Source organism: Pleuronectes platessa, chromosome 11 (genome assembly GCF_947347685.1).
Source record: "Pleuronectes platessa chromosome 11, fPlePla1.1, whole genome shotgun sequence".
Taxonomy (NCBI): Eukaryota; Metazoa; Chordata; class Actinopteri; order Pleuronectiformes; family Pleuronectidae; genus Pleuronectes; species Pleuronectes platessa.
The window spans coordinates 11,739,442-11,883,620 of NC_070636.1; the positions used below are offsets into that span (position 1 = coordinate 11,739,442).

At 43.2% G+C, this 144,179-nt stretch overlaps 4 protein-coding genes across 6 annotated transcripts in view; 2 read left to right on the plus strand and 2 right to left on the minus strand.

The window, feature by feature from the left end:
• The first annotated feature begins 8,486 nt into the window (after window positions 1–8,486).
• Window positions 8,487–11,037, plus strand: id2a (inhibitor of DNA binding 2a). Its single transcript, XM_053434134.1, has 3 exons — window positions 8,487–8,927; window positions 9,252–9,312; window positions 10,238–11,037. The coding sequence occupies exons 1-2, from the start codon at window positions 8,574–8,576 to the stop codon at window positions 9,306–9,308; spliced, it is 411 nt and encodes a 136-aa protein (XP_053290109.1). The 5' UTR covers window positions 8,487–8,573; the 3' UTR covers window positions 9,309–9,312; window positions 10,238–11,037.
• A 1,335-nt stretch (window positions 11,038–12,372) lies between these two features.
• kidins220a (kinase D-interacting substrate 220a) lies at window positions 12,373–62,861 on the minus strand. 2 transcript variants are annotated; one of them, XM_053434390.1, is made up of 32 exons: window positions 62,722–62,861; window positions 57,446–57,604; window positions 56,045–56,143; window positions 55,263–55,361; window positions 53,276–53,374; window positions 52,838–52,936; window positions 52,499–52,597; window positions 51,189–51,386; window positions 50,996–51,094; window positions 50,618–50,716; window positions 50,232–50,330; window positions 49,962–50,139; window positions 49,671–49,835; window positions 49,306–49,485; window positions 48,573–48,738; window positions 48,233–48,384; window positions 47,749–47,849; window positions 47,457–47,642; window positions 47,187–47,327; window positions 46,067–46,304; window positions 45,871–45,962; window positions 43,561–43,705; window positions 43,225–43,387; window positions 23,323–23,501; window positions 20,924–21,135; window positions 20,343–20,456; window positions 17,934–17,966; window positions 16,634–16,750; window positions 16,297–16,395; window positions 15,188–15,406; window positions 14,221–14,442; window positions 12,373–13,803 (listed from the first exon to the last, which is right to left on the minus strand). In XM_053434390.1, the coding sequence occupies exons 2-32, from the start codon at window positions 57,575–57,577 to the stop codon at window positions 12,934–12,936; spliced, it is 5,094 nt and encodes a 1,697-aa protein (XP_053290365.1). In that variant the 5' UTR covers window positions 57,578–57,604; window positions 62,722–62,861; the 3' UTR covers window positions 12,373–12,933. The 2 variants fall into 2 exon arrangements, with proteins under 2 accessions (XP_053290365.1, XP_053290366.1); XM_053434391.1 differs by lacking the exon at window positions 17,934–17,966.
• An 849-nt stretch (window positions 62,862–63,710) lies between these two features.
• Window positions 63,711–103,914, minus strand: mboat2a (membrane bound O-acyltransferase domain containing 2a). 2 transcript variants are annotated; one of them, XM_053434456.1, is made up of 14 exons: window positions 103,812–103,904; window positions 101,220–101,587; window positions 84,600–84,745; window positions 80,288–80,365; window positions 75,102–75,197; window positions 73,731–73,786; window positions 71,808–71,862; window positions 70,718–70,904; window positions 69,843–70,035; window positions 69,233–69,336; window positions 69,077–69,141; window positions 68,310–68,442; window positions 67,518–67,669; window positions 63,711–66,226 (listed from the first exon to the last, which is right to left on the minus strand). In XM_053434456.1, the coding sequence occupies exons 2-14, from the start codon at window positions 101,301–101,303 to the stop codon at window positions 66,061–66,063; spliced, it is 1,515 nt and encodes a 504-aa protein (XP_053290431.1). In that variant the 5' UTR covers window positions 101,304–101,587; window positions 103,812–103,904; the 3' UTR covers window positions 63,711–66,060. The 2 variants fall into 2 exon arrangements, with proteins under 2 accessions (XP_053290431.1, XP_053290433.1); XM_053434458.1 differs by lacking the exon at window positions 101,220–101,587 and having other exon boundaries at window positions 103,812–103,914.
• Window positions 103,915–113,343: 9,429 nt separating this feature from the next.
• Window positions 113,344–144,179, plus strand: part of asap2a (ArfGAP with SH3 domain, ankyrin repeat and PH domain 2a) — a 52,133-nt gene continuing 21,297 nt past the window's right edge. Inside the window, exons 1-4 of the mRNA XM_053435041.1 lie at window positions 113,344–113,908; window positions 132,419–132,491; window positions 138,782–138,927; window positions 140,462–140,536. Coding sequence (XP_053291016.1) covers window positions 113,780–113,908; window positions 132,419–132,491; window positions 138,782–138,927; window positions 140,462–140,536 — 423 coding nt within the window. The 5' untranslated portion in view covers window positions 113,344–113,779. The remainder of the gene's footprint in view (window positions 113,909–132,418; window positions 132,492–138,781; window positions 138,928–140,461; window positions 140,537–144,179) is intronic.

Sequence of the window (144,179 nt, forward strand, 5' to 3'; positions counted from 1 at the left end):
AAGTGATGTGGAGTGAAATAGTGAATGAGCTTTTGGCCTCTGTCTCACTCTCAATCACACATGATGTAGTTTTGAGAAACTGGACTCGCGTGTTAGAAATGTTCACACTTGTACTGTAAACAATAAATGACGCTTCAAAGACAATGGGAGGTCGCTTGGCAGAGATGGTGTAATGCTGTTGGCTTAGAATTGAATAGATTTAAGGTTTTTTCTGTGGATTTGGCATTCGGTGATGGATGGAAGATATTTACTAAATGATCAGAGAATGTATTTCCGAAGTAATTAAAAATGTAGAAAAAAGGCTATAGCTTATATTTTTCTTTACAAAATCATCCTCGGGGTTACACAGAATGTATTGTATGTGTTCTGGCAGCGCCGCACACACGACATTTACCTTAGTAGAAATAACAGCAGTATGGGTATGGGTGGTCAGAGAGGACATACATAGGACAATGAATCAGCCAGGGCTGTTCTCTGACCTGTTCTCTCTTTTCACAGAAACATAGCCGAGTGTGTTTCCTACATTAACTCTCTCTTCCCTCTGCGCTGTATAAATAGATGAAGATTGAGTAAGAGCGAGATGACTGTGGTCAGAGGGTGGAGGGTTGCAAGGAAGTGCTGCAACAAAAAAAAAGAACAGACACGGCTGAGGGAAACAGTTCTGCTGTTGGGGGGGAGCTCAGTGCATGATACTGTCATAGTTTCAGTTCGTGACCTAAACATCGTCAGAGCAAGGAAGTTTTAAGTAAAAATTAAAACTTAGATTAAAGCGTCACTACATCAAAACAAGGGGATTTTTTATCAGTTCTTACAAAATATTTACACCCAGGATCTGCCCGGTGTAGCCTAGCCTTAAGGCCGATTCATGGTTCTACGTTGAAGGGGCCTATGCCGTTTTGGGCATTCATAGTGGTGCGTAGGTGTGTGTGCGTCGCTCTGCAATTACACCACTGAAACGCTAGTGGCCATAGAGTTTCTATGCTACTGGGTTGAGTTTCTTCCAGTTTCTGGTCCGCTTATTTACAAATTCCCTGGCGTCTCTGTTGACTCCAGAATAATGGCGAGAGTTATCAGGTTGGAGTTGGAGCTGATAGATGTTGAAGGGCAATTACTTTTTCTATCAGAACTGCATGAAGAAAGAGAGACGTCGCAGAAAGACATTTAACCGAGTGGGGTGAAGCAGGAGATTTCGGAAATACTGTCTGTCGGAAATGCAGTGGTACCAAGCGAGCCAATCACAGCTCTTGCAGACTGCGTTGACTAAATCCGTAGTTACAAGCCACAACCACAAAAGCCACAACACAAAACAACTATAAAAGCCACAACACAAACACAAAATTCACAAAATTCACAACCGCAAAAGCTACAACACAACCGCAAAAGCTACAACTCAACTTCAAAAGCTACACAACTGAAATGCAACCACAACAGAAGTGAGCAGCAACAGCTGTTACTTACTGTACTCCAGTCATGGGTCATGTGTCAGGTGAGCTGCCATTTGTGAAAACCTTCCTGAAGTTTGATGCTTGTCTATTAGGGGCGTTACGGTACAGGTGTCCGGAAGACCCAAAAAGGATGAACCTACCTTTACCGTAGCACCTCTAATTGACAAGCATCACATTTTAAACTGCAACTTGTTTGTGTTCACCATCCAATGGCTGCTCGATACCTAGCGGCTGCCTCCTCTCTGGTTTGGAACTGTTACATGTAAATATTATTTTGCTTTTTACTTCCATGTTTAAATGAGGTCAGTGTTGACCAACCAGTTTAAACACGACTTTGTTTACCAGCCGAGACTTTCCTTAGATTTAATGGTGCAATCTCATGGGTAAATCACCAGTTTATTAGTTTTACAGTGCACACATTCATGGTATTAAGGAAGTTCACTATAAACAGCATATTTTAAATAACATAACTTTTTTGGTATGTTAAAGATATTTAATACAGCGAAGCATCATAACATAAATTATATTGATTATAATCTCATCACCAGATCTATTTAGTAGCTGCTTTCAAACATATTTCATGATCTTCCTCAGCAGATGTCCCTTATTATAGAATTGTTCATGTTCAAATGTCCTTTTTCTCCCTGGGGGCCTTTCGTCCACATTGTCTTGATTTCAAACTATTTACGTCCTATTTCCTTTTTTAACTTGAATATATTAATGCTGTTTTTAATAAACTAGAGGAACTTGTCTTACCCATTTCAATAAAGGTCCTATATTTGGTTTTAAAATCAAAAATGTGGAAATAAAATATGCAGAGGTTCCCTGAAATGAAAAGCCAGTTCACAGTGGACAGTTTGACACACTCCCTTCACAAGAAACACACACACACACACACACACACACACAACTATGTTACCACAGATTCCAAGAAGTCTCAGGCCGGGGTGGTATCACAAGCTACTTTCACGTCTCGTATACATTCTCAATTCCCCTTGGAATAGAGGAACCTGAAAAACTGCACCCTGGGATGAAAACATCAGCTTCATCTCTTCACTTGCTGAGTGACCGTGTGAAATCACTTTAGATTTCTGCTGCATCTGTCATTTTTCCTACAACCCCAGATGATAATGTTGATAATTTTTTGGTGAAGTGACTTCGCCTCTTTTCTCCGAGCTGAATTCCCATAAAAATCAGATTTCAACAATTACAGTCTACCAGGACGTTCAACTTCCACACTGTCATACTCCCTGTGTGAGAGTGGAGATATGCAGAGCTCTGATTAGTGGGGTACAGACTGTTAGCTGCAGTGACAGCTGTGCCACAGTGATAGGTGGGCGACACAGCAATCTTAACGTGTGATTGTATGCCAATGGGCAATATTGCCCGAAAGTTATACTGCGGCCAACTTTTCCACACGGCCAACTGGTTGGTGGTTGTCACGCTGGCCAAAAGATTTGAGTGGTTCAACTCTAACAGAAAATATGAGAGTGGAATTTAAAAAAACTTTGAGTGAGTAGTTCCATCACATTATAAATGCAGGTTATGGCAGAACGTATATCTGGATGGGTCAGCCGTCCACCTCCACCCAGCATCCTGCCTCGTCCCCTGCAGCCAGCTGTGTGCAGTGGAGGAGCAGTGTGTGTGTGTGAGCAGTGGAGGGCCGGGCCTCCGGGGAGGCTTCGAGTGGCCACTCCATGACCAGCCTGAAAGGCACTCGGGCAGCCATGGTGTCTTTGTCTCCTCGTCCAATCTGGCCAGCTCATCTCTCCCATCCATCCATCTCCCCCAGTGCTTCCTGTCCTCCCTGTGCGCCTGCTGCAGCCTCTCACGTTACAATGGAGCCAGGCCTCGGTGGCTCAGAGAACAGACACTGTCCCATCTGGACCACTGAGGACACTGAAGAGAGGCGGGAGGTGGACAGACACAGGAGGACAGCAACTGACCAGATGAGTTTTAGTCAAATCAAAGCTGCTTTCTACCTTCATGTATTAGTGTTTATGTTGACAAAGAAAGTGAAGTTACTCCAGACAGACGGACTAATGCTAAATTTACATGATGTGAGTTTCAGGCAGAAATGGATTTGATTTTGCTGATCATAAGATATGAATGTTGGGCGTATGAACTATATTCTTGGATATTTTAAGAAACAACAATTATATTGCTAAATCTGGTCTATAAACACAGACAGAAAGTGAAGCGCACGCACCCAACAACAATGCACATAATACAATTACCCATCACTGTCTCTCCTTCTCCCACTTGGAGCTCAGCTGTTGGTCAACAACAAAACAAAACAGAACAAAAAAGGTAAATTAAAAGTTTAACAAAAGGATGGAAAGGTTGATTTGGGATGAGAAAATAAAGATGATGAAAAGGTTAATGGATCTCAGGGAGCTTAGTATTTGAATCATCCTGCAGATTAAAAATTATAATAATGATACCAATAACAATCATTATACATTTTAATTGTACAGCACTTTTCAATAAACTCTGGGACACATTTCGTATAATTAAAAAAAAGACAAAGTTAAGATAAACATAAAAAGATAAACACTATTAATCATAGATTGGTATATAATGAAGGATGATAATGTTTTCAGCCACTTTAACATCAGTGTTTATAACAGGAATAAAAGGGCCACAGATCTCAGGTCTGAACTCCTGATGCTGTTTTGTGGGGTGGGGGTGTCTAACTGCAGACCACGCCCCTCGGGGTCGACGCAGCTACAAGAGTCGTCGCCACTCTCTGATGTGCGCACTCCTGCACGCGACAGGCGCGTGGCAGGCAGAGAGGAGCAGGAGAACGCGAGAGCTGATGGACGTGGAGAAACACGAAGTCTACGTGTGTGTGCGTGCTCCTTTTTTTAGTTTTTTTTACTCAACTTTACGGTGGAGACGGAGCGTGAAACAAGTTCAGGAATTCAGAGTATTTTGCGTAAAAGGGCACGTTATGTAGAAATAGCTTCAAATCAGTGGAAAGAAGTCCAGGCCAGATGGAAGAAGTAGAAGAAAGAAAAAGATTTAATATTTAAAGCGTCTAAATCAAGTGTTTGGTTATTTCCAGCCTTTAATGTTCGTATTTATCGTTTCTTTAATCTTAAACTTGTTACTGAATCTATACGGATTATTCTCCAAATCTGGCAACACGTTTGTTTTTATTCTACCGTCCCACAACGGCCTGTCTTTAACTCCAGGACAGCTCACACACACTAAATGTTCCTTACCAGTCAGTGGCTGCTTTAAGAAATAATCTTTGCAATTATAGATGTAGTATTAGTATTCATTATTATTATACTAATTAAGCGGGTGAGTGATTTTAGAAGAGCTCCGTGCAGAGCGGAGGAGGATCAACACGTTGGCCGGAGCAGACAGCCTGACGCCGGGGCTGCAGGGAGGACTGGAGCCGGTGGGCAGCTCCACTTTGTTTTCTGAACCACAACTAATACGGAAGAGAAGGTGGAGGAGTGTGTGTGTGTGTGTGTGTGTGTGTTTGTCTGATTGTGTGAGTGAGAGAGCTTTTATTTGTTCACTGGGACTGAGGAATGTCTTTCACTCTTGGAGGGGCAACCTTTCTGAGAAACTTTAAAAATAGGACTTGTGGCTCTGTGCTTCTTCCGTGACAAACTCTTTTTGGTTAACAAACCAAATAAACAAACAGATCCTGGTCATTTGACAAACTGACTCTGGGTCAGATGATGTCGGTCATCACGCTGTCACATCTAGAAACAAGCAGCCTGTGAAACAGAGAGGACACGGCTCTCACATGACAAACAAGCAGAGGGCAGGACACGTTAGGTTCGGTCAGTTCTACAATTTGCCTCGAGGCGAGTTCCCCAAAGTTCAGTGGAAATCTCTCACACCTCAAACACTCATGAGTTTAATAAAAAGAGCATTTAAATATGTTGTCCAGGTTATAAAAAGAAGAGGTAAACAATAATACAGCAACCAAAGGGATGGAGTTGGTGGATTTCAGCGTTTATGGAGGTTTTCAATTACAGGAGCAATCCTGCTAAATTTAAAATACTCCATTACAAGTCTACATTAAAATAAGTATAATTAGAAAGATTTACTCACAAGTAATTAAAGTTTAAGTTCACTCAAAGTGGAGGAAATTGTCTCTCTGAGGACTATTCCACATTAAATTAAAGCATAATTTTATTGATGCATTAAGATGTAGTATAGCTAGTATAGTAAAGTATAGCTTTACCTTTTCATATCACCTGTAAAGGTTTCACACAATTCTGTATTTTATTAGATCATCAAATTAACACATTAATGCAAATATTGTTTAGACTTTGTTTGCACTGTTGTTTACTTAATAAAGATAATAAACCAATCAAAAAAACTAACTTTTTTTTATGAATTTGTAAACTTAAGATGTTAAATAAATTGAGCCTGGAGGTATAAAGGTGTTGGTCAAATGATCTCCTCTGAAATGAACCTACAAGGATCCAGAAAGTGTGACTGACTGTAACATTCCATCAGTGGCGAGTTCAAACTCTTCTCCTCCCTGTTGGTCACATGTCGTGTTGAGTGTTCGAGGAGCTCCGTGTGTTCTCCTGCTGTAACTCATGGCCGCTGGACCCTCTGACCGCCACCGAGGCGCAAACCCGCAGCGACCCCGAGGAGAAACCCCCGAGTCCAAACACCCGAGTCCCGGGTCGATCAGCTGAGAACCACCTCCGAAACCCCGTCTCCATGGAAACCGCCTCAGCGGCGCCGCGAGGCCTGGCTCGAGGGCTGCTGTGAATGGGATGACGTCACGGCGCCGGCGCCAGAGAGTCTGTAAGAGGGAGAGAGAGAGAGGGAGAGAGGGAGTGGGAGAGAGAGAGGCTGCCGCTGCCTGGTGGTTCTCTGCTCGGCTCCGGCTCTGCACCGACGTGCCCTTGCGCCAATCCATCACCTGTCCGTCAGCCATCAGTCAGGACGCGACGCGGGAAATGTGCACAGCTGCGGGCTCGCGAGGACGGAGGAGAGAAAATGGAAAAAGCCAATTGCACCAGATGTGGACCCAGACTGTGGGAGCTGCGCGTGATATTAGAAATGCACAAAAAGAAAGAGAGGGAGAGAGAGAGAGAGAGCGAAGGGAAAGAGGATCGCGAGGAAGAATCTGTGCGTGTCTGATGGAGAGAACCGCGCGTAAAGAACGGTTTTGTTGGATTTAGAAATATAGTGTGGAACATGAGAGTTTAAGTCTTGTATATCTGGACGCAAATGTATCATGACATTCACCTTGATGGGTCAGAGGAACTTTTTTCTCTTGTTACTGCTCTCAATAATCCAGCAGCTTCTCTGTCGGCTCTGATCTGAGTCTCATCAGATCCTTTACTCAGAATCGCTCCCTCGGTTTGGTTCAGATTCGCCTGCATGCGTCCTCCACTCTGCACTGTCCTGTAAAAATGACAATAAACATTAAAGTAATAATATTTCCATCTCAAGTCCACCCAAAGTTTTAACTGCAATCATCACCACTCTTCTTAAAACCAACCCCACACCATAACATGCATTGGTTTTATATTATATCCTAATTTCAATCCAATTCACTATGCATGCAGACGCACATGGAGCACATCACAACAGTCTCTCACACACTCGCGCGCACCTGCCCCCGGGGCCACTCAGTCTCTCCGTGGCATCGAACACTATCCCATCACCTCCAGCTGCAGAATGAAGCGTGTAATTTCAAATGAGTCATTCTGGAAACATTAACGTGTCAAATAGTCGTCAGTCAACTCTTCACGTGCTCAGATCTGAGAGCCGTGTGTGTGTGTGTGTGTGTGTAAGGCATGAGTCAGTGAAGCAACAACACACTCAGGTGACCGTTTACAGAGGAGGTGCGCGAGGTGTTTGGATAAATGCGCAAAGCCCACTCCAAAACCATGAAGTGGCGCGAGGCAGGGCTGAATAAAACACTACTCTGACTGATGTTTGATGCGCACATTAAAAACATTTTACGAATCAAATTGTTATATATGTTTGAGTTGTATTACAGGCTACACGTTAAGGTGTGGGAAATAATTTTTAAAACTTATAAATCAGCTGGTAAATCATGTTTATTTTCTGATCGGCACTGTGGCGCACAAGCTCTGAAAGTTTCGATCACATTTCACAGCAGGAATTGAGCACAATTTAAGCCACAGTTGGTAAAAAACAAACAAATAGAGAGTGACTAAAACAATCTGAGCGTCAACACAGCGAATCTTATATTTCGGACAAGTTTTACCACCATTGGATCCACAAGCTTCATGCACAGGGACGCGCTTTCTCATGCGTAAAAACTGCTCCGTCTTCTCCTCTCGCTCTCGACCGTGTTCCTGGTGGAAGCTGTTTCTGTTTTACCACGAACATTTTCCTGCTGGAGGCTCCTGCAGTTTGATGAAACCTGCCCCCACGCGCACACACACAGAGACGCGCACACCGGTCCGGGCTGGTGTGAATTAAGAATCATCAGACGCGCCTGATGCCATCACTGCTCCTCACCTTCCAAACATGCACCGCAACAGGAAGGAGAATAAAAGCACGGCTGCTGGTTCCTACTACTGATCTGTCTTTCGGATCAGTTATTAAAAATATATTAATATAGTGTTGCACATGGAGTTTTGTGAAATTTTATTTTATTGTGGCTGCTCTCTTGGTGAATTTGAAGTATACATGAATTTCTGCCTGATCTCCACTGCAAAACCACGAGATCAAATCAAAATCACGCACGCGGGGGTGCTGGCGCGTGCACACACCATGCCATAGTCAATTGAGAGCCACGCAAATCATTAATTTTCTTGATCAGAAACAGGTAAGGGCTTCATTTTCCCCAATTGCCCACCGGAGCTGCTGGAGCGCCCACTGCGCTCCGCCTCCAGCTCGCGTTGCCACCGGTAACGCGGAGGAGGAGGGGAAGGGTTTCCGCAGTCGCAGCCAATAGCAGGGCTCGTAGGCGCTGAGTGACACCGTGGCCGCTCCCAATCGTCGCGTTTGTCCCGCCCGTGTCGCATGCCCAGCCTGCTGTCTATATAAAGCGCACTGACAGTTTAGCAACCCAGTCTGATCGCTCAACGTCTGGCTCCAACCGGGACTTTAAAAAGAAGAACCGCCGCAGCTTCCCTTCGCTACAACATCAACAGATTTAAAATGAAAGCAATAAGCCCCGTGCGATCCTTCCGGAAGAGCAGCGCGAACCTATCGGAGCACTCCCTGGGAATCTCCCGGAGCAAGACCCCGGTGGACGACCCGCTCAGCCTCCTGTACAACATGAACGACTGCTACTCCAAGCTGAAGGAGCTGGTGCCCAGCATCCCGCAGAACAAGAACGTCAGCAAGATGGAAATCCTGCAGCATGTCATCGACTACATCCTGGACCTGCAGATCGCGCTGGACTCTAGCGTCGCACTCACCAGCCTGCATCACCCCGCGCGGCCGGGGCAGGCTCCGAGCAGGACCCCGCTGACCACCCTCAACACAGACATCAGCATCCTGTCGTTACAGGTAATTACACCCGCGCGCGTCCTCGTCAGAAAACGGGCCAGCGGCTGGATGGTGGTGGTGCGTTTGTGGAGGAAAATCCAGTGCGTATTTTATCTGTGCGCATAGCTGCTGCGCCTTGTGCGCACAAAATGGCTTGTTGGGGGGTGGTGGGAGGGGGGGGAGAGAGAAAGAAAATGGCATGTATGTGTACATTTCTTCTTTTGTTCATGATAAGAGGAAGAGCTCCGACCTGCACTGCGCTGTGGCAGCGTCGGGCACTTGGCTCTGGATGCTGCGTAAAACGAATTAACGCTCTGTTGTTTGTTTGTCTTTGTTTGTTTGTAGTCGCCGGAGTTGCCGTCAGAGCTGATGACAGATGACAGCCGGACTCTGCATCGTTAAAGCGGTGAGTAAAGGCTGTCCTCATGTCCTCATGTCCTCATGTCTGCTGCTGCTGCAGTCTGTCCGGGGCTCCTCTCGGGCTCCGCTGCTACAGACTGTCTCAGTCTGCTGGAGCAGGACGCCTCACGATTATTCATTCGCCAATGCATTTGTGCCATTTGCTAATGTGCGCTCGCGTTGTTGTTACGGTCCCAATGTGTGTGTGTGTGTGTGTCTGTGTGTGTGTTATTCTTATTGCATGAGAACGTGCTGCAATTCTCGGGCGTCAGTTATGGCAAAACACAGACAGTCAACTTCCTTTTGATCGTCCATTAAAGCAGATATTTGTTCATAACAATAATAATGATAAAAACAGATCCCACCATGGGCTTCTTCAGGATTTTCTCCCTCATCCAAAGACACATGGATGAAATTGTATTAAGTCACATTTGCAGCCACATTATTATTATTATTATTATTATTATGATTATTTCCCCTCTGCACTGGAGCTATGTGGAGTAAAATGGAAGTCACTGGCTCCAGGCTGCTTGGGTTACTGTACACAAGCGGTAGTCGTCAGGCTTGTATTATAGCCTCTTGTGTCTATAATGAAGAGCATCTGCAACAGGAGAAATAATGGCTGTTTGGATTACTGCTACTACGATGTCTGCACATAATTGGTACAAGAAGTGGGTAGGCGCCAGCTGAGCGGCAATTACGCTGATTCTTCCCCAGATTGTAGGTTGAAGTTGTGCGTAAAAAGAGTGTGTGTCCTCCCTTCTCCCTGCATGACTGTGTGTGTGTGTACATCTGGAGCGCAGGGTTTGCTTAGTATTGGGAGTGTTTGGTTAAATGTTAAAAACTGCGGCTTCCTCCCTGGCGCCAGTCTGTCCGGATCTCTGCCCTGTTTGCATTTTCTAAACACGCCTCTCTTTCTCAATCTTTTGCAGGTGTTTGGTCAGGACGCAAAAACACACACACACACTCTCTCTCTCTATTTCTCTCTCTCATACACACACGCACGCGCGCAGGACCTGGGGAGCAGGACTTTACTCTCCCCCCTTCTCCATTCCTCCCCCGACTCACCACCAACCTCTGTCCTCCTCCAGGCCTGGACTCATGTTATTTTTTCTCTCTCTCTTCTGAAGCTGAAACCCAGAGACTTTTTCTTGTTGCTTATAATGGGACAATCTTATGTGATGTGTTTTTTTTTGTTTTTTTTTTGGACACTTTCATTGTTATTTAACTTAAGATTTTTTTTTTGGTTGTTATTATTTGTGAGTCCTTTCTGGAAAATGGAAGGCGCGTTATATTCCCGTAAATGGGAAGAAAAACGAGATTATTGTCCCAAGGATTATTTCCCCCTCTCCTCTCTCTCTCCTCTCCCCTCTCCCTCACCCCTTGTCCTCCCCCTCTCCTTGTTGAAGTCTTCGCTTTTTTTGCGGAGGTGGGAACGTGAATAGAAGAAAAAAAAAACTTGGGTTAGTTACTGTAAAAAGTTTAGTCTTGTCTTGTCCGATTTGTTGGCACACGAAGGACTGGACGCTGTTTAAAAAGAAAAGAAAAAAGTCAAAATGAAAAGAATGAAACCTTTGTCAACTCCCATCGGGGGGTTTATCTTGTATAGTTGCAGGAATATGACACTTCTGCAAAAAGTGTAATGTTGTACTTAATTATGCTGAGACTTTTTATAAAAGTAATGTAAATTGTACCTTTTTTTTATACAAAAATAAATCGGAAAAAACGACAACGACTCGGAGGGTGTTTCTTTTTTTTATTTGAAGGAGTGGATGAATTGGTGTCATGGAACCAGTGCGTGAAAAGCCTCGTGTCCCAGCTGTGCGTCCAGCTGACATTCCCCCACAGCTGTATGGACACGAGGGCTGCTGTATGTACAGAGAACATGTGACGCACTTCAGAGACGAGCTGCACAACAGAGCGTCCTTATCAGACCTGCACTGTGTGACCCCCCTAATGGCGAGGAACGCTCCCTCCTCGGGGGCAAACGCGACCTGTAAGGCGCACAGTGGCGTCGCAGCTTATTTGGGGCACACTGGCTGCACTTCTACTTCCTCACATGCCATGTAAAGTAAATAGGATTAAACGGGGTTTTTTCAGCGTGACAGCTTGAACCGTTAATGCTATGGGGCTGCAGGCAGTGTTTAAAAGAAGAGGGGGGACAATTATGGAAATTTAACTCGAGGTGAAAGTGGGCCGCTGATGCGTTGCTGTTCCCAAAAGTGTTATTCTGGGAAGCTATGGGTTTTAATTCCCTTTTTTTTTTTTTTTTAAACTGGGGTTTGGTGTAAGGCCTTTTTAAAATGGGTTCTTCTGTCTTTTGATACAGCAAAGGACACAGATTCTACTTCTCACATGAGAAACACCAAGTAGTCGGAGCACTATCGAACAGGTTCTGTTTCTGGCCTTTGAAACGACCTGGTGATGTGAACACAGTGAAGGGAATCAGAGGACTTGAACACTGCACTGTGCCAGTGGCATCAGTCTGGAGGAGGTACAAGGGGCCGGGGGCTGCTGGGGGATAAAGATACCTGTCAATCATCATCGCCTTCACATTAACACCCCCCACCGGGCTGCACACCCACATGTAATGATGATTCACCCCCCCAGTACCACTTCATGGGATCTGTTTGGATCAAGTGAACTCTCTCTTTACGGCTGTTGAAACAAATACTGTGTTGATGTATGAATTATAATTTTAGTAATTTACACTAAAATGTAGAATAACTTGACTGAATAAAAACTGCTCAAAGACCCCACTAGGTCAAACTTTGAGGGTCACTGAGCTCAAGTTGTTTCCCCACTTGCCTGACAGACACCACGCCACCAGCCTGCAACACGTTCGTATGGAAAGTGCGCCATCTATCGGCCCTACATGAAACACTCCAGTGACAACCCTCATCTCGGCCTGCAACTGTCTTCCATCAAACTGCATTAAAACAACATAAAAAATAAGACTTTCAGATGAATTTACTTAGCAGCTGAATCTCAGTCTACATGACTCCACCGCTCCTCACTGGTTTTCCTGTGAGAAGCGACGGAAAAAAAGAGAAAACATGACACCGAGTCCACAGAGTCCACAAGTTTATTGATTCACAAAACACAGTTTCACAAGGGATTTCGGAAAAGGCCGATACCGCGCTGGAGTCGAGTGCATGCGCTTTCTTCTACCACAGAAAATACCAACAACACCATACCACTGTCTGCTAAGCCATCTATCTAAAATCTATTTAATATTTTTAATCGTTTCCCGAAACGGCGCCTCCAACAATTTGTCCACAACAAGTAACATAAGACACATTATTTCCACACGACAGCAGAACGTTCATGTGAGAGAAATCGCACAGTAACTATTCAAACACAGGAGAGGCACACGCATCGTAACACAAGGGAAGGTGAAACATCCCAGATTTGACCTGACTAAAGCCTCTCCTGGTGTAATTAAATACTAATGTAACTACAGATGTATCCTAGTACTACTCACAGCTGGTTTCCTACACTTTCTTCCAAACATTGAAACACTACTCGACTCGAATTCTTTTGAAAGACGTCACAACATCAAACGACAACATCAAGAAGAGCAGCCTACACGCCGCTCATCGGAACAACAAACACGTGTGGCTCCTGCTCAGAGGACGCTCTCCCTCTCGTCTCCCAGGCTGATGCTCAGCAGGTTCTGGTTGTGGATGGTGGCGGTCGTGGTGCCGCCGCTGCTGCCGGGGCTGATGACGACAGCCGGTGAGATGTTGGTGGTGGACTGTGTGCCCGCGATGTTGGCCTGCTGCTGACGGCTGTTGTTGGTGTTTGTGTTGGTGTCAGTGGGACTGCTTGTGTTGTTGTTCAGCGTGGTGTTGCTGGCCGTGCGGTTGAGGTTGCCAATGTCGCCGGACGGCCATCCCTCGTCGGGGCTGCTGGCCATCAGGCTGGCCTCGGACGGAGCCTCGGAGCAGATGGACATGCGGGCCACTGTGGCGTCGTGCAGGCCACTCAGGCTGCTGGGGAGGAGGCCTCTCTTCTTCACCAGGCCCTCCAGCTCCAGCTCAAACATCCCGGGCTTCATAGCATCTCCATCTGCGCCAGCGTCACCTTGAGCCTCCTCCAGGGAGCGGTCCGAGGAGCGGTCCGAGGAGCTGTCGCTGGAGCGCATCCCCGAGTCAGACGAGTCCTTCTTATCCAGGAGGATCTCGGGGAGGAAGCCGGCGGGCTGGGAGGCTCTGTGGGATGAATGAGCCTCTTGGTGGAGGAGAGGTGTGGTGTTGTCAGCGTCGTCTGGGCCAGAGTCTTCATCGTTGGGAAGCTTGTGGTAGTACGACCCCGCTGCCTTCTTCCTGGGGCCCGGGGTCCTGGAGGATGAGCTGTGGTCCAGCTTCTCATCCTCTTCACTGATGGGGTCCAGGGGCGGGGCATCGGCCCCTGAGGCGAAGTCTGTGGCATCACTAGTCTTGGAGCCTCTCTTGCTGAGGGACTTGCGGCCGTCTTGGTCAGCTCCTTCCTTAGCCTGACGAATGGGAAGAGAATTTCAATGAGAATAACATGAAAATATACAGTATCCTGAGCGATTGGCAGGGAGGCCTCAGTAGAGGGGAGTCCTGTCTGTTTGTATGTGCCAAGACAAACAAGGAGTTTAAGCCAATCATTAAGAAACACAAGAAGCAGTGATTTCCCCCCTTTCTGGTCCAGAATAAAACGTTTACTACTGCACAGGCCAGAGAAATGAAAAAAAAAAGCACAAGTTAAAGAACAACATAGCATTCAGGCTGACCTCAGGAATACGTCGACAGAGATTAATGACGACGGCTACCACAAGTTATTTTCCTGACAGCGGGGAGCTTCTGCTCGGATTTGACTAAAGTATTCATGTCGCCAGTGATGCATTGACAAAAGCTCCACAGTGTACTCGTGACTGTCCACCCACCCCTCTGTCCTCGGAGCTGGCAGCCTGCAGGAACTGGCCGGGGTGGGGCTGCACGGGCCGCTCCCCTCCGCTGCCGGACATCTCCACCTGGGCCATCTGAGCGATGTACTCCCTGTAGGCATCACTGTACTCCGCCTGCTGCTTGTCTGTCAGCTTGCAGATGTCATTGGAGGATTCCTGGGAGTTGAGGCTGGACATGCTGGAGGTGCGGTGATTTGCCACCTGACGAGACGAGACAGAATCATGGGTTGGTTTGTAAACAGCCGCGTGAGTTTGTTGAAGAATATATTTGTGTTGAATCATAGCCTCATGGGTGTTGGGCTGTTCATTTACACTGCATATTTCATATTGTAAATATAGAAAAAGTGGCAGTTACAGTGCATTAGTAACCGATATTAGAATTTAAAGTTGCCGGCAGAGATCGCAGACGGAGCTGTGGTGTGTTTGCAGCCTTGGTCTATTTGAATTTGAAACACGTCAAAAAGTGCGATCATATAAAATAGCAGCGGAGCCAGCTGTCTACGTGTGAGTGTTTGCTCGTGCCTTGCAGATTCAGCAAATTGGGAATAGGGGAAGGTGAAAATAACAAACACGGGGCCCTCGACACCTTTTTGCTGCACTGCAGATTGTGTGTGTACATGTGTGTATTTTTAATTCTTCCATCTCCGAGAACACACCATGAGCTTCCTGTGCCGTTCTCTTTTCTCACGTAAAACCACATTAATGTGAAACCACTGAGGTCAGTCACACGCTGGCGGAACGGGTGCGCGGTGCAGAGGACACGTGGCCGCGTGACAGTTAGGGGCGTGTGACCTTGCGAGTAACACACTCACACACATATGCTAACACCTGCAGTTTTTACTCATCTGTTTTGGGTTGAGTATATTATGCACACATCAGATGAGTGTGTGTGTGTGTGTGTGTGTGTGTGTGTGATCGTATCTGAGGTGCTGGTGGAAAGACTGACCGGCCAGTGCAAGTTGGTGCTGTTTCTCGGCGGCTCCTCCAGCCCGGCCCCGCTGAGCTCCTCGAAGCTGAGGTTGAGGCTGAACGCCGCCGCCTCCGACGGGGCTCCTCCCGGGCGCCTGCCGGGCTCCACGTGCTGCACGCTGCTGCCCTGCTCGCTCACAGCCCGGGACTCGTCCTGAAGCACAGCCTGGCTTTCATCATGACGTTGCTCCATCACCTTGGGAAAAAACGCATCGTGGCTCAAGATTTCACATCAACAAAAACTTTTGAGTTGGGTTTGGGAAGTTGGTCGTAAACATGTTTTCTTTCAGAGCATGTGATGTACAAAACAAGAATGTTAGGGCGACAACAAAAGCATGTGCTTGCGAGAGGAGCACTGCGAGCCGATCCTTAAGGAGAGCCATTCAGCCGTCCACTCCTGCCCAACAATAACCTCCCTTCATACAGATACCAGGCAGCCATCTTGAACCAGATGGCTGTGCTGGCTGCGTCCTGGCAACACAACCCTGTTTAGTACGTGAAGCCGTCAGGACACTGCATTCTCCAGCTGCTGGTATGTGTGGCCCCTGCGTCACATCCCAGGTACAACGCGACCAATCCAGGGCTCTGGTTTGGTATTAGGAGCACAGACTGACATCTGACGGAGCGGAGCCGGCTACATGTGTCAGTGATTTCAGCCGCAGCTCAGCCGACGGGACTCCTGGCTGAATGACCTTCTCGTAATACGGATTATAAAATCTCCGATCCTAATATATCTCAGCGCTGCACAAGATGTCGTAATTTTGTGATCCTGTCTGGCTTCTTTTCGGAAATAAACAGGAGCTGACATGTATCAACAGCAGGAAAAGTGTCTGCAAAGTATCACAGAGGAGAATGTGCGCTATTGTAAATCTATTTCAGGCTTTGACTCCTTAGAGGAATGAAAAGGTGGCTGCTATGTGGTGGACTTTTTGCCATTTTATCATGATGGCCCACTTCTTCTGATTTGACTCAACACACCATAATCTCTTATCCCATTTGCAACTTTATATGTTTAACACGAGACCCCGACCGGGCAGCGATATTAAATCAGGCTGTGAGGGAAGCGAGGCAGGAATTTAGTCTCACCATTCCCCTGAAGAGCTGCCAGTCGCCAAAGTTCATCTCCATCTCCTTCTTCAACTCATCCAGGTTACACTGAGACAGCACGCGGCCGTTTACATTGGCCTGTAAGGGACAAGGACAGGATGGATTGGTTTGTGAATCGGTTTAAATTAGAATCAGGCAACATAATTGTGTGAGGAGGCAGTTAAAAAGGAAACTGGAAAGAAACTGTGTAAAGAATGTGAAAACAACATGCGCCTTAACTATCTGGAAAGTACCAGAAAACTTTCTCCCCCCCCTCTTCAACAACAAGCTTTAGAAACATATGGAATCGAAATCTGCCTGTTATTGACAGACACACCTTCTTGATGATGGAGGTGTATTGAGGCAGCATGCTGGAGTCGATTCCATCCATCTGTTTGAGACGCTCACACACGGCATCTGTGTTCATCGAGCTGAGCAGGGCTCCGGCAGAGACCTGCACAGACACGTACGTACATAATGAGAAAAGGTATTCAGAGTTTTCCAGTGGATTGAGGTCACCGGGGCAAACTCGACACACTGTGTTAGAGCAGCTCATCACTCCTGACGCAATCGATTAGGTTCAAAACAAGCGACAATTCCTGGCGGAGTCGTGCAGGCCGGTTGCTGCGACGCAGACGGAGGCGCGACACCACAATCCCACACCGTAACTTTTCTCTACCAGTCACACAGTGCAAAGTGTCAAAGTAAACAAGGCTGTCAACCTCTCCAAATACACTGTTACCTGCTCTTATGCCCTTTTCCTCACTGTATACATAAAGCGGGTAAAGTGTGTGCACAACACTTGAGAGATGGAGCCTGGAAGTCTGTGAGGCGCAGCGGAGCCGGGCTGAAGCAGCGGAGCCGGGCTGAAGCAGCCATGAGGCTCGGTGTGAGTGATGCCAGTGGCCTGTTGATGCTGTCGAAGGCCTCGCAGACAGACAACACGCCGCCCTGCTGGCACCTAAACTAAACAAGCCTCATGTACCCTCCTGCACTCCCCGCCCTCCTTCCACTCACCCCACCAGCTCGTCTTTGTGTAACTTCACTCTTGTTCCTTCCTTCCCTCCCTCCCTCCCTTCCTCCCTCACACATTCCTTCCCCCTCAGTCTCCTGCACTGACCTCCTCCTCTCTTTTCCATCACTCTGCTTCTCTCTTCTTCCCACCCCTCTCCTCACCTCTGTCCCCCCCCCCATCTCCCAGCTATTAACACCATTAAGAAGCGGCTTCAGACTCGGCCTTCCTTTGGGTTTTGTTTATGGTTTCGAGGGAGAGGAAAGAAGATCTTCGTCGGACTGTGAGCGGTTGTTAGACAAAAAATAAGCACCTCACACAACACCGTACACAAGAGTAGGGCCCGACTTTCTGTAGCGGTGGGCAAGAGGATGAAAACTGGCACAAAGGGAGGATAACTACTGTTCATGTCCACATAATGGAGGGATTTCTCTAGAATGAAACTACGTTAGTGAATCTACTTTACTACTACAGGACATTAGGATGTGTTTCGACTTCTATTATCATCTTTTTCTACAGCATGCTTAATGAACCTATGTGTTAGCGTTAAAGGCGAGGAAGAGACAGGTGCAAGATGGAGAAAACGTTGGAAGTGGAGGTGAAAGCGATGAAACCAAAGGTGTACCTTCTTTAATTTGTAAGGCAGCGACTTTAAATGCTTCATGAGGAGACAAAAAAAAAAGCAGACAGACAAATAGTCAGACGGAAATACACACAGACGCTCATGACATTCTTTTTAAAAGCCCAGACTGTACCTGTGAAGAAAAAAGGAAAGAAGAGAGGAGGCAGAAATTACGACAGACGAGCCGCACACATGTTGAACTCATCACCAGGGGACAGGAGAGACATTGACAACAGTGCAGACAGACATTTATCCGACGCACAGCAGGCAAGGACACGGCTCCTTTACAGCTGCCACCGCTCAGTCAGCCAGCTACGTCAGGCTGGAAAAGAAAAGGCTATTGGAAGTTGAATTATTACACAAGGAGAGTTAGTTGTTTTCGCCAGAGTCAGCAGGCTTCTCGCAGTCATCATCTCTGCAGACAGGACGGATCGTGAAAGAGACAGAGACGGAGACGGAGAGAAAGACCCAGTGAAAGAGAGAGAGAGAGAGACATCTCTCACTCTTACTGGAAAAAGGCAGAGGTTTCACTTCAGGAGACGCTTTGAACGCGACTCCTCGACTCAGACTGCGACATGTGTCCTAAGAACACGAGCAATAGCGTGAATGTCTGCGGGTGTGTCTGCATGTCTGTGTGTGTTGTGTGTGTGTGTGTTTATGTGAACCCTCCCAGTGTGTGTGTTTGATAAGACCGTAATTACAGCTGGGCTGAGCTCAGGGCCGGGCAGAAGGATGGGGAAGAGGAAACAGAGCTCTGTGAGGGAGGAAGCGTCTTGGTAAGGAGATAAGCTCTACCAGCGCTGGGCTCTTTGTCAATGTGTGTGTGTGTCTGTGTATATGTGTGTGTGTGTGTTGCCAGCACCAACAGTTGCTCTGATGATAATCCCAGCAGGCCAAGGAGTCCATACTCACAGTTATATCGGCGAGGCAATTACACTGGTCTAGCCCCGCTTACATATGACAAAGACTCACACACAAATGAGCGAGTGTGCGCACACACATCCACATTCACAGATTTGCAGAAATACAGGCACACACATGAGCACTGCACAACGAGATAAAGAGCAAACCAAAATGGGATAAGATGGGCTAACGTACATGGAAAAGCCAGAGCGGGAGGAAACTGAGGAAATTTATACTGAGGAACAAAGGAGACAAAAGAGCAGCGAAGATATGAGGAACGAAAAAAACGTACAAAAATTAAAAAGAGCGATGTCAGTTTAAAGGGAGGGATTTAAAAAAATGTAAAAATAGAAATATACAGTCAGAAGAGATAGAGGGAAGGAAAATTACATAGTAATCTGTGTTTGAATCTTTCGTACAGCTCCTTTAAATGCTTGCTGGCAGTGCGTTGATAAGTGGCTTTGTGGAGCAGAGTGCTGTTATCATCAAATTGTTCTAATAGTGGCTGCCTGCTTTTGAAATGTGTGAATATCTGGGTGGAGAGATTTAGGTTCTTTTTCAGTGTAACGTGCTGCATTCCTGAAGTGGGTTAACAGCATTTTTTACTAAGAAAGCTGCTCTGCCAATATCAGAGTTAACTTCAATCAGCGTATTATATTTACATATGCTGAAGCTTGTTTCTGTATTGTTAAGTATTGTTAAGTACATAGCATGATTATCTTTATTTGCTCTCTCCGCTTCTATAAACCAAAGCGACAAAATAAGTGGTCTGTCAAACACTCAGGCGTGCATGTTATTCATGCAACACAATCAATGAAAGATGAGGTTGTAGTATCAGGACAGCCGGCTGATTACGAAGGACTAGCCATGTGTAGATAAGCACAGTGCATCATAACTGTACGTGTGCAGCATGGGTGCTAATAAGTCAGCTAATGTTAGTCAGGTTACCATGGCGGGGTCAGAGGGGCAGGAGGGGAGGCTTTCTCTGGCATCCTCTGCAATAACCTCCTGACGTAGGCACAGAATGGAGACACAAGGACTAATGAAGGTTGAGTTCATGACCGCTCAATTTACGGTTTAACCTTTGACTCTGGGTTCGGGCTCACAAGCTGCGATACAGCCCCACAAGCATCAGGAGCTGCACAGTGATTTGTATATGGAGCAGTGAAGAGATTAAAAACATCAGGAGCTAATGGAAAACGTAACTGAAGAGTGGGGAACAGAGGGATGGAGGAGAGAGGTAGATGAAAAAAAAGTAAAGGAGGTCATGCTGTAGGTCGACACAATGGATCCGAGAGTATATTATTACAGCAAGTGATATAATAGTACTATGAGGGTGTTTTTTTTTTAATTACATTCAAGAAAGTATTAATGCAAACAGAATAACGTCTCCCCTAACTGGTGCTGCTTGGATACTGCTCAAACTTTCAAATCAGTCCAATCACACAGAAACTATTGTTGCATAATGTAACTGCAACAACAACCGTCGTGCACTACTTCTTTACTTACAAGTCCATTGTTGTCCTTAGGTAGGCCAGTTGGTTTAAAGAAGAGATGCGAGGATGGGGGGGCATGGTGGGAGTAATGCCGTGGCAGGTGATACACATGATGTGGGAAATAAGGCTACGAGGGAGGAAGGAAGTAATATATGGGAGGGGGGAGAAGAGAGGAAGTAAAAACAAAATGAAAATCATAAAATCATACAAGGGAACTCATGGGAATACATATGACAAAAATGCAGTGAGGAGATGATAACATTTCTAACTTAATCGTGTCATACGGTAGAAACAAAGATCTGTTTAGTGCACAATTCAGTCAGTTTTAAATACCAATGGGTCACTGCAACATTACACAATTATAACAGAGGAACAGAGGAGGTAAGCTCAGAGAGATGTGTGGTTGCTTGTGGTTGTGGGTATCAGTGTGTGTACCTCAGGTGACACACGCTGTTTCTACTTTCGCTGTTAGAAAGCGACATGTTATTTTATGACCCTGACAAACAGTTCTTTTATTTTTGGATGGCACTAGATGGACTCTAAATAGAAGGTAGAAGACCAGGTTATCTACTTGGAGTCCCTGCTCTGTCTCACCCGGTTGTAGAAGGGATGCTGCGGTCCAGTCATCCCGCTGAAGTAGGCACTGTGGGGCGGAGGAGGCAGGGATCCAGCGAAGGAGCCTGCCGGCGAGCAGGCGGAGGGAGGCTGCCCATAACCTGACTGGGGCCGGGGCACTGCCTCTTGCAGTGGCTGCGTGGGATAGGTCACTCCCCCCATGTGTATCTGCTCCCTGGCCGCACGCACATCTAAGAGATGACAGAGCGGGAGGGGAGAGAAGGAAGCATTTATCCGCGATGCTGATGATCATGTCTTGGCGATGACTATAAAGACCCTTCAGATCCACCCACACATCAATAATTTTGCCTTATTTCATCATCTCCAGAGAATCGAGGCAGTCGTGAATCCACAGAGAAAAATACATATCAAACAATTCAAGCGCACACGAGCAAAACTGCTTGATTCTGGACGCACTGGGGAATACAACAAGAACATTGTTGCTGAACATGTTCTCCTTATCCAAAATACAAGACAATCAAACAGCTGAATGCTGGAGAGACAACGAGCGCAGATGTTACAATTACAACAACCCTTAGCCCGAGAATTACTTTCTCATTTTGATTTCTATTACTCTGTTTGCTCACAAACCAGCAGGCTTGCTGATATTCTGTGTTTTCCAAATTAGATACCAGCCATGTGACGACTCTGGCACACAGAGCCCGATGCGGGCCCCAGCAAATAAAAAGACCCATGTCAACAAACAAAACAGACCATGTGAACTCATAGACATGGTCTTATAAGCACTTTGCCGCAATTGTCTTCACATAAATCAATTTGACTTTGAGCCGAAGTAGGAGCTGAGTGGGGAGCTTTGGTAAAATCTCCCAAATTAAAGTCAAATAAGCCCAGAGGCAGAACAGAGTGGCTCTGTGTGGCTGGCAAAGAAAGTACGAACCAGAAACAGAAGCAGGCACCAGAATGTCTCCTGGTTATACAAGTGGCTGTTGAATGACACACTGAGTGAGACCCAATCCAGCCTGTGAACACAATGGGGGCCTTATGATGTGAGTCAGCCTCATGGGCGGGTATCACTGACAGCACTGCCCACTGGCTGGCCACAGGACACCGGGCACCAAGTACCGACTCGGCCACAGAGGGAGGGGATGGAGCGGGATGACTGGTTAAGAGCGTTGGTCACCTTCCGCTCCCGGAGGAGACGTGTGCAGGTGAAAATACCTTCATCCTCTTGAGTAAACAAACACAAATAAATACATTTGGTGATTATGTGAGGTATATACACACCTACGCTATTTTAGGAGTGGAGGGCTGTACTTTCAGACTGGACGTCTGGTTGTAGAACTTGGTCAGCTGCGCCCTCCGTGACTCAACCTTGGGCTTAATGGAACAGACTTTGTGTGTGTGTGTGTTTTCTGTGGTCTCATAGCACTATGATGCAGCAGCTTCACACTAGGCGTCATTGACACTCTTGTATAGGCAGAACGGACACTGACGCACGGTAGCAAAAAGTATGCTTCCAAGAGCGTTGCTCTGGCTTCCAGATGAATAATGATGCATTAGTACGTCACTGCAACTACTACCAGGGACATTTTGGTGCAACACTGGAGGCAGACTGGTTACAGCCGGTGAAAGTGTTGTCCTGATCCCACACCGCCGTAGTGGAAAACCTGCTCGACATTTGATTGTTTGGAAATGAAAAGCAGACTGAAGGTTTCCGAGAGCCCGACCAGAGCACAGTTCTAGAGCAGACCCTGCTGCGATGTTATGAGTAACGTCTCTGCCAAATGAGCTGGCACTCAGCGCATCAAATCATGTACAGTTCTTTTGTTTCACCAAGCGATTGTATACTCCGTCCTTTCAGGGACTGTAAACATGAATGCACAGTTTCTCTGATGACACAGCGACAGGCATTCAGGCTTAACACTGGCACTTTCTGTGTGCCTGTCACTCCGGTGCACAGTAGAGCAAACTCATATACCAGGATTAGGCTCATCAGCCTATCACAGTCATCAACCACCACCAACCGGAGCAGCTTTGACTACAGGTAGAATCTACTACTAAGGGAAAAAACTGCTGAATGTAGATGTCAGCACAAATACTGGATATAGAGGCTACTATCACTAACAGTGAGTCATTGCTGTGGATACCGACCCCAAAAAGGTTGGACCTTTTGTTGAGGTCAAACCTGTGGCATCTTAGTCTTTAGACCACATGTTGCTGTCATGGAGATGGCTTCCTTTTTGTTTTGTTTTGTTGTCACGTGATTACAATTAATTCCAACTCCATGACAACTGAGCAACTCAATGTGCCGAAGGAACACATGAGCTGTGGTTGCTAATACTGTGCGACACGATTCCAAAGACATGGTCCGCTGGTCTTTCACGCATCTGCACTATACGCTACAAGTTTGTGCAAACCTGCTATGATCTCCCTGAGTTTGGGGTCCAGGTTGACGGTGCAGGGCAGGAACATCTCCACCTCTCTGGCAGTGAGGACAGGCGTCCTTGAGGAGAGGAAGACCTCAAAGCTGCGGATGTCTCCATCGATCTCCAGCAGTGGCTCTACGTCTTTGGTGGTGGGGATGCTCTTGGAGATTCTTCAGAGGAAAAAAGGAATAGAGAAGGGGGTTAATGTCGAGATAGTTTTGACCTTTTCCTTATTAATAACCATACGCAAATATTAATTTGAATGGTTTGGCAATAAATAGTTGTTAGGATTAAGTTTCTTCAAATTCATTAGATTTGGAATAAAAAGAGGTTATACAAGTTAATTCTACAAAGCCTGATGGGGAAAATCTTATCATGTAAAAGGTTAAAGAGGACAAAACAATTATGAAGCGTTATGGAAATATGGCGCAAATGTGTCAACATATCAGCTTTCACTAAGTTTGACTGGTAGTTTTGTAGCTGTATAAGCAACACATTACTTTCAGATGAAAAAAGAAAAGAGGAAATAGCAAGCGGTACTGTTCAGATGGAAGAGATATGCAACGGTCATCATCATTATGAGAGCAGAGCGATAACTGGATTTAGAGAAGGCAAGATAGTGAAAGGGGGGATGTTTGGGGACAGATAGAGTTAGGGATGTTATCTTTTCTCAGCAGAGGAGGAAACCTGAGAAGATGACAATCAGAGTAATTTAAGCAAGAAGCCGACGGAAGCACGTCATGATGCGGCGCTATGGTTGACATGGTGTTTGTTATCACAGGCTTTAAGTAAACACCATGTTTGGAGATTGTTCCGTTATTGTGTGATACTCTTTTTCCTGTCGATACTGTAGAGAAAAACAATGTTGTATTACATTCAGAACCTTGCTGTATTCAGTTTATGGAATATTACATTTAAAATAACCTGAAAACTAAACAATATCAAGCTTAAAGCTGTAGTTTACGAGTAGCGGCAGCAGAGTCTCTGAAAGTGTGAATCGTGAATACAAACACTCAAGTGTTGGGATTGGGAAATTTCAATTCAATTTCAGCTGCACAGGGTTTAAAAAGAGAGATCAGTTTAATCAAGGACAACGTAACATGTGGCCAAGGCTACAAGGAAAGCAAACACCAAGAACCCAGAGCGATCAGTACATCTCCCTAATCCTATCATTCAGACACGAAAAATATGAAACCATGAGTGACTTGTGACACCAACCATTCATCACCAGAATGCGCCACTCTTATCAGATGAATGAGGGGAGTTCAGCAAGGAGCGGGACATCTCTCTCATGTCTGCCTCCATTTCTCATGCAGTCCCTCCATCATTTCCTCAGTAGATGCCTTCTCTCTCCCTACATCCTGTTTAACCTTCCCTCCTCTCAGATCAACTCTGATCCCCCCTCCTCCTCGTGCATCGGCCCCTGTGTGTGCACTGGTCGGCCCGCGCTGCGAAACGCTGGCTCATGCGTTGGGTTTTTCCCTGGGCCTGATCTGTGCTTGAGAGCGAACACAGGCAGGCCTTTCTGTGACTTGATTGGATGATTAGTGCCACAGCTGCAGCACGCTAGCGAAGTCAGTGTGCGGTCAGCATCTGGCGAAGACTCGACACGGCACACCGCAAACTAATAGTCCACACTATCGGCTAACCCTCTCCAGTTAACAAAGTGGCTGAAATGTCCCCTGTCAGCTGTTATATCGTTTCCATTTTCGGCTTTTAGCTGATACCCCTACCCACACTGGTTACAGTGAGTGAACAGGTAGGGGTCCAGTCTTCTGTTCAAGGACACTCTGACAGGACAGATGGCTGGTGATGGACACATCTGCTGCTGGAGGGCTCGGACCTGTGACCTTGTGGTTACAGGAGTCTGGCAAGTAATACAAGGAGGTGGTGTCCAAGGGAGGCGTTTTGATTATGAGTAATTTAAACGGGGAGATATTATAATTTGATCACAGAATCTCATTTTGCTAATTCCTAATAGAAAAAAAACAAGTACCTGCTAATATTAAGATGGCGAAGACAGAGGCCTCTCTCCAACCATACTCCACACCCTCTTACTAACCACCTCCACTCCATTTGCATTTTGAAGTATCATCTCAAATCAGGTATAATAAAAAAAATAAAGTTATGCCATCAAAGAAGCTGGGAGGATATTTTATTTGGGAGTAAGCAGGGATGTGAAAAGATATGACAGTTGCTTTTGCCGCAATAGAGAGATTATTCCGTCAGAAATTGTTCTGCTTAATTTACGCTCAACATCTTAATGAAAGCTGCTCCTGATCCCCCGGTCGCTGCTGCGCAGTCTCTGGCTCAAAAGGCCCAAGAGAGAAGCATTTGTATCTGGAATATCTTTGCTTAAATTCTGGACAGTGGGAGGAAGTAGACATGCCTCCTCTTTCTTTATATTCACTCTAAGGTGTGACCACTAACAGAGTTACACTCGGTGAATGGATGTCAGTGGTTCGGGTGCTGTTTTGAGAAATGCCCATAATCCATATCTTTGCATCTGTGCTCCATCAATACATCTCTCCCTAATCCTATGTGATGCTCCTGCTGCTTCACTTCTCAGCAGACCAGTCCAGGTGGGTCACACCCAACTCAGCTTCCCCCATCCCACTGCCGGCACAGAAACACTCGGACTGAGAGCAGAGAGAATAGGTTGTGAGGAGGAGAGGACACAGACACAGCTGGGTTCCATTGGACAAAGCCCTCTCATTGTTTTCCTCGATTAGAACCTTTAACAAGACCCAAAAGGTCGAGGAAGCTCCATGTTGGCACACAGATGAGTCCCGCTCATGTGACCTCTGCTGGGAAGGATGAGCGGGACACTGAAAGCACAGATGTTACCTGCATTAGCGGCACTGGAGACGATTCCAAACTATATTGACAAAAAGAGTGATGTGTAATGTCCACAAGAGACACCTGGGCAGTGTGGATGGGGATATTAAAAGACACGGATGAAGGGCAGAGTGTATGTGTTCGTCCAGTACATGCACATTGTGTGTATGTGTGTGTGGGTGTTTGGTTCTTTTTCCCATGAACTGTATTAACCCATATCCAGGCTGAGAGAAGCCTGTGATTTTTCCCAATTTCCAGCTGGCTTACTGCTGTTTATTTGTGGGTCTGCAGACACAGACCAACAGGAGCCAGTGACTCACACACACACACACACACACACACACACACACACACACACACACACACACACACACACACACACACACACACACACACACACACACACACACACACACACACACACACACACACACACACACACACACACACACACACACACACACACTTCCTTTTGCTATATAGAGATCAGCCTCCCAAGACTTTCTAAGGAATCTTGAGTCTTTTTACAGGACCTTCTAAAATGGCTCAGTGGTGTATACACAGAGTTTGGTTAAACTCTGAATTCTTAAATTAGAGCGACATCATTATTGGCTACTTTTGATTCTGGATAATCCTGAATGCTTAAAGTAAATTCTGCCTGCACATGTTTTATCGAACACATGCCATCCTGCAACAATGCCACACGAACAGATAGCTATAACACCTCATATTTCGCTGACATTCATATTTGCTCTTGAAAAACGTGGAGTACAGAGCACAGACGGCTGCGACTTCCAAAGACAACCAGGGGCCGGTGAGGAGAACAAATCAAGGGCATCCATCACAAAATTACACCCAGACAGATGGAAAGAGGAAAAAAAAGTGAAAGTGGAGAGTCAGAGGTCCATTCCTGACGTTCCCAGCAGACTGGTCAGAGGTGTCTGCAGGAGAAGCATGCCAGGAACAAGTGGAGCTCACTCTTCAAACTGGCCTTTAAAGATATTTGGTAAAGATCATAGGGCGACAATCAATGTAGGATCAATAATTAGAGTTATAGAAATACTAGAGAAGAAAGGAGAGAAAAATAGAGAGGAAGGAATTCCAGGTATACTAACGAACCAGACAATTTATGGTTCATTAGACTGTTTTTAGCCAATATGTGGAACTGCAGAACAAAGAGTTCCCATCAAATGCCAACAGCAGTTTGTCAGTGAGGTTTAACCACTGTAAATGTCATCCTTTGCAGATAACAGATGATGAGTCGTTGGCCTAGGTATTACACAATGACTTCATACTTAGTCATCCTCACTGTGAACAGATGATGCAGACAAAATTAACAAAGCCATTCTTATCAGCGATCAGCCAAATGACAAGATGGATGTACGGGCTGGAGCGCCAAGGAAGCCAGCGTGCTACTTTCAAGCAGACCGAGGACGAGTGAGATAAAGGCCGGCAGGCATCCCGGCAGCCGTTCCTGCACAATGGCTCCATTGACAGGAACCAGCTTATAGCTGTGGCAGCACAGGCGCCTAGGTCCAACGGCTCTCTGTGTGGTGTGGCCACTGAGAGCTTTCTGAGCTTATCCAAATGCTAATAGGTCCCAAAGTTGACTGGAGCATAGCCTTTCTTCTCCTCTCAACCTCCCACATGCTGCAGCTGACGGGAATGAGCAGAATTCATCGCTCTATCCCTTCCATCCTCTCTTTGGGCAGTGAAAATATGAATGTGCCACTTGACTTTGCTTTACAGCTACCCTCTGTGCTTACGGACGACATGCGCACGCATGTCACAAAGAGGTGGTCTCGCTGCCAAACATTTCCATAAAGGGGCCCAAAGACAGAGAGAGATATCTGCAGAACAGACAAACGTCTGTGCACATTGTGTTTGAGAAATAATCAAAAGAGTTTCAGTGGGAGACACTATTGGGACCAGTACAACAATGTGTGGGTGAAGAAGTTAACCAGGCCCAGGTCCGGCACATTCCTCTGCTGGTCAGAGTCATGTCCGAGCCGCTGGCACAGTGTCTGCCAAGCGCGTGGATGAAACCAGAGAGGCCCTCTCTGGGAAAACAGTGGACAGGCGGACAGACCCACATGCTGGCGCGTGGACGCAGCATCAATGCTGAGAGAGGTTATTGTTACAATGGAAACTGCCAAGACCTCCAGCACCCCAAAAGCAGAGGGGGAGAGCTAAAATATGTTTTCACTTTAGATGACGCCATGTTCTTTGTCTCCTAAAAATCCAGACATATTTCCTTGATTTTAATCAAATGCTTCGAGTAATGTGGACACCCTCAGTCTCTGCTTTCCCCTCAGTCTCTATCTCTCTCTCTTTCTCGCTTCCTTGCCTTGGCAGTGCCAACTGACGACTTGTGGCAGCGTCTGCTTTCCATACACAGTCGTGGCAAAGTTTAGTCCAATAATTGAGACTCTCATGTACTAAGCTGGACCTGTGCATCCCAAAGCAAACCACAGAGACAAGCAGGCTAATGGGAAACACACAAGACTGATAAAAACCCAGCAGCTTGGGAACGAGCGGCCTCTCCATGAGACGGGCTCAGTATTCAGTGGTTCCCTGAAATGTTGATTAAACTCATGTGTAGCGCCGCGACGGAGCCTTCTTGTTCCAGACCCCAAAAACCTTAACTGAACCCTCCACTCGGAGTAACTAAGGCCTCATTCTTGACAAACCTCAGCGTGGTGATTTATGCACAAGAGGACAGTTTGGAGCATCACAGGGCCATGGCAGAGTTTGTTCATTGTGACACTAATTTCACCACAGAGTTCATATCAGCGCATGTGGTAGTGTGATAGCTGTAATGGCCAGCTGATCGGCGGAGTATGATGCCAAGTTAAATGGGCTGGACTGCTAAAGCGAAGACAAATGTGCTCCTCTGCAGCAGACAATACATCTGGAATCAGTCTGAATGGAGCTAAAATCCATACAGTCACTGATGAATGTGACAAATAAAGATTCAGGCTGAACCGATAATCCTCTGTTTGACTTAGCACAATGGGATGTGTGCATCAGAAATATGATGGGGGGGGGGACGCAGGAGTGTTTGAGCGTAGAAGAGAAAGAGAAGGAGTGAGAAGTAAATGCTGTTCAGTAAAACGGATTTCTACAAAAGCTTCTGAAGTCCACAGTGAAAAACCTCCTCTGATTATTAAAAACTTTCAGCAGAACCTGGGGCACTTTGCTCAAGAGACCCCCTCGCAGACAAATCTGATATGTAAATCCTTAAGCTATACAGCGGCTGGAAGCACGGGTGCCTTATCAAGAGCTGCTTTAAAGCAAAGATGGGGTAGAAAAGGACACTAGTGATCCCTCCCAATAAAAGCTTAATCTTCAATTCGCCTTCTTTGGGCTCACTCGCTTGCCAGGTCGTTCTTTGCCATTTCAGAGTGATTTCTTCACACAAACCCTAAAAGGACCTGACCTTCATTGACTTTTAGAGGGCCAGGATGTTAATATCAGTTAAGGACCGGATGTGTTTGTGTCAGTGTGTATTTATGAACGTGTGTGGCAGCCAAGTGGCGAATCTCACAGTCGTCTTAAAGGTCGTTGACCCCCTTGCAACCCCGGGTTGCTATTTATAATGAGTCCCCCCCCCAACACCTTCCAGCAGGTCCAACACAATGATACGGAGCAAGAAGAGATCAGAAATAGTTCTCTACACCAGATAAATAGCAAAGTAGGAGGCAGAAGTCTGCTTCTCAACCCCCCCCCCACGTCAGCTTCCACCTCAGTGTCACGTTTAAATGTTGATCAAAAGCTTGTCATCGATGATAGACGACCCTGTCACTTTAGAGTGGCGGCCGGTCAAGGCTTTTTATAACATTTGAAACGATTCTTCGCATAGAAAGGGGAACAGAGCAGTTCTCTTGTTTCAGACCAATTAGGCTAATCCTTCAACCTCGGCTTACAGGCAGAAATGAAAAGGGCTTTAAGGATTTTCTGACAAAGAATGCAGCATGACGTTCTTTCCCTCCTCACGTGGTCGCCTCCACACTCAAATACTGTATACAGAAACAAATACACAATCAAAACCTCACCTTGCACACACACACACACACACACACACACACACACACACACACACCCTCCTGTGTCACCTATACACAGCGGCCGACTTTTTTTTCTTTTAAACTTAGAGCAGCTCAGCAGGGGTTGAGTGTTGGTGGAGCTGGCTGAGGCTGATTCATGCCTGAGTCACCACTGCCAAACACCTGAGGGCTGGAACAACAAACACACACACACACCATAGACTGTATATAAATATGGACAACGCGGCTCCACTTCCTGCCACTCACCGGAAAGGACACCAAAACATACGCTACCATCTTGCACATTAAGAGCTAAATTCTGAACAGCAACGATTGGAGAGTTCAGCCGCAGTTGTGAGATTTCACCAATGCACGCTATTGACCAATTGCAGTCCATAGCTGTCAATCCTGCTGTTTCACCCTCTTGTTATAGCATCAAATAGTTAATTAATACCAAACTAACTGTAACGATGCTTGAACATCCATCAGTGGGATAAAAAAAGACAACATCTTGAAAAAAAATGTATTTCACAAGAACGTTTACATTTTATTTTGGCCCATGTCCCATGCACTAACATAGAGGAAGCCGGGTTTATGGCCTATACTGCAGCCAGCCACCAGGGGACGCTTCGACTTATATCGTCATAATCCGTTTTTAATACACAGACAATCCCGAACACACACACATACATTCATACATACACAAAAGCTGGAATCCACAGAGGACCAGTTTCGCTAATGTAAACAGCCATGTGGGACCCAGGGGGACGAGCATCAATCTGTATGTGTCCACCACCTGGGCTATCTCACTTGGAGCAGCAGCATCACCTGAGGCTGTGAATACACCAGAGGCCTGAGCTCACCAATGGCGAATTCGTCTCGCAATAATCCTGCTGGTATCTGGTCTGATCCTCTACAGTTTTCACACGTTCCGATTCCTTTATCTCTTTTCACCTCCTGAGATTGGACTCTTTTTCCCCTCTTTATGCCTTTTCTTATCTCTTCCACCCCCTCTCCATTTTCCATCTTTATCTCATGCCAACCATACATTCTGTTTTTGACTCTGTCTGTTGTTTATCTGCTCGTCTGCTTCAGGTAGGCAGACAGCACACGCTTGTGTGTCGACTCAATGCTAGTATCCTATCAGTGATGGAGCCAGAGCTCTACCGAGACCTAGGTGGCTTCACAGCAGCCTTTACAAATACACACACGTCTTCTGGTTCTCCTGGCAAATGGCGGCGCAAATGAGAGATCGAATAACCAGTTTTACTCCGGCTTTCACTAAAATACCTCCTAGAGGGATTTAGCACAGGGGCAATGGGCTTCCTAAAGCTGCTTTCAGACATGCACTGAACTCCGCAGTCCTTCCGTATTTTCTCAGGAGGAGATGCATGCGTGAATGTAAATGTGTCCAAGACGCTTCTAACCCGCAACAAGCGCAAAAATGAAAAAGCGGTGACACACACATAGAAGACACTGATGAGGATGTCAAGAGAATTTGTGGTGATAAGAGCTGTGTCTGGGTGTTATCTGCACAGCGGAGTTAATACGTGACTTCCTGTCCAGGGTTTCCCCCAGCACTATCTTGTTAAGGCGGCCGCCTTAACAAGACTAGGGCCCCGCCTTGACTACCAATGTATTGAAAAAAAAAAAAAAAAAAAAAAAAAAAAAGTTGAAAAAAAAAAAAAAAAAATGGCATTGATAATACTCAGGTAATACTGTTTACAACATTAGTCGTGCCAATAAAGTTTTTTGAGTGTAATTGAGACGGCGACATCTGGTGGTTGAATATATTGTTGCATAGTCTATCATAGTCACCTGTCAATCTACCGCCAGTGACGTGCGGTGAGGTCAGTGAGTGGGTAGGCACTGAGTTCTGAAAGCCAGATTTCTCTAAACCTATATATTGTTAAATCAAAAACAATAAACAACAAACAGGCACGCACGGCCGATTTCAAATAAGTTCCTCCCTTTCTTTCTTTCTTTCTCTCTCACTCACTCACACACACAGACGGGCAGGGGCGGACTGGGGGAAAAAAGTGGCCCGGGAGTTTCTGTCAGACCGGCCCACTCAATACACGGCGCGCGGCCCACTAAGTAGCCGCGTTGCCCACTCAATGGATCGCGCGTATCGAACAGTCAGTGGCCTTCTGGGAAAAATACCCATACACTTAACATTATTTTGGATGATTACAAAGAAATTACATCATATATGTATGTTTGTTTTTTAATAACATTTGGATCCACCAATTTGCCTGGATGGACACATGGAATAAAATGATTATTGGCTATTGTAACACTCCAAGGTAGGTATAGTTTGCTAGATGAATATGCTTAACTCTTTGCTAGTATCAGATGGTTATACAAGTATAACTACCAAGCCTTAAGGAATGAATGTCAGCAGAGAAAGACCACACAATAAAGAAACTGGAATCAGTGGGTAGAATTTGTATGAACAATATATTAGAAATGAATAGAACAGAACATACGATGGGGTGTGAACATCAGTGGTATCAGTAGTGTTGCATGCTGGGTGTGTGATTGTTTGTGTGTGTAGGGGTGCTGAAGGTGCATAACAAAACAGTAAGTTACATAACAGAACCTAAACTAGCAGCCCAGGTTCTTTAAGGTCATAAATAAATAAATATATATATATGGTTATAAATAAATATATATATATATATATATATAGATATAAAAAACAATATCAGTATACTCCATACTATAACAGTTTTATTATAAGCCCACTACATGAGTAGTTTTTGCAGCAGCTCACTCTTTTCTGCAACACCGTCAATGATTTTCTCACTGTCCAGCATCTGCAAAACATCTGTTTGAGTAGCCATCAACATAAAAGCCTCCAGGTGCTGTTGAGAGAGTGAGCTCCTGAGCCTGTTTTTTATGTATTTCAGGGTTGAAAAGCTTCGCTCACATGCTACCTGTGTGACAGAGAGGGTAAGCAGGAACCTGTATGCAAGGCCTATGATGTGGTATGCATCTGTCAGGAGGTTGTACTGCTTCAGAACTCGGTAGCAACAGATTGGACAGTCCTTGCAAGATGAGCACTTTTTGTACACTATCTCTGCCTCATCTTCAGCATCCTCTGGCCCGGGTTCTGTTGTCTTTGTTGTGTATTCATCAAATACTGATGACTTCAGCCTATCCCATTGTCGTGCCAGACTTTTGAGTTCGCTCTGTAACTCTGCCTCTGTTGCTCTGTCATCAAATGGCAGCAAACATTTGCTTAGCTCTTGAAGTGCTGCCTCTGGGAAACTTTCGCCGTAGGATATAACCTGGCTGAAGTTTTTTGGGTCCAGAAGTGCCAGATCAGCATACAAAGTGCCATTCTTGAGGAAACGTTGGTGCATGCTTCCTGCGACTGTGTCCATTATTCGATTGTGAACCTCAATCTTGTATGATGCTTCGGCATCTGTCACAGCCTCATCTCGGGACCTCTCTCCAGGCATCGATTTTTTCCTTCTTCCCCGTTTCTGTGGCAGAGTGGTCTCCACCTCCAGCTCAGTCTCCTCACTCTCCTCCCCAATTTTATAGTTGGCCCACTGGATGAATTTGTCGGCTGCTGTCTTGATGCTCTGAAAATCTCTGGTCATTTCTTTCAGCTCTGCTTCTGCAGTCGCAACCATCCGATGAGCTGTCAGGATGTCCATTCCACTGGTTTGAAGATATTTTGAAACTGGTGAAGTGACCTGGAAAATTCGCAGGAAGATCTGAGCTGTTAGTATAGTTTCATACTTTAGAAGCTGGCCGATGTATCCCTGGGCATTTACTCTCGCCGTGGCATTGATGGTCTCTCCATCTTGAATGGCTGAGAGGGTGTGAAGGACATCAAAATACAGGGCCCCGTCTGGCTTTCCAAAAGAGCCAAACACCTTCGTCAGAGCAGCATCTTTGGACCACCAGCGCGTTTCTCCTATAGAGGTGAGACGTCTGCGTCTTGGGTCTTTGCTCTCCTTTTCCCAGATGTTCATCCTCTGGTAGGACTCTCTGAAGAAGACAGCGATGTGGTTCATAAGAGAAAAAAGAGAGCCACTTGCCAGCACACACTGTGTTGTGTCTGTCAGCACAAGATTTAATATGTGTGAATAGCACCACACATGGATTTGTGTTGGGCACTTTTCAGAGAGCAATGCAGAGAAGCCTTTATATTGGCCTTGCATATTGGAGGCCCCATCGGTGGAATTCCCAATACACTGCTTCACATCCAGATCCATGGCCACCAGCACGCCATTCACAAGTTGGGCAAAGTACTGCCCAGTGGAAGCCTCACATCTGGTCACAGCAACTAGTCGCTCATGAACAGTGTCTGTCACATACCGTATGACAACAGAGCACTGATCATGGGCTGTGATGTCCTGTGTGGTGTCGATCTGGACCGAGTACATTCCAGATTTCCGGACTTCAGCAGCGATGGCACTTTTCATGAGGCGTTGAATGGTGGTGATGATGTAGTCGATGGTCGTTTTGGATAGGAGAGTGACAAGGGCACCTCTACCTTTTGTTGAACCAGACTGGTGAATCTGCTTGCTCTTTTCGATGCAGAGAGTGAGGTGTTCCTTGAGACAAACATCATATTTTCCCAGTAAAACTGTTATTTCCAAAAAGTTACCATGGTCAATAGTGTCGTCATCCAGTGTGTATGCTGCCTCTTTCTGCCTGCCTCTGTAGCTCAAACCTCTTTTGCCGATGAGCTTTATTACATCTATAATGCGCTCCAACACTTGTCGCCTTCTGCGGACTTGCTCTCTGTGAAGTGACATCTGAGGTCCCATGAGAAGGTCCTGGATCGTGCTTCTTGAAGATCTGAGAAAATATGCCTCAGCGCAACCTCTGTGTAGTTGGCTCTTCTCATGCTCTTCAACTCTCTGGTGTATGTGTGTGAGGTTGGACATGCCAGTGATGAACGTGCTGCTTTCTGTGTGATTAGCAAAGGCGAGACAAAGGGAACAGAAGAGGGCTTCTTTTTCTTGACTGTATGAAAGCCATTTTCTGTTTGTGCCGTCTTTACAAAAAAAAGCTCTCTGCACTACAGCCTTGTCTGCCTTCTGCTGTGGGTGAAAACGGAAGAAGTGGTCAAATGTGTCTGACTTCGGCCTGGTGAAATAATCAAAATCTTTGCCTTCACTTTCTGTGTCTTCTTGCCCTTGATCATCCCTGTCATCTTGGCCTCGACTTTCTCTATCATCATGGCTGCTATCCCTGTCCTCTTGGCCTTGACTTTCTCTGTCATCCTGGCTGATATCCCTATCACTGTCATCTTCAGCCTACGTGAGTGGTAAATAAGGTTTATCATGTTAGTATGTTAAACCATTGACACAACACTATCAGCAAACTACACTTAATAAACATTACATTTAAGTGTACTAAGAATACTTTTTTATAATTAAGTTTCCACTATTGGTTAGTACACTCAATGTGTATTAGATAAATATACTTGAAATGAGTCAAACTATTAAAATATTTAAACACAATTAATCGCAATTTTTGAATGTCCCTATTATTGTAATGCTCTTATCAACATGGAAAAGTGGATTGGCTTGCTTTATGCAAATGTTTTATTTTATTGAAAAACAACATTGCCAAACAGGGCGCTACAAAATATAATTATAAAGTGCACATTTCACAAAGACTCAGCCTATAGTGCAGTCAAACCATGGCTTAATAATTCATTTTTTCAAGTTTGCTGTGAACATCGCCAGGCCTCTTATTTAAGAAACAATGAACCTTAACAGTTAGGTTACCAATAGAAAGTAGACAAGCCTGTTGACCAAAAGGAACGTTAATCTCGCGAGAAAAACATTGACGTCGTTAAAATGGGTTTGCAGCGTCGTTAATAACTCGTTAATCTGACTTTATCTTAATACATCTGCTCAATTGAAATACACTATTTTTGTACTTGGTATATTAAAGTGTTACTTACGGTGTACGTTGTACCCTGGCTCTTATCTTGGCTCTCATGCCCCTGGCTGCTGCTTCCAGCAGCTGAATCATCAATCTAGATAACATATTAACATTTTGTTTAATATGTTGTGAAATGCATGCTATACTTGGCCAAGTCAACGCCTCTACATAACATATTAACAATCTAGATAACATATAAACATTATTTATAATTTTAGATTTTAGCATAACAAACTAGCTGGTTAACTTATTTGTCACAGGTTAATAGAAATTATAAGATTGTCCTATTTACAACTACCACCATGGATAGCTTGCTCATCAATTGTAAGCCAGTGACTACGGCTAACATGTTAAAATAGATAATCTAGATGTTGACAACAACACCAGCTTGCTTATTTTACCAGATCATAACGGTCTATGGGGTTAGGGTTATCTTACCTTTTCACTGTCACCAGTCGGTGGTTTTCCAAAGAAATTTGATATTTTTAAATGTTTTGAGGCACCTTTCTCCAGACATTTTTTCTTTTTATCTCTTAGCTTTTCAGCTCCACCTTTTCGTTTTGGTGCCGACGGCATGCTCTCGCACTCTCCAAAACAACGAAGGCAACGAAGAGCTGGGCCTCATGGGTTGTGCGCATGCGTATAACTGGGTGCCGCGTTGCGTGTATGTATGCAAATCCAAATTCTCTACACTTCGGCTGTGTAAGAACCAATTTAGAGGTGTTTATTAATAAGGTGGAGATCTTTTCTTACTTTGGACTTCCGAAGTCTGTAAAACACATATTAAAAGACACTTAAAAAAAAATCGAAAAATAGTCACCATGAGTGTGAAGACCGATTGCGAGTAGCAGTATAAAAGCAGTCAGTGCGAATAGATAGGTATAGCTCTTGGAGAAAATTACGCTTGTGCCGCTGTTTCAACCATTGTAGGGCTGATGCGATGATGGGCGTGGGCCGGTACATCATAGTGATGGGCCGTTGGATTTATATTTTCGGCCATCGGCCCACCGGGGATGTCCCCGGTATTCCCGATGGCCAGTCCGCCCCTGCTGATGCCTCTTGTCAGCTGTGCCGCAAATAAGAAGATCCAGAAAGGAACTGTAAATAGTTGAATTTGCCCTTTTATGTGCATACAAAAGTTAAGTGTATTGTCCATTATTTGTATTTAATTTGCACTGTTCTTTAATTTTATTTTGTAGTGTCTGCATGTTTTCCACAACATTTGTACCTACTGTTGTTTATTTATATTGAAATAAACAGTTGTTTATTTCATTCATGCGTACTGGCATCTTTGAGCAAAATACCCCCAAAAATTTTCGCCGCGCCGCTACGCGCCGCGCCTACAGCACCGCTACACACCGCGCCAACAGCACCGCCACCTGCTTACCACCTTGACTGAGACATTTACTGGGGGAAACACTGCTGTCTCTGTCTGCTGCAGCCCGGCTTAACCACCTCTCGCCTGAATAATTTGGAGGATTTGATGCTGTTGTGAACGGGCATCTGTGCAGAGAACCTCCCACTGTGTTGTGCATATGTGAAAGACAAACTGCGGGTAAACTCCGTTTCTCTGGACTTTACCGAAAGGTTCATGTCTGAAGACGGCTTAAGAGGACCCGGAGAAAGTGGGACATTTTTTTTTGCATTTGAAGTTTGTGCACGTTACAGAAAGTGTCACTAATTTTATGGGGATTCAGATGCATAATAGGCCGCATGGCAAAGAATAAAGACTTTTCATTCGGGGGCAGGGAAAGTTAAAAACTATTCATCATAAGAAAACAATAGGATCTCTCCATTCTTTTCTTATGCAGCCAGATATAAGAGCTTATTAAAGGATTCCACATAAAGAGAATCACCCGCATGAGCTTTGGAACAGCGCTTTTATCCCGGCAACCAAATTACAATAATTGTGCCAATTAAAGTAATCCTGAATGAAGAGAGTGTCATCTTAATGTTTCAGTGCTTGGGATAAGAGTCTCTCTAATTAAGACTGAATTGCCTGGCTACGTATTCACTCAGAGTGTGATTAGTGCAAAGGGAAAAAAAAGAAAAAGTTTTGAAGTGTCCAAGAAGTGCCTGGCTAGTTATGTTTCTGAAAGCGGGGGAGGGGAATTCAGGGTCAGGCGACAAAACAGAGGAGAAGAGACGACGAAGGGAAGAAAAGAATAAGAAAGTGATATTCTTTACAAACTGTGAATTAAAATGCATCAAGTGCGCAAAGATTTGTAGGTGCTTAAACAGCGACACCGCAATGAACAGCAATTCTAGACACTAACCAACCTACCAACCTCCCTACCTACCGCTCCGCTCCGTTCTGCTTCCTGCGCTGCGTGAACGTGAGCTGTGTGTGTTCGGTGCATACGTGTGTTTGTTGAACGCAGCCTGCATCTCAGGGTTTGATTAATTACACTGATTCCCAGAGGAGTTAGGGGTGACATATGTTCTTGCACTGGTGTGAGCTAGGTGTCTGTGCGTGTGCGTGTGTGTGTGTGTGTGTGTGTGTGTGTGTGTGTGTTACTTGCATCCGCTTTATATGTGATTTGAGGTGTGTTCATGAGTTTAGACTTGGTTTTAGAGTTAGTCTTAGGTTTAGTTGAGAGTTAGGCATTTAGTTTTGCTGGTTACGGTTAGGGTATGAGGCTCGGGAATGCATTATGTCCTCACTAAGATAGATAGATATACAAACGTGTGCGTGTGTGTGTGTGTGTGTGTGTGTGTGTGTGTGTGTGTGTTGGTGCGTGTGTGTGTGTGTGTGTGTGGCATGCAGTTATTCGAGTGTATGTGTGTGTAATGAACAGAAGATTCAGGTGCAGTGCCAGAAACACACTTGTGAGTGCGGCTGGGGGCATCCTGGCACAGAGAGGGCACCAGATGTCAGAGCAGTGCAGGAACCTGCTCAGTGGACCAGTGACACTTTTTTTTTTGAGAGCTGAAAACGGGATCTGGGCGTCCAGGAATAAACTCTCTGAAGAGCTGACTAAACCTGCCCTCATTCATTATTGGGTCCAAATCTGTTAACCCCCTCAACTGCAACAAGGTCAAAAAACAATCACCACTAAAAAGAAAAACACCTCAGAGACACTGACGGAGATTGTAACAGAATGAAGACCCCGTATGAACAGTAAAAATTCTAAATAGATGTGTACAGGCAGAGCTGCTAATTCTAACCGAGCTGATCATAAAAATCTAAGCAAATTGTTACAGGAAGGTTTGACGAAATCTAATCAGATTATTTTCTTAGAATCGGACATGCAATTTAAGTGAGGAAATTTGGTTTTAATTTAATTAAAGCTAAGGCAAACGCTAATGGAATTAAAAAAATTTAGGTGAGTAGATACAAAAAAATACGAAACAATAGTAAAGGTCACAACAACAGCCAGGAAGTGTCCTTGAACATGATCCAGAAGGTGAACTCGCGCCCTAACTTGAAGTCCCCACACGGAAGTTCTTCCATGTAATAATGGCTGAGTGTAATGTAATGACTCTAAACAACATCAAGGAAATAAACGTACAAAAGCCTATTAAGAGTATTTGGAAATGGCAGGGCTGCTTTAGAGCAATAACCATGAAGCAGGAGAGAGCTAGGTTAGCTCCAGTCATTAAGTCTCTAATGGCAGCTAAAACCAGGAACAACTGACTCCTGAGAGACACAACACTGAGAGGGAAGAAATGATATGGCTGAAATGATAGTCACAAGGCTGCAGGCTCCAAATTCAATTTGCCATGGGAGGGAAAAAAGAAAAGAAAACGGCATTTGAATGGTTGGATTTGGCGTTGTTAATTTGACAGCTACAAATATGACGGTCAGGACAAATGCGCTCCTTGTTCTGCTTCCTGTTGAGTTTCTGCTGCGACGCTGGCTCACTGCTCGAGCTGTAATTTATAGATTCCCCTACAGAACTAACAGAAAACTTTAGTTATGCTCTCTGTGTGTGTGTGTGTGTGTGTGAGAGAGAAAGTAAGTTTCAGTGTTATGAGCCAGTATCTCCAACTGACAGTGCCATCTTTGTTACACAATGCATTCCCCCCGCTATCTTGAGTTAGTCTGGGCAGCTCCCGCTCTTACCATTAATGATAGAATTGCTGAGGTTATTAGCCGATTACACATTCTCCATCAGATTAGGGAAGGCTGTACTGGCCCGCTCCCTCTATGGGAATTAGCGCAACACATTTCTCTTCACGCCGTGTCCTACAATGACACCTCACAGCACCCCATCATGGACGCTTGTTATTGCCAGGCAAGCTAAAAACGGCTTTTAGCTGTTTTGAAAGCGTGTGTGTGTTTCTGGGAGATATGAGGGAAGGTGGGTGAGTGTTTCTATTTTTTCCTCCTTTCCAAGGAGTTCAGGTAGATGCCACATAGAGCGGCTGTCTTCCTCTTCACTAAGACACACTCTGTTATTCACACAAGATTTCGGTGTTGTTCAGTGGTTTAGTTTTGATTTAACAGGCTAAACTGAGAACAACTCCTGGCACATAAAGCTACCTTCAAATCAGATAGTGGATACCGGACCTGAGCGGTAACGGGACACGCTGGGTGAAGACAAATTTTTAAAAAATGATATTCGGGTTCAAGTCAATTGGCTGGGCAGATTTGTTTCTTTAATCAGGGAGAACAAGTGATAGCCATGTGTGTGTGTAAGGGACAGGGTCCAGCTTACATAACTGCAATGGGCTCGGGTTGGATTCAGACACAAAGAAAACAATGCTCGTTGGGTTCGGGTCGGCCTCGGTTAATATGTGCTCCGTTCGGACGGGGTTTGTAACAAAAATATCAAATACAAGGCTCTAATTTTATTTTTATTGGTGGAAAACGGCAAAAAGAAAAGCCCTTCAGTCGTATGGTTTATAATATATGATGTTTTTCTGATGCTCTGTGTGGTGTGGCCTGCCATGCTATAGTGAGCCTTACAAAGAGGAGAGAAGAGGAAGAGCTCGCTGCCTTGTGACTGAGATGCAGGGCGACAGTTGACCTATAAGGGGCTGACTCACCCCCACGTTCACTTCACCACTAATATATTCACTTAGTAACGCTCAGGGGATGTGCAGTTCCGCTGTGAAAAATTGGCTGAGCACAACCACTCGTACACACATGCATGCTAAAACAAGGAATCTGCGAGACGCCCGAAACATGATAGTTACAGAATTAAACAAACAAACAAAGCTCATTATAACTATGATAATAATAGTCGCATCTATGAAAAACACAAGCAGAAGTATGAGCGATGTGTGTACACATGCTGTACATGCAGGTATTTATATACACGGCTGAAAAGGAAAGCAAAGAGAAATAGTTATCTGTTTCTCAAACAGACAGACAGTTAGAAGAAGGGGCCTGAGGTTATGAGAGGCCAGTCAAGTGCTCATCTATCGCTCAGGGACAGAAGGACAGAATAAGTCATCCAGAGCAAAAAAAAAGGGGACGTAGAGAGCCTCAGATCATAAGAAAGAGGAAGAAAAGAGCAAGCACGGAGACAGAAAAAGATACACAGACAGAGGCCAGAGTCTTATCAGCTGAAGATTAGCGCATGAGATAAGGCCTCTAGGCAAGGCGTTGTATTTAGCCTGTTTGAGGCTTCCTGTCATCATCATTAAGAGTGCTTCTGCGACGGCCACTGCGGAAAACAGAGCAGCCATTTGGAAAGACACCCAGTGAGGAGGGAGATAAAGAAAGACAGGACTGTTGTTCAAAAACAAGATGAAGGCTATATTAAGTCTAATGAGCAGTGTAAGCACAATATCATGCTGTAGCGACTGCACTCGAATTCAGATCTAGTGTGTATCTCGATCTGCCAGTTTTATTTCCCACAATAATTATGGTGATAGCGTGCATATGATGTTTCCACAATACTTAAACATGGTAAAGGTATAGAATTTTTTTTCCACGGAAACAAAATACAGAGATCTTGCTCGTGCAAAAAAATACAGCTACAGCCTTCTGAGTAAAATGATTCTAATCTCTTATCTGTGCAGCTGTCACTCCTTAATACTTCACATGTCACATGTAATACTTAACCTAAGCCATATAGTAGAAAATGGAAGGTATTGCCTATTGTCCGTTGAAAACCAAACAGCTAATGAGACAGCAGCTAGCCTGGGAGATGGGAGGAGGGAGGTTTGTCTGCTAAATCTAGCTGGCTGACTGGTTGACAGTAACTGTCTGTGACACTTTCCTGCCGCAGGAGCTGTGGTTGCTAGTGTATTGTGACAGAGTGCAACCTTTAAAGGCCAACGACTGATGCACAACAGCACCCAAACCCTGCGCTTCAGCCGGCATCGACCCTCCTCCTCTCATCTGTGTGGAGCGCATCAAATCCGCGACCACACACACATACAAAAGGCATAAACACTCACACTGTACACACGCACACGCACACTCACATGGAGAGAAAAGAGAGAAAGAATTTCCCTTTATTGCTCAAATGAAGAAATCTGACCTTCAGTTTTCTCTTGTCCAGCTTTTAGGAATTTACTTTTTCTGTAATCAGGTCAAGGCTATAATAAAGTAATTATGACCAATTACAAAATAGTTGCCTATTAGTGTGGCACTTACAAGCACCATGTCCTGATGTGGCCCACATGACAAGGAAAATCCTCTACTGCCATCTGATGGTCAAAATACTCACATCTCACTTAGAAGTTACATATCTAACAGAGAGAAAAGCAAGTAACGGGGGTTATTTCACTAAGCCCAACACTGATGATGTTGTTGTGTTCTCATTTATTGATCTACTTATTGAGCATTTAGTGTTTCATTGTCAGAAGCTGGGTCACTTGGTCAGATGAATCCGAGATTGATCTAATTTTTGTTAAACATGCCCTCATTTGGTCAAAAGTGTGGCCCAAGTTCAAAAGACAAGGGATGGTAGTGAAAAAAGAGGGAGGGAAAGAGAGACACAATAAAAGAAAGAAAGAAAATATACACAGATGTGTGTAAGAGGGCTGCGCATCTGGTAGATCAGATTAGCAACAAAAGAAGTTATTTTATCTGTGTGTGTGTGTGTGTGTGTGTGTGTGTGTGTGTGTGTGTGTGTGTGTGTGTGTGTGTGTGTGTGTGTGTGTGTGTGTGTGTGTGTGTGTGTGTGTGTACCTCTCATAAATGGTCTTGAGAGGGATCTGGTCAGACACTCCGTCGGTCTCCTCCAGAAACAGAATGATCCATGACGTCCTGTAAGGCCACTCCTCTGTCAGGTTGATCCATGACGCAAGACGATCCCAGCTGAAAATGATCTGATTGGCTCGCAAAAGACGACCTGTCAAAAAAGAAAAGAAAAACATACATATATATTAAACGTGTGTGTGTGTGTGTGTGTGTGTACACACAACAACCCACATCCCAAACCAATCAGCAATGTAGGCTTGTTGGCCTGGTTAAATCAAGGCTTAACAACTTTGGTGCTATTGTACGGAGTGATTAATTTCTTACCTGTGATAGAAACAATGTTGAGCAGCCTCCTCATGGTCTGTGGGCTAATGTCACTGAACCAGTCTTCAGTCACCAGCAGCTTGGTGAGGTCAAATGACATCTGTCTGGTGACGGTCCTCTGCATCTGGCGACGTCTGTATGTGTCCTTGACAAGTACACAGTGACAGTTAGTCTATTTAGCATAATACTGGAAATTCCTGTCTGTATCTGTTTGAAACCACAGTTTTCACTTGTTTCAATGATGTCTATTTGATGCTGAAAAATTTGGATCTGAGTCAGAGTTGGATTGTGTAATAAGTAAATGGGAGAAATCCTTCAGAGAACCAATAGAAACTGTCTAAAAACATGAAAAGACAAACAGGAACCCAGGATCTTAAAACAATACAGCCACAGGAGACTTTTATCAGAAAGTTACTCTTGAGCCAAGTCTTAAAATCGTATATGTCTTACGTCAATACCACAACATTTCTCCTGACCATGGCCGAAGTTTCATACTTTATACATGTGTGCATCATTTCAGGGTCAACATGTGTGATCATAGGGCATGTCATCATACAACCTAGATGGCGTCCAGTTATAAATTGATTGGTCTGTTTTATTCTAGTGCATCAAGATAACCCAGCAAAGGTCTACAATTAAGGCAAAGGGCAAAAGTCTGAGACCACTTTCCCATTCTGGGAAAAACTGTATGTGAAGTGTTGTGAGTGAAACCAAGTATAATGATGTTCTTTTTTTCTCACACTCAGCACAATCCATATCATCTCCTCGTGAGCAAAACCTATAATTCTCTGTGACTGCAAATAAAAATCAAAGAGCCACAGTCCAGAGTTGAACACTCATGACACACAGGCGAGCTATTGACACAGATCTACCGGAGAACATCTGTGATGATATCACACAGCTGCCGTGGTCATGAGCCAAGATGAGGCTTTTGGTTGACTTTGAAGTTGTAACGACAATCTCATGACCTCTTTCACAGCGAGATGAAACATATGGCCACCACTCAGCCCGGAAAAGGTCTGTCAGACGGTATCGTACAGTCAGCCTCAACGACCTGACTTTACGCTATGTATTGATTTTTTTCTGCAGGTCTACATCTTTACTGCTACTTTTACTGTATTTGCTCACTGGTTCTTCTTCTCCTCACTGACACACTGGTCAGTCATTGGTGTTAATAAAATATCTACAAGCAGAGACGGCGAAAATACTGAATGCCAAGTTCTGGATAATAACCTTTTTCCTTGTAAACAAGATTAGTTTAATTCCGATAAATGGAAATTAGATGGTGGAGATACTCATAATGTCATCCACGACTTGAGGAGCCGCATGAAAATTGAGAGGCACTAATTGATTTCCCCCTCCTGCCCTCATCTGAAGCTCCACTTGTAGAGAGAGGACCCTCCTGCCAAGAGCGAGCTAGTGGCAGAGGGCAAGTAAACGGAGCACACTGCCCTGTAATAAAAGGGCAGACACCAATAATTGACGGTACTAGATAAACCCGAGGTACAAACAAATGTCAAACAAACAAACAAACAAGAGAGGGAGGCGGGACGGAAGGAAGGGGGAGTTAGCGGGATGGTCCCGCAGGGAGGGTAGGAAAGCATCAGCGACAGCAGCAGAGTCACTTAGCCTCCTGCCAGCAGACCTGGTGCCAGTGTTTTGTCACAGGGACCCACTGCTGCTAGGCCTTGTCATTAGGCTGTGGCAACGCAGCAGGAAGGATAAACAGCCATTACATCAATTACAACAGGAACCTTGGCCGCACACCGAGCACCTCTCTCGCTTTTTTTTGTCATCTCTGTGTATCTCCCTCTGTCCTCTGGACTCTGAGACGCCTGCCAACACCACGCATGTACTGAGCAGCCCCTTCAGGAAGGAGGCTGAAGAGAGAGAAAGCAGCGAGGGGGTTCTCAGGCAGCTTCTCTCGCCCTAACCTGGTGTTTTGTATTCAAGTTGTGGTGAACTAACAGCGTTTTAATCTTTTTCTCATTCAAGTGGGGACATCCATTATTAATGCCAACCTTCTAGATGACTCATGTCTTGAAATAATTATTTGACCAAAACGTATGTGTCGGTTTTTAGGTTTAAGTGTGGGGTGTATGAACTGTATCTGTTTAGGGTGACCATTACAATATACAAAGCTTGATATATTGGTCTTACTATAAACCTACTCTTGGACTTTTGATATCGGTGTCATCTATATGGATCAAGTAAATAATGGGGTCAGGAACAACTAATGTGGAGCTATAAACCCCCACAAAAAATTGTACAATCTATAAAAAATAAAAATGAACTTCAATATGCCATTACCCTGCGATTAAGGGCATTCTTGCTGCCAAACTTGGCCTGGTCTTGGCCCAGGGTGGTCTGAGACAACTTCCTGTCCAATTCGTCGTGCCATCCTGAAGAGAGAGAGAGAGAGAGGATATGAGAAAGAGAATGACAGCTGACCAATGCTTGTGAATGAACAGAAATGTATATATCTATACTAGCCATTGTCATTTACCTTCAGCAGGCATTGCCTCTCCATTGGTGGGGGCTGCCATGCAAAGCTTTTTGGAAGTACTGAGGCCCCTGCTGTTGAGGAACACTGGAAGGTGGACGATGTTCCTCATGTAGTCGTGGCCGTTGATGTTGGAGTCTCTCAGCACACTGTTGAGGTTTTGGTTGATAGCTTTTATGATGATATGGGGATCGCTGGCAAAGATGGAGATAAAGGGGCCTTTGGAGAAGAGTACCCTGACCTGCAATGAGAAATGAACCATCAGTTTGTGTGTAAAGGACACAGTTCATGTGGACTGGATTTGGTTGAGCGAACAACACATTTTAAGGTCAGCAGAACGCTCAAAATGGAGGGTTTACAATCTAATCATCAACAACATAACAACAACAGCTCGCTGTGGTGCTTAAACTTAATAAGCCCTGTGAGAGCTGACTGTCTGCAGCACATGGTTTTGGGGATTTCCACTTGGATAACTAAGGGACACAGTCCAAGTGTCACAGGACATAGCTTTGTGCTACATGCAGACACGGCTTGTTAAAACCCGGCCAGCGCCCTCGGGCTCGTCCCACAGGATGATGAACCTCCGTCTCTACAGCAGCTGTCAGCACCATCAACTAAGGCTCCATCACATGATGGCTGCATCTTTAAGATACATTGTCTGGTATGAAGAGTATACAGACTGAAAACATCTTAAGATTTGATTTAGTAATTTGTGTAAACTAAGAAAAATAGATTTCTGAGTATGCGTTTGATCTCTGAACTGAAGATGGTTTCAGAGTGATGGGGAGGTGCTTGCAAAGATGAGAAGATTAGATTAGCACGCAGGAGGTTGCCATGCTTTCTGGGATTACTTCACCAAATAATAACATTTGGCTTAAGGAAATTATATTACAGGGGGAGGAAGGATCTAAACTTGGAGGTGAGCTGAGGCAGCGAGGAGCACCAGGGGGCTGCACTGCTGCAGAGCTGTGTGGGCTCTGAGGTGAAAGACCTCGTGGCAGCTGTTTTACAACAGTGGGTTCCATGGTTTAAATTTAATTGAGAGACAGATGTTGAGCATGTTAATTCTTTCACATTAACTTGTTAACAGTCAAGAGGAAGCTGCACAAGTGAAAACACACACCGTGTCCAACATTTGCAGCACTTTGTCCTGCTCACAGGCATCCAGGCCATCGATGATGACGGCCATACGCGTCTGGTTCTGGGTGAAACCATCAATGGTCTTGGCCATTTTTGACATTAGTTCCACCTCGTTCTTCAGAACCTGGTGAAAGACGTAAAAAAAATTGGCTCATGAGATTTAAATTTAACATCATAAACAAATGTAATGTCTCCTGAGCTATGACAAATGATTTCCATTTGCCCATGTTTAGGTCCTATATAAAGTGTCTACCTTCATAAATCCTTCACTCTTGAGTTTGTGCAGGTTGTTGGCAGCGCTGTGCAGGCGTTTCCTCTGGGAGTTCAGGACGGAATCGGCCACTTGCCACCAGGTCCTGCAGTTCAGCAGTAAAGCCAGACCCACAACACTGGCCATGGCTATCAGCACTGCATTTACCGTCAAGTTATGAGGGTCCACCTGGAAAATTAAAGGATTTAGGTTAAATACTTGGGCTTCAAGTGACCTAGTGGTTAGAAGACACACTGTTTTAATGAAGGGTCCCCCGTTCACTGATATAACCAACCTTAAAGATGACCAGCAGGGCCATACCGGTGATCAGGCAGCCTATTGTCAAGCCAAACAGCACGAAGGAGGGAACGCAACAGGTTTTCTTCCACTTTTGACCTGGAGGATGAGAGGGGCAAATCAACCTTGTTTCTTTCATTTTCTACACAGAGCAGCATTAGCTTTAGCATAAAGATGAGGTTGAGAATGCAAAAAGCTATTTCTGAATCCCTGCTTTTACTGTGCTTACGAGTTTCATTATGTTTACAAGAGTCATTTTACCAACAATTTATTTGTCAACACAAACTGCACAGCAACTACTTAATACTGATAACCTGAAAACCACTGTCATATATTTCACTTTATCAGTAATCAGTATATTGGATTGACGTTATGTAATCTGATCAGATTCTTTTATTTATTTCAACACTAGACCAAAACTGTGTGTGCAGGCCCAAACTTGATCAATGACTGACATCTGAAACTAAAGAGAGAGATATCACCTTGGATCTCATCATTCTTGAAAACCCTGAAGAGTCTTGTGGCCATGAAGCCAAACTCCCTCTCACAGGCATCTGAGAGCGTGGCAACCATCTCAGCCATGGACGTCTCTCCTCCAACGCTGGATAAGCGATTATAATCTGTGAACAAGAACCTGTGTGACATTGGAGAAGGACAGAGAGGTGGGAAATTGATTATTTTTCTCAGATAAAGAACAACCTCATATTGAGTTTAATAGCTCAGTGGTAAGATTTTTTCATCTTGGACTTGGGAAACTGATGTTTTTTGTATTCCAGCAGAAAAGTAAAGTGACTCGAGTATATTTGTGTCTGTCGTTGTCACCTGACAGGCAAGGCACGTGTCGTCTGCTCAGGAAGCTCAGGCGAGTTGACAAACATCAGTTTGAGCAGCAGCTCCAGGTAGCCCACCTGGCGAGCCAGACGGGTGCTGATGAACCACGCCCAGTTCCAACTTTCCCTCTCCCGACGGCTTCCAAAGTAAACCAGCGCTGGAGATGGGAGAAGGGGTCGACAAGGGAGCAATTAGTTTTAGCTTTTTACGGAGGTGTCAATCGAATAAAATATAATTTCAATATTCTTGTGGCTAAGTTCTATTCTTAAATATGAGCGAGTTATTTTCTTTTAAAAATCAACAATATCAATTCAAAAGCTCAACACATCAAGTTTGATATTGGTTGTGTAATGGCTCCCTCTAGTGAGCAAAGCAGTTTCCGTTAAAAGGTTCAATCTGTTTAAATGGAAAAGTATCACATATCTATATTATTGTGGTTTTCCAAGCAATCTGAATATCACCTCAGCTGGAATTGCTGTAGCTCTAAATTAGTTCCTTACACTTGATGAGGACACAAAAGCACTGATTCGTGGATGAGATATATAAAGGAGATATACATGATATATGATAATGAGTGTTTGTTATATAAATAAAAAATAAAAACACCAGGCACCATATAAAATATGTTTAAAATATTGTATGTGATCCATTTGCGGCGTCCTCAAATAAAAACTACATTTTCTTAGTCATCACTACTGCAGCATCAGAGGTTCTGTCCTCTCACCAAAGAAGATGTAGAGCAGGGCGAGGAGGCTGAGGGACACAGCGATTGCCAGCTTCGAATCAACAGTGAAGCCCAGGACCACAGCTAGTGAGCCACAGAGTACTAGGGTGAGGAAGACCACCAGCCACGAAAACTGGAACAACGGCTCTATCTGCTGGCCAGCAAATGTCTTCATCTCGTCTAATGAACACAAAGGACGAGGAAAAAAGTGCCATGTCAGATGTTTCACCGAAGTAAAAGGAGACGAAAATATTGCAATGCAAGGATAATAAAAAATTCGCTACTAAAGTCTTAAATTGTAACAGAGAGATTTTAAGGAAAGAAGTGTTTACAAATTTACGCACGTTTCCTGTTTTCTCACTTACCCTCCAGTTTCTTAAGAAGGAAAGACTTGCCGCTGCCCCACTGAGCATACAATCCAACACAGATCGGCGGCTGCATGGTGGGCTCGCTCAGGATGTCTGCTAGAGCGCTGCTATACAGGTCATAACCCAACATGTCTCCTTCTGTCTCCGACGGGGAGAGGTGCTCTGAGAGAGAGAAGAAAAAATAAGAGCAAAGAGGAAGAAGAGAAAAGAAAAGGTAGAAGAGTTTAATATTTTCTTCTTTTCTGTTTGTCACACAATTCTAAATGACGAGCAGAAATAGGGTCATACTGGCTCCGAATATCTGAGTGAGGATGCTTTTCTGGTGGGTGCAGTCGATGTTGTACGGGGTCTCTCCGGCTTTGTTGGGCCGGTAAAGCAGGCGGCCGTCTTTAGGGTTCCTCAAAAGCAGCTCGGCCAATTTCCGGCTCCGACCTCGGATGGCAATGTGGAGCGGCGTGTCTGCTTTCTGTGTGAAGAGAAACAGAATGGACTGATTCCACTAAAGCTACACACGATTAAGGTTTTCTATACAAACATGAGTTGTGTCTAAATGCGTACCTTGTCGACTGCAGACACTTTGCCTCCTTTATCCAGCAGCAGCTCCACAATTTCTATGTTCCGCATCTTCGTGGCTTTGATAAGTGGGGTATCTCCCTCCTAAAACAAAAACACACACACAAAAAATGTCTCATCAAATTCATTATGAAATGTATTTATTTTTATGTTCATATGCATTGGATCTTTACATTTACAATACTAAACTACACAATTGAAAGAAATATACAACTCCCTCAATTTAACAGTTTTTAGGAGGAAAGCCTGAAGCAGGTTGTTAAGGTCATAGTCATAGTTTTCTGCTTGCATCTTTGGTCAACAGTGTTCTTTATTTGAATGCATGAGAAGAAAAGAGTAGATTCACCCTCTAACTACTGACTGTGTCTTACCTTTGTGCAGCTCTCTGTTTCAGGGTTACACTGCAGGATGTCTCTCACCATGGTCGCGTTGCCTTTCTCTACTGCCCAGTAGAGGGCAGTCTTTCCATCCTGGTGTTGAAAGGACAAGGCAAATACTAGCTTGTTTAACTTGGAAAAGGTCAACAGTGTCAGGAATGCAAATACAGAGTGTCACGTTGTGCCTATTGATATAGGAGTAATACATTTGTGGATTTCTCACCGATGGATTTCAGTTCACTTTACCAAAGAACAATAATGCATGAACAGTATTAAGTAGCAGTGTGATATTTCAAACCGAACACAAAGACGGGCTGCTGCTTGTATTTAAACATCAGTAAGGGATCAATAATAGAGGGAGAGGATTCCCACCTGGCCCCTGACGTCAATATCAGCGTATTTGTTCAGCAGAGCTCGGACTATCTCCACATGACCTCCTCGCACTGCTCCGATCAGCATCGTCTCCCCACTCTGACAGAGAGATAGAAAAGGAAAAACCGACCATTTTAGTACATCCTGCATGTTTCAAACAGCAGCAGGCTGAGCTGCAGTGAGGAGGCCTCACCCTGTCTGGGATATTGACGTAGGTGCCGGCGTCCAGCAGGTCCTGTACAATCTCAGTGTGTCCCTCCTTGGCAGCAATGGCCAGGGCTGTGTTGCCGTCCTTGTCCGTCATGTTGACATTTGGGTTCCTCTTCAGCAGCTCCTTGACAACTTCTGTGTAGCCGCCTTTCACGGCCACAATCAGAGCTGTCATTGAATTCTGTGAAATAAAAGAAAGAGCTCATTTGCACATTAGAGGATTCTCTGACATTTCTCACATGTTGTTCTCTACCAGACAGTGTGCCAAGAATTTGGTTCGTGTTTGGATGTTCAAGTGACAGATGTTCAATCATTTATATCTGATCAGGACAAACTGTATTCCGCACATGTTGTCAGTTTATCTCAGCAGCTCTGGGAGGACACGACGGGCCTAATGACAATTTATTATCGACATCTCATTTAGCGAGCCCAATAATTCATATATTTTTCCAGGCGCCAGTGTCTCTTAATCACATATGAATGAATTGCTCTGAAACATTAGCTAGCACAGTTCCATCTGATAATTGATGCTACATATCAAACCATCCCATCATTCACGTTGTGTTGGCACAGATGCGACACGACTCGAAGGAGAACAGATGTGCTGCGTCATAGGTGCAATCAATTATTTAATATCGCAGTTTACTGACACATTTGTGGCGCTTGGCAGCGTTAGGTGTTGATTGTGTGAAAACTAAACTCGCAAGAACAGACAGGGTTTTTGTGTCATGGTACCTGCGCTGACCCCAAAACAAAATTATACTTGGTCACCAGTTAATGTACCTGATCAAAACCATAAATTACCACTGTTCAGGAAACACTGACAAAAATTACAATAAGTTTAACAACCGCTTCAGCACTCGGTAGAGCGCATAACACCCGCCAAGGCCAAACATTCCTCTTAAATTAAATTGAGCTACACCAAATCTCACATATTCATAAATGGCATTCCGCTAATTATGCCTTATATTCCATGAATTATTCCTGTGTAAATCTGGGAAAATCTTACAATGTTAAAACAAGGATTCACACTGAATGGAATGGTTCCTTTCTTGGCCTATGTCCCATCCTTTCACCATGTTTCCTTGAAATACACTCTGCAGTTTTTACTCTGCTAAACTAGAATTCCAAACTAGAGTTCTACTGAATTGATGTTTGACTATTAATCCAAATTGTTTTGAGTTGAAACAGAAGTAGAAAAAGGCTTTATTAAGTCCTTCTATTATGAAACCTGGACGCTACACAGAGTAAAAATTCACAGGACAGTTAAAGAGATATTTGAAGTTGACTTACGGCTCCTTCCTGGTCCACATCAGCTCCGTTTTCCAGAAGGTGCATCACACTGTCATAATGGCCCTTCCTGGCAGCCCAAATTAAAGGAGTGGTGCCATACTGTGAGGTTAAGAAGAACAGATTATACATTATATGAGTCAGGAGATTATTCAGTCAAAAATCCAGGTAAATCATGTTTAAAGGGACATTGATAAGTAAAGGCAGAATGGGAGAAGGATTTGAGATCATGGGTTGGATGTGGGCCAAAGGATTCAAATCTTTTAAGGTCATACCACTAAGTACATCTTCTGTGTGATTGAAAAGGAAGTGAATAATGACTATCTTTCAGTATGTGGTTACCTTGTCTGAGCAGTTGACCTTGGCTCCGTGCTGCAGCAGGAGATGGACGATCTCTGCGTGGCCGCGACCAGCCGCCCAGATAATAGGGTAGACGCTGTACTATAGGGCCAGAGGACAGGGTTGGAGTCAGTCACTAATGATCAGTGTCACACTGGCACTTTTGGCCATGTGACATGATGTAAACAGCAGATGATGGGGTAAAGCATCACGCTGTGCAGGTGAGGAGGGAATTATGTTTACTGATATTTACAACTCATGTTTTTCTACATCGGGCTAACAATCATAATAAACACATGATATGAAAACATCTGACACAGACAGAGTTATAAACCATTCCTGCTTTAGAGAAGTTTGACATCTATTTTATTTTCAATGCAGAGATAAATTAAACAGATACCATTGATGTTATAGAAAAGACTGCGTGTCCAGTCTCAGTACCTGTCCAGTGATGTTGGGGTTAGCTCCTTTTTCCAAGAGCATCTGGGCCACTTCCGTGCTCCCTTTATAGCCGGCCCACATGAGAGCGGTCCAGCCCCCCTGAGAGGAAAACACACACACAGATAAGTTGAGTAGAAAAAGTATGAGGATTGGACGAGATAGAAGACTTGCTCTTGGCTCTTCATACAGTACATGTAATAGTACAGACATATACAATAACAAAAGATGTTGTTGTTTTACTATTAATTAGATAGGTAAGTGAGTTAAGTTTATCTCAAGTCACAAAGTGCTTCACGTAAATTAAATAAGAGAAGCAGTTGTAAGAGCCGGATATTAGTTTGTTTATATTCACATAATTGTCGTTTTTATTTGTGTTTGTAACATGCGCCCACCTCCCTCCTAAGGTGTTGAGGGCGTGTGTTTTGATTGTAATTTGATGACCATGTTGAGCGAAGGTAAAGGAGGGGGACAGCAGATTGCTGCACTCTCCCTGTGGTGAAATATAGGACTTTGGGAAAAAAGGGTTACAGGTCAAACCCATTCTTAAGATGTTTTAACACTAGAGTAGGGAAACCCAATGGATTCAACAACTACAATGCACACGGTGAGACAAAGGCCAGTGGAAATAAATGGAGTTTTCAGTTGTTTTCAAAATATTTTTCTAGATAATGTAGAACGTAAATCTATAAGAGGAGTGTTCCATAATGTTAGGGTCCCAACTTCAGATGCACACTCACCTCTAGTGTGAAGATCTGTGTGAGGGCAACACATTATTAGTATTACATGCTAACAACAAAGATTTGGTAAATTCAAAGTGGATTTTTGTGGTAGGAAAATGTGCTATATCCAGCTGGCGTGACACATTTTCCAGGGAGTGAACACTGCCCATACAGTGGCTTATTATAACCCCACTGGGATGACTGGCTGTGATCTGTCCCTGGAAGCTTACGCACACCCCTCACAAGACGATGACTCCGGTAATGTCCTGACTCACTAATGTCACAGAGATTCAGTGTTTAAAATCAGCTCTACATGTCATATGTCACGTCAATGTGGAGCCTTTTAGTGCCAATATAAAATTTTAATGCATCTTTTATGCTACTTGCTAATGGCTAACGCTTATTGGAAATGCTGCATGGAATACACACCGCCTCTAACAAGTGCTTTCCCAAAGATGCTTGGTGCCAGGTACTAAATATTTGTATCTCCTGTTCCCAATGCTCTGCTCATGATTACACAAATTTGCCACAACATTAGTCCTGAAGACAACTGTCTGCCCCTGACAGCTCTGTATCCAGTAACTAAATCATATCACTGCTCCACGCAGAGACCACCAGAGCTCAGTAAATGGGTTTACTACGAGAGAGAAGCCATCGCACAGAGGGTAATTTCATTTTATGTCCATTTCAAGAATAATGGATCATCCTGTCCCACCAGCACTGGGGTCATCACCCTCAGCAGAAACCATTAATGTACATAGCATCAAGGCTTCATGACTTTATTATATTTCCAAATTGTAGACACGTACATTTTAACAGTCAACTTACAGTATGAGTACGAGCAGACTGTAAATCAACCTCAGACGCTTTATGTGTAGTTCTTTACCTATGACATCTTTAACCTAAACATGAATTGTTATATAATTGTAGCACTGAGAATAGATTAATAACGCTTTAAGTTTTTTCCTTTTTCCTCCTTTAACTCTTTTTTCTACCACATATTATGACCTAATAACCCTTTTTGATTTTTCCTACTTTTTGACTCATATTGACTCTGTTAATATGATAACCATAATAGAGTATTCTAACACTTGATAATGTGACGTCAGAGTTATGTTTTATATATATATAAAACAGATAATCTGCACATTTATTATTATTATTGTTATTCTAGGAATAAAAAAACATTTGGAGAGTTACTCTAAAGTTAAAACTTAATCTTTTTTCAAGTGACATTACCCAGTTTTCTTTTTCACCCGTGTCCTTACCATGTCTCGATGTTCCAGGTTGGCATTGTTCTCCAACAGTTCCCTCACCACCTCAATGTGGCCCTCTTTAGCTGCCGAGTTCAACGCCGTCCAGCCGTCCTGCAAACACAGACAACCGTTTACCTTGGGAACTCCCATCAGATTCCACATCCAGTTGGACTGACGCTTGTCAGAACTCTACGTGGGCACATCCTGGGAACGGTTACAGCTATGTACCTACCAGCTGGTCGTACCAGGTGCTCATGGGAACACAATGTCGCATGGAGAAAGCAGAACGTCAGAGGCGAGAGCAACTACAACCTGCTGTGCTTCTCCTTCCTCCTCTGCGGTAGAGCGAGCGCAGGTTTGAGTGTGCTGTGTGTAATTGTAGGTTTCACGTACGTGAGATGTTAATGAGAGGTGTGCAAGTGGGAGAGCGTACGAATGCACGAGTGTGTGCGTTTGTGGGGGGCTGGCTTCTGGAGACACAGGGTGTTGGCCGACCAGTGGATCCTGTCATTTAGTTAAAAGAGTGAAGGTGAAATAGCGTAATAAGTTATCATTACGGCTCATGGCGGCTGGTAATAGACGAGGACTTAGCCCGAGTGTGGTGAGTTCAGCAGGATGGAAAATCACATACGCCTTCGTTGTCGAGCGGATGATGTGGTTAAGATGACCGCATTGTTTTTCACCTGTGCCTGGACTCCGATCCCCTCTGTATATCTCACCACCTGTACCTGTGTGTGTGTGTGCGCTCTTATGAGGCGGTCTGGGATGTTTTGTGTTTGCGTTTGCATGCTTACCACATCATCCAAGTTCACGTTGGCTCCTCTCTTAATGAGCTCTTGTAGTATCTCCAGATTGCCCTGCTCAGCCGTCACCATCAGGGGAGTCTGTCCATTCTGAAATACGGAGAGAGAGAGAGAGAGAAAGAACACAAACTGTGATAAGGATGTAAACAAGCTAATTAACTGCACTGTTTTCTCTGTAACTCACTGGGAAAAGAATGACAGATGGTGATGCTGTTTGAAGACTGAACTCTAATCCTATCCTGTACGACATCCACACAATCAATCCCTCGATGAGATGTGGCCTACATGTTGCTTTTCTATTAGTCGGCTTATGGGATATGTACCGCACTGTGCAACAATTTTCTAATCATCAAACATCTCAAAACTAACGCTGAGCCCGTCTCAATAATTCCAGCAAACATCCCAGCCTGACAATTCATTCCAAAAAAATAAAAACATATTTACAGGACCAATGTGTAGTACTCCAAGGTATGGAGCATCCATTAACTTGTAAAACAGTTACCTAATGTATATACATCACAATAACAGCAGCTAAAACAGATCAAATACTGTATTGTAAGAAGAGTGGGTCATTACTTATACTGGCTTCTTTCTGTAAATACCCATTTTGCTTCTTTCAGGGTACATGACCTCATGAAGTAGTGCCCATAAAAAGTACGTAGCTCCCTTTAAAGTGTCATCTTAGTTGTCGAATCATTAAATTTAGCATTAACCTAAGACATTAGCCGCACTGTAGTCAAGACATTTTGCTGACATTTGCTGTAGGAACTTCAGAATGTGAGAAGGCAAATGTGAGTCGGTCGCTCTGCACATGTGAGAAAACAGCAGGAAAATGTCTGGCATTTGAGCCGATGTGTTGATGATGTTTCTAGCGCGTAATGGACGCAAAACTGAACTCAAAATAAGACAAATGTCTCATGATGAAGAAGTGAGTGTCGTCGGGAAAGCTGGAGCTAATCCCAGCTCACATTGGCAAGGGGGGGGGGGGGGGGGGACAAGCTTGGCGGATAGCAAGTGTGTCATCGGACTGACATGTAGAGACACAACTAAATATCTACTGGCAATTTAGAGTCTGCAATCATACAAGGCTGCATGTGCGTGTTCCATGAATTATACAAGGGCTGTGGAAGGAAACCCCACACAGAAAGTCCCTAGTAGAACCGGGGCTTGAACATAGAACGTTATAGCTTTGAAACTAGATTCCTTAACACAATACCGCCAATATTCACAAACATTTTCAGTTATATCATCATTCTGTTAGAGTTTCACAATGGATATAATACTCCTTTTCCCAGAAAACACCTTTTCACGTGATCTTTAAGAGACTTTGTTTGCTGCATACTGAACAATAATGTAAACATCCAGAGTAAACCGAGGGTTGTGCTGACTTACATCGCTCCTGCTGTCCACATCTTTGAACTTGTCCAGATGTGCTTTGATGGCCGCCAGGTTCTCCTCCTCCACGTAGCTGAACAGAGTCTGGACAGCCAGGGAGGTCATCTTCAGGGAGGTGGTGGTATCCATGGCTCGCTTCTAAACGCCTGTACACCACTGTAGAGCGACAGAAAAGCAGGTTAGCATTCACAGTGAGTAACAGGACAATGACAAATATCTATGTAGCCAGCACAGCACAGGCTGGTACTGTCACACAACGGTATGACTCTACTAAGAGAAAAACAGAGAAGTTCAAATCCTGACATGGAATCATTGTGTGGTGTCTATTGGAAATGATGCTGTGGAATAAACAAGTGTCCAAACTCAAGCCACACACACAAACTAACACAGACAAACACAAAACACAGGCTGGATCTCTTTTTTTAAAAAGGAGTTACAATAGTTGACCCATTTATAATAAATTAAAACAAGAAGAGAGGGTGTCATATTTTAAAAGAGATGAGAATCACAGATAGAAATCTGCTGTATAGATGGAGACTTGCAGAATAAACAGGTCTGTGTTTGATTTATCTTTGTGTGTGTGTTCCTTATGTAGTATTTCTCTGCCATTTTGTATTTTTCTTATTTTTCAAAGTTAAAGTAAAGCCAAAGAGTGCATTTTGAACTAAGTCATATATGCTAAACACACTTCCACAAATTAAACAACCACAAAAATCCTGTTGAAGAATCCTCAACCTTTGGGATGCATGTTACTCAATTGATCAAATCTTATTGTATAGCCTATATTTACAAATCACATTTGCCTAAATCTGTGCAAGATGCATCAGGCTCTGTCCTTAACTCTCGACTAGCATGAGGGAGAACTGCCAAAACCATCTCATTCAGCAGGAGAGAAAAAAACACAGAAACTTTAGGGACAGACACAAATGAGGGATCCTGAGGCTTGCAGAAGATGCTGCGTCTAACAGAGCACATAAATAAAATGACAACCTTTCAAACATTCATGAGAAAAGACAGTGTCTAGCAGACTTACTCGTCCAGGATGTTTAAACTACGGCTATATCAGGACAATGCTCTGGATATTACACACTCATTATAAGAGCTAACAGGGGGCACTCAGTTCAGTCCAGTTTAGTTCCGTCTGCTCGCTCATGCTGAAAACATGAAGTGAAATTAGTCTGCTCAGTACAATGAAGGCAGAGCGATCACGAGGAAAACTGCAGCGACTCATCAAATACCGCCGAGGAAAAACAATAGTCAACAACTTCCCTCCTTTGAAGAACTAATGACTCGGACAATTGATGCTCTCGACTGCGCACTCCAATTAGAGAGAGAGCGACTTCGCTTCCACTCTCCTCCACTGCTTTAAATTGGACTTTGTGAAACTTGTGTTCACTAAACAAGATAAGTGCCTTTTTGAATGAGTGGAAGCACAATAGTTGCACAGCTGCACAGTATTTTAATGCAACTGCTTCAAATTGAGGGTAAAGAGCAGTAAGACACAGTTAGGTAACTACCTGCATCTGACAAATCAATGCTGACAGCCAACTTCTGGGAGATTATTTATAATTCGGCGGCCACCTTAAAGGAAGCATTTTAAACCCAGACACAGATGAGCCTGTTAGTCTCTTTACTGAATCATTTTAAACCCATTTAACGCAGGCAGTTTCTCTCTAATCACACCAAAGGTTCATCAGGCTCGATCTGGATTTTTATTTGAATCTACACCAAAATGTTGCACACTCATAAATATAAATACACGAAATAAATTTGATTGTTTCATCAAGATCCATGACTTATTCCCAGGGAGACCCGTGACAGAGCCCAATAAATATATAGCTTTATCAAAATAATAAAAAGGGTGAAAAAAAAAAATTCCTGGATTCTGTCCCCTCAATCAAATCTTTTACGTTTTAATGGGTTCTCTGTTGGCCCCTGCCTGTTCCATCCTCCAAACAAGCTTTGTGCTAATCCTTCCAGTAGTCTTTGGGTAATCCTGTTAAATAACAGACTAATGCCAATGAATACACAACCTTCTTGGCGAAGGTAATCAAATTTTTGTAGCTACTTGGCAGTAACTTCATCCCATTAACAAAATCGCATTAAAAGAATAATACAAGATCTACAAAAACTAGAATTGCACTCAATACAGCACACACCCCCGACAAGGTCCAGCTGTCCCCTCATGAAACCAGATTTAGATGCATTGGTCCGGATTTTTATTTGGATCTGTACCAAATTGGAAACACTATCACATTAATATCAGAACCCTGAACATGCATGATTTTTTCCCATCAAGATCACTGAATTATTCTCTGAGAAATCCACACAAAATATAATGGGGGCTTTCATGGCCCCACCCTTCCACCAACTTTCAATAAAATGGATTAGTAATTTTTTTTTTTTTCCTTATTCCTTCCGACAAACAAACAAAAATGAAAACATTGCCTCTTTTGCTGAGGTAAAAATCTCCCATTATTATAAGTACACTGAACAGAAATGTTGTTTGTCTTTGTATTTCAGGGATTCAGTCGATCGATGAGAAACTCATTAATGATTCATCAAGTTGGGCTCTTCCATCACGGTCAGCCTTGCTTCCTGCCACAATTACACAAAATTAATCGGCCGCATTCATCGCGAGTTGTCCTGGAAACCGGTTTCACATAAAGACTATCAAACACACTGCTCAGTATTCCACCATAATCCCCGAGGCGAGCGGCTCGGGCTCAGGTCAGAAAATGCTTAAATGTCACATGCCTGTGAGGCTGCAAGTACAAAGGCCCAAAGCAGTCAGTTCACTTCAGTCACATCCAGAGCTGCCAATCAATGACTATCTACACGTTTTTTCCTTTTTCCCCAAACCACAACCCTGTTTCTCCAGTCAGACACCACCTATAGCTCTTCCTCCATAACAGACAGTGTCACACCTTATGGGGGGGAAAATCCTTTGTTTACAGTGAAGCCTGTTGACACACCCTCCTCAGCCTCCTTGTCTCTCAGCACAATGGTTGGAAGATAACGCCACACAAGAACCAATCAGTAAACATGCATCTCTCTCTCTCGGTTGAGCTATGATCAAATGGGAGTTCACACACATCCTTTCTAAACGCAACACACACGCCCAGTAAAACCAGCAGAGAAACCCCCCCTATATAGAAGGAGCAACAAATTATTAAATACATGAAAGGGCACTTGAGATGTGGTCTCTGGAAAAACAAGGATTAAAGAAGAACCTCTTACCTCGGTGCAGGGTGAAACTTATATTTGGTCTATTTGACACCAATCTCTATCCGTCGCTTACTCACACAGTGTATCAACAAGCACTGCCAGGCTCACGCTCAGCATCCCCCCTTCACTCAAGGATGAATATTGAATGAGGGGGCTGGCCTACGCCCATCTCCTCCCAACACAATAGACACACGCACACAATCCAGCATTTCATTCATTGCATGCACTGGCTCGGCACCAGTAATACAGATAAAAAGGGGAGAGACAATTATTGTGTCGGACCTAATGTGGGTGATTTAATTTAATGAGCGACACAATAAAGTAACATTAGGGTGATATTAATGTGGAGCTATCACTGGCACAGATTAGTACCGAAGACACTTGAGTGTGTTTAAATGACTTAATTGCTCATCGGTTTAAGCCAAAAGAAAATTAAGCTGGTCCTAATTTTCTGTTATATTTCTTCAAATATCCACTACTATCTATCGGCCATCTTTACCTCCTGGGTTGGGCAGAAAAATCTTGACGAAATCAATATCACAATATCTTCATTTTAAAACACTAATATATATGTCAATTCAAATCATCACTATTATCAATAGTGAAATGTTGCGGAAAAAAATCATATATAATTTATCATCAACTGGGAAAACAGGAGAAATGTTGAATAACTCCCTATCTGGACACAAATACTCACACTTGAAAAGCCATGACTCGTCACACTTTTAATAAAGCTAATTATTTTGCTTTTAGAAAAAAACAAATCAACTTTGGAAATGGGTGCAGATAAATTTCAACTCGTTGATTAATTGACATATTGTTTCAGTTCTTACTTCAGGAGGAGGTTGTTTGTGCTTTCAGACCTTTACACTATTTCCCCAAGGAATCATTCAAGGATCCCGATGACACAAATCTGGCACATGTTCAGGGAACTGATATCAATGTTAACAAGAGAGTTGTTTCTCTCCACAGTCGCCAAAGTGCTTGCTCATTGTGGGAACTGTTTCTCGACCTTACTGTGTTAAGTGCCTTGCGATAATGTAGATTATGATTTGGCGCTTTACAAATAAATCTGAATTGAGTGACATGATGAGGCATCCCCCTTCTTTTTTCAGCATTCCCATTAAAACACTCAAATAAATATAAAATCACGGGTCACATAACTGTAAAGTAGAGAAGCACAAATAAATCATAGAGCAAACCAAAATCCCTCGTGATAGGTTGCCTGGTTTCACATCACATATGGTGTTTATGTCAAAACACAAACCACTGGATATCATCATAGAAACTCAAATACAGCACCAGTCAGCTGAACCGTTATCTGAACTTGAACACGAGCCGAAGAAGCAACACTGGATAGGATCTCTAAATTTAACCAGTCAGCTCTTCGTGTCATGTGAAACTTCTGAGAACTCCACTTCAACTAATGCTCGAAAAAACACATGAGAGAATGAAGCTTGACTTTTTAACACAAGTATACACCGTGTACATGCACGTGTCTTACATTAGTTGGGGATCTGGCTCTTACTTTGGAAAAAGTGTCACCTGAGTAAACCTGCAACTTAAAACGGCTCCCTGGTGACAGGAGCTGCTGGAGAGTAAAGGACTGACAAACACACAAACAGCCGGAGCACAGTGTCAACTAACCGGTGACAACACACACACACGGAGGATTCAGCGCGAGAGACGTGACCACAACCCACCCCTGTCCAGTGCTCGTCTTCAGGGTTGTCAATAAGTAAACATCTGGATGACGTACACGCATCGCACGGCTTCAAATGTCCCCACGCGCCCGAAGGAGAACGTGTAATAAACTTTGTTGTTTTTCTCCTTTACGGCGGACGGGGGTTTCACACGTGGCTGAAAAGCAAAGTGGCTTCCTGTGTTCGGTTCTGTCACAACAACACAACAAGCTAGCTGAGTAGGCTAGCGTTAGCTCCAGCGAGGCTAGCTCCCCAACTGGTCCTCCTTCCTCTTTTCACGTCTTAAAAGTGAAGGAAAAACCAGAAAGAACAGGCACAGTCAACAGGTTAAATGCTTCTTACCCAGACCGAGCTGCTCTGTGGTCGGTTAAACCCCCCAGTCCGGGTAATGTGGTTTAATAAACCACTTTTTCACGTCATACTGGGAATCTGTGGCTGATTTACACAGTAGCGCTGACCTACTGCTACAGTGAAGCTCCGCCCACTACTACCTCTGGTTACACACAAGCGCGCACGCACACACACACACACGCCACATATTTACCAATCAATATTTAAAGTGATTTTTCTGACTCGGTTCAGATTTAAAGAACACATGTTAGTTGTTATTTTTCAGAATAACACAAATTCCCACGTGATGTAGAAACATGAGCTCCAGCCTTAACAGCGAATCGGTGATAATAATGTATAAATACAGAATTCATATATTTAATGTTTTTGAGTATGTTTTCTTTTAATACTATAAAACATTGAGTCAATAACACCTATTTTGCTAAAGCAGTTTTTCAAAAAATGACTTATTTAAAATGTAGTAATTTTGTATTATGGTACTGCTCCATTTATAAAGTCTCAAAGGATTTGAATAGCACAACACTACTCCGTCACCGGTTACATTCATGCACATTGAAAAATATACAATGGGCCTCCGGTTGAGACTCCAGGGTCTTGTGCTGAGATGGTTTTAGTACTTTCTGCAGTGTCTTCAGGAGTCAGCCACACACACACAGGAAAGTAATTTATATTGTGTTAAAAGCTTTGGAGGAGTTAAGTATGTACTAGACCTTCTAATTTGAAATATGATAAATTAAACTGGTTTTCCTTAAATGATTAAAATATGAAAATGGGAATGCCAATGTCATTTTTCTCCCTTGTGTTTGCCGTGTTTAACTTTGAGTTTAAACAACATAGGCATTTTACTTACAGCAGGAAAGCTACAAGAACAATTTGGTATTCACTCTTAATGCAATTTAAAATTTAAGTCACAGCAATCACCCTACCAATAGTAATTTTCCATTATTGGAAAAAAATAAGACATATTTTCCAACCATCACTTTAGTGTTTAAAAATAATTTCTCTTTATTTTGCCACATAAATCAGAATTTGAATGTACTGTTATACAAATCTTTCAATAAATTTCCTTCTGACACAAAAATAACCATTATGTTACACAGGCGCACACTCAAACGCACTACATGGACACATGCCCACACATACTCACACAGGCACACATGCATCCATACGCACAAAACAATATGCGCCGTTCATGATTTGGCACTTTGGACATGTGGAGCAGTTTGCAATGATCTGCTGGTTTGGGTGGCCATGCAGTGCAATAATCGCTATGTTTGTAGAATGACATCCCTTTCCCTTAGGTGGGCCGCACGCGCCGACACGGGGCCCAGGCTACAAATATAGATAACGCTAGACCACATCTACATGTACAGATCACATGAACACTGGTACGTACACACACACACACGCACACAAACACACTCACACACGGAGTTATGGCAGGAATATGCAATGTTAGAAAGACAGAAAAAGAAATGAAGAGGTCCACATTTCAAAGCTCACCACGGCTGCTTTGTTATTTTTTTTACATGACACGAATGCACGAAACCAACTAAATATACTGACACGTTTTCAAGAAAGAAAAACATATGCACAACTTCAAGGTGTTTATGATATTGTGGGCTTAAATTCCCCAGACTATTTCCCTTCTCTAACAGATACGTACAAATTTGACTCTTTTGACTGTTTGAACAACAGTTTGGCGCGTTGGACATCGGGTTCTCCGCACCGCATCTCCTTCACCAAACCCCTGAAAGTGTCTCATGAACTGCTGCGTGTTGTTAAGCGTGACCTGGATGAAGTGGAAGGCTGAAGGTGAGCCATGGACCGAAAAAACAACATGAGGAACCAGTGTCTCTTACACCATACAGTAAATGCACCCTGAAACATCCCCTAATCTAACATAAGAGCACACAATATGAAATAAGACCATGAAACTACAGTTGGTCTATGTCTTTGAATTTTGTACAATAAAATGTGACATACATAAATAACTGGAGTTGGTCAGATTTCCTCACAGACGAATGCAAACTGCGCATATGGCTGCAGACAGGATTTAAAGCCTGAATGCATTAACTGCGCATCAATTTGGAAACTTATTTTTTTTATACATTCAATTGGTTTTTAATAATTAATGCTACATCATATTACAATAAATTAGCCTTCAGTGAATGTGGTAATCGGATTTAGATTTCTGTTGAACCTCTCAGATTTAAGAGTTTAAGAAGAGTTTAAGAATAGACTTTAACTGTTGAGCAGTGATGGTAATCCACTGTTTTACCAATTATACAATTTTATTATTTAGACTTAAACTGATTAAATATTTTTGGAGACATAACAGTTTCACAGAGGCATTTGAACACAGAGGGAACCTGTTGTGTGAAAAAAAGATGAACACATTTAATAAAAAAAAAAAAATCATCAAACACCTGAACCAATGGTCAGAAATCTTAAAAAAGAACAAAAACAAAGGTTTTCTATATCACGACAGGTTAATAAACTCCCTTTGAAACACACATTTATCTGATCCGAGTGAGACAGAAAAAAAGAAGCGGCAGATATGAATAATATTAAAAAGAAACAGAAATCCTTGTTTAGACTTCCCAATGCTGGAGACGGACGAAGTTTGGATTGCACAGTCAATTCATCCCAGCAAGAAGGGAAAAAAAGTAAAAAACAAAACATTGAAGAAGGGATTTCAAATAGTGACGTCACAAAAATCCAAATACAAAACAAGTACAATGCGAATTCTTCTCCAATAAAGGTTTTAAAAAAAGACACAGATCAGACGATGTTTTGAGGATCCTAAGGCCTGTTTGAAATTGGCAGCTGATGATAAAGAATTATGTTTTCTTTTACATGAACACATTTCGCTGTTTCCACCTAACAGAGGCTTGTATCCAGACAATGACAAAAACCCTCCACATACTGCACTTCTCCTGCGTCTGTATAAACCCAACACCACACTGCGTTCAGGCTCCTGCAGCGCGCCGTCATGACCGAGTACATAGAGGGTTTAAGGCAGCTTGGAGGTCTTCAAATTCCACTCATGTAATGCAAAGTTACCACTATCACTCATTAGTTTACACTGTGGCCGTCGTTACGTCCTGGTCTCTTCTCCATGTCAGAAAGTGTGATTGCTGTCGTCCTTGCTACAGGAAGTCTCGACAGGACCTTTGTGTTTTCTGTCTGTTAGGATTCTCAGAGCGTCCGATATTTGGTTCCTTGTCCAGTAGACAGACTCGCCGCGCTCCAGTCTCTCAGTGGTTTCTAGTTCGTCTCAGGTGGTCCTGCTGCTGTAGGAGGGACTGTGCGTCGCCGCCCCGGGCCTCATGTGGCTTTGGCTTTCTGGTTGCAGTTGTTGTCTGTGCTGTTGTGCTCCACCTGGTTGTCCTGTAGGCCGTCCTTCTGCTCCTTGGCCTGCCGGCGTCTCGATCTGACGGGCAGGGCCAGGACCACCAGCAGACACAGGAAGTGTAAGCAGAAATAGCAGGACCTGCACAGACATGGCACAGGGAGAATGATCACAACACAGATCAATAACCAGAGCTGAACATGGAATTATTAGTTAGTTTTAAGTGTTGTTAGGCTACTGAAGTGACTACACAACCCTGTTCACACCTGGTATTAAAATGCATCCTGAATGCGTCTCCTGTGACCTCTTGTGATTGGATAACCTTTCCTCTCTCCATATGCAAATAAATAGGTAGGTCATTTGTGTAACCGTAACCAAATCATTGAGTTTCTACCCAGTCTGAGTTTACAGATGTGTCCATTGTTAATGTGTTTTCGTGTGTATTGGTGTGTGTGTGTGTGTATGAGCAGAATGTTAATATAAACATTTGTTTGATTAATTGTGAAACTGTAGTGGGTCAGAGGATGTCAGCTGAGGGGGTGGGCCTTAATGTGCCACCTTGGACGTTTTAAAACCTTAGAGCAGACCACATGTGATCAGACCTGATGTCGGGTGTTGATCTGTCGGCTGGTCAGTCCACCACTCTGGTTCAGACCGAAATAGTAACAGCTTCTGAATATCATTGTTTGAATGTATATTACGCACTGTACATGAGTACAGCCTCCAAAAGCAACAAGCGCGGCTGTGGTTTGGTTACACAATGGAAAGCAATTCATGACATATATAATATATAATATGATATATAATATGAGCAGTGGCTCAATGAGCATCATTTACAGCAGAGGGAAATTAAAGTTTTAATCGAAATGGGAAATATTTGCTAAAATTTGCTTAAAAACAAACTTCTTCTCAACCAATCCCTGACTATACAGTTATCCTTATTGTGTAATGGACCAAACCAATACCCACAGATATCATCTCCTGCTCTGTTAATGAGTCTGTTATGTATCTCCTGTCTGTGGGACACGTGCTCCGCTAACGACGCCGGCCATTGTCAGCTGTATACTTCGTGGCAGCAGCCGAGCGCCGTTGAGGCCGTTGGTTTTATTTCCCTCGTAATCAATCCTCCCCGTCCTCCGCTCGTTAAGCTGTCTCGTTAACGGTTACAACCTGTTACCGCTAACAAAGGCAACCAGGTTAATGAAAAAGTGTTAATTTCTGCACTGCGGGCATTAACTTCATCTACAAGTTCGATATTAAAACGATTATGAACAACATCGGCCTGCAAAATTCCCGCTTCTAATTACTCGATAGGGAGGCCTATGGTTTCTCCTTCTACTCTGATACTGGATGTCATTTTCTTCGCCGTGTCAGAAGCACAACTCAAAGCAGTTTGGCATCGGTAACACACTATTCAATCAAACGCACATACCTGTAGAATTTGAGTGAGGGTGCCACGGTGAGTAGGACGAATGGCACCACTGTGTAGCTAATGGCGACCTGAGTCCACGCCCATGTGATGACATCATAGATGCACTTGTACGAGTCAGAGACCAGGAAGTATGGTCTGATGTTGTGCCTTACCTGGAGGAGAAGAAGAAAATAAACGTTGGGTAACTTGAATTTCTCAACATGGAATTCAAGCAAAAGAAGCAGCACACAGTGAAGCAAACTTTAAATGATAAGGGATTATTATTCATCTTCTAACTCTTTACGGAAATCTATCTCTGATTAAGTCTGTGTTGCCAGGGGCCAGTAGTATAATGGTGTCGTGGGGTCAGGGGTCATTGTGTTGTTTATCTCTTCCTGTGCCGACACTCCTGTTGTCTCTACGTACTGTAAATATGCTCTTGGCTTCTTCTTTCACAAAACCAGAGTGAAGTGATCTGGCTTAGCAGAGATTAGTGGTAATGGCCTCACACTTAACATGAGGTATAAGCGGTATACAGCTATCATTATCCCCTGAGTCTCCATAAAGGGATTTAGTTGCATGTTTGTTGGTCTGCTAAGTAGCTGTGGTAAATCTAAAGTGCTCATAGACTCTGTCAGGACAGAGGGAAAACAAATAAATCAATGTCCGGGGCAGAATGTCTGGATCAAATGTGGGATCAACGTCTCCTGCAAGGGCAAAATATGTCACTCGTGAATATGGATTTGTATCTCCTTTGTTCAATCTGGCGAGAAAAGCTGAAACACAAGATCCTGTACAAATGTGTGTACTCACTGCACGTGCTGCCATCGTCATGCCGATGCCGGTGAGGAAGGTCAGATAGTAGCCGGGGTAAACCCCGTGCCACATGGCCGACAGCAGGAAGGTGGCGGCAGTGGGGTTAATGGGAAAGCGCTCGTAGCACACCCTACAGACAGGACACACGTTCAGTGTTTGAACCAAGCAAACTCATGTAGAAACAAATATCAAGCTCCATTACAGACTTCACTCCATCATTTCAGATTCTTCAATGTAATAGAAGTGATACATATTTTATGAGATTTGTGTATTCTGTGTGTTTAATTAATAAAAGGCCTTTGCACACTTGACATGTTTTTAGTAGAAGAAGAGCATCTTCCTCCTCTATCCAGTCTGATATCAAGTTTGTTTGTTGATTTATTTAATACATCAAAATGATGATTGTTCCCAATTTCGAGCATTGATGGAGCAGGGGACCCAACTCCTGTCGAAGAAAACTAATGAACCAAACTTGCACATCTGAGGCTGTTAACAAATGAAGCAAGACCTTTGTCAAATTAAATACTCAACTTAATTTGGGCCAGATGTTGCAGCAGATGTGTACATCTGTGTTGAACATGAATTATTCTCTGTTTTGTGGCGTTTTAATGTATTTCTATAAATGTACAAAGGCCTTAGAGCTAAACATTTGCAAAACATTTTGTGGCATTTGAACAATCAAAACATTGAATCCTTGACTTGAGATATGGAGATATGTATAACACTCTCACACAGACGGAAGATTAGAACCTGAATGCTTTTACCTTTTGAGCCAAAGAGATGTCTGGATATTCCAGTTGTCTAGGAACATCTTGAAACTTGTGGCAAACTAAAATGGGATTGTAAAAAAGACACTTTCAGGGCTTTAGTTGAAAAGGGGCATTATCATGATTTAATCGATCGCATAAACATAGCCTGACCTCAATGTCCAGAATCCTGAGATTTGATATCATGTCCCACCGTGGGGAGCCATCTTTGTTGTATCCATTGAAGCCGAATCCGGCTGCGTTGTTGATAGCATCAGCTGCAGGAGAGAGGCACAAATGTTTCTGAGTTCCTTTAACAGCAGCAGTGAAGAATGGCTGCGCATCGGTTAAATCTCGGTTTGAGAAACAATAACAGGAACAGATGGATGCAGCATCATATGTATTTGTCACCAGAGAATAAAGAGCTGCAGTTTTTCAATTCACCACTAGATGACACCGTTACGTCAAGAAACATCATTAAGTAAGAGTTTGGATTTTCTTTTTTTAGGTAACACTCTACTTTAAAAATAACTGAGCTTTCTGAGGCCAGAGCAAATCAGTGAGTTCATACCACTCGATGGAACAGAGGTGCCAAACAACAAAGCTGCGACATAACTATACAAAAATCACATCAGATTTAATCCTGCTTCATCTCAATATTCCCTGAATTTAACTTGTGCTGCACGTTAGACTAATGTATTCAATCAAATAAAAATATGAATCTACATATCAAATAAGTGGTCAGGAAATGTGCTCTTCTGTGAGACATTCATTTCTAACTCACCGAGTGTCCAGACGAAGTAGTACTTCGGCCTCAGTGCCAGCATGGCCACGTAAAGGTAGATGACCTGAAGATAGAACGGCGTGGTGCGGACAAATTCGTCGTTTATGGAGTACTCCACCGGGATCAGATTGCACAGGGACAAATAGATGCCCAGCGAGATGGCACACGTGCACAGCTTGGAGATGACGTCATTCTGCGTGAGGAGGAGAGGAGAGAAGGGGGAGGGGAGGAAAATCTCATTACACTGCATTATACCCAAAAAGGAACAATAACCACGTTTCGTGATGTGATACTTTGAAAACGTCGCAAACACAAGGTTAACTCCAGTCCCTGAGCATTCTTTCAGGTTTTATATTTAGCAGCGCTTGAGTTTGACTGTCTTCCTTTCTCTTCTGAGATAAACACACTTAAATCTTGGAGAATTATTTCATTATTGATGCGTGATACAGACAGAACACAGAAATAACCTTGAGGTTTAGACGTTTGGTTCATAACATTCTCAAAGTCTCAGTTTCGGCTTCTCTAAAGGGGTTCAAAAGCATTATAAATGGGCGCCAGCTCCTTTAAGAAAAACTCTACTCTGTGCCTTTTATTACACATTACCCAAATATGCACTTAAAAGAGAATTGCACGGTTCAAAGTCCCACTTTGCAAAATCAAAACCACTAATGATGATTTCAAGTAATCTCTTTGTGGATTTGAAGCAGTTTGGAACATTTTTCCCACCCTCACACTAAATGTAGGTCGATTTCCCCGCGGTGTTTACAGATATGCACTGTGCACTTCTTCTCCACGGTTATTTAATGTTCATCCTGTTTGCTTATAATAGTTTTCAGACTACAACTACACAGCACCTCCACAGACGTGTGTTGTACCTTGGGTGAGGGTTCACTCTGCTTGTACTTCCCGTTCTCCTTGCCGTTGGCGTTCTCCTGGTGACGTGGCTGGTAGCAGGTGCCTTCGATAAAAGCCATGTAGTCGTTGTAGGAGCAGGTGGGCCCAGCCAGGATGCCCATGAAGTTACAGTTGTAGCTCAGGTACTCCAGCAAGCTGGGCATCCGACTTGAGGGCAAAAAGGAAGGGAAAAGGGGGCAGATATATTAGGACAACAAAATGTTTTTCATTACACAGTCCAACACCGACTCAAGCCAGGAATTCGTGCCTTAGAGCGGTAGTTCCAAATCCTTTTTTTGAGACACCAATTTAAAAAGGAAGTGTAACGTTACACCAGACAAACACCATTTGTGGGGATGGTTGCCTGTCCACTGAGAAACCAGGAGGGAGGGTCTGAGTGCTTTTACCGACTCCGAAGAGGAGTTTGTGGTCTCTTACTCTTCTCAGATGAATTTATTCTGCTCAGGCAGCGATCGAACTGTCTGAACAGGAGATCTGGTTTCACCTGCTAATCCTCCACCTTCCCAGTATCCGGGTCTGAGTTCTCAGCTGACTGACAGCGAATTAACAAAGGTTCATAAAACAAAGATTTAGAACCTCATTTTAAAAGCCTTATATTACTATTACTTCTACTAATAATGATAATAATAAAAATACAAACAACATTACTACCACTACTGCTATTACTAATAATAATAATAATGGTCATCTTAATAGCACTTTTATTGACAAAGCTACCCATATCCTTCTTTTTCCACAAATGAACCAAACTTCTGTCTGCAATACTAATGATTACTGGAAACCAGTCCCCAGCTGTGTTACGGGATTGATAAGGCAATTCTGACAATATAGGTCACATGAGAGTAGAGAATGGAATGGTTCCCTAGATACCGGGCGCCTGACAACAGCTTGTCAGAAACCCCAGAGAGCCTGGAGGGGGGGGGGCATGCGGAAATCAAGCCTTCACTAACATTAACAGGCAGGATCTCCTTCACACTGAGCTTAATGCCGATTTGAAAATTCAGCTTAACCCAACACCTGAGGCAGTATAAACATACCTGCGTCACATACCTGATAGCAAGGTATTTCTGACTGGGAGTCAGCTGCCCCTCTCGCTTGGTCATTCCTACAGGCACACACACACACACACACACAGACAGACACACTTTAATTCATAGCATATACAAAAATCGGACATTTTCAAACGGACTCTGAAGGATTGTGGGTATTGGAACACGAGAGCTACCTTCCAACACACAGGCTCAGGGGCCATGGGGGAGCAGGTGTGAGAGGCCCCTACGATATACATAATTTCCTCCCAGCTGAGTAAGCAGAGGACAGCGAGCGAGAGGTGAGAGAGGGACGAGAAGATGATGCAACACTGAGAGCCGAGCTGTTGTGTGCGTAACCTCATTAGAACTCTTCATCTAGCATGACTCACTCCATTGTCCAGGCTGCTCGTTTGCACCGGCCTCATAACGAGGGAATATTCTGAGCGAGGACGATCCCGGCCAAACATTTTTCACAGCAGTTATCTTTACTAGCGAGAAGGTTGGTAAAGGTTGGCTCTGTTCTCTGTGCTAAATGCATCTGGGTACATTTGTTTTAATCAGCCTGCTCTTTGTTTATAAAGACCTGCGGTTACGGAGCTCATTAGACTGAACGCTCTGGCAACATGGGCCACAGGTATGGTTGAGCTGAGACTATTTAAATTCTGCTGCTCCTCTGGCCACGATTACGCTGATTTAATGATCCCAATCAAACGAACGGGGGGGAAGAACCCTGAGCCCCTGATAGTCTGGAATATGAGAGGTCTCCTAGTGTTTTACAGTACAGCTGCTTTTTCTGGAATTATTCAGAGGGCCTGACTGTGAGAAGGCAAATAAGACATTTCCCGGAACTTTTCCTGCCTCCCCCCTTAGTATAATGTCCGAGTCTGGCCGGGTGAGAATACAACAGGAACTCAAGAACTCACAGCGATTGAGAGGGCATGCTGAGGACATTTAGAAATGTAAAGATGGCACCGACATGAGTGGCAGCCTCTTCTCCAGTAGCTCCTCCTAAATTTCCCTCGGGATCGATCCTAAATTTCCCTCGGGATCAATAAAGTATCCATCTGTCCATCCAAACATCTATATATTAGACATGCGGTGAATGCTAAGGTAACCCCTCCCCCAAGAAATACAGCAGTGGAATTTAACAACAGTGCAGTGTGTGCATGTTTGCAAGTATAAACGACCAAGAAGTGTTAGTGAAGAGCAAACGCCTTGTTTCTCAGAACCAGTGATCTGAAAATACAATATACAACACCCACCAAGAAGTGAATTGTAGTCATTCTAAATGTGAATATCCTGAGGGGCCAAGCAGGAACTAGAAAAAAGCCTCTGAGTGACTCTCTCCTCCCCCGCTCAATCTACAAGCCTCTTCTCACCTCCGATATATGATCACACTTCATTTTAACGCTGGTGTCAAATCTCCGTCTCTCTTTATTGCTTATAAGCATCTTAGATGCTTCAGTAATGACTCTTCATCTGCTGCAAAAAAAGCTGAGACAGTCACGGGGTCAGCCAGTGGAGGATCTCCTGGAGCATGTCAAAGAAAGCTGCTGGGACTTAAAAGGGTCTACAGCGCTGCCGTGGCACATGATTGGTCGGCTACACAAACAGTACCTTGGCTTGGCTTGTACATCGAGTCGTGAATGGATGAAGGATTACCGTCCCCTTTTAACACTGTGCTGTTTTAATTCAAACTGAGCTTGTGTTTCAAGTCAGCCATTAAACACGCACAGGGGGGGAGGAGGGAGGGAGAGGGTGCATGCTTGGTCACTGCTCGATTACATAACTGGGTTGATGGTCTCTTTCTGGTTCACTAGTCCACTGTTAGAAGTCACTACTGGGATTGAAACATGGCCTGTCTTCTTTTTTTTTTTTTTTACTTCAAGGAGAATTCTAGGGACACTTTAACTTTTGAAAATTTTAGAGACACTTGTCTTACCGTCATGGATTTCAAACGCCAAGCTGGTGATCTTCTGCGTGATAACCATCATGGGCCTAATCAAAAGAGTGTTAAACAGAAACGTTAATGTTAATATTTCAAACACATTCCACTCTTTACCGAACACTCACTCCCACACAACACAGTAAATATTATCGTATAAATCATGCCCGACCTTTACTGTGGATGTTTGTTTGTTGTTTTTAAGGTTAGTAAAGATCCTCTTAAACTGAGATCCCAATTCTTATTCTGCCAGCATCAATGCATCTTGAGTGACGGGCCTTTGGAAAACACTTTGCGGTGCATTGAATCCAACTTCAAAGCAGGATAACTTTATACAGTCTGATCATGGGCCGCAATGCATGTAGATATATAAATCTTTCACTGTTAATAATCATATAAGTCCAAGTTCCTGACAAATTATATGGATGAAAACGGTCAATGGCCACATCAAGTTTGTCTACAGGGTAAAAAATAAGCACCAAAGATGTTCTGGTCTTTCCAAGGAGACATATTAGGCTCATATTCAGGTTCATACTTTCATTTGGGTTATTACTTGAAAAGGTTTACCTGCTCTAATGTTCAGAAAAAAGTAATTTGCTGCAGCTCCTCTTGGTTTTAGCTCCTGTCTCTTTAATGCCCCCCCCCCATAAAGCCCAGTCTGCTTTGATAGGCCAGTTGGCTCCCTTTGTGTAATTGGTCGACTGCACGTGCAGGAAATATCGGCCTCTGCTCTCGCTTTACCTGGTTTTGTAAGGGGGCTTTCCAGAATAGCCCCAAGGTATAAACCATGCAAATGTCAGGGCATCGTGATGTCAGGTGATGTTTTTAAGAAGTGTTGGTTAGACTACTGACACAGTGTTTCAGGAGCTCCTTACGTTTATAAACACACTGGAGAAAAGAAGAACTGAAAAAGCATCATATTTTTTCTCTGACAATATTTGAGTTCCATTCACTGTACAACAAAGCATATTAGACTGTGAAGGGTCAGTGATATTTCGATGGATTTGACATTTCACAGACAACCGAGGGAGATCTGTTGAACGGAGTGAAATCACTGCCCTTGCAGAGGCTGTAATGGTTTTCAGATGGTTGCTTAGCAACCGGCCACCCCCCACCCTGCAGGGAGAGCAGGCTGTCTGCTTGAATCGTCAGACAGTCTGGACGAGTTGGAATCAACCACAGCTCCTCCTGTGGACACCGCTGAGCAGTGTGACCAGCTCTCGTTACTGGTTGAGTCATACTAAAGATTTCTCTGACTCCGACTGGTGGCTTCATAGCACGAATTGCTCTGCATCTGGGATTGAATATGAAGACCGAGGGAGGCCTTGTATATAAGAATATAACAAAAAATATTTAAGTGGATCTTACCCTGTAAAATCTGCAGAGTACATGCCGTAGTCAAACACGTAGACTCGTGTGACCTGACACACTATCAGATAGCCCAGCGTCACAATGAAGCAGTACCTGGAAGGGAGAAAAAGAAAAGGGTGAGAAATAACATTTAAAACAAACAATATCTCAAGAATACAAAATAACTAGTTGACATTTAAAATAACTATGAGGAAAGATACCTAGATTTTTTTTTAATATATAATATTAATGATATAACACTATTTTGTATTAATTATATGATATGATATTATTACAAATGTTGGGGTAAAAAGAAGAAGCGATAATACACATAAAAAAAGCCCCATGAACATAAATAAATCGAAAACTGTAATATAACCGTTTATATATAAATTAGGTCGATAAAGAGCTTATTTTCTCTTCTCCAAGGTTTTTCTCCAGATAACTGATAACATTTATATATTTCACAAATAAACAGCTAACCTAAACAGAGTTTTTCCTCTTGTTACACATTATGTAAACCTGTAATTTTGCAGTTCACCTTCTTTCCGATACAGTACAACAGAGTGTCCGTGGAAATAGGGCAGAGCTACAGAACTGGGGGAGGGGGTCAAAAATTGGACAAAGGGCCAGAGGAGGCTCTAATAATGTGTCACTGTCAGAGGCTGAAGACTGAGGGAGGACAACACGACCTTTCAGCAGAAGACTAAAGACAGCGCGGCCCTGAAGCCCAGGGTACAAAGCTGTTGCAGAGTCAGCGCGGCTGAGGGCTAGCTAGATAGCATTCTTCCACTGCCAACAATAAGTGGATTGTGCTGCTAGGAGAAGGAACACAGGACACGAGCGGGAGCGAGACTGTGCCGGAGATGGGTCCTAACAGGATCCTACTGTAGCTGCAGTCCAAGATACAGCAAAGACGTAATCCGAGTTTCAGTGCCAAGACTAAATAAAATAAGCCACTCACACTGTGGTGATATGAAATTGAGACCTTTCAAGAGCTCTCTTGGTCTCTAAAAAAAAATAAATCATAAAGCCCTCAGAGAAGGCCCGGTGATATTACTACGAGTAGATAATCATTATCGTCCTTTAATGGGCTCTGACTTAAACCGTTTGTTTCCAGCCCACACTTGGTATGCTTTGTGGGGGGGGGGGGGGGGGGTAAACAGTGTCGACAACATTCTTCAGCATCCTACACACAGAGTAGGAGACTGCATGGCTGGTTACAACAGCAACCATGAATCAAGACATGTATCCAGTCCAGCCCTGCATCAAGAGGGCTCATTCAAGTGTGCTGTGAAAAAAATTAAACTCACACAGACAAGGGGAGCACATGCAGACTCTACACAGAAAGGCCCTGCCCAACCCGGGACTTGTACCGGGAACATCCCCGCTGTGTGAGTATACATGGAAGGACCATCTAGATAACATTGTCTTACTTTTCTATTGAGGCAAAGAACAACAGACAGAATTGTTTTTAAAGCATGTAAATATTCTCAATGCTACGTGTTTTTCACAAAATGAAATCACTGAAACAGATCTTTAGAGGAAGTGACTTCAGTTGGAATCAAAAGCAAAAGGATATCTGAAAATTGTACACCAGGGTCCGAGCACTCAACACAAGCTAGAATTGAAAGTGCACCCAACTTGGGAGCACGAAGAGGCTAAAATCGCTGCTGCCAGGATCTGCTCCACATCTGGAGTCTGTATCTGCACCAGACTTGTCTCAGTAAAGCTTAATCTCTTAATAATTCAGGCCCAATTCTCTCTGATACACTGAAAACCTTCAAGGCAAAAACAAAAGTAAACCTAGTTAGCTCACTTCCCATTTACTGATGTGTTACACGCAGCAGGAAAAAACTAATTCTACCTACAGAGTAGAGTTTTCACTTATTTACAATGTCACAGAGTGACAATATCCTATTGAAAACAACTCCAGCAATGTCAAGAGAAATAATTACAATTAACACAAAATAATTAATACTGCACTAAAACAACAAAGAAAGATATCTGGTGTTGTTTTAGTCGTTTAACCCAAACCCAAGTGGGTTCAATACTGACATTTTGGCTTAAAAGTAGCTTTAAAATGCTTAAAGTTTTGTGTTGATTCTCCTAACACTGTCAGTCCATGGCAACATCCCTATTTAACCGAGCTCAGCGCTCTCCGCCGGCAGCTGCAGTTATCACTGGGGATATGAGCTATATGTGCTGAAGCAGCTACATTTGCCGCGAGACCCACCAGTTAGTCTTTATCCTCATCTTATTTATGTTTGTGTAATTCACATCTCAGAAGTGGATGTTTCACTAACACTTCAGGTAATAAAGTAACATACTTTACTTTCATACTTTAACTGTGGTTCCCAAACTGTAGGTTGGAGCTCACACGAGGTCACAAAATATGGGGTTCAACTCTTAGATCAAAAGGATTACAACTGTTAACACAAGTTTCTGCACCACCGCTGCTGCACAAAGAGCTGTTCACCTGTTTATTTAAAGTTCAGTGAAGCTCGACTCAGTACGGAGAACCTCGAGCTGGAGAATCAGCTGTTGTTGCAGTTGACAATTGACACCGTTAAGACGAGGAGTCCGAGCTACTTTTGCTACAGAGCGTTTGGCTGTCCGTTTACATATTATCATTAATATTGAACCCATTGCATGACTACATGCCACCAAATCTGACACTCTCCTTCCTTTGGCCATTAACTATACACATTACAAATGTGAAGCCGATAAGTTGACCGGTCCTGGAGATATGTGTTCCACACACAGCCACACAGAGGGAAAATAGGCTATAGAATGCATTTATTATACGTACACTTAATGCATGCATTTTAATCACGACACAAGTCACCATTATGGAAATATTGAAATTAAGTTACAATTCCTCTATAGAACCCATTTCATTAAAGAAGGTGCTTGCGTTCCCGCCGCAGCCCTTGGACCGTATCTAAGGATTTCACAGTTGTCTCGTCTCGCTTCCCTGTCCCCCGGCAGCCAGTGCTGTGATCCCGCTCGAGGCGAGTGGGGAAGCGTCTGGAACATTCCCTGTCTGCTCACTAAATCCAAAGTCAAACAGTGCGGGGAAGTGGGAGAGCGGAAGAGAGCGAGAGAGACCCGGAGACGCACAAGAATGAGCGGCATGAAATACGACGCCCTGCCATCAAACAAAAAGAAGTCTGGTAAGGCTCGAGCCACACATTCCCAGCAGGTCCCGGGGCCCATGGGAGAAAGAAAGCTTTTTGCAACTGCAGCTGCCACACTGAACTCACTGTACACTTTCCTTCAATGACAGGGGGCCTGAGTGAGAGAACAGCGAATGGGGGACCGCTGGTATTAGGAGAGGTCAACTGCACTGTGTAGCATGCGTTCCCAAAGAGTTGGGAGATCCATAAACACAGGGCTAATGCTGGTTTCTACTAAATAAACTATAGACTATAATCAATACTGTTTTTTCAAGTATGACAGATATTAAGGAATATCAGAGTTCCAGAATGTCTTATTATTAAACCGGGTAAACCAATGTTCTCTCTCAAACTACAGACAGAGACAGTGAGTATCCACATGCTTTCCCAAAGCCAAGATAAGTAGTGAGATAAGTTCTGACAGTGGTGTTTGGAGACTCAGTTACCAGTTTGGTTTTATTTGTAGTTTTATTACGGCAGGCTCACATCTGTATTGTTGAGAAAGAACTACAAAACACAAAAACACCAGAATCTATGCCTAAAAACTATTTTCAAAATCACGATGGAAGAAGAGTAAAATAAACGTGATCATATTTCAGATTTACCTAAACGTATTTAAGTACTAGTATGTAGTATTTAAATAAACTTAAGAATTCTTAAGGCCTGAAATTCTGCTCATAAAATTTGAGACTTTCAGGAAATTATAAGATCTGAAAGGAACGGGACAAAAATGTGAGGATGCTAACAGGTAGAAAGGGGCAATCTTATCATTGGCTGGTTGACAAACAAACCTAATAATATCCCACAGACGATAGTGTAAAACAAGGCAAAGTGCCAAATGCCGAAATCTTTGATATGCAACCAACTCAGCGGTGTAGCTCAGAGATTAAAAGGTCCTTGGAGGGCTTCCTCGCCCAGCTGGCCAAAAAAAACACAGGGGCCCAGAGTTAAATCTATACCTGCAGCTAGGATAATAGCTAATTTGTTATGCAAAAAAAAACGAGGCAGTGGGTTCAACTGCCTCGACAAACACGAACATGTCAGTGCAACCTGCCTCTGTGGTTTCCCTCCCCGCGGCCCCCGACCTGCACCCGGGGGGGCCGGATGAACTTTATCTCCGAGCGTGGTGGAGGTGAGCAGGTTCAGCAAGGGTGACAGTGTATACAGTGTAAGAGTGTGTGGACGCTGCTTATCTACACACTTACAGCAGAGACAGAACACCAGGCTAAAAGCGCACTAATGCTGTTTGTTGACGTTTTAATCCTGGAGGGAGTAAGTGATGTGACATTTGATGTAAAACATGACTGGACGTCACAATGTCAGTGTCGTTCTCCCTTTTATACGAGGGCAGTTGCTATTTAGAGTAATGCTTTGTTAGCATCTATTTGAAGGGTTCGCCCGACGGATAAACCTCTACTGTTTACACCTGGAATTATAACCTTAAATTCTGATCAAAAAAGGCCTAAAACATCAAAGTGTGTGACTACAGATGTCTTAGTGAGGATGTAAGGAAAATGAGGACATGACTTTCTGACCCACTGTCGATGGGCTGTTTGAGGGTTGAGACTTAATTTTAGGGTTAAGGTTAGAATAAGGTTAGGGTTAGGAATTTGTCGTGATGGTTTAGATTAGGGCAAGGGGCTAGCGAATGCCTTATGCCGATGAGTATCCTCACTAAGATAGAACTACAAGATTGTGTATGTATGTGTGTGTGTGTCTGTTTGTGCGTGTCTTGATGAGCTATGGTGACAGATGGAAGCCTGGAGGCAAAATCGTTGTCACTATGACCCGGGCTCATGCGCCTCAAAAAGAGTCGACCACAAAGAAGAGGCGTGTCTGAGGCTCATCCACAGTGGACCCATTCTCAGCATTTATCTTGTCTAATATGCTATAAATCCCTTTAACAGTTTGATGGTTTACTGGCTTTTTTGCGCTTCTTTATTGTGGGAAATTGTGAGGCATTATAATTCCGACACTCCCAGGAAGCACATGTGGTCAATTATTACTTTACTCCACTTGACTTACTTGTGCATGTGCTCCAGGCCAGCGAACACCATGACGCTGTAGGAGAGGCCGCTCTGCACCAGGAAGTGGAGGGAATACCTGCGACGAGACAGACAGACATCAATAATACATCACTGATGCAAATGAACAGTAAGGCAGATCCTGTACAAAGGAGTTGGTTGGCATTCAGTTGACTGGTGCTGCATGAGGAGTGAGAAGAAAAAGAAGAAGAGAGGTATCACAGGCTGCAGTCAAAAAATGGTCTGGAACCTCATTTTATTGGTGTTTTAAATAGAATGGCACTCGACAGTGTAATCCTCTGACCAGGCCCCGAAGTCCCCGTATGAAACCACATTTAAATTCACCAAATGCAGAATTTTATTTAGAGCTGTGTCAAGATCTACCCATTATTCTCTGAGAAATCAATGATGTTGAAAAACTCCCTAAATCTAACTAGAAAGTGAAAATAAAATTCATGGAGCTGCGCCCTGTTGTGTTCTTTCTTGAGTCAACCCCCCCGACCCCTCCGCAACAGCTCATGGAAATCAGATGATACAACCTTTGTAGCGGAGAAGATATATCAGTGTTTTAGTAGTGCCGCATTTCTTACGAGCCAAATTTGCAAAAGTGAAGCAGTGCATGAGTAATGTGCAGAGCTCTGCGTCCACTGCCTGCAGGCATAGTGGGCGGGCCAACCGTTTCCCAGCTCTTCTGACACAGCTGCGAGGGCCGGCCCACAGAGCCAGTGTGTTAAAGTTGTTTGACACCAATAAAAAAACCACGGGAGCCGACAATTTAATGAGCTACAGGTTAGCGAATGTGAAAGGACCTTTTTCTGTTTGACGAGGCAGTTCGCTTCAGTGACAATTCTTTAATTTAACTTTTTAAACCAACTTAAAAATAATGATCAATGCACATGCCCCCTGCTTAAAAGCGACCATCTTAAACTTTATTTGCTCTCTGTTTTATGGTCCACATCCTGTTTTGTCATCACTTACTGTCACTAGGAAGCGGAAATTACTGCATTTCAAAACCACAGTCATGCCGTCAGCCATGTGAGGCTCCCCCACTCTTTGTGTCAAATCCAGTCACGGGAGGGAACGGTGACGATCGAGTCACACCATCTTATCACCTGATTCATGTGCCTTCCCCGCTGCAAAGGTTCCTTATGTCGAACCATTACAGTGAATTGTGTGTGTGCCCCCGCTGATAAAACATCCACCTCTCGTCCGTATAGCACAAAACAGTGCACACACACACACAGCTCAACAGCAGCAGCTACCAGATGGGTGTTTGAAGGGCACAGTGTGTGGTGCTGCCGGCGTCAAGCCTCCAGGAGAGCCGAGATGCCACACTGTGTTAGCAGTGAGTCAACAAGGAGGGCAAGGGCATCGGGGGTTGGCGGGGAACGAGGGGCCGGGGTGAATCAAATGAACGGAAAAAAGGGGGGGTTAACAATGCGGTATTATCTGAGGAAGGGAGAGGGGAACGATATTGAAAAAGAGGGCCATGTAACTTTAAACCTGTTTGCTTATTAAGCATTGAACAAACACAACAACTTGTTGTCAGGTCTGAATTGCCTGAAACTAAATCAGTCCCCTTTAAACCGAGCGAGTTTATTCCTCCCATTGTTATCTTCCCTCAGGAAATTTTCTTGAGGGCCTGAACGTGACAAATATCAGTCTGGTCGCCTGGTAAGAGGTCCAGAAAATATCAGAGTGGGCCAATATAACAATACAGCAGGAAAACCTCCCAGCAGCCGTAGCACATGAGCAGCTCATAACACATGAGCAAGCAGCACTGGCTAAGTTGTTTTGTATCCTGCAAACAACAAACATTTGCACGGAGCTCTGAGTTACCTTGACAAGTTCAGATTAATGTCATCAGTTTATTTGAATCAATATATTGTGCGGCATAAAAAAAACACCTTTTAGGTAAAGAAAAACACTTTGGTTCTTGTATTTAGCACATTATTTAGATAGTTCAACATAAAGAGCTGGTGCACTGAGACAAGAACAATAAAAAAAACATTTATTACCTTTGTAAAATGTATCCACTAATAAACATTTATATGGGTTTATTTCTATTTAATTACAGTAGCAAATAAAAGTGTCAAGACTTAAACTTCACCTATAGTTTGCTTGACCCATTCGGACGAATATAGGCTCAATTTAGGTTCAATAGGTTGTTGAGGTTGTAAAGTGATCGTAATTCATGAATAAAATAAATGTGTATGGGAAACTCAAGTTTGGATTTTTATTTTACCCAAACTGGTGCAAAGCAGAGAACTGTAACTGAAAACTGTATAGTACAAATATTGCCCCTGGTTTAAGAACTGAATCTGATTGGACAATGGCTGATTGAATCAGCCTTAAATCACAAATCCTTTAACTTAAAAAAAAAAAACTATACATGTACATTAAAGGATATATGTGTATATTTGAATAATTTATAATGCATACCAGGCCATGCTTTCTCTTTGTGTGCATTTTTTATGCATTTTATATATGATAGCCTTGTACCTATTTGGAAATATGAAATGAATCATGCAACGTTAGCTCTCCTAGCCACAACAACTGATATAATCCTGCCACAGATCAGTGTCAGACGCATCGTGAACTTGAACCGTCTGCCGCCGGGTTATCAGATCAAAGTCCTCACCTCAACCCTCATCACCTATTACCTGACGACCAGGTTACATTCACCTGATTAGCATGTTTCCGCTAGTTGGATGTCTAGCTAATGTTTTCTTAGGTCTGTGCGCACGCACGCACGCACGCACACGCACACACACACACACACACACACACACACACACACACACACACACACACACACAGCAGCACTTTGAGAGGCACTCTGCCAGAGGTATACAGTCAAGTGGGTTGTCTATTAAAGAGCAATAGCTTTGTAATTGGATATCAGTTACTACATGATCGACCCATTTGCTTTGGCATGGGTGAAGAGAATGAGGACAAGGTGAGGGAGAAAGAGAAAGAGAAAGTAAAGGGACAGCAGTGAGGGGAGTGGCAGATGTGATAGGAAAAAAGACGTTAACATGGAGAAGGTTGAAGTCAGGAGAATTACAGTAGAATAAGACAGAGAAAACTCAATGGGAAGTGAAATACTCTGCTGGTATAAATTATGTTTAGATTATCATTATCATGCTTTATCATTAACATTCATTTACACATCAAAAGCTGTTTTAGAAATGGACTCTGGGTAAAATCCAAAGAATTGGTTACGGAGTGCCCACATGCACAACATAACAGGAGCTTCTCTACACAGACGTGTTAACAACAGCATGAAATCCTGCGCAATTTTTCAGGCGAGAGATGGAACAGCCGGGTGCAGCAGACAGAGGCAGAAAGTGATGCATTGACTAAGAAGTTAATAAAACTATTTCACAATGTGCACCGATTGTCCAAATCCAAATATACTAAGTCGTAGCTCTTCCACTTATAAGGTCGAGTTGGCAGTTGCCAGATGTTAGCAAGTGGCCCATAGCAGCGAAACACCAGGACAGGGGATATTAGCCCATTCTGGCCGACCTGAAGGAGTTCCAGTATGACATGCAGTTTAATTTGTTATTCAGCCTCTTCAACTTTCTTGCTATGATTACATATCAATGACCTGGAGTGCAGTCACAAAACCTGTTGTGTTTTGCCTCAGGGATGTGAGTTTTTCTTTTGCACAAACAGAAAGGCACTCTACTTCAGGGTACAGCGGCATGGAATAAATACTGCTGAAATTATACTGCAATTAAAGATAGTTTTATATTGTTGATAAATCTGACCCTTATTTTATTGATTTATTGATACATATCGTCAAAGAAAATGTCAGAAAACCAAGAGAACTGTCCAAAGTGGCACAGCGCAGAAGACCAACAGTTCATACTGAGAAAAGTGCCAAATCTTCTCACTGAAAAAGTTTTTGATTGAAATAACTGAAGAATAAAATTGTAAATAAATTGTAAATTAGATTTAGTTAACTCATTGATTTATCAAGTTATCCCTTTAGCTGTAGCTGAAACGATCAGGTACATTGTCTGCGGTTTGTGAATAAGCATTCTGGGAAATGTAGAAACGGAGGAGCAGCAGTTGTCACTTCATTTCATAACAACATCTTTCATTACACAGCATTATATAACATTTCAAAAACCAATAAGTAATTCACCAGAATAACAATATCCTTCAAAATAGTCCCACATCATTTACTAATAATAATGTAAAATATTGTCAAATTGGGATATGGCCACTGTCTGATGGAAGAAAAGAGGGAAGAGAGGAGTATAATGACAAAGAATTGCTGGTGAACCCGATAAGTGACTCACCAGCCAAAGCAGAAGAGCGCTAAGTAGAAGCCCAGCAGAGTGGCCACCACATGTCGGATGAATGGACTGGTCTTACTGGGGTGGAGGTAGAGCCGAAACCACACAGCCATCAGCAGGGCAAAGAGCTGACACGCCACAAAGTTAACCTGCACAGAAGAACACACAGATATATTAATACAGATGCATGAGAGCTGGAGATGGAACAAGTTCTGTGATTAGAGAAATGTTGCGGTAAATAAATAAATGAAAAATAATTAGAGAGAACCATTTAGTTGACCTGGTTTACTGTGGAAAACAAATGATTTGCTAACAAAGTGTATATACACAGCAACACGTTAAATCCCAGATGTCAGCTGCATGAACGTTGTATAAAATAGCTGTGTCTAAATTCGGGGGCCACATTCGGGGGCCGCAGACTTCGGAAGCTTCATTTATATAACATTACAGTGTCACGACTTATTTATTATTATTTATTCATTATTATATTACTTTCCTCGTAGTATAAGATGTTTCGTTTTGTATATTTTTATATATTTATATAAAACGCTGTTATGCAATATATATAAATGTTATATGTGGAGAAAAAGACCTGTGAACCTGAACCAGAAATCGGCATAGGTGATCCATTGTGGCATCTTATGCAGTCTATCTTGCAGTAAACAATAAGACAAGAAATAATCTCCCCAAATGTACCATCATGTTGTATTTGTATATACTTCTCTCATGGTCAACCATGTTCTGTCTGAAAGGTCAGAGTAAAGCTGGGTTAGAGTCGGCATGAGACCTCATTTCATCTGCTAATGTCTCCAAATGTCAAAGCAAAGAGGGTTTACTCCAGACAATAGTGAGACACACTGGATCTATCAAGAGGGGACAAGGGAAACCACTCTGTTTGATAACACTTCATTTCTCTACATTGTGCATGTGCATTATGTGCTATTGATACCACTGCATCATGTTATCCTGTCAATTTGATTATTCCAAGACATTTTTGATGGAAGGACCCTCACGACCCAGCATTCTATTGTGTTGAGAGAAAGAGAGAGAGAGAGAGTGAGAGATATAGAGAGAGATAGAGAGTGTGTGTTTGTGTGTATGTGTGTACATCTGTATTCCTCCCATACAGAGTGATGACTCAGGTGTTGTGTTTAATGTGTCGTGATTAATAATCTATTCATCTACTCTCATCATCACACTCTACACTTGCACGCACACACATCTACACACACGCACAGAGTAAAAGCTTCATCATTTATTTTTTCCTCTAAGTCAGTCCCCTCTGCCTTCATTCTAAAAAATGTAATAAGTACAAATATATAACATACAAGACATACATGAGTAACTGCAGTTCAATAGCTGCTCTTCTAGTGCAATGACCTCATCACACATGATCAGTGACTGTACACGTTTTTAAAACCCAGACTTTATTACCAATTATTAAACGGCTGATTTCGGACAAAGGAGAAGTAAAAAGCAAGACTCGTTGAAAAAGTCATTACTCTCAACAGTGTAAAGCTCAAGCAAACACTTTTCCTCTAGGAAACCTTCATTGTTTGATGTCACGTCAAGTGATGCATGTCTGAAGACACAATGGACCACAAATATAGGTCATGTTAACAGATCCGTCTGGCCAGTAAGCAGTGAAAGGCTAAAGACACCCCGAGCACCATCCATTATCTATGGAACCTGCATGATTAATGAGAGAAAGGAAGAGGGACAGACATAGCCCTAAGCATGTGGGCACATTAAGTCTCCACGGCTAACAGTTGCATTAAAAAAGTAAATACTGAAGTGACTCGTATTCACTTCCTGGAGACCCACTTAACCCAAACCAAAACCAATACCTGCCCAACTGTACCGCTAACTTTAGTCTGAACCACTTCCCCAAATTGAAACACAGCTTTGGCCTAATTGGACAAGCTGTCCCCTATTTACTTTACTCTGAAAGTTGTCCCCAAAGGTAGCCTATGACAAGAACAAACACACACACACAAACAAACAAACGCACACACTCCTCACTAACAGAAGGTGGCCTTCTATTGTTCTTCTATTGTCGCGGACAGTATTGTTCAAGAGAGTATCCCAGTTGGGACTAAAATTAGTAATAAAAGAAGAATAATCCAGCAAGAGATCCTAAAACAAAAGGCTGCAACTGTCTGAGCTTCACCAAAGAGCAAATCAAGGCCCTGTTGATACCATACACTGTAAATGGTTGATACCTGGCATTCCCACGCATTACAAGTGGACAGCTCTAAATACAAAAGTTCACTCTGGGTTTAGAAGGCTCCTCCATATGGGTTTCCAGTTGTATATGCAAATAAGCAACTACATCATATCTACTTGCAAAGACCAAAGTCTGACTATGACAGTTCTGTTATCAGTGTGCGTGTGAGTGGGCAATATACATAGAGAGAATGAGCGAGAGCAGGGCCATTGAAGTCAGCTTTTACTCATTTGAAATAGTATCAACATTCAACCTGTGGAAGACAATGTTGGTATTACACTTAAATGTATGGGGAACAATAAGAATATACAAATATTTTTATCATAAAAAAGCATAGACTGTATACAAAGATGGCATTCCTCCCACTATCCAGAAATGAAGCCAATATATCCTGGATACTAACGCACCCATCTACCGCATTTGGAGCCAGAATCTGTGCAGTTTCAAACAGGATGGAGCTGTGATAAGCACACTCGGCCAATCGTGAGTCAGTCTCTGCTGTCAATCAGGACATTTAACCCATTTTTATAGCATCAAATAACTAATAAAACCCCAATTTAGAGAAAAATTTGTACTCAAACATTCATCATAGTGATAAGATATAAAATGATATATGCATTTCGTATGCACCTTGCAGTAATTTGGTCCATACCCCATAAAATAACATGGAATAGGCGGGATTTATGACCTATTCATTCTATGACACCCATCAGGTGGCACATGAGGCCTTGGCTTCACTTCTGGGGAGCTGCAACGCCCTCCATCTAAACTGGGTGGTCTATCGACGTGGCCCCCGACCCACCTATGAGTCTGGTCTGAGTGATTGGATCTCAAATATGTCCTGATCGCGTCTTGCATGCATTCCAACCCTTATAAACCCCTTAACTGTCCACTTTCTGATTGCTGATGCCATGTCTGAACAGGGCCCAGAGAGGCAATTAAAAACTACCTTATCCACTGGCCATTCATTTCTACCCAGGCGTGTCAGTTTAGACACCGTCTCTATTGTATCGAAAAGCAAACTTACCGTCATTGGTCAATCTAGCTACAGTTCCTTTCAGAGGCAAACAAGCCAGCCTATCGTTGTGTCAATAAAGATAAAACCTTTATTGACACTGGCTGCTACTTCGGGTCATTCAACGATGGATAACACGATAAGAAGATGAATGCTGGGTAACCCTTTAGTGTAACAAATTAGAATTAGTGCCAGGTTCAACTGCGGGTGACCCCTTCCTCCATTAAACTGCTAAAAACAAAATGAGATGCTCTGGTAATGACAGCGAATCACATCAAATGGACTTCCTCTGACTCCCTCTTCTCATGCAAGCCTCTTTTTTAAACAGTGTTTACCCAAACCCCAGCTTTGGATGTCATTTCACGCTTTGATTACTTCAAGCTGCTTTCGTTCTTAAGAAGCCAATGCTGGCTGGTTCTCTGAAAGAAAACTTGACTTGCCAGCTTGTGTGCCTGTCACTGAAATGACTGACTGGCTCATCTGCAAACATCCCACTCTTACTACAGCTGCTGATTTATCAAACCCACGGAGGAAAAAATAGCTGGCTATGTCACAGAGTTAAGACAGTTTCAGCATGAATCAGTTTTCCTGTGCGGACTCATACATTTTCTCCACGGACCTAACAAACCCAAAGATAATCATATCTATTTCAGTATCTTGTTATAAAAAACACAGAGTATTGTCGCTACTGTTCTACGGTCTGTGTTCTGACAAATGACTGTAAAAGTGGATTGACTAATGAGATTGAACCGGATGACCTAAAATTGTTGCCTGCTCTAGCCTGTGCTGTGGAGTTCAGGGTGTGGAGTCAGCCCCTCCCTGGATATGAACATGATGCTTTGTAAGAAAGGAACTTCATGTAGGAGACTGGAAGGGGCGTGACGGAGGACCTGTATTGTTCAAGCAAAGCCCAGATAATGGGTGACTACAAACACTTGTTGGAGTTGATGGTCTCTCTGTAGATCCTCTGTTTGCCCATAACCACAGGCCTCCGTCCAAAAATATAGGAAGCATTCAACATCACAAACACAAACCCTCTCAGCTCTCTAAATTCAAAAAGCTAGTCTGCGTTCAAAGAACCAACTTATGTGGTGATGAGATGCGTGGAAATCGCTGTATCCAACCATGAAACCGGCTGCTATTGTCTCCTTGTAAAAACGTGTATGTGGACCAGTTGATTGGAGAGATTATCATGCATGCATTACCTCAGGTGCCCTGAACCTGAGACCACTAACCGTCACCTGGGAAACTCGGATGATGAATGAACTGGGATGCATGTTTAAAAGACAGTTCCTGAGAGCTTTATTTTGTTCCCGATCACATCATCACAATATATGATCTCAATATTCATGTGTATATATATATATATATATATATATATATATATATATATATATATATATATATATATATATATATATATACACACACAGGGTGAATACTTGAAGAAAGGTTGTCTCCAATCCCATTTCTTTGGTGTTTACGTATTAACATCAATATAAAACACGAAGTTTGGACAGTTCATTCATTAAAATTACTAAAAACAAATGTAAAGTGACACTGGGGTTTATTACCAGCAGTTGGGAAACTGTCAAAGTGAAGGTAACCGTTATCTTTGCCTGAGCAGCAGTTGCACAATGAGACCACATTCCAGTCAACCTGCTACATTTCACTCACAGATGTTATTTTACACTGTTGTCTGACACCCATGCATCACAGATGCCTTCCACACTAGTGCAAAAAAATGAATTAACCACTGATGCCTCCAGGGCGCAAGCTGCACCTTACAAAGCATGTATAGCAACACGAGACGTTAGATAATGCACTGCATGAAAGAACTAAAACAAAAGAGACAACTCTTTGTTATACAGACAAGGTTAAATGTGTTTTCTCTTAGCCTGTCACCGGAGTTGGAAGTAGTTTACTGAATAAACATTTTGCAATAGACAATCTCCCGTGCCAGGTTGCGATGGTTTCTTAATTCATAATGCATGGATCTCCTTCTCCATTATTGATTTATTCCGCAGCCAACCCGGTCCTGGGGTACGCCACTCTTATTGTTTGTTTTGGAGTGTAAGGTTGAATATCTCGGCTACAGAATGGCTTGCAAGAGACTCAAAGGGGCATTTAAAAAAAGAAAAGCCACTCAGAGATAAAGACGATAAAAAAGTGGGACAGTGGTTCAAACTATGTATTAACTAGAATACAAGGGATGGAAACAAAGGTTGGACAGTTGGGGTTGTGTGTCCTCCACCAAGAAACTTTGACCCAGTTTGGGGCCAATTGGGGGGATTCGAAAATGTGTTGGCAAGTGGAAAATCATGTGCCTTTATTTTTCATTATTTTCTTTTCTTTCTTCTATCCTGTGTTAACAAACCCAACTTTCGTCCAAAATCTCAAATAAAGCCACCCCCAAGAGGTTTGGAAAGAACATACATCTTATTCACCTTCCTCCTCAGTTTGCGCTTTCTTTATCTTAGTACAGGAGGACGGTGCATTGGCAGATCAATCACAACCTGTTACAGGGTGATGGGATCAGGGAAACACAGGGAGCGCAACATATGTGCAGATGTTTTGATGGGTAGCGGGCACCAGTGAACGATTAGCGCTTAAGGGCAATGAGCTGTCAGGGAGTATCTCCTGGTAGCGGTGGCACAGGGCTTAGCTCAGCTTTAAGAAGCGAGTTACATTATAGAATGACACACAGACTGGCAACCGAGCTGAGGGGGAGGGAGGAAGTGGCTGTGGATGCAGTGGAAGAAGGAGATAAGCCAGCTTCCTGAAGCTCATTACTGAGGGAAATACGGTGTGTCCGTGTATGTGTGAGGTAGAGAAACATCACGACCCTGATTGACAATATTTCTATTGTCAATCATGATTTTACAACGACAATCATGATTTGACTATAAATTCGCCCCTTTCCCCCCCTGCTTGTTTTTCAGTCTGTCTCATCAGCTAGAGATGAGAGGACCAGACAATGGGTTGTGAAGACGTCAGTGATGGCGAGGGAACTGACAGATGGGGAGATATTTCTTCCTCTTTCCAGAATCACTAATTTCTCTTCGCAGGACAATTTGTAGTAAAAACTAGAAATCAACCCAAAAGCAAGTATTGAAAAAAAAAAAAAAAAATCATCCTCGCGGTATTTCTGAAAGAAGAGTCGGGATCATCCAAAGTACTCGTTACTTTCTAACCTTCATTTTGTCATCAGTGTGCGTATGTATATGTGACAGGAACATGCAGGAGGTTCCCTTGGAGCACATGAGGTAGATATACATCTCAACAAAACTGGCTTGTTGAGTCTGACCTGCTCTCTGCAGGTGCAGGACACCTTTCCCGTGGGAGAGCTCTTAGGTAATGACTTTTACTCCTGCAATTAGCCCGGGCAGCATCCCCCCCTTCACTCACCTCTACCCCCTCCCTGTGTGCACTGTTGTTGTTTAGCCCAGAGAGAGTAAAATACGTTTCCCTAGCAAAGCCTTAGCCGAAGCGGCTGGTGGCTTCCTGTCTGTGCGTGTGTGCTTGCATCTGTTCGTTTGTGTCGGCGCATAGAGTGGGAGATAAATTTAGACAGTCATTAGCATAAAACCCATTTTTCCATGTCGTTAAGTCACAACTACCCCCCCACCCCCTCACTCCTCCACCCTTACAGCTTATGTGACGCTACCGCCCAGTTCTGCACGTTCTCCTTTCCATCAGCTGTAGTCGACAGTGACTCATGCAGATTCAAGGCACTGCAGCCAGTGTAGAGGGAGGGAATCAGCAGCCAAAAGTTAAACTAAAGAAAATGTCTATGGTGCATACTGTGTCTTACACATATGTCCCGGGTCCTCTTTAGGGTCTACCACAGCACAAACACCCTGTGGTCAGCAGTTTTCATGTCAGGTGAGAGCTGGAGAGAAGTCAGTTCCCACGGAGGATTAACAGCTGACAATGAGAGTATTTTCAAATGTTATAAGGCTGGCTTAAGGAACTAAGTAGATCTTCATTTGAATGATCCAATATGTATTCATAATATGCTGAGAACAATCATTAAACTGCAGTATGATTTGGCTGTATGGGCTTTTCTTGTTGAAGCAAAAAGCTTCAACAAAAAAATATGGGAGCTGCTCCACTGACGGCCCCAGCAAGCTTAGAGGCAGATGTCTAGTTGCATTTTGAAGAAAGCGTAGGAAAGGACAAATACAAACCTTAATTTAAGATGCGCAACATGGAGATAAAAAACTAAGGGAAGTGCAAAAATTCTCACAAAAACCACAGTGCAGTCTGCAAATAATCATCTGTCCAAAACAAATATACACAGCTGTATATATAAGGAAGAGCACCAAACGATATGTAGAAGCAGAGAAGAGAATGTAGACTGTTGATGAGGCAATAAAGTTAGCTTTCAATCAGAAACATGGAGGGAGTGTATTAAGAAAAGCTCCAGAAATAATGCTTCGTCATCCTCTACCGTTCAACCCTAAACCCGAAATGAGAGTGAGGTCTGCCAGTGTTTTCCAGATCTCACACACACACACACGCACGCACGCACGCACGCACGCACGCACGCACGCACGCACGCACGCACGCACGCACGCACGCACGCACGCACACGCACACAGTATGGGAACATCTTTACTGGTTGGTTGGTTGGTTGCATTGTTTCCAGTGTACGTGGAGGCAGCAATAGATTTTACTATAATCCTCAAGGCTGCAGTGGTGTTCATGCTAGAAATCATAAGAGAAGTACCAAGGCGGGACATAAGCAGCCCAAAAGAGACATGCACACACACACACACACAGACACACAGGCACAGGAGTGTGCACAGCAGGGTGCACTCCTCTCGGGGCTGATCCACAGATAGCAGTCGGCTCTACGGTCAGACCGGCTAAAAATAGCCAAACAATGAGCCATTCCCCACAAGGCGAGATTATAGGGCTGCTTTCGTTCAGAAACGTCAACTGTGCTCGGAGCAGTCATCCCGGTGTTCGATGAGAAGGCATATAAGCATAATAATGATGTAATGTTATCAGAGTCGGGATGCAATCACACAGTGATGAGTGACCTTGGTTTATGTTCGTGTCCATCTGTCATCATGTCAGTGCACGGACAGACAGGAACAAAGGACAAGGAGGAGGATGACAGACGTATTTTTTTCATTGTAGCTTTGAGTCAGTCTCTAAAAGGGTCCTTCTTTATTTAATGTGCTTCTATTGGTTCCTTATTTTTCCTACCGAGCTTTGGTTGCTGCTCCATTGAATATGTACACGTCCTTGCAAACAACTGCCAGCCATGTGATTTATCTTTAAATACATAGTATTCAGACGCCTTCACGTTCCTGTTGCAGCCTTATGGCCCAACTGTTCAAATACACCTACTCCTCACATCAATCTACACTCAATACCCTATCATTTTCAAAGTTTCAAAATGTAATACTTATTTATTCAGACTCTTTACACCATACTTAGCTGAAGAATGTTGGCCAGAGATTACAGCCTCACTTCTTCTACGACACGCTGTGCACATCTGGATTTCGGAATTTTTGAATCTGATCTGAATCAAATTGAACCCAATTTGAATGGATTCATAAAATATCTTGCAAAGATCTTTAAATATTTGTCTCAAGTGTTGTATCCTATTCTTAATCAAGAGCCAAAACCCAAGATCTGTCGTCTGATGGGTTTACCCAGTTTCTCATAAAGAATATCTGCTAATGAAGACTATGCTAAAAAGTGAGACAGGCTGTAGATACACTTTAACCAGCACCCTCATGTTGTTTGAGCATGGGGCCACAGCTGTAGATCCTCAACATGGGACGTACCAAGACTGAAGTTCAGTGGGAGGGCATGTTGCCACAGGTGATCATTTATGCTTTGAAAAAAAAGACTGACTTTGAAATAAAAAAATAAAAAGACTACAGCTGCTTACATAATAATGGTAATGTATCATCGCAGAACATTCTGTCGTCTCTCTGTCAGAGGGCGAGGACTCCAAACAATCCAGGGAGTCACATCGGTTTCTTTTTTCTTCTTCTATATTTTAATACCGTCTCAACTTCCAGCAATCGGTCTGAAAGCCAGATCAGATTGATCCTCTCCGAGACCATCTCTTTTGTTCAAGGCACCTTTCACACCTGCTATTTAAGTCTGCGTGTAGATGTGAAAGCGCCCTTAGTCAAACAGTGAAGAACCAACAATACACTACTCATTGTTCCTGAAGCCCTAATCCTCAACCATACAAACCTGCCAGATCAGGTTAGACGACTATTCATGACTTAAATTGACCATAAGCTGTAAAGAACAGCACTGAAATTTAAGTTAAATTGTCAGTTAATCTATGCTCGTGTTATCAGTCCGACGACTTTTCAACAATAGTTTATGAGTAAAGGAAAAATGGGAGGAGAAGAAACAGAGCATTCATAGCTTAAGCCACCTCTACCTAGATGAAAAGAGGAGGCACTCAGTTGCTATGATACAGCACCACAGTATATGCAAAATTCCTCAATGGTGTTCAGAGGGTGAAACAACAGATCTGTACAAGGACTCAAATGACCAATTGTGAGTGTTGACATTAACAGTTGAGTGTGAAGGCTTTATACAAATTTTGTAATTAACAATAAAAGTCCACTTAAAACCTAGAAACGTTAACTATAATGCTCAATTGTCAGATCTGGGCGAAGGACAAAAGGTTATTTTATCTGTAAGGTTTTTAAAAAAGACAAAAAAATGGAAGGCAAAAGTTACATACGCACGTTAAGTAGCTGACATTTTCTGTCTGAGTGAATGTTCTGAGATTGTTCTACTATGATACTGCTCAGATACAACATCAAGAAGAGCTCCATGTCCCATTCAATGGCGGTAGTTTATAGTTGTGAAGAGACAATTAACTGAGGGGGGTAAACACATTAAAAAAAAAAAAATTATACTGTTTTGTTGAGCCACCGTTTTACAAAAGAATATCTTAAAAAGGATGATTGAAAAGAAGAGGATTGAAAAATAGCAGAGGAAGACTTACTCACAGTATGATGGAGAAATGAATACAAGTTTATGTTTAATCCTGATTTGTCCAATCTCATACATTTTTGAGGAGGCATCAGCTAGTCTTTTCTAAATCACCCCATTGTCTTGTAATTTAATTTATTTTCTGCTAAGTTGTATTTTTGAGTTTTGATGATGTCACTGGTGACAGACGGATGGACAGATAGAAGGAAAGACAACACGAAAGTCAGCAAGAAAGAAAGAAAACATATCCACAGTATATGCTGATGTAAAGGGAGGCGTATCTTAAGTCTTTGATTCTTGCTTGTCGGCCAAACCAACTGGTCCTCCAAGCAAAAGGAGAGTGGAGGCTTATTAAGCACAGAAACCCAAATCACCCTCATGACACCGCACCATTACTGAACGGACCTGATGAGTTATGAAGCTGAGTCATGCGGGCATCCACTTTCATGGCAGCAGCGAGTACTTCAGATCGAAGAGGAATGACCGATGCACAGATTCCCCTGCCTGTCTACATCCACAGCAAGCCACTGTAATGCAATAACTCTATCAATACGGGACAAAAGCATGGTTGATGTGATCCAACAGGCTCACTCTGGCAAAATTCATAAACTCAAATTAGATCAAACTCTGCGGAAAAAAAGTTTGGAAAATGTAGGGAACACACAAAGTAATCTGATTCAATTATGAGCCATCATCAGATCAATACGGATTATCTCTCTCCATCCCACATTGGGGCTTTTTGTAGGAAACATGACCCGCACTGAGTAACACTGTCAGAGATAAATGGAGGAATAGAGGAAGCCTGACAGTTGTACAGTCAGAGGGTCCATTCCTCGGCTTCTCTGGATTACATTTTCCTCTGGCAGCTGAGACACATGATCAGAAAGTCTAAGCCAGCTTCAATGGGAACTGCCTGCTTGTGCATTACTGTGAAGTCAACCACCCAGTAATGTTAACAACACACCCAGGTCTTCACGTGGTCCCCAGGAGGAATCACACATGCCTGGGTTTTTGACTGTGCGCCATATTATTGGCATCAGCCAGCAGCACTCCATTACACAGAGTCATGGGGAAAGAAATCAATTGGAGGGATAAGACTCCCCAGACGACGGCCAATTAAAAGACAAGGGGGAGGTAGGGTAACTCTGACGACACCCATGGGCTTAAAACTAGGACCAGTGGCCCTGAGCTGGAGGCTCTGGGGGACTCAGTCAACAGCGGGAGGTGTTGGAGGGAAGCCAACATGAGATTCTTCAGGTAAAGATGCTCATCACAATAAAACCTAAACCTACTGAGTTTAACTCTGTGTATACAGCTGTTCCAGAAGATTGGGTCCAGAGGTTTCGCCTTTCACAAATGAAGAAAGCAGCAGGAGATTGTTCGGCTTCCCAACAACAGGGAAATGTCGAGAACATTCAGGTGAAGGCATCACCAGCCTCAGCCCCCATCACATGAAGCTCTTGAATCTTCTAAGTTGACATGTTCGTCTGCATTTCTACATGTACGGGACCTCATTTTCATCGTGGGATATTTGCATTCTTTTTGTCTTTTTCAGTTTTGCGTCCATCATCTGTTAGAAAGCTCTTCAACTCCCCCACACACTCACTGATGTCTCCCGACATTTTCCAGCTAAATCCTTTGCGGATATTTAACTTTTTTACCCTAAAAAAAATCGTCCGGAGCACCTGATTTTCACCTTCCCTTTCATTTAATGACAATGTCCGACTTGTATCACTGATAGCAAGGAACAGTCAGTGGTTAAAAGGTGGGCGGAGAGTCAAACCCTCAGCACCATTTGAGCTCACAGGCCCACGGTACAATAGCCGGGTGGGAAACGCAGCAGCGACAACAACAAAAGACGGCTTGTTATCGTGATAAAAGATTTGGCTGTTGACTGTGACAAACTGCAATGCAATATGTCACATAAACAAAAGACTGATTGTAAAGCTGGGCCAGCATAGGCGGGCTTTCGTGACCACGGGACACACAGCAGCACAACCTCTGCACGGCCAGCTGGTACATATGGGGCAGCATATTTATATCTAACACAGTAGGTTCACTGAAATGATGGCTGCATATTAGAATCAATACAAACAGAGCTATTATAATTATTACAATCCATATAACCATGTGACACAAGAGAGACCAATATGTCATCTCTCTGCCATAACTTCTCTGTATGTACTGATAGAAAATTAGCTAGTAGTTTACTCAAGTACCAAGAAACAATAGATGTCCAGGCTACATTTGCCCTACATACTGAATAAGCAGGCTCCTTTTTTCAAACCCTCTTCAGCCACTGAAAATATCATCCAAATTCCATACTTACATGAATACTAAATATCAACTATTTAGAATGATGTCATCAGAATAACCCTACAGACAAATAAGCTGTGGATTTTATTTAAAATGTCAAATTCTGCCAGGGTATCAGGTGTAAGCTTGCTAACCAAGATGCAGTCTGCAGACACAGATGGAAAAACCTGCTTTGTGTAAGCCTCAGCACTGTGTGGTCACCTGCATTTAACACAAAGAACAAAAGGTACATGCTAAAATCAACAGTATTAAGGGATATGCATGAGTCCCGCTTTATCACCACCTTTTTGTTTTAGATGACATCAAACAAAAAAAACCTGGCACCTCTTGGTTCGAGCACAAACACTTTGAAATACATTAGGAGGGCCAAACAATGAAGGGATTAACAAACAAACAGGAGGTTGTGAGGGTTCATTGTATGTTATGTATATGTGAGAGAGCCAGCAGAGAGATGCACCACGAGCACAGCTGCTGCATGTTGAAACAGCTGCAGCGAGCGAGTTACCAAACGCCTCCTTTCAGGGGGAAACAATAGTTTCAAGGTCAACAAAAAGGAAGATGGGGTCTAAATTCTGATGTTTCAGGTGGATGAACCGGGGCCCACAAAACGTCAAGGTTGCTAGTAAACCTTAGTAGTGACAGTGCAATGGTTTGTGGGAATTTTTTCCTGTTCTGGATAATAAACTTTATGGTGCCCTGACCCACTGCAGGGGGAAACATACAGGTGGGATATTGGCACGCAACACAGACAATGGAGAGACTGGACCTGGTATGGTTTCACACTGTCCATGAAAATGCTATGCTAATCTACAAGGCAGCTCTGCTTAATAGTATCAAATGCATGTGTGCTAATGCCTAAAGGGACTGAGATATATCAGTATGCAACACCTGCAGCTAAAAAACTATGAACAGAGAGAGAACTAAAGTCATCTTAAAGGCCGTGAAAACGTGTGTTCTGATAGAAATGGACACTTGAAATCAAGCATGCTGTTTTTGGACTGGAGCATTATGGAAGTTTAAAGTGGAGATGGGGGAGTCCAAACAAGCTACAGCTACAGCTTTAGGATTCTCTGAATGAACACGGCCAAGTGTTGCAGACTAAGAGCTACTGGATATGACCCCCATGCCACATGGCTGGTGACAAGCAGATGAAAAGTGCTCAAATAAAACCATATCTGAGGGAGACACAGCTTGGGGGGGTCAGGGTGTGATATCTTGAACCTATAAAGCATCTTCAGAGCTCCTGGACGAGAGTGGGCCTCATTCAAAGCACCTACAGTGTGTTACAGGGAAGAGACCGAGCACTGTGTCATAGAAAAAGAAAGGAAAGCAGAGAGAGGCAGGAGCATAGTGTCAGTTCAGATTTCACAGCTCCCATTATAGCTCCGACACAGAGGTCCGTCTCTCCAGTGGGTTACCGCCCTAACAACATACATACAACCGCTTCAGAAAAACCAGTGTCTGCCGTGCACACGGATCATACTGTATCTGAGTGGCTGTATTGATTCCTGTGGCGCTGATAGCAGCCCTGGCACAACAGGGCAACCCAGTTGGCGGGAAGCGCACAAACCACAAAGGGTGACAACCTGTCCAGCAAAGTAGGGTTGGCAATGATAAGACATGATTACGCATCCTGTTTGTGTAGTGCCATTGCCACATACTCAGCCGGTATCCATTCAAAACCAGAGAAACAACTAAGCACAGCCACAGGCATAGAATTCCAAGAGTCAATACCAAGTTCAGACGAATCATTTGTCCTTAAAAAACAGGAGGTCTTGCCATGCAACATTCCAATCAGAGGGTGGAGAGGTTTTATAATGAAGCGCTCCAGTCTGCACATGCAGGAGGGATGGAGCTCTCCTTATGTTTGAACTACAAGAAGAAAAGGAATGACGTCACATGGCTCGGCAGCTGTGGTCAAGATCTGCTGATGTGGAAGTCAAGTTTGCAAAAAAATTATGTATCATCCGAAATAAAGCTGGATGCATAAGAATCTAATAGGGTTAGGGTTAGCTTAAAAATGTCAGCTTTTGGATATAATTTCAAAAATGAATTCTTTACCACATCTCAGCTGAGGATACACACACTTCCTCCCTTGTGCTCCTTTGTAATCACTACAAGGTTTTGCTTGGGTTCGGTCCGGAAAATGAAGTGAGTCATGAGCTTGTGGCTTGCATTGTAAAAGGTACTTTGCAGTAGGAGGAAACGGGCTCATCTGTATGTGACACCATACTGATAACATAAGAATAAAGATAGCAACAGTAGATTTATCCTGCTACTGATAATGGGGGGAGGGGGGGGGGAGACACAGGAAGTATCTGCCAGCATTAGAAGAAAAAAGACGAAGGATGGTTTTGGCAGTTGCAAAGGGGCAACACTGTATTTTCCCTGATGATAATACACACATTGGAAAGCTGGCTACCAAGTTTAATTTGAGATTACATTGTGCTTTCATGGAAAAGAACATTGCCTGGTGTCCTTACAACCAAAACTACAGCTGTAACCATGTGGCTAGCAGAGCAAAGGTATTGGTTGGACCAGTAACTCAGGGGGAAATTGCATCCTCCGCCGCGTAGAAATACTTAAATCACAATGTAGTTTGGAGGAAACCACTGTGGTTAACGTGGGATATTTCTACAGTTTCCTCGCTCCAGCCACAGCAGCACTTCGACAAATCAAAGTGTCAACAGTTGAGGTGATGGAGGGAAAAGCAAAGAAACTGGTGTTTTGGTAAGGGGGGAAATCTGGGCTAACAAACCCTGAGTCGTGAGCAAACGCTTCCACACACAACCACAGGCCATCTGTAGTCTACAACCTTCGTTCATTGCTATGGAAATATTATTTGCATAAGTGCTTGTGTACACTGAAGGGTGCGGCGTGCATTCGATTCTGACAGTGTTACCGTTTAAAAAGCTCGAATTTGTACACAATGCACTGGATTCCCCTTCTGTAATCTAATACAATCACAATATCCATCCCATAATTTAAGGTGGACCGCACCTATGTTATCTACCCAACCAGTTTCAGGACAGACTGAGAAGGTGTGGTGGTGCCCAGTAATTGCAGATGAGCAGTCACAAGAAAGAACGCCACAAACCACACGTTTTTAAACTTTCCCCTCGGCCTGATGTATTATCTGTAGTATTAATAATATTATAGGGATCTTAAATTGTTATAATTTGGTTCTCTGCCCTTGCTTTATGATTCACAAATATATGAATTCCTTTATACTCTGTAGTCTTGGTTGTCATTCTTATCGGTTGCTGAATAAGGTTTTTTGATTACACGTTTGATAACAGTTCTGTTGGTTTTGATGCAGTTCAGGAGTCACATGTAAATATTTTAATAAATTAAACCTTGAAGCTGTGATCCATACAAATCATGAGCGTAACCTCATGACAACATATCAAATGCATGGCCTCCTCCAAACTAAAGCAGTATGATGCCTAATGCAAAATCTGACTTCATTCATAAATACATGCCCCCTGGATTTCCAATATACCCATATTACCGGTTTTTTTTCCGTTGTACAACGGCTTTTCTTCCTCAGCTGTAAGAAAGGCAGTTGCAATGGCATCACATTGATCCCCGAGGCCTAAATGTTCCACTCGGTTCTATGGCTGAGTGCATGTTAAATGAAATGTAACTAGTTAATCCAGATTAAACTGGGTAGACTGCAGATCCAGTGATCTCCGAGGGAGTCTCCGCTGTGGCCACCGCTGGATCGGAACTGGGTGGCCATCGAAGGGCACAGACATTAGCTGTGCTCGTAGCCCTGAGCTGATGTGTGAGAGCGGAACAACGACAGTGATTTGTGTGTGTGTGTATGTGTGTGTGTGTGTGTGTGTATGTGATTTTTTTAGTGTGTGTGCACTCGTTTTCTGTAAATCCGCAGGCTGAGAATAGCGGGTTTTTTCGGGGGGGCCGAGGAAGAGCAGCGGTGCGCATCACCAACCTCTGCTACATCCGCACGTATGCTAACGCTAAATACGCCGATTTTAAAGTACGTTTTCCACTCGGGCGGGTCGTGAATCGCTATTTCATCCACCATCCCCTCCCAAAAAAAAAAAAAAAACCGTACCTGGTCGACGGGGAGATTGATGATTTCGCTGATGGGCTGCAGCAGAGTGGATCCGGTGCATGGTGCCGCCGTTTGGGTCGCCATGCTCGGTGAGGATCCGTTCGAAAAAAATCCCCAGTTTTCTCTCTGTTGTCTCCTTCCTCCGCTTCTTCTTCCCCTCCCCGCAGCCGCTGGTAGATCCGCTGCTGCTGCTGCGACGGGCTGGACGCTTGTAATCCACAGAACCCCAGTGACAAAGAGAGCAGGGGTGGGATGGTTGCGACCAACCACTTCCTGTTTCGCCTGTTCGCTCCTCTTTTAGCTAGCACCTCACAAATATGAGCACATCTGTGTTTGAGCTAGTTTAGGTGAACATATGTGGGCGACATCTGCCTCGACCGGTTGGGGTGAGGGGAGAAAAATGGGGACGAGAGGAGAGATGGGAGGCAACGAGAGAAGAGAGAGAGAGTTGTTTAACCATTATGTTTAAGCTCTGTAAGACTGGTTGTTATAATGAAAATAATAAACTTCAGTTGTGCCATGGTGTCATCAGGGGATTCTGCCTTTTAGTCGCAATGACGTTAAAAGGGTATGCTGAGGCTCAAGGTAAATCTGACAAATAAAAATTGCCCTGAAGTCCCAAAAGATGATATTTTTTGGTACATACAGAAGTCCCAAAAGATGATGTTTTTAGGAATTCAGGGGCTCTATAGAAAACACAGTTTGAAACTATTTTCAAGCTAAATAAAAAATAAACTGAGCGCAATGAAAGTGGTAAAGAGATAAGAGATCAAGTGAAGCCTTACAAAAATGGGAGCCCTCCACATATCTCACCTCTAAGATCAATATTAAATTATGGCTTCTGGCAAACCAGAGCCTTGACCACTTCTGATTGGATACAATGCAGGCTTTCCTTTGTTCTCTTTAACTTGTGTGATGTTTACATTTGTTTCTGTATGTTGTTGCTTGTACTACGGATGTAAAAGTGCATTCTTGCCTGATTCTGGCATGTTTACATGTATTTTTTTTATACTGATTTTCATTAACTTGCTCTGTCCCTATCAAATGTATAAGATAAATCTGTATGAAAATCTAAAAGAAGTAAAAATAATACAAATAAAGAAGATAAATCTGTGTGAAGTAATAAAATACAATGAGGTAAGACCTTGTTAAACGGCGACTGTGCTGCATAATGATTTATAATGTGGTTATAATAATCATTTTACGCCACACACGACCCACACAAAGGTTACTATTACAGTAGAGTAGGTGGTGAACTATCTTGACTGCAGAGCTCCTTTGTCGACATTAAAAAATGGTGTAAGTGTGGGTGGAGAGATGGGGACCCACCCCTCAGCAATAACCATCTATTTTCGACCTATCGCGAAGGGGAAAGTGAAAGCCACCAGCCAACCGGGTTTTTCCAAATGGAGGCAGGGGGCGGGGCGAATCTTGATTTACAGTTTTGAGAGCAAATCGAATTGTGCCGGAGCTGATGATTCATGTGGAGCCTCCGTCCCTAGCCCTCAAGTATTTGTAGCATTCCACACGTGAAGGAGAGAGAGTGTGACGTAAGGGGAGAAGGGGGGGGGAGGAAGCCAGCAGGAAACGAGACAGTGATGCATCTCCAATGTGAACAGCATCCCACACTCACATGCATCCAAGCACTGTACACAAATGTGTTATACTCACCCTTTAGGATCATAGGTCACAGAATGAAACATGTCACATTTTTAAATCATGAATATAGGATACAATGTATTCCTAGGGTCTCAGCAGTAAATTTAAATTTTAGGGCTGTCTGGGCACATCCTATATCTCGACCTGCTCTTGACACCAATCAGCCGCACCTCATGTTGCTATAGCAGCGCTGAGCCATCAAGGACCTCTGAAGGTGTGCTGTGTCATCAAGTACCAAGATGTCAACATGGAATTCTCAAAGTAGCGAGGTAGAGCCTCCAAAATCTGATTTGTTGTCCCAGCACATTCCACTGACTCTCGATTAGATTGAGATCTGAGGCCTTTGGAGTGCCTTGAACTCTTTGTCATGTTTCTCAATGTCTTTTTGCAGAGTTTGGCACTTTAGACCCTCGATGACGATACTGAAGAATCGTCGCCATGAAGGGGCGTGATGTTTGCAACATTGTTTAGATTGGTGGCAGACCTGAGTGTCAAAGTGAAATGCCTTTCTTCACACCGACCTGTCCATGTCCTTCTGCAACCTGTTCCCCAGTTAAATGACGCACATGCACCAGGCCGTCCACATGATGTAAAGTCGTCCAACTTGGCCACCTTCTTACATTGCTCCATGGTCCAGGTCTAAAGCTTAGGTGCCCATTGTTGGTGGTTTTGGCAGAGAGCTCAGGTCAGTATGCACACTCCGACCAGTCTGCGGCTACACAGCAGTGAGAGACCTGACGACTTGAGTGTGTTGTTAGGATCAGTTTGTGGTGGATTGGGCCCCAACGGCCAGCCTCCACTCCACAAAAATGCACGATAACAATTACACTACACCATAAAGTTGCAGTGAAGAGAAAGCATCTAAAGGTCAAAGGTAAGAATGACTTTGAAGTTTTACCTGAAAAGATGGTTCAAGGTTTTCCAAATACTAACCTGGCAGGGAATGAAAATGAAGTTGGTGCATTTGCAAGATAAAGGTCATGTTTGCAAAGACTACCGTGATCAGTCAGATCAGCAGTGGCTGCTGGAGTTATGCAATGACTGGAAGTGAAACTTGCAGCAGCCTTCTGTTTTAGTGTCCACTGTCTATCAGCACCACCTACTGGTTATAGCGACTCCTAGCGCACCACATGGATAGCGTTGAAGTAAATGCATTTTCCTCTTCAAATACGATGAAATAAATACTTCAAATAGAGATGGTTAAATCAAGGTAATACGCAGAAGAATTTTAAATAATATTTTCAGTCATCAAGCTTTGAAGTATGTAGATTCCACTTATTTTCCATGAAATTACTTTTCTTTCTTTTGTTCATATGTTCTTTTGTTCTTCTTTCTTCTTTCTTCTTTCTTCTTTCTTCTTTCTTCTTTCTTCTTTCTTCTTTCTTCTTTCTTCTTTCTTCTTCCTTTTTCCTTCTTCCTTGTTCTTTTTCTCCCTTTGTTTCTGAATGGATGAATGAATACATAAAGCAGGGAAGTCATTTGCACCCGCTCACAGTTGCCAGTAGAGAGCAGCACTTAATAACAAGAACAGTCCATCTGGCTGGACTGACGTTTTTAGACTTTGGTTCATCCAGAATTCCTGTATCATAACAAAGCCTTCAAACGAGTTATTACTGATATATACTTTTAATCTGTGAGAGAATCACTTTATAAAGATTTATAGATATAGATGGATTTATCATGTTGAGACTGGTACAAAGAAATTCGGACATGAAACTTTTTGATGACTTCCGTTTTCTAAAGGACTTAATGCGTATACCTCTCACCTTATATAGACTAGAGCTGACACTGGACTTACACAGTTTTTATCATGGAGAAAATCAACTCATGCAACGCTAAAGCAAAAGCTATGCAACATGCCGTCACACAAGTATGGTATATACTTTTCATCTGGGAGAGATTTATAAATATAGATGGATGTATCATGTTGACACTGGTGCAATGAAATTCTGACAGGAAACATTTGACGCTCATAAATCTGATTTCCCTTTTCTAAAGGACGTAGACAATGCATAACCCTCTCACCTTATATAGACTACAGTTAGTAGTGGACTTACACACATGAAACTCTATCTCCCACACAGTTCTTATCATGGAGAAAATCAACTCATAAAAAAGATGTACAACATAACATAATATGTGACGTCTCATATATGCCTGGCTTCAGAGAAAAGGAGACGTTTGCGAGGAAGAATTAAGGGAGGATGAGGAACTGAGGCAGTGGAGTAATAAACAGTAAGAAAGAAAGGAGGATGAGGAACTGAGGCAGTGGAGTAATAAACAGTGAAGACCCTCAGGCGCCCTGGTGGACAGGTTCCACTTATCACATCAAAGCTGGATACTTACATCTGAGCAGAGGTAAAGGAAGCGGGGAAATGAGGAGGATATGGAGCTCCACACATAAAACAATGTATTCAGCACATTAAATATGAATTAGTAATGCAATACATGTGTTTAATTCAATGGGATGTGTGTTAAATGAGCATGAGTGGAATGTCTCAACCCCACAATAAATAAATATGATCCTAAGGATTAAACTAGTTAGACCTCAACCTGTATGTAAAGTATTATTGAAGGTGCTTCATAAATACAAATGTATTGTTATTTTCTCTTGGTATATATTGTGTGTGGGCCTCATACTGCATTTAACACTGGTGTATCACAAGGTCATTTGAGGCTGCGCATCATTTTCAAAGCGAAAGGATTTCATCAATAATTAGAGAAAACAGCAGAAACACATTTCAAGCCAGGGTATCTTACATAAGAAGAACCTTGAAAGAATGAGAACAATTATCAGCTAAGTTACGCCTTTAGATTTCATTCATCACATATGTTTTTTTTAATTTAAAACGTGTGAAATCACAGAAATGCTTGTATTACTAAGAAATATATTTGCAAATGTGCTGAGCTCTTGAAGTCTCTTGTCTCGTCCTCAGTGGACAACGTGCACTTCACTTACTACAGCTCTTATAAAATCACCATTAATCATTCATATCTACACAAAGGAGGTGTAGTGTGAAACAAGCAGACAGCCACACAGAGACCCACTGCATTCATGCCACTCCACTCAAACACCTTTTTGTTTTGTCTCGGTTTGCTCCACGTTTAAACCTCAATCAGGAGGACGCACACAGTGTGGTTAAGTTGGCATCGTCATGGCAACACCAGCCCCTCTTCCTCGCCGCCTCTCTCACAGACTGATGCTCCGCCCATAGAGCTCGGCTTTAGAGGGCAGAGGAGAGACGGGGAGAAGGAGCAGGGAGACACAAAGCCTCTAATCTATGTAAAAGGCTGTCGGAGCGTAGGAGTCACTGGAGGTTCCCACTCATTCATAATGAAGACCAGGGAAACTCACAAGTGTACACATGTGTGATAAACCTCTGCTTTCAGCCTCCTTGACCCCCTCCCCCCCCCCCCCCCCCCCCTCTTCGCAAAGTCCACCCCATCACCATGTGACTGCTATTTATTTACAGGCCAGCCTGTGTGGCTGATCTGTATTGTGGTGACAAAGTACATAAGCTCCTTATATAGTCAAAAGTTCATGTTCTGTGCTCCTCCAGGGACATGGAGCGTTTGTCTTTACAGATCAGACAGGAAGTGTCTGGTGTCAGGCCCCACTGGACGAGTCCACTACAATCCTAATGGTTCTGATGTTCCAATGTATTTCCGTCTCCACTCTCTTCCTCTCCATCTTGTTGGAGTGATGCCTGCAAGACACAGCTCAGTTAGTGCGTCGGCCCTCTCACTGGGTTTCCAGAGGGAACTGTCTGGGAGCACATTAGGATCAGAACTGAAAATAGCTCAGCAATACAACCTGCAGGAAACACTGACATGTTGTTAGAGATCTACGCCATATTTTTCCAATCAATAAATAGTGTTACCCGATCAATATGCTCCTGCTCGCTGACAATCCTCAACGTTTGGATATCAGTGTAAAGACCTCCAGACTGGAGTATATAGAAAAATGTATCTTTAAGTTTCAACTCATGTGTCGTCTCTCCCTCCTTTGTCCTTTCTCGTCTCGCTAGTCCCGCCGCCTTTGTCCACCATGTTTTGCAAATATCACTTCCCTACATTTTGCATAATACTACTAAGTACTCCTCCATCAAAGTGCACATAATCATAAGTATCAGTCCTTTAAAATGCCAGATTGTTTTCATTAAGATACATGAGTTTTTTCCTGAGAAAATCCTTTGGGTGAATTTCATGGAAATCGGTTTTGTAATTTTTGCTCAAGCACAGATCAAGACATTACCTCATTGGTGGAGGTAATAAAGGGATCTATCACGGACATTTTTTAATAATCAAATTGTGGCTGATGAATTTGTTTTCCTGTTGGCTTGAGTATTGATCTGATGCAGGAAAGATGACAATCCCCCATTTCTCTCCTATTTTCATCCAGTCTTTCCTTTACTGCTGCAATATCGTTCACTGAAGGACAGGTTTCTCATAATCTGCTTCTCTCTTCTCTCTCACAACAGATAATGGATGTGAGGTTTCCACTCTACACTCTTTTCGGTCTGACCTGCTCGTACATACAATCACCTAGTTACAGGGACTCACTTCGCCTCCATTAGCATTCCCAGGAGGATTTCCAGCAGATTCACTGCACACACAAGGCTTCATTCACCTTATTCTTTCCTGAGGAACATCGTACTGTTGCCTCGCCTCCTTTATCAAACTCTTGAGAATTTGGATACAAGACTGTGACATTAATCCCACACAGAGAAGAAAAGCATACACCCGAAAAGGTACACTTTCATCCTCTATCGTCTCCCACCACGATCCCCTAACTCGAGTTCAAAAGCCTGAGAGGCTTTCACCTCATCGGTTGCGGAGTCTGAACAGATGCAACACAGCTCCGGGAGTCTGCACCGTGACGGCAGCCGCTCCGGGAGTTTACAGGACTGTCAGTGATGCTGATTTGGATTCACGGTGCTGATTCCGTCATAAAGTCGGGTTAAATGTTTACTCTGGGTTAAAGTGAAGCAATGTGGATCAGCCGGGGAGATCCAGCTTCAAGGGGCTGACAGTTTCCTGAAGCAGCGATTTGACATGGGGTCTCCTCTCAGAGCGACTGGGAATGCCTTGGGTGCAAATGAAGTACTATTGAATCTATGCTCCATATATTTATGTGTGTGGTTGTATATTTAAATGAAGGAGGGAGAATATCAGTCCTTTGCATGTCACTGTTGGTCATGACTGCTTAACATCATTTGTCCTCCATAAGGCCTAGAATAAGTGATTTAGAGGAACCCCTGAACCCACTCTATGGCGTTCAGGGGAAATTAGGATTGAAAAATTAAAGGAAAGATGATTCTGTGCTAATGGAGATATTTTTTATGGTCAGCTTTCTTCCAAATGTTTGCACTGACCATATGTGACATTGATTTGGAGAGTAGATACAGTAAGGTGTACAGTGCAGTCAGTGCTTTTGATTTACCTTTATTTGGCCATAATACGTCTGACCAGGATGCTATGTTTTCACCCTTGTCAGTTTGTTTGTCTGCAGGATAATGCAAAAATTACGAGATGGGTCAGGGAACAACTCATTCAAATTTGCTGCAGATCCAGGAACTTTTATTGTATCACTTTCTTGGGCTTTTTTAACAAGTGTCATTGTTCCCATTGAGTTTGAATGCATCTGTTATATGTTGATTTACAGACAAATCTGCCAATTGAAGGTAATATCTATATATAATTTTGAATCTAAACTAATGGTCTAAAACAGATATGGTATGAGCAGTGTTATACTTCCAACAAAGGGACACTGGGGATGCATTGCTCAGATTTGTTTAGGTCATAATCGTGTGTGTTTGTCCTGTGGTTTAACAATTAATATCCTGTGGTTTACATCGCTCGGGCCCAGAGGAGATGATCAGCAGCACACACAGAGGGACAATTCGCCACCACTGACTTTTTATTAGTTCAGGGACCGGTGAGAGTTCACTGGCGCTGTCCTCGTCCTCACACTGTCTCGGGGGGGCACTGAATAACACGGTTTGCCTCACAACACGATGAGATAAAGCCAGAACTTGTTTTGCTGCAGTATGCAAGATAAACAGCGGTGCAGAGATTTTTCTCCGGGGGAGGCAGAGCGGAATCCTGGAAGTGAGATGCATGATTAAACACTTCAAGTTATGGTAACTAGGAAACTGAGGAAGGAGCGGGCTGGTTGACAAGCTGCCCGTCAGAATATAATGAAGAACAAGGACACTTGATATGTTCAGGCTCATGGGGCCAAATCCCGAGAGGAGCAATAATTACTGTAAAAGCCACTTGCTCCTAATGATGATAGTGAAGCAGCTGCAAACCCCCAGCTCTTAGCAGTCATCCCTCAGATGGGTGTGTGTGATGGGTGTGTGTGGTGGGTGCTGGCTAAAAATGTCAGGCATTTATTTCACCGAACATTATTTCTTGGGTGTCCTTCAAGGTGGCAAGGTTGAATGGAGACCAGGAGCCGGACTGTTCTGTGGTGGAAGGGTGTGGGCGTGCTCAGATTTGGACGTTAATGGAAAAACCCTGCGCTCAGGGCTGGAAGAGAAAAAAAAAAAAAATCTATTATACAAAGCAGCATAACGACCATATATAATAATCTGCTACATAGGACAGGAGATGTTTTAATCTCCACCAGTTCACTGAATTTTCTATCTTAACCAAACACTGAGTAATTGCCTCAAATGGTGACCTTTGACCTTAATTGACATTTTCTCCCGAGTTGAAGATAATGTGCAATATGACACCAAGGAGCCTTATGGCTGATGAGAAATAATTCTACGATTACAAGAATAAGACATAATTGAATGAGAAAAAAGTCATAATATCATGGGGATAGGAAATAAGCTGTAAGGAGAATCCATGCCCGCTGGAGTTTCACTTTTTCAAGATCCAAAATCTCATTGTGTCTCGAGAAACTCAGAAATCCCTTCTAAATATCACACGGATGAAACTACTATACAGTCGACCACCACTAAACACAAAGGGGCATTTCCTCCAGGTCCACGTGGATCTTTATATAGAATAGAGTTTCTCCTAAAGTTTCTTGCACAATCTTGATATTTATGACAATGTTGTGCTTATGTGAAAAGATAGATACAAGTATTTTGTTACTTGTGAAACCTATACAACATTTTAACTTAACAAGAAGCTCCGAGTTCCCCCTGAACCTCTGATTGAGAATATAATTGAGAATATATGCAGCCTAAAATTACAACTTTATTCTCATAGTATCATGACTTTATTCCCCAAATGACAGATTTCTGCCCTTAAAGTGGCCCTGATAATGCAAATAGATACAAACTTTATTTCCACAGCACTTTTCTAAACAGTCTGAATGGCTGTATCAGTGTTGAAATACGACAGTATAGTACATTGTGATGGACACTTCTCTGTGAATAGGAAGACGCCTGCACAGAGCATCCATTCATATAGAATCCACTAGTTCACACTTTCCCTGAATTCATTACCGAGCTTCATCACTGGGAGAAAAAGATCCAGGTTGGTTACAATTCACTGCCCCCCCTCCCCCAAAAGCCCTTCCTCCCTCTCCCATTAGGAATCCCAGCGTGTGCAAGCTCTCGCTCAGGATCAGCGGGCACAGCTTGTTCAGTCAACTCATTTGTGTAACAAGCTCTTCTTTTAATGCAGTCTTTAGTCAGTGATGTGATCGGGGAGACGTTGAGAGAACTTCCTCCACATCTCAGTGTTTCAGGAACCCGAGCTCGGCCCCGTTTCATTTGCCGATGTGCTGCAAAAATGTGGACGGTTAGAATCAGTTAGAAAATGACTTTGAACAAAGACGTCTTTCATTCCTCTTATTTGAAACACAGGACGCTGGACTGTGAGGTGATCCCACCTGTTCCACAATCATGATGTCATGGCAGAGCAATTAGGAAAAAGTGACTCCAGCACTCCAATCCCCCCCGAATCCCCCTGTATTCACTGTGCCATGTTGTCGGGTCCTGTGAACACTTTGGATGCTTGTGGCTCATGCTGACCAAAGAATGGGAGGACTGACACACCCTGTGCTTTCCTCTTCTGGTGAAATTCACATTTACAAATTGCAAACAGCTTGAGTGTCTCTGCGTGTGTGGGTGTGTGTGAGTGTGTGTGGGAACAGTGTGACATCTGCTTTGGCGATTGTTCTGCCTGCAGCCGTCTGGTTCTGGTTGCATTTGGGTTTTGGTTTGTTCATCACCAGATCAGCTTTACTTTTTAAACAAACGTGGAAATATCACATTGTGCACCAAAGGCAGTGGACGATTTCACATTTGTGTCTCGATAAATCACTGCAGAATGTTCAAATGCAGCAGCAGCCGTAGCCAAAGCAGATCCGACAATTTCCACTCCGACTTGCTACTCAAGGCTGTGAGTTGTTTGCATGCAAACTAGGTCTATATTGAGGATGGGCTCCGCGGGTGAATGAGGCCTCTGTTCGCTTTAATAAAGCAGCTGCTTTGGCACCTTTTTTTTTCAGAGGGAGCAGCAAATATGGCTTAAAAGGCAAATCTCGGGTGATTACATTTGGAGAATATTATTATTCAATGACTAAATTCATGACACAGTACATTTTACAGTAATACTGCTTCCTCGTTTCCTCCCTTTTATGATCCCTCATTGGGAGGCCCTGGTTGTGTCTTTCCACGTCATATAAAATACAAAATGTGCTTCTCATATTATGTTCTCATCCTGTAGCTGCTGAATGACCCGATGCACCTTGGCTTCCAGTGCAGCACTTTATCTGGGGGAAATTCAAACCGATGCAAACTGATTCCGCATAATGAGCACAAGGGAAACTGAGGAGCTCTCTCACCTCACTTGCCAAATTACTGCATTCACCCCGGAGTTTCGCTTCCATCACTGCCAATCGGAGCCAGAGCCAATTAGAACCTGTGTCTCCTGCAGAGTCATTGGAACCGGGAGTGAATACTGATTGTATCCATGTGAGCCCATGTGAGACTCACAGTGGGCGCGTTGATGCTGGTGTTGAGCTGCAGCGAAATCTATTTGTCGTGTCCTGCATTCGCTACCCAGACGTCACCCCTCACCTGAATGTTACGAAAATTTCCCAGAATCCGACCCGGCCAGTCTCCTGCTGCATTATTCATGTGTGAAACCCAATTTTATGGACATTTTCTGGAGTTCATCTCTGATAATTGATATTTTCGGTTTGGTTCTGTCATGATTTAAAGTTCAAACCCCGCATTCAGAAAGGCAGATGGTGCTGAATACATAAAGCCATGTCGGTCGTGAAGAGTAAAGCTGGTGTTGCTTGGTGCTGCTGACCTCACTCACTGTGTCTCTGGATAGCAGATGTTCATCGGGAGTGTGTGTGTGTGTTCATTTCATAAGGGAGTCGAGGCCCGAGTCGCCACTCAGGGTCAGCCTGGGTCCCGGGCTCTTCATTTAGCAGCTTGCCAGGAGACGCTGCAGAGCTGAAAGAATGTGTGAACACTGCCCAGATTGTGATTTAAAGGCTGCCCATGGTTTTTTTGCCTCGGCCGCTGTGATACTATTTATACCGGTAGCCGTCCTGTCGGGGCCTAAGGAGCTGGGAAACACCAGAATATTCTTCATCCCAAAGCACAGGAAAGGAACAAAACATTGGAGCTCTGGGAGAAGTTTAAAAAAAAATCCTGTTGCCCGAAATTCAGGCATGGGAGAGAGTCTTCCCAGGTCTCAGACAATGTCCAATGATAGAATGTTTTCAGTGTTTTTTTTTCATTTTTATTCTTGGCTGTGACATATTGAAAATGTTAAACATATTCTCACATGGGGCGTCTGCAGTAGCTGCTTTCATGTAAACCCTGGAGCACACGAGGATACAAAATTTGTAGCACTCTACCAATGTGATACCACACTATCATAGCTTATCCGGTCAGGCATAACACAAATGTCTCAATCCCTTTTTCTGTTACAAATAGTTTTTCTGGATACATATACGCCGCAGCATCGTGAACCTGTTTTTACATCTCAGAGATTGAGTTTGTTCACTTGAGACCTCTTAATTGATTGACTTCATATCCAGAAGTTCCATCACCTCTGACAAGAAGCAGACTTCAGTAACTTGACCAACTAGAGCTAGGTTCATCACTTTTTTGGGTCCCCTGGAAAAGTTCCGTTGTCGTTTAAGAGTTGTTTTCTGACTTGTTCAAAGTTTTTGCAGCGCATTTCTGTATTTGCATGTGTTGTAACTATTTGCTGCGCGCGAAGTTATTTTCTTAAGGAGCACGTGTTTTCTCTAATGTGTTGTTTTCTTCATTTTCGGTGCGTTGAGCTCTGTCGGCCACCGTTAAAAGGCGACTTTTTGAAAATTCCCGATTACGAGGAGCGTGTGAAGGCATCGTGTCACCACGCCCTTCGCTCGCGATTGGCTCCTAATTACCAGCCGGCGCCTCCCATTGGCTGCCGCGCCTCCACCGCTGCCCCTCCTCTACCTTTGTCACTTTGTTGCGCTCCCGTTGAATCGCTGTCGTCTCCCCGGGACTCGGACGCTGGAAGAAGAAGTTGCTCGCCCCGCGCTGTCGCACGTTAGCGGGGGAAAAAAACAAGCACCGAGAGAGGGAAGCGTCCCTCTCACCTGCCGCCGGAGGACGAGCCGTGTGCCTGGGGTGTTAAACCTGAGTAAGCGGGACTGAAAGGCGGAAGGGATAAGAAGCTCCATCCCCCTGTGGAAGCGCCAGGAGCCAACGTGCAGCACCGGACCGTGTGTGGAGCTATCGAGGGAAATGACATAAACACACAGCCGGAGATGGTTTACTACCCGAGGGGACCTTCACAGACACTGCTGCTGATACTACTGTGAACTTCTCTGTCCTAAAACTACAGACCGGAGAGGGAGAGCGGACCAGAGAAAGTAGTGCGTCTCCTTCTTCTCCTTGTTATCAGCAGCTAAAGGATTAATGATGCCGGACCAAATCACAGTTTCAGAGTTTGTGGCGGAGACGAATGAGGACTACAAGTCGCCCACCGCCTCCAACTTCACCACCAGGATGTCCCACTGCAGGAACACAGTGGCTGCATTGGAGGAGGTGGGTGTCTCTGGGTTTGGACATGTGGTTGTGCCCCTAACCCCCATTTCCCACTCATATGATAATGCAAACGTCCATCATGGGTACTTATTTTCTCTTGATCATGAAATTGACCATAATCCTGATCATGTTTGACCTGGTGAAGGATTTAAGTTGAGGAAATGCAATATTCTTAATGTTGCTAGATAGATACATAGATAGATGTGTATACTCCATTGAATTATAGATATATGGATATGCATACTCCATTGATTGATAGATAGATAGATAGATAGATAGATAGATAGATAGATAGCGCCTGTGGCTGAGGGGTAGAGTGGTCGTCCTCCAACCTGAAGGTCGGCGGTTCGATCCCCAGTCTGACCCATCTGCATGCCGAAGTGTCCTTGGGCAAGATGCTGAACCTTGAATGACCCCCCATAGAATAACAAAGTGCTGCAAATAGATGCACTGTATGAATGTGTGTGTGAATGGGTGAATGTAAAACTGTACTGTAAAACGCTTTGAGTGGTCATCAACACTAGAAAAGCACTATATAAATACAAAACCATTTATCATTTACCATCTGTATACTCCATTGATTGATAGATAGATAGATAGATAGATAGATTGACAACACACCAAAGAGTCAAACACAAGAGCATAAGAATAATAAAAGGGCAAAATGCTCTACGATGAAAGTCTCGCCGCCAGAACTACTACAAAGATGTCACTGTGAAGAAGTGTGTGCTTAAGGAGACACTGACAATGCAAATACATTTAACTACAAGGTGATTGAAAGAGTATCGAAGCCAAATATAAATACAGATTTAAGATGAATAACTGAAGCTATACAAAGTTGTGGCCAAGACTAACATGGTAAATGTTTGTCTATTTCCAAAAAGTAAAACTGAGAAAGTGAAAAAAAGGTTGTTATAAAGCTGTAAAGTCACCCCTGTCTAATTTCAATATAATCTACCCCCCACTTCCACTTTCATTTATTCATTAATGTGCCCAATTGATATTCCAATTAGCTCAGCCATTGCACATCCAGATTTTCATCACTGTGCGATTTTAAAAGTGCCACTCATTTTCATCAGGAAGTTGAATTGGACCAGTCCCCCTCCAGGATGAGCCAGTAAGAGCTCCTATAGTCAAGTTCATTTACAGTACAAAGCTAAAGCAAATCATAAATCCTGTTTTGTCTCAAAGAGGCTTTAAAGGTTTGTAGTATACATCCATCCCTTAATCCAGATAAGGGAAACTCCATAAACATCCTTTTTGAATGGGGGGGGGGGGGGGGGGGGGGGAGAGGGGGAAGAGGAGGAAGAGAAACATGGGATGGATCCTTCTTCTAGGATGTTGGACACACTACAGATGGATAAAAAGATAAACACTGAGAAAAAGAAACCGCAATCACATTTCAAGGTAAATAGGATAGAGTATACACACAAAGAAAGCACAATCGTCTGCACACATACACCACATTCCTGCAGCAGTCATACAGAGTATGTTTGCTTACTGGTTATCCCTGCAGTTAAAAGGTGGGATAAATAGCATGGATTTGCCCCAGTTGGCTGCTGCAGAGCTACTCTGCATTCACACAGACACACACACAAACACAGAGCACTTTGTGTTCCTCCTCTAACTTGCAGGTCATCAGGAGGAAGGACACTTCCGCTTTGTTCCCTGACAGCCCTCCCTCCCTGCCTTGTTACAGTTTCCCTACTTTGTGTTGCTGTGTAGCACTGCCTCGCCCTGCCTGACGGTAAAAATAGAATTTCCCACATGAGCTGCCTCGATGTGTTATGTGTGTTAGTATTTCTCTGCTCCGCTTGTAGGTATGAGGTGACGTGTGAGGAAAGAGAAGGAAAAATTCAAACGTCTTCCTGGCTCCAATGAGGAATGGTTGCACCAAGATGGGATCAAGACAAATGTGTGGCTTACACCTTGTTTTAAAAAATAGTAAAAACAGATGTCTGAATGCAGGATATGCAGAAACGAGATAAGTCGTTGCCGTCTAATGCCAGTTGGACTCGGTTAATCCACATCTGGGCTCAGTGTCAACGTCACCTTAAGCTCCCTGATCCTCCACACCTAAGTGAGGGTTGTGGCTTTATATTTAACCTGCCTGTGTGGAGGCGTGAGCCAGACGTACACCTGCTCAGGCTGACAGGTGCTCCACCCGGGTTGCAGACATGTTGCTACGCACTGTTTCATTCAAACCGCTGCTGCTGCTGCTGCTGCTGCTGCTGCTTGTTTTAAAAATAGCAGTTCATCTGCTGTTGGGAATGATTTCATCATTACTAAGAGCAGTGGAATGTGCTTTTCTGGGGAAGTGAGCATATAAATGTGTGGATTTTACTCCTTCTTAAACAGCTGTAATAGCAGGCTTGTGCGGGTGAATTGTTGGAGCGAGGGTCCAATCAGCAGCTTTGTTTTAGTGTCGTGCTGCAGTCGAAGCTGCTGAATTGTTGCTGCTGGAGATGCAGAGTAGCGTGTTGTCATATCACATTGACCTCCCCACGCTCAGGCTCAGGGAACACAAGCCCTTATTGTTTGGTCAACAAGACCTCAGTCACTTTGTGTCTTTTTGACCAATTAAACGCTGCAGTGGAAACAGGGGAACACTTCCACTTATTGTCTGCCAGGCCGGCCTCAAGCCACCAAACACAAGCACGCAACCCAAAACACATCTACTGTACGTACACAGGCAGCCTCCATCTTTCCACGTTTACAAAACAGTGTCTTTCTGTGTGCATTTTGACAGACCAGCAGGAGGATGACTCTTTCACCCTTGAGGAATATAATCACACATCTGCATACTGTATTTTCATTCAGGAAAACATAAATATCAGATTTAGCTGTTTTCAGCATTATACTGAGTTTTCAAACATTGTGCTGATTCAGTTTTTCCCTCGCAGTAGCGGTTTTCTTAAATAAGTGCTCACCTTTCAGTTTCTGCCCTTGAACTGACAGTTTTCGGACAGGCTGATTGAAGCAGCGCTGTGTTCTGTGATGCTGCAGCGGGGCTGGTGTATTATTTCAGAAGACGCCCTGTGCTTCTTTGAGACTTGGCACCGCTGAGGTTCTATAAGGGGCTGTCTGTTTTCTTGCTGATATCAAGACTTTAGTTGTTGTTTAGATATATTTGAAATATATTTCCATTCGATAACATGTGGTTATATTTGCACGAGAATATATATGTTGTAATTTTGACACCATTTTCGGGAAGTAAAGCATTAGAAGGTGAAGATACTTCCTGTTCTTTACACAAAACCTTATATTTGGTCTAATTCATCAGCTCTGTCAAATTGACATGGGAGATACATTGATAGAAGAATCTTTGTTATTGTCAAAATCTGCTTCTCCAGATGTTTTTGAGTTTTTACGGTTTGAAACAAATTAAAAAGACGTTCTTGTCTTAATGCTGTTACCAATGAAAATAGGAGCCAGACTGATATATCGGCAGAAACATTTATCAAAAATAAATTAATGAATTATATAGTGATAGACTGCTATGAGATTCCTCATCCGGTTAAAGACATACATCTTCGTCTCTGTCTTTCAGACTATCTCAATCCAAATGTATGAAATAGATTGCAATTAATGATCTGAATTTCCCATTTAAGCTCTTTTTAAATAGCTGATGCACTTACAGTCTCACCTACTTAGAGGACCTGTAGGACTGACCTCAGAATCTGGTTGTTTATAGGAAGCCTTTAAACACATTAACAGGAGAGGGGACTCAGGCACTCAGAGGTTTTATGCAAAAAGGCAGCACAATGCAGTGTAATTATCTCTTTCTAAACTTAACTGCAATGGACATAATCTTAATTAGGATAGTAGTTTAAAACTGCTGGCTATTAAGAGGCTATTCACTGAGCCTCTGTGCATGTGTGTGCGTGTTTGTGTTGGTAAAACCACACCAATAAAAACCTGTTTATCCAGTAAGAGGATGACAGGCTTTGCGTCATGACCCCCCTCCTTTGTGCTGCTGTACAACACTACTTTTCTTCCTCTACACTTTTTTTTAACACAAAGAACAAGAGCTCTGGCTATCTGGTTTCTCCCCAATGTTTAATTTAACATGAACTAAATAACAAGTGCTAAATGCTTGAATAAGATGATCCACACCTGAAAATAAAAAAATTCCGGATTTGAAGTTGGCCAACTTGATCGACCTACTGTTGCGGTAGTCTGAATGCTCTTACCTAGTGTGTTGTGACTGTTTTTTGAAAATGTGGCGCCTTCTAAAAGTGGTTTCTTGTTGCATGTGTTTTTTTTCTTTTCTAGTTTAGTGACCTTCAAATGCTGAAAAGGCGACGCAGAATTCTTCAAATTTCTGTATCTAAGAAATCTACTGAAAAGTTGACTATCCACTTCCTGTTAAACACACGCCCAGTGTATGTGAATAGTCTTGCGATGTGTATTTCTAGGTGTGTTACTATGAAGGGAGATAAAATGCTTGTCTGGGACAGCCAGCAGTTTTAAAACTAAAACATCTTCTGATGGAGGTACCCACTGCTAAGTGCTCAAATTATAATGACCTCAGAAGGTCCATTGAAGGAAGCATCAGCCCCTAAGGCAGAGCTGACCTCTGTGCTAAGTGCCGATCTTGGTGAAAACTCCATTTAGTGATTTAGTTTGACCCAAGAAAAACTCACGAGGATGTCCACGCATTGTCTGTCTGCGGTTAGAAACTGGCTCACGTTCTAGTCTTCTGAGGTCTATTTTTGCATCTGTGACTGTTTTATGCCCCAGTTACTGAATCCTGCCAGACAAAGAGAAACCACTGCAACGATGCAATCAATAACGTTGTCTCCTTGAACAAATCTCGAGTGCATCCAGTCCAGGTATGAAATGTTTGTAATATCAAGGTGGGGCACTCACAGCTCACTGGGCGGCCGGGGCGGACGTTTAAAGCTTCGATGGTGTATTCATTCTCTAGAGTGGGTCAGTTATTGGGATCATGGTGTATCAAATCAACGGCCCTCTCACAGTGTCGGCTGACTGAATCAATGGGTATGACAGCGGATCTGACTCACACAGCAGACTGCTGGAGATTGCTGAGTATCAGGGCTTGTGGCTGCAGAACAGCCGTCACTACTTGACATTCAAGACTAGCTTTTGTATTGTCAGCAGCGTGGCCCTTTGATCAGTCTGTCAGCTGCTTACTGTTGAGCAGACAGCGACACAGTATGTTTCATGACATGACGGCTGCTTTGTGATTTATAGTTGTTTGGTAGGTGGAGAGGAAGCTTGCCGGCAAAACTGCCTGGTTTGTTACTTAAATACACGTGTCTTCCTGGACCGTTAGCAAAGTTCTGTATGTGATGAGCCGTCCGTCCCCCCAGGGCTGTGAATTATATTTTATACAAGGGACAGGTACATGGCATCAATCAGTGCCTCCCCAGCATTCATAACTTGTTCTAAAGGGCAGGATGAAAACTTTGGATGAGGCAGCTTTTAGGTTTGAAACTCAGAGGTGTTGGAACAGTCTCCCTGAGGATCTGAGAGCAGCAGAATGTGCTGATTTCTTTAAACAAAGACATCTTTAGCTTGGTTATTGATTATGATATTTGACTTAATCTATTTTATTGCTTTTAATATTATGGTATACGTTTGATTATTTTAATGTTTGTTTGTTATTTGTTGTGTGCGTCTTGCATGAACCTGCATAAATGGTGGTATACAAAGTTTTACTTATTCATATCTATATGGGGCTTAACTATTGTAGAGGGTATATCTGTGGGCCACGTAACCATCAACACTCATGTATAGCCTGCAGGCCTGTATCCTTATAGAGAAAACAGAGCTGCTGAACTGTCTATCTGACCCTATAGCTTTGGAAACTCGCCCACGAGGCCTCTCCCTCTGCCCCAGATCCTTTTGTCCGGTTCATTTTTCGCCAATGAATAACAGCTATTTATAGCCAAGTCAGCTTTTCATGGTCCATTACTGGTGTTGCGGGGGGGCTCAGTCCCTAAATCTAGCATCATTAGTCTTCCATCGGGCTATTATTTCCTCTGACAGAGGTCCTCCACGCCGGCATGCCAGCTATGCACTGGTGAGGCATGTTGGTGGTTGATTTAGTTGGGAGATTATTGGGGATTACCTCTGGGAATGCTGATGGTATTCAGGACATGCACAGGTAACTGTTGGCACTGAGTGCCAGCTGGTTCTCACAGTCGGATTCTCACAGACCGTCTGTAGCTTTTCCAATGTTGGTGTCTAACAAGGTAATGAGGCTTTCGAAGCAGTAAGCAGATTCTCATTGAACTCATGGGTGTTAAAACGCAGTTGATGAACGCCTGCTGTGAGCAGCTTTAGTATCTCATCCCTTTATAGCACCTCCAACCTTAATCTCAGGCCACTCATTTTGAGTATGTGCTTTAAACTTAGTCCAACTCTTATCTTGTATTAACACATAATCATATCTTGTTAAATTCCCACCTGCCTCAGTGGCTTCACTGCTTGCTCTCTGCAGTTGTTGCAAAGCAAAATGTATTTTTTCTGTACTTCTGCTTGGTGTTGACACATCTCACTTTAAGTTCAATGATATATGGCGTATATGTCAACATCTGAAGGCAAGTGTGCTCTCGTAACTCTTCTCCAAGTGTCAGTCGGTTGGCTTCTGTTGACGCTGGAGTTGTTCTCTGTCGTTGCCGTCCTCTGCCCGGATTCCTCCCTCCAACTCCAGGCACGGTTGGGAGGACCGGCTGTGGCCTGGCTGTGAACAACAGCTGCCCCTCGTGGAACAGGTGGCCTCGAGGAAAGTTTTAACAAGGCCTCAGACAGTAGGATTATCGATGCGGGGACAATCTGCATCTAATAGCTTTAGAGGCACACGGACAGATCTATCTGCTCTCATGCACACATGGCCTAATTGTCTAGTCTGGTCAAAGTGAGCAGCCCAAAGCCCCAGCCACACTGACCAGGCTTCAGTATACCACCTAAGAAGCTTAATGCCTCTTATAATTGAAATGGGGATTTCTGGCTGAACAAAGTCTTGTCACCCTCACTCTACATCTGCTGTCCCCACTGTCCCTTGGCTTTGCTTCAGTGTATTTAATGCACCAGAGGAGGCAAAGCACACTGAAGCGAAGCCAACTGCATTCATTCTTCGAAACCCTGGACAAGATCACTTTGGTTCTATGTAAGAATTGTTGATGAGATTCTGATCTGGGCACATTATCGTTTAAGAATGCAATTTGTTAATCACATTTTTCACAGTGTTAACATCATTGGTCTTTTTGGATAGGTGAGCACTGAAAGGTCAGGGGGTTAGAGTTAGGGCTGTAAGGCATGATTATAATTTCGGTTATAGTTATGATCCCAAACAAACAACATCGGAGCTCAAGTACTTGTTTCTCATTTGTACTGATGTTGCTAACTGGATGTGCTGAGCTAATGCACGATTCAGTGGTGCATTAATGCTTACCTTGGATATAACAAGTCTCCTTTTCATCCTTTTTGGGTGGCTGCTACTGCAGTCGTTCCCTCTGGATCTTTGTTTGAAATTAGAGGTGTCCCCCAGCCTCCAGCATCTAGGACCTGGTTATTCTGTGTTTGTGTTATCATTCTGACACAGGCTCTCACCAGACCCTCATTGTTATGCAGCAGCCCTCCCAGTTGATCTACTAGGGGCGAAGGTCACGGTCCTGTCCCAATCGATTCCAAACCATAATCTCTCTTATGCCCTGAGGGGCTTTGACTGATAGGATATTTCACTCAGTTTTGTGTCTGTCCTTGTGTGCCTGAACGTACCGGGATGTGGCTGTGAATTGATTGGCATTGGGTGGAGCCCGTGGGCCACTGTCAAGCCTGGTGATTCTGGTTTGTTTGAGGAAGGGATGTCAGGGCAAAAATCATGAACGCTCAGTCCAACATGGTGAGGGGGACTGAGGTGAAAGGGGAGACTGGCTGCTCTCGATCCTACACAGAGGTTACGGGGCTGGACAGTGGGGGCACTGGGGATAAATGGGAACTTAAAGTTCCTCTCATCCATCAGAGTGTCCCGGCCCAGATCGCCCGAGACAGCTCCTGTTGACGGCTATTGTTCGCGGAAAGGCCCTGCCTCTTCATTAATGAACTCCGTCACTGATTTGTAGTCCTGGCCACTCGGCTCTGCTTGGGGCCGGGGCGGGGTGCACGGGGTGAGTCCTTGCAATTGTGTTGTCCTGCTGTCACTTTCGCTGGGAAGGCCGACCTGGACCTCTTCTCTATTGGGGTTTCAACAGGGGCTCCGTGGCCTGTTTCTAGCTCAGTTGGGACCAAAACAAATCTGTGGTACGATGCTGGAATTAAACAGACAAATCAAAGAATTTCTGCTCATTAACATCTGAATGTAGCCTACTTTTTTCCACATGTGATGATGTATTAATTCCAAAGTGATCTGATAAACCCAAAAACTTCCTCTGGCTGCACAATAGGCAGCAGCACTATTCAAATCAAATTTGACCAATGCAGCAAGTTGCATCCGCAGAGACGGCTGGTGGAGTTCTCCTGAAGTCTAAACTCCTGCAGGCAGGGGCTGGTTTTATGTCAAGGAAAACTCTTTTCATGCTTCCAGCTCCCATTGAAGTTCAAAAGGAGTCCTTTGCGACTGAAGTGTGCTCTCGAGCCCACAAAAGTCACACTCGCTGTAATGTTTTACTGCAGTGTTTTCCAGATCATTTTCTTTCTCTCTCTCAAGCCTCATCGTATTTCCTAAAATGTTGTGATAGCTGTTGGCCGTTTTGCCTCTCGGACTACTACCTTCACACTGGCAGTGTACGTCTACATGAAAAGAGTCAAACAGAGACTCCAATGTGAAGTCCTAGGAGATTTTCCCCTCCAGTTGCAGCACATTTGGTCTTTATTTCCCAGCCCCTCCTTTTAAATGTGGGTTTTATATGCCTCCCGCTAGTTTATTAACTGAACTAAATACTCCCCTCAGAGAAGGGGAGACAATTTAACAGGTTTTTAAACTTGGTGCCTTTAGGCCTCTTTTGAAATCCATCTTGTTTCGGAGTTTGACACATAGATTGATTGTGTGCATTTCACACTTATCTCTAATTTTTTAAAGCTTTTTTAAGGTTGAGGGAAGAAATACTCGTCAGCTAAGAACAATGACTAACTATACATTGGGACTCTTTACACAACACACACAAAAAACATTGCCACAACTCAGATCTTTAGAAAAACGAGGCTCTAAAGCAGTCCGGGAAAACCAAACGGAAACAAAAGTTCTGCCTGGTTTTGTCACCTTGTAAAACATCCTGAAAAATGCCTGAGTGGTTAACATGAAAGTTTGTTATTTCTAACACTTGGAAATTATTGCAGCTGATGTTGTCATCCCAGTGTGATTTCTGGCAGCTGGCAGTCAAGGCACTGGTCCAACAGGGGTCTTTGTTGTGCTCCCTGTGGAGCAGTAAAAGCAGCAAGTGTCCCGGTGCTAAAATAGCAGAAGGCTTGTGTAAATGAGATGTCAGACAGAAAAATCTGAACAGAAACAGCAGTTAAAGGTCCTGTCCTGATTTTTTTTTTTTAGCATTATGCATTTGGAGAATAAAGTTCAAATATTAAGAAAAAGTTGAATTCTTAAGATTAAACCTTTAGACATTTGTAGCTACTTGGTAGTCCATGTAACTGCCACTACAAATTGCCCTGCATAGATTTATTGATGAAATTTAGAATTAAGTATTACGATTTTGAAGTTAGCTGATTGTCTATACAGTCGGCTGCTTGGTTACAGAAAAACGAGGAACATCATTGATGAAGAGTAGGAGCAGGGATTTCTTTTTTTGGACCCACAATGAGGTGGAACTGTTACTGACAGTAAGTGTCGGCAGTGTTTTGCATTCACCGCCGGTAGTGGACTTGTGATAATGAAACTAACCAATTAGAAAGTGAGTGCAGGCGACTGTGTTATTGGTTTCCTGCTTCAAACTAAAATAGGGCCAGCAGCGTTTCCAAACTTGGTCGTTTTTAGGGACTTCAAAACTCAGTGGAAGGCAGACATAAAAAAATACAGTGCATTTCAAACTAAAACATATTTGTGTGGATGTTTCTATAATAAATTTGACCACTAACAATACTAGTACAGCTTTCCCAGCTTTGTGGTGCAGTGTACATTGCATCAGCTCAAGTATTAATGAGCTTGTGCAATACGCTCACTCCCCCGTGCCCACTCTCTCCTTCTCACACTTGCACTGAACTTGCATGCTGGAGTTTTCCATGCTGCCTCGGGTCCGGCTGACTACACACATCTCCGCTGTCTGTGAGCACAGAGAAACCCTGCAGCCACGGGTCGTTAGCGGTCGCCTGAATGGAACCCACCTCTATCCAAATATTGACTTAACTGACTCAGCGTGGAGAGAAGTTGTGAATGAAACACTTCTAAAGATGACTTTGAACAGATTTTTCTTATAGTGGGTTTGTAGTTCTGGCTGCATAGACTGGTTTGCAAAATCACTCAGTCTCTAAGTGGTGGCGCCTTAAATAGATGAGGCTAAAATACAACTTCCTCGATGACTTTCTGTCTTCTCTTATATGCATGCGGGGCTCAACTGTTCTGTATTTTTGACACATGTTTTGAATGAGTCACAGCCTTTTTCTCTGTGGATGTCAAGGCAGAGCGAGTGCCCCTCTCGTGTGGCACATGTGGAGCTGCAGACGGCAGCTTTGTGTCTGGCTGAGAGCTGCCAGACACGGCGGCTGCTTTTCGTGCCACACCTGCAGAAAAGCTGACGTGTGTCTGCATTGTGGAGGACGAGACTGCCTTCTAATGATATGATGTTTTATTTATTTTTCTACAGGGAAAGTCTCCGCAGATTGCTTACAGGGGACCAAGCATAACTGTTGTCAGACATTTAGGAGTCGGGGTTTTGGACATCAACATTTCACAACAGCATGTCATTACACCATTTTATTCTGGTATTATGTGTCCTCTCTGTTAGCACCTCAAAATAATGCCAAGACAGGAAGCAGGCGATAAGAGAACCCATCTTCACAGTTCAGTGACGGGCTTTAAAGAGGAGAAATTATGCCTTTTGACTTTTTCTTTCTTCCAGTGGGTTATAAAGGTTCCCTGTGAATATAAAAGTCTGCAAAGCAAAAAAGCCATAAGTCAAAGTGAGAAGAAAATGTCCCTCGTCAATAGTCCGGTTGAAGCATTGTGGTTTCCCCGATTACAGGCATGTGAATTTAAATAGATCACGTAGGTAGCCCAGAGCCCTTACAGTTGGGTCTGAGAAAAGGAGCTGCTGCAATGAACAGTATGAGGAAAGTGATGCTTTTTCAGAACATTGGAGAATGTAAATAATTCCTAGTAATAACCCTGAAGCACACTGACCCCTCTCCATCCAAATCTCATCTGTAATATTTTCAGAGCGATTTTGAGGGAGTGATTTTGTGAACGTGCCACTGCCATTTGCCTTACTGATCTGAAAATTGATCAAAGAGGAAAATCGATTACATCTGTCTCAGTCAGAGATCTGGTTTCACATCCTACTGCTTCTCCAAACACTGTGGGCTTACCACGGCACAGTGGTGAAATAACAAGATGTCAAATCTTCCCCTTGATTTTCACTTCAAAACCAGGGCTTTTTATGAGTGTGTGGAAGTTATACGAGAGCTTAGAAGTTCTCTCTGAGGAGTAAAGTTTGTTTTTCATCATGTAACATCTGTTACCTCAATGAAACATGGATTACAACATGTTGCCAGCTGCACAGATACTCTACCCACACATGCATCAAATAAATTGGGTGATTACATCCAAGGCAATCGCCTTCTTATGTCTGATTTGCATCGTATGTGGCAGATTGTTTCCTCACATGACTGTCGCAGAGGGATGGATTAAAGGGTCAGGGAGGATTTTAAAAAAACACCGGAGTGTGTGTGTGTGTGTGTGTGTGTGTGTGTGTGTGTGTGTGTGTGTGTGTGTGTGTGTGTATGAGAGAGATTTAAAGAAGTGTGTGGTGATGACAACAGTAATACTGCAGACATGGGGGATTTCTTGGATTGTTAAAATTGAACGTGTGTGTGTGTTGTATGGCGAAGGGGCCTCTGCGGAAAGCGGGAAAGCATCTTGCTAAGCAGACATGCTGTCATCAGCAGATAGCTGGTCAGCAGGAACAATGGGGCTGGGTCTCTGTCGCGTCTGTCAGTCAGTGCAGCATGCAATCATCCAGGAATGTCTTTCTTCTTCAGACAGAGGAGGATGATGTTTGAGAGCGCTGAGATTAAACAGGCTCGTTAGCTGAACTCATTTCTGTTGTAGCCCGGGGGCGTCTTGCTCCCCTCCCTGTCCCACTGTGTGGAGTGAGCTCTTTTTGTCTTAACACTAGCTTAGACACTAGACTTACGAGTTGCCTAAAACGACCCATTGTCAATTAGGAATGAAAAAGATTTGAATTTGTGATTGTGGCTTGTGAAGGACAAAGAACAAAAGATTGGTGGTGTGATCTTCTTTCTGCTAAACTGAATATCTTTAATACCTTGAATTTAAATATGATGGTATTTTATATTATGTATTGTTTTATTGTTCTTTTTGTCCTTTCTCTATCCTTTCAATTTGTAACTTTTAAGAAAAGTGCTCTGTGGGAACTTCCCCCCAGAAATAGGAACCTTTGTAGTGTTGGGATTTGCAACAGTAGGAACTTTGAGGTTTTCAGCTTCAGCCAATCATGTTGTTCTTGCATTTCAGGCCTTTTGAAGGCCTTTGCTACTAAAGCTTGTCTCTTTTCCGACATTGACTGAATTTCCTAATATTCGAGGCAGTGATTCACGATCAACAGCAGCATGACTTGAATCTCTTCCATGTTTTACAGTGTTGCAGAAATGATCATGTCTGCCCTGCATGTCCGCTTTATACATTAGCCTTGTTGTAAATGCTTCTGGTAATACCATCACCTTTTGACTGGAGGGGAACTGTATGTCGGCTCATCATTATATCATTGCATTAGCATTTTGTCAGGGCTTTTCTAAGCCATTAATCATTGTATTTTGCAGTTTATTAGCCTAAGTCACATGGTTATCTAATTCATCCCACCTGCATTTTAACAGGCGATGGAGAGGTACTACTACATGGTCAGTGAATGTATTGTTTTGCCAGGGTATCACAATCCCAATATACTCCACTTTTCTTTTCTTCTCTGAAAGTTTATATCCCTACCTTATTTGGTATTCAAGATTAACTCTGCATTCTTCTTCGGTTGTGGCCGTATGAAGCGACTTCAGTGGTTTACCTCCTTTGCAAATTTCCCCTCCTTGTTTTGGTTATGAACAATCTGTCAAATGCCGACCCAAGCACGATGGACGGATTGGACCTGGTGTGGCTGCTTGGAGTTGAATGTTGTGCTCACTCAGCTTAGCTTTTTTTGCCATGACAGCAGTCAAAAATACTCGCTCATTCAGGAGTTGGTTTCCTGTTTTACACTGGGTTTTCCTTCCCAAAGTTAGTTGTGGTAACAGGAAGTGGTTGTGAACACTAAGGGAGGGAAATCTGCAGGATCAACTCCTTTTACTTTTCATTATTGCTTTCCTTGGTTCACATTTTATTCACCCTCTCAAATTAGTTCCATATTTTCATTCAGAAATACCAAACTGTTTGAAGACATCGTCACCTGCTTGTCTCTGAACGTTAATTCATCCTGTCCTCTGAACTTCCTCAACATTAGTTAAACTCACAGTATCTTCTTTCCCTCTCTCTCCATCTCCGTACACACATTAGATATTATCTACCTGCACTTTCAGAGATTGGTAACCTGACACAAGTTACTCTACAATTCAGTAACATAAATGAACAGATCTCCGTGGCAACGACCTCCCTGACCCAGCAGTGTTGGGACAGCCTCTGTAGACGGGCTGCGGCAGATGGTGCCCGCTTGTAATCACAATGATGATGATGATGATGATGACGATGTCTTACATTAAGAGGACTAATTCAATTCAGTTTGTGGTTTTTCTCCTCCTCTCGCTCAGTCCACTGAGGTCAGCAGGAGAGAGAGAAAAGAGCCACTGTACCGCGAGCCGCTATTAGGTGAAGAAAAGTGCTGACCTCGCAATAATGTCTTATGAAGTGTGCTTGTGAAGCAGCTCCAGGCTCAGGGGCCAGGCCTATTGTGAGGGGATTTAGCTCTGATCCTGCGCTACACAGCAGTGGAATTCCCCTCTCGCTGTGAAAACTTCTTTTTGGGTTAAATGTGTCTAATTTTAGAGCGGCCTGTGCTGCAAACAAGAGGGCTCTCACAAAAGGTGGCCCAGTGCTCAGTGTAGAGTCACTCTGCTCAAGCCTGGAGAGCAGTGGAAATGTGTGAAAGTGATTTAAGAGTCCAGTGTGTCAGTGAGAGAGTGTGTGAGTGATTTAGGGTTATGCATTTGTTGTGTTCAGCTGGTTTATTACCCCGCCTGGCTGTCCCCCTCTCTCTTGTCTTCCCCCCTGTTCCCGTGCAGACCACTCTCTTTAGATTGAAAGGGTCTGCTGGAGCGTGATACTGCCTGATTGTGTGTGTGTGTGTGTGAAAGAGGGACTTTGGGTTGGTTGGAGCTGTGATGTCCAAGTCAATGTGCGTGTGGTGCTTGAAGCCACATTAGTTGGTTGCAGATTTGTCTGTAGGCTTCCACTGATGAATCATAACAAACTGAAGTACAGGGCCAAAGATACGTTGGTAGTGACAAGTTCAAATTTCAAAAATAGTCTTTTCACTGTATTTCTTAGTTGAAATTGTTATAAAAAATGAAAAGGGAGATTATTAGAAATGCTTGTTCATGGGTACAATTATTGCATTTTACTTCTAAATACCAGTATCATAGCAGCCTCAACAATCCATTATTGACTGGTCTATAAAAGCCACAACATAAAGTAGAATGTGTGACAGGCACATATGTTTTTAATAAAGTTATAAAGCAAACAAAAGAGAAAATATTTGAACAAGTAAAACATAATTTAAAGATAGTAATTACACATACCCATGAGAAATACAGATTATAACTGCAAATATCATGGAGAAACTATTTCGAAAATGTGAATGATACAAAGATGATTAAAAGTCAATACAAATATACTTGAGTAAGAATAGTCTTAAATAAAAAGGAAAAATAAAAGTTAAAAATTATATGAAAATCTGTTCAATACAATTTCCTCAACATTGATATGTGTCATTTTGGTTCACAAAGCTTATTTCGATCATTTGATCGGTTTAAACCAAGCATATTTAATTATAATTAGCTGTAATATAAGTACTATAACCCCTTATAAAATAAAGCTGTTTAGGAGAAGACTGGCAGTAGCTGCCATCTGACTGTGATGATGCAACATATGCTACATAAATGAACAGATTGCCATAAATCTCTTATCTGTTAGGATAGTTATCCATCACAGAAACATTCATGCTACTGCCACAGAGCCATTCAGAGTGCTGCTTTTTTTTGCTTGTCTCCTTTTGTTGTCACCGTGTGCAGATAGTGATAAAGGTATTCAACTCAGCAGTAATACTTCCTTTAACTACAAGAAGACAATTAAGCTCAGACAACAACCAACCGGAAGGCTCTTCACGTTATAGCTGAATAATTGATTCTTTGCAATTTTAACTTCAGTAGCTCACCCGTGTTTGACCTCACATTGTCTCTGCCGGAACGCATTCGCACACCATCAGATCATCAATTAATAAACGACAATCAACAGCTTTTTATGGGCTTGTTTTAAATATACACACACACACAGACGACTGGTGTAGTTTAGAGAGAGTTTAGCATGCAAGTTATTTTCTTATAAATACACTGAATTATATCAAACTTAAAATGTCACAACGTGTCTGAACTTATTCATTGTTTTGAGTGTATTTTACATGTTTACATATGGATGTTTGCTGAGGTATTAATATTTTGATAATGGACTAATCATTCAGATAAAACTTCCTAAAAATATCTATAAAGCTTTTTTTTGCTTCGAGGAATTTTTGAAGCCACTACTACCTCGAGCTGTGCAAATTAAGACTGGCTTCACTGTTTCCTGACATTGTTTAGAAAACAGATTATGGGATTAATCGAGAAAATTACCGGCACATTTATTCCTTATTACATTAATCTTTTCTTGCGTTGGCCCAGCTACACTATGATCATAGGCTGCTGCATAGAGACTGATGAACAGGAAATTAATGCATGTCTCCTGTAGAGCTCACCAGCTCAGATACCAGCAGAAATGCTTTTATTGCTTTTGCCCTCAGTACTACGATATTAGATTTAATGTACAAACCAAAGGGGATATCAGTTTTGCGAAGAAAACGGTGGTCGTCTCCAGTTACCCTTTTTCAAAGTCTTTCTGTGGGTGGATTTTTATCTTTACCTTTTGTTTTTACCTGTATAAGGGTATGCATGCATGTGCATAGCTGTGTGGAGCCTGGGCTACAGTCGTGTCGTGTCTGAGCCAGACACGACTAATGGGACATTAGCAGATGAGTCATTTAACAGGAGCCGAGGGAACGAGAACTACAGCACTGAAAGTATTAATTCAACACAGAGGAACAAGTAGCTTCTGTGTTACACTCACTGCTTAATTCAGGTCTGTTCGAGTATACATTAGACAGTGGCTGGTGGAGAAACATGCATGAATCATCCATTAAAACAGAGGTTAAATCTTGATGAATGTGGTTTTAGTTTGATCAGATCCTTCGTTCCTCATCATTTAGATGGTCGTATCCTCTTCACCGGGGTCTGTTCAGTCAGTGTAACTGTATGCCTCAACAAGCTATCTTTTACAAGTCGTGTGTCGCCCCTGAGAGCCACTGCTGATAGGCAAAGAGCTCAATGTGACAGTTTTTGTCATTTCCTCCGAGAACTGTCTATCTAAAGCCAGTTACACTTCATTTATCTGTCACTTATCCTTCAAAGTCACTTCTACCTTTGTGTGTGTGTGTGTGTGTGTGTGTTTGTGTGCGTGCATGTGAGAGAAATATTACGCTGGGGGAAATAAGTGGTGAGCAGTTCCACCACTTTTCAATAGAAAATCGCTTAAAGCCTCGATATTAAAAGATTTATGGATTTAATAAGTTTTGTCATCATAACTTGTGCTGGAAAGAGATTATGTGTGTGTGTGTGTTTGCTGATATGCAGCGGAATTTTAACACCATAAATGATGCAGAAAAGATGTTAATTTAGTTCTTGATCCAAGTTCTCTGTATTTGGTTGTATTTGTGTTTTCTCGGCCATATATCTACATTTGTATTATTTTCTTTACCTTATATCAGCAATTGCCATTGGTCTGGTTCTAGTGTACATTGTTGGTGTGTGTATAGCAGCTGAATGGGAGCCATTGTGTGTTTTTGTTTTCAGAGGGTCTGGGAGATTTGATATGTGTCACTCAGATGGGGAGCAGGGGTGGGGGGGAGTGGCGTCTGACTTTAACCCGGTTGGGTGGACCTTCATAATAAAGTCCCTAAAAGCAAATTTCCCCAAAATCCCCCTGATCTCCAGAGACTCCCTTGCTCAACGCTGATATAGTGGTGCATTGTCTGTGCTGGACTTTCTGGTGTTTGTCTTGGTTCCTGTGTGGGTCTGAGATTAGTGTGTGTGTGTGTGTGTGTGTGTGTGTGTGTGTGTGTGTGTGTGTGTGTGTGTGTGTGTGTGTGTGTGTGTGTGTGTGTGTGTGTCTCCCCCCCCCCCCCCCCCCCCCCCCCACACACACACGTTTAGACATACACAGATACTAACATAATGAATGACATGGGAGCTCTGGTCTATTCTTAGCTTTGTCTTGAATAATGCATTAGATGCAGCCCGAGTGGAAAGATTGCATAGAGACAACACACAAACTACATCTTCTACATGCAGACACGTATAATGAGTGTGGACAAAATAACAGAAACAACACACAATATCATATATTTTAGTTACAACACAATCATTACAAAACCGAACCAAAAACCGTTCAATCAATCTCTTGCTGACAGTTTATGGACAGTTTACAGATACTGAGATGTGGCTGCAGGGCTGTCATATGAATAGATTTGAGTGTCTGGGGTTTAGTGCACTTCTATATGAAGCTCAGCATTGAGGTTTGAGCTCTTTGAGTCTTGAGTCAGAAAGAATATTAGACAAGTACAACAAGAAACAAAAATAAATAAGCATTACTACGTCAACACAAACTTGAAACAACAAACTTTAACAATGGAATATTCAAACTAAACAAATAATAATTGAACCTAAATACAACAAATAGTAAATATAATTATAATGTAAGTAACAACTTATAGCTTCATTGAGGTTCTTCCTTTGAACACACACTGGCTGTGGTCCTTTATGCTGAATATGAACCTTTGATGTCTTTGAAATATTCTGGAGTATGCCCATTGATAATATTTTGCACTATGAAGCAGTTTCTATAATTTTTTCTGCACTGCAGATGTACAGGCAACAATGGTACACTTCTTAACTCATCACCATCTATAAAATATATTCGCATTTGATCGACAGTTATTGGACCATCTGGTGCTTGAATGATTTTATCCCATTCCTCATCTCCCTGTCTCCCTCTGTTTGTCTGGCCAGGCTCTGGATGTGGACCGCAGTGTTCTGTACAAGATGAAGAAATCTGTGAAAGCCATCTACACGTCTGGTCTGGGTGAGTCCTCCTGTCTTTACATTCCCACTTTAGCAAGAAGCCTGAAGAGACATTTGAAGCTCAGTCCCATTTCAATTCAAGCTGTTGGCCCATTTTATGTTTTATTTGTTCCTTTTGAAAATATAGTTTTCCTACGCTTTTAAAAACAATGAAGATGATTTTTTTGTACATAAAGCAAGCAATTTGAAATCCCATGAGCTGTGGTGTCTCTGAAGGTTTTTCTCTTTACATGAATCCAAGCATTATTAGTTTAATACACGAATATTGCACAATAGATTAAACATGTAAATAATTATTAATTACATCTGCAGAGCCTTTGTTTCGCCGTCTCTAAGGGAGGGGAAGGGAGTGAGTTTTTTTGCTTCTGTCTGACTGTGTGTTATTACCATGCTCATTGTGGCTGGCTGTGCCAGTGTTGGGAGTTTCCAGTGTCTTTTGTTTGGCCTGCCTGACAGTATCCCGCTGAGAGAGAGAGAGAGTGAGAGAGGGAGAGAGACCTCTGAACAATGTGCTGAGCATGTCTTTTTCAGAACAGAGTGGGCTCTGTTCAGGCTAGAGGGACAGCTGCCTGATCCAGACCCCCAGAGGAACAGCTGGGGAGGGGCACCCACTGTGTTTGTGTGTGGGTGCTGAGGCATGGACACACACTTGTGTTCTCACTTCACCTCACTACAGAACATACATTTACACATATGTCCTATACGCGTAGGCTCCTACTGGCCGGACTCTTAGTATGATATTGTTTGGGTATCGACTCAGTTTGGTTTCTGTAGAAGATTAACCTGTTTGGTTTTCTCACACTGTTCAGCTGTCAAAATGAATACCACCATTGTCGATACATTGCCTTCATTTGAATGTGTGTGTTTAGTGCAGCAGGACGCAAATGCTTAGGAATGAGAGGTAGCTGAGTTTTGGTTTCATAATGAACAAGATAATCTGCTGCTGGAAACCCCAGGAGGAAGAAAAACAGCCCTTTTGCCTTGAAACATGAGACCTGTCCAGATTTCTGTCAGTGTTTACAGTACAAACAGTGTTTAGTCTGTGGAAAAACCACAAAGCTGTTATTTACAGGTCTACCAAGAGAAACTCACTGTAACCTGGGTCACTTTTTGTTAACAACAGTTATTATGGAAACGCTGCCAAGTCTCATCTATTTTGTATTTAACCTGGATGACTTCGCTTCCTTAGAGCAAGATACAGACTTAAATACAAATGAAAAATAATAACGAGTGTCCTGTATAGAGAAGAGTCTGTATTTTACACCATTTATCTTAGATATTTTGTAGTTAAGGGTGCATGAATCAATGTTATTGTATTCATAATTGATCAAATAACAGTGTAATGTTATAGTAGCTGATCTTACTAATGGAGAATTATTAGCTAGTTTTGGCTTGGTGACCTGAACTCTACTGTTCCTTCACTCTCAGTGCTCTCATAGTGTTGTGGTCACCATCACATCAGGCAGTTGTCTTCCGAATTGCACCTCACTGCACCAAATGGTACACAGACAAAGTTGGCAATTGTAGTATTTAGCAGCTAAAGAGCCAGGTATTCCCCACAGGAACTGGTGGAGACCAATACAGGGCTACAAGGAGAGTGCATATTAGACTTGTATTTATCAAGTAACCTGAAACTAGGTTGTCAAATGTGGAAATAAGTAACGGTGTGGCTGTTTTTCAGATATTTTCAAATCATTTCAGACATCCTCCATTTGTATTAAATTTCTTTATAGGATATCAGAGTTTGATGCAGTTTTGAAATTTCATGTCAATCCACAAGCAAACTAGGTATAAAATGTATGGCACTTGAAGTGGTTCGTAAAAATGTGAAAGATGCTGTTAAGAAATTGGAATACAGCGAAGTTGCACTACGAAAATGAACTGACAACATCGACTGAAAATACTGACATGCATGTTAACAATCGTGCTGCATTATTTAAAAGCCAAGAATCTTTGCCATGTGAGAAAGAGTGTGAACGCACAGAGTATTCTTAATGTTCTCCAGAGAGGATGCTGGGATAAAGCCTGAATAATGAGGTACACACAGGGATCCTCGACGCTGACTGCATCAATACACAGAGAATTATCTTTTAGTGTCACTGGCTGTCATTCTCATGAACCTGCAGGGATATTTTTGGAAAGAAGGAAATGATGAGGAAGAAGCGGAGAAGGAGGAGGATAGAATCGGCGATAGTGAAGCTGGAGGTTTGGTGAGGAAAACTAAACAATAGTGCCATGTTAGTGTGAACCTGAGAGGCTGAGCAATTACAATCTGTGCTGCTTTGTATACAGTCTATGGCTTAACCCAGAGAGAAGGAAAACAGAGAAAGGGTGATCCAGGTGAAGCTTATAGACGAGCGAGAGAGCCCTGAGTTGCTGCAGGAGCCTGTCAGGTTTGTCAGCGAGAAGGATTTTGATGAATAAACCAGCAGCAGCATCTCAAACCCCTGAAGAAGCTGGAGCTGATCAAGCACAGCCACCAGGACAGACCTGCCAAAGCTGCTGAACAGATAATGACCCAAGGCAGAAGAGTGAACACCGTGTTCATGCTATCGCACCTATCGGTCGGCAGGATAGCTGGATGGAGTGTCTGAATAATGCTGCACTCACCACTTGCTTTTTAACGAAAAAACTGAATCTGATGGTTTCTGGAATGTCCTTCAATTTTGCTGCTGCACATTCCTCAAGAATTTCTCTCTTGATAACCAAGAAAATGAGAATCCCACAAGGGCTAATGTAATTACACTGGATGGATGTCGGAGGGAGAAACCCTGAGGGGAAGTAAAGGAGGAAGAACACAGAAAAAGTCTAATGAAATGAAACAGAGAACCACATATATTTGTATTTAATTAGTAATTTTAGACATTATTTAAAAAAAATGTGCTTATTTGCTTACCTTCAAAAGGTTAAATATAAAGTTTGACACCACTCATGTACTACTACCTGAAGACTGTAAGCTAAGCTTAGCATTAGGGCTGAGCGATATGCCTTAAAAATCGATATCACGATTATTTCAAACTTGTACTGGATTACGATTTATAAACAAATATTTTATAATAACTGACTACCCCTTCTAAATCTCTAATCAATGTTATATCTGCTTTCTTTGATTTGGATCAAAGGAGGGTTTAGCCAGGTTAACTGTTTCCTGTCGTTTCCTGTCGTTATGCTTTTCTAATTTAACTGACTTATTTTTCACATTAACAGATATGACCTAGGTGTCAATCTCAAACTAACCCTCCCTTCTCTCTGTCGGCCGGTGGCCATATTACCAAGTGGACACGGAGTCCAGAGTTGTTTTCACAGAGTGTTCAGAGAGATATGAAATAGATCTGAGGTCGGCTGCACATTGTTTTAGTGAGTGTCGGAGCGTCGGCTGACCAGGACTGATGGAGCCGTGTGCGAGGGAATGAGTGTGGGAGAGACGGAGAGAGGAAGCAGAGGCCAGTCTGCTACCTGGTGATTAAACTCTGCGTGTGTGTGTGTGTGTGTGTGTGTGTGTCAGATGGAAGAAGTTGCAAAACAGGCCTTTGGGATGTTAGATAATCCCCAACAGACGCCTCTACAAGGGTGTGTGTGTGAGAGAGACACGGTAGGCGATGCGACAAAGAATGTTGTGCACAACTGGGTATTAGCAATTTGCGTAGTTGTGAGTTAATAAGTGTGTTTGTGTTAGGTCTCTGTCCTCCAGTAAAGACAAGGTCATTGTTTCCAGAAGTCAAGCAAAAATAATCGTTCTCTCTTTCTTTGCCACGGTCATGTCCTTGAAGCCAGCAGATCTGGGGAACATTTCATGACAATCAAGCATTAACTTCTGAAATCTGTGACAGCAGTTAAACAGCAGGACTTTCTGCTTTTTAAGTTGGTAGTTAAGTCATATGTAGGTTTCACCTCCGATGATCATCTTACTTTTAAAACCGAGCTAAGAATCCAGTCGGACTCTGCTGGTGTAGCAGTTATGAGGTTAAGCTTTGTACATGCCTCCGTTTAAAGGGATCCGGGGTTGTTGATGAACGAAAAGTGTAAAAACAGAGCTATGCAATGAGGTTTGGTTTTGCACAGAATTATCTATATATGATGTGATATAGGACCTCAACGTTTCCTGTTTCCTTTCCCTTTATCTCGACTCTCATAAACTACCACAGCGCATCATATAAATCGTTTAAGGTGCAAAGCTGCCCCGTACTATAAGCTGCATGTGTGATGTGTTTAGGTCCTGTTACAGCAACTAGCATGTACTCACTGAACAGCCCAGGGGGGGTGGTTGTTCTGTTTATCTTGAAAAGCAGAGCTGAGGACTCTTTTGTGCCACTTCAAAAACAACAGCAGGCCGCCGCCCTGTTGGCTCCGAGCCACAGCCAAACAGTGGGAGCTGATGTGTAAACAGTGGACTGTGGGTGTGTGGTGAGGGTCGGTGTCTGACACTTGACGATGATTGAAGTCGATCCCTCATATGTCACATCTCACTGCTTTGAGCCACAAACGAGTGAAATATGCCGGTCACATTGGACCAGAGTCCGAGTTGAGAAGAGAAAAGCAAGAAAAAGAAACTCAAAAGAGATTCGAAATAATTTTTTGGAAAATGTATTGACAACTTATTTCATTTCTTTAGGGTAGGGGTTTTTATTGCTTAAAAAATATTTGTTAACAGACAATTATTTAAGCTAATTTTAAAGTATTCAGCAAAGAAAGATCTGATCAAATGTGAGTCTGGTTTAATATACCTGAAGATTTTAGTATTTGGTCAGACAAAATATGCAGCTTGCTGGTTCTGGGAACTCTGTATTTTCTTTACTACTATAATATGTAATTTAATAGAATAAAATGACTTGGTGTCTCTTAGTTCTAGTTGTGATGAGGGGGGGGGAAATCGGCAGTCTTAGGCACATGATACCAAAGGCTCTTTGTGCACAGAGTTTCATTGGAGCCTTATCATCCAGCTCACTTATTGCTTCAGTTGATGTTTGGAGACTTAAATTAGATTTGTCTGATGGGAGGAGGTCTGCAGGTAGTGACTCAGAGGCCCACAGCTTTCCCCTTTTAATAACATGATGGATATCTCTGCTGCTGAGACATGATCCGGCTTCATTTGTAAACCTGCCACATCTGACAATCTGTGTCTGGCTGCTTTTTAATCTACGTGTGTGTGTGTGTGTGTGTGTGTGTGTGTGTGTGTGTGTGTGTGTGTGTGTGTGTGTGTGTGTGTGTGTGTGTGTGTGTGTGTGTGTGTGTGTGTGTGTGTGTGTGTGTGTGTGTGTGTGTGTGTGTGTGTGTGTGTGTGTGTGTGTGTGTGTGTGTGTGTTAGCGTGTGCTTGTTTCCGAACAGCTGACTCATGATATAGCTGCAGGAGTCTTTCAGTGTATCCTCACATTTTGACCCCCCCCCCCCCCCATATCACCTCTCTTCTTCCGTTCCTGTCACGTCTCTCGGTGAGCGTCGTCATAGCAACCATCCCCTGTGCTCCAGCCCTCGCTCCATCACCGTCCCAATAGCATTAGCTGCTATCAGCCGTCTAGTCAGGCGTGAATTGTATTAAGTAGAATCATCTGGGCCTAACCTCGTAGTAGATTAGTCCGACTTAAGACGCGCTGGGAGACTTTGGTCACGGTTAGTTTACGGGTTTCCAACTGGTGCAGAGACTATGATAAGGGGTGATGACTGAGAAAATGGAAGGATTTTCAGCAGTTTTATAAACCTGCCTCTGTAAAGCACTTCAAATGGCTTTGTCTGAATGTTGGCATATAAATGAACTAACCTCACCTGGTCTTGTCTGGAGACTTAATTGAATGAATTAATTGAGCAGACCTCTGTGGCTCGCTCCTCCTCTCTGATTGAAGCCACGTTTACATCTTTGTCTCACCCATTAGGTTCATTCTCCTTCCTGCCAGTTTCTGCTGCTCTGTATCATGTGGTAATTTATTGGGGAAGTAGCAGCACTTGTTGTGATGCAACTGATGTTCCTAATGAAAACAGTTTTCCTTTTGAAATGAAATTGCATAGAGGCATGAATCAAGATCACGTTTTTACTATAGATTGTGCAGCTCTAGTACACAGGGCTTACGACCCCCACAGAGCACTGGACAGGGGAAAACCTTGAATAGTGATTGAAGAATGGATCAGCCTAAAAAGTCCATATTTGTTCGCTTGAAAGGTTTCCATTTATTATTAATACACAGCGATTGATTTTTGACTTGTAACGATCATAGAGTGAAAGACCTTGGTTCCACCTGTCAAAGCTCACCCTAGTGTGTGTGTGTGTGTGTGTGTTTTTTTTTTGGTGTTTTTTCCAGCCCATGTGGAGAATGAGGAGCAATACGCGCAGGCCCTGGAGAAGTTTGGAGAAAACTGTGTGTACAGAGACGATCCTGATCTCGGTTCAGCCTTCCTCAAGTTCTCTGTCTTCACGAAGGAGCTCACTGCGCTTTTCAAAAACCTGGTGAGTGTACTTTGTGTGTGCAAGCATAGGTCGTTATGGTCAATAGCATAGGGAGGGATGAAATCCTCCGGAGGGGAGAAAGATTTCCATCCTGTCGCTAATTGTCTCAATCCCCCTGAGTCGCTGTGTGTGTTCTCTAACAAACACACTGAGTAAAGCCCTCAGGATGTAGCTCCAGGTTTCCATTGACACAGCCAGGGTAGCTTAAACACCAAATACTGCTGGATCTAATTCAACCTGTTTGCCAGTTTGTGTGTGGAGGCCAAAGCTTTATTACAAAATTTGACACCATCTTGTGAGGTCCGTCGTTGCCCCTTGGACTCACAATGAGTCCATCTCCACACCTTATTTTAAGAGAACATGAGCTTCCATGGACCTGGATGTGAAGATATAATCATACAATGCACCACCACTTATATTTCTCCAACTGAAAAAAGCAGTTTGCGTAATCCAATTACAATACAAGTCAGCAAATAATTCATCATTCACTCCTCTGGCCGTTTCTTTATTTATAACCAATTTCAGAGACACATTATAAAGTCAGCCTATTAAACATGGACAGTTTGTGCTGCATCCACAATTCCTGCTGGAAATGAGGGTTTTGCTTTGCTACGTTTTCATTGTGCAGCCTTTAGATGAGCTGGACTCCCGCCATCACTGCAGCTCTGCCCCAGAGTGGATTTTGCCGCGTGATTTGCTCGACAGGACTAACACAAAATAATCCTATGTTTTATATATGTAGCCCTTTTCTAGTTAGATCTAAAATATACTTACCTGTAAAAAAGAATGAAAACTGACATTTCAAAGTTAATAAAAGCTTTATGATAAAAACATTTTTTTAATGAGAAAGACACTAAGGAGTGAACTAAATCAGTCAAAACACAAACTGCTGTTGTTTATTCACCTACATTTATTACAAACATAACCTGTGTAGTATCGTCTTATACTGACTGTGGCATAATATTATCAGCACTGTTGAACCGTCTGTTTTGTGTTAAGTTCATTAATGTTTGTACACTTGTTACACTAAGAAGGGTGGTTATGCAGTCTTCGAAACAAGCGACCACCTCGCATGTGCAGGTGTGTCATAAGTGCTGCGGTGCTTAAACAAATAGCCCTAAACCTCTGGATGTAATCTTTTAAAGCTATAACAAAAGCAGCCTTACACACAGAGGCAGAGCTCAGCAGTACCCTCCACAGAGTCTCATAATGGATCTGCTCATTTACTTGTCCTTAATGGTGTGAGAATTCAATTTCTTAGTTGTTAAAAAGATGCAACTGTTGTTGTTGCGAACATTCAAGGTGTAAGAGAGAGACTTAGCAAAGCATCATTAACTTTTCTGCCCCGTTTCTTTGGTAATGGGTACTGACGTCATTTCATTTTATGTAGCTCATTTATTTCATTCAGCCTCTTATCGCCCAACATTTAGCGACAATAAAAGTGCACCAAAGACAAGCACTCACACAGACAACACACAAGTCCTCTACTTTAACCTCTCAACTCTTCTCTGCCTCCGTCTTCACTCTCCTCCAGTTCCAAAACATGAACAACATCATCAGCTTTCCTCTGGACAGCCTGCTGAAAGGAGAGCTGAAGGGAGTCAAAGGGGTAAGATAACCAAACAGCATGCTCTCGTTTTACTCTGCGACTGAACAGGAAGTGCTTTTAAGATTTTGTTGAACTGAGTCAAGTCAAGTGCCTGAATCATCAGTGACCTTAAAATGTACCATATGCTAATGTGTGTAATTAGGGGATATCTCAATACGGCTTTGGACAAACATGTCACATATGTTACATGTTGTGAGACTTATCTTATAAGTACTACATTTATGTAATTGGATTGTAATTGGAAATAATATCGAATAATTGTTGATGCAATATTGTCATTTTTTCCTTATAAATAACCTATAATGTCTTACTTTGTGAGTGAAGTAAAACAAATAAGATAGAAAAAAAACAGACCTTAAAGCTGTTAAACCTTGAACCACAGAAAACGTTAAAAAGCAGAGAGCAGCAGTACCTCAATGTCGTTCTGCTTGTTCAGAGGGTTTTTGATGCAACTACTTGACAATCATAGCTACACTAGGTGCACTTTGATCTTGTTGGAGGTTAATACTGAGCTGCTTTGATCAAGCTGAGGCTGCATACAAGTGAGAGCTGTGTTGAGGAGATAGAGCGACATCTGATGAAATAGTTGCCAAAATCCATCTCTGTTCAGCCCAATGATGGTTTGAGTGTTAATAAGATGTTTGATTGTTCATATGATGCTGAACGTTAAGACTCAACACGGTGGGTGTTGTGCTCGATTGGAGGCTGTGATCGCTCAACATGTTGTATGTTTAAATTTTACCATGAACTTTTAAATCGTTTAACTTAATTTAAAGCAGTGAAAGGATTGGACTTGTCAAGTGTCCTTCAGCATCAGGTTGAACAACAAGAATAAGTGCAACCATTTGAACCGATAATGGCTCCTCATCTGGTACCGACTATTTGATATACAATGGTTTCACTTATTTTTGATTTACTTTTTATACTTTTCTTTGAAGCCATAGTCAGGAACTCTATAACGCCTATTTCAAATTGTGTGGAATATATTAGATTTGACTAATAAGTACAAACGATCACAAATCAGACCAGACATTTGTGTTAACTTTAGTTCCTTGATTCTCATTCTCACATTATGTCTGAGACACAAACCTATAGTTTATACTGATGCACCACACTGGCTAGTCAGTCAGGCGATCATGGGTGTCGACCAACTGGACTGAACCCAGACAGACACTCATCAACAGTCTCTGTGGCTCTGTATAATACAATCAGACTCATTACTGTCTGTGGCCCTCTGTGACCTTTCACTCTCGAGGCACATGATTGGCTGCGGTTCTCACTGAGGTATGATGCGATTAAGCCGGCTCTGTAATGAGGCCGGTTGCCATAGAGCGGTTATTTGTCCCCATGACCCTGGGCCACTTGGCAGTGTCACGACCTCTGAACTGCTGCTGCTCGGTTGTCCTCGCTCTTCTGCTGCTCTTTTCTTCATCTCTCAAGTGCAGTGTTTTCTTTCGGCCCCTGTCTGCCTTTTCTCTCTTCCACGATTTCCTGTCTTTGTCTTCTTGTCTTTTCTCTTGACTCCACTTTCCTTTTCCCGTGTTTCCTTCAGCCTGTGCCAATCGCCCTTCACTCTGCAGCCGGTCACATCTATAATACTTACCCACTTATTGCTCATTAGCCCTTGAATAATTCTCATTACCCCACTGACATGGGGCTAATGAGCTCCTGGCTATTTTGTACCTCAGGACTAGCACACAGAATTTGCACACTCATAAATGTCACCACCGTTGTAACGTCCATCAACCTCAGACTCACAGTATGAGGAGAAGTGAAAAGCAGACGGAAGTAGAGAAACAGACGTTATAGGTTTTCCTGTCTTAGTTAGCAGCTACCCAACCTGTTGCTCACCTCCACAGCCCAAGGCCTTTCCCTCGGCCCTCCCCTGCCCTTCATCTTTCTCCTCCTCCTCTATTATTATCCTGCTCCTTCACTCCTGTCTTCTCCCAGGGGAAGTACCTGGTAAAGGAGGGGGAAGCAGGAAGAAGTCCAGACCTGTGTGACAGGGCTGTTTAGACTGCAGGGAGAGGAGGGCGCAGACTATGAGGAAGTATCGTATAGATGTCATAAGAGAGATGCATTAAAAAGATCACAGAAGCCTATGGAGAGTAATGAGTCCCAGTATTGGTTCTCAAATGAATGTTTATATGTATGATGATATGTAATATAAAGTGTTGATTAATGAGTTTTCCAAACACCACCCACTCCAACGTATGGAACTAGAATGTCATGTCCATGAGTCCAGAAATTATCTGGGAAATGCAATTTAAAACTAATTAAAAAAACAACAACAGTCCCCTTAAAATCAGATCAAGCATGATGGGATAAAAACAGTCAGTGAATTTTAAGTTTTCAAAATTCAAGCAACATGAACAAGAATATTCAATTTTAAAAACTCTAAATAATTACTCGTACTATATAGGAGTATTTATGTGTGTTTGAAATTCCACATGAAACGTGCTGAAAAGCCAGATACTTAAAGCCAATATGCCGTTGAGGAAGATTGAACATTCTGTTTACAAATAATGTTTACACGTCAGATCCATGTACACATGTTGATCCTTGTACATGCATGAAGTATTTTGAAAACAAATGGAAAATTAAGGCAGATTTTTCTCAATAGAAGGTTGCAGCAGGGAGCCCGAGGTTGGAATATACTTTCAGGAGAGTGTGGTAATTGGAGTAGTCTGGTATCTTAGGAAAAAAGCTCCGCAATTACTTCATCTGTGTGGCAGCTACAATAGTCACCAGTCCTTTCATTTGATTTACCTCAGGACTTAATGGCTTTCTAGTGGCCGTTGTTCCCTGAAAACTTGTTAATATTCAGTCAGTGCTGTCATTGGCAATGAGTGCGATGAAGTTACCCTCGAGGGAGGCGGCCCCTAATGGCTGTGTGATTAGAGGGCTTCTACCCGGCAACCTCTCATCGCTGTCACTCAGCTTAAAAACCCACCATTTCCCACCTCATCTACCTCCACGCTCATTTCACCACAGAGCACGGTTTGGGAGTTCATGTGTAAAATAAACCAAAACATGCTTGGTGCAGTGTTGATGAAGTGAAGCAGACATAACAGCAGGTTAAGTGAAAGGGAAATAACCTTTTATTCTGAGAGGGAAATACTAAACAAGGCAGGGGTGGGGTCCCTGGAAGAACCAGCTGTATTATTGCTGAAGATAACCACACATACACACACACTCACTCGCAGTCAGTGGAAAATGGAAAGTGCTGAGTCCAAGGGGACGTTCTGCTAACAGCGGACTTTCAGAGTGGACGGAGGCATGATGTCATGCCTGCAGCGGACCTCCTCATCCGCTGCTTATTGACCAGTCTGTGTTTCTAACCCACCATGAGTCATATCAGCTTATCACCATTCAGTCACCGAGTCTGGATGGTTGTAGTAGAATCTACTGTGTTGGTGGGAGGAGGGGGGGGCTGTGTTTAATGCTTCTGGACTGATGTTAGTCCAGCTGTGTCCTGCCTCTTTGTGGTTCAGTGGACCGCGAACTCCCGTGAACCTCTCATGCGTGCACGCTTTTTGAGATTGTTGATAAGAGCAGATCACCGTTGAACGTTGGTCCTCCTTTAGTTGAATACTCCATACTCTGCTATCACCTAAAACATCAGCATCTGTGATTATTGAAC

Excerpts from the sequence above, each read along its gene's own strand:
- id2a (XM_053434134.1), top strand. The coding sequence starts at position 8,574 with ATGAAAGCAATAAGCCCCGTGCGATCCTTCCGGAAGAGCAGCGCGAAC. Across the intron at positions 8,928-9,251 it reads TCAGCATCCTGTCGTTACAG|TCGCCGGAGTTGCCGTCAGA; the intron begins GTAATTACACCC and ends GTTTGTTTGTAG.
- mboat2a (XM_053434456.1), bottom strand. The coding sequence starts at position 101,303 with ATGGCGACCCAAACGGCGGCACCATGCACCGGATCCACTCTGCTGCAG. Across the intron at positions 80,366-84,599 it reads GCGCTCTTCTGCTTTGGCTG|GTATTCCCTCCACTTCCTGG; the intron begins GTGAGTCACTTA and ends GTCTCGTCGCAG. Across the intron at positions 68,443-69,076 it reads ACATCTCTTTGGCTCAAAAG|GGTGTGCTACGAGCGCTTTC; the intron begins GTAAAAGCATTC and ends TCCTGTCTGTAG.
- kidins220a (XM_053434390.1), bottom strand. The coding sequence starts at position 57,577 with ATGGATACCACCACCTCCCTGAAGATGACCTCCCTGGCTGTCCAGACT. Across the intron at positions 43,706-45,870 it reads AGAATGCCCTTAATCGCAGG|GACACATACAGACGTCGCCA; the intron begins GTAATGGCATAT and ends GTACTTGTCAAG. Across the intron at positions 23,502-43,224 it reads CTCAAGACCATTTATGAGAG|AATCTCCAAGAGCATCCCCA; the intron begins GTACACACACAC and ends TTTCCTCTGAAG.